This window comes from Lygodium microphyllum, chromosome 17, assembly GCF_053477565.2.
Source record: "Lygodium microphyllum isolate KBCC chromosome 17, Lygodium_microphyllum_v1.1.10, whole genome shotgun sequence".
Taxonomy (NCBI): domain Eukaryota; kingdom Viridiplantae; phylum Streptophyta; class Polypodiopsida; order Schizaeales; family Lygodiaceae; genus Lygodium; species Lygodium microphyllum.
The window spans coordinates 140,507,763-140,651,941 of record NC_141151.1 but is presented as its reverse complement, the minus strand read 5'-3'; the positions used below and the strand labels follow the sequence as shown (position 1 = coordinate 140,651,941).

Below are 144,179 nucleotides of genomic sequence, written 5' to 3'. Positions count from 1 at the left end.
TACCTATTGCATTTACCATATCTTTAGCCATTATAGTATTTATTGCAATATGCAATATGCAAATGCTTGACTCCCTATAGTCCAAGATGTCTCTTCACTGATTAAAATGCTTGTATAACATTCAAGCAACACATGTACATTTGTAGGTACCCTATATTTAGTTCAATCGTGCTCAATCCAAAGGCATTAGTTCATTGATGGAAAGCCCAAAAACTTCCAGTCAAGCAACATAGATATTCCATTGCTCAGACAAGACAAGGGTGAATGAAAGTAGATAATATGCAATAACGAGTGATATTTCAGCTCAAAAACATTTTATACATCTCCAAACATTAATCATATCCTCAGGGAATGATAACACTTTATGTAAATAGCATTGATTGCATAAATCTCATTTAGATATCTCCCAACAACTAATGGAAAACAACAGTTTGAAGCAACCAGTAGTGAAATCTCTACTATAAACAAGGTGTCCTCAGCTCATAACAACCTCAAAGAATATTTACCATGTATTATAACCTCTTGAAGTCAATACATGTACATATGACCATCAATGTTGTGCATACACTCTTCAAGTAGTAGCAGTGGTGTAATATTTCCACACAATAAAAGTTAGTTGGTTAGTTCAAAAGTTAGTTAGTTAATTAATAAGTTAGTAAGATTACTAACTAAAGACTAACTAAGGTAAAAACTAACTAACATTAATTATTAATAATTTTTATTTAATTTAAAATATTTTATTTAGAAAAATCAAGACTTGTAAATTCGATATTTTTTTCGAATTGGCAAGGACCGTGGCCATCCTTCACGTAAATTACAACATGAACGAAACTTATGAGTTATATTAATCACTAGGATAATGTGTATAGTTTGGATGGTCTAAAAATATTAGACTTTTGGACAAGACTAGAATATTTTAGATATTTTAGAGATTATCTTAATTTAAAAGAAAAGATATATGGAGATTTCTAGAACTAGATGTCATTTAAAAGAAAAAAATAAGTGATGTGTTAGTTAGTTTGAAGATTTTATAAAAAATAAAATAAAGAAAAGTGACTGGCGAAATCGCGCGCGCCGCGATCGCAGTTTACAGGCAATAGACAGCACTTCGAACAAAGAAAATAAGAAGGAGTGAACTGAGAGCTTTCTAACCAAGTGTCTTGGAGTTTTACCCCCCTTTCGGAGCCAATGGAACCATCAGATTTATGATCTGAGCATCAGATCAATGATATTTCCAAGATCCCCCTCCACAAAGAGCTCCACTTCTCAACCACAAGCCCTCTTCTCCAATTCACTATAAATATGAGGCATGGGAGAGGCATAAGGGACATAAGGAGACCCCAAGAGGCTGCGAGAGAGAAGAAGAGAGAAGGAAGAATACTCCTTTAAGAGGCTGCGAGAAGCTAGAGAGAGAGAGAGAGAGAGAGAGAGAGAGAGAGAGAGAAAGAGAAAGAGGAAGAGAGTTAGCTCAAATCCCTTGTCTCGATCTTTAACTAAGCCATATTCTCTACCCTCTCTCATCTAAAATCTATCCCACCTTCCCTATCTCTCAAACTCCTCGTGACGATGGCTCCAAAGCGATGAAGTGGAAAAACCATGGAAATCAACGCAACCGGTCAAGCAATGGGTATTGCCAATGATATGGGAGTGCCCGAGGTTGCGGGAATTGCCACGACAAATGGAATATCGGGTGTGGCTAATGCGAGCGCGAGTAAAGATGAAGTTCCTAATGTCGTCATGCCGCCAAACCAGGTTATTCATTACTAGATTATCAATTTTACAATATAAGATAAATTACATAGGATATTAGCTTTCATATTCTTCGCTTACACATTAAACTGATAACTCATCTAGAAAGACATATTAGTTCAAGCATAAAACGATTAATCACTATGATTTCTAGCTAGAATAGTTGGGATACTAAGGCATAGAATCATGATAGAATTAATTGCCAAAGGTTATTGTACATATGTCTTTATGCGCATTTAATATAGTTATGATCAAATGCGACAAGGTTAAGAATTGACTAGTGAAGGTTATAGAAACTGGTTATCTATTTAGGAATCCTAAAGATCATCTCGTTGAGTTTATTGACACGATATATCTCCTTAAGGGATTTTGCTTATGTTAGATAAGTGAATCCAAATGGAAAACTCATGCCCTGCTTAACATGCTTTAAGAGGTGTACTCAACACTTCTTTATGGGGAGAAGAATCCTCATTAGAATGAAAGGTTACCTTAGGATAAGGTCTACCTTGGCTATGTGAAATTGTGATTTACATGTTGGGATGATTTTCATTGCACTATTTGATACATATTTGAAAGGACTATTTGTGTTTGCTAGAATCTAGATTTTTTATTGAAATTATTGCCAACAGAATAAAAGGAAGGATCGCGCTAGGCTACCCCCAAGCTAGCGGCGAGACCCTACTCCAAGGGGGTCATGATTATCGCTACGAGAGACTTGGACCGGCTCCGTAGGCGAAAGGTCTGTCATCAGTAGGGATAGTCTCGGGCAGTAGGAATTGTAGGTGCCAGAGGGGGCTCTGGCTGTAAATCCTGCATTGTTCCAAGAATCTGACGAGCCCCTTCGTGACCCAGGATGGGATCCTGGAACCCTAAATACTAGTTATGAGGGTGGAATCTTGGTGGACAGAATATCCTTATGGAATTCTGTGTATCTTCCGCTGGGACGGAATGATGGAAATTGTAATAGACTTCCAACATAATAAAGAAGTTTGCTTTACTGTTCGAATTGTATGCGTGTTAGTGAGATAAATTATGTGAAGGAACGTGTGACTAAATGGACTAATTAAGGAAGCTGGTTGTATACGTTTCAATAAATGTGTTGTAGGTAATTAAAAAACTAAAGATGACCCATCATCAGAGGAAAGGGGGTGGGCGTAACCCCGACGGGTCTGTCCAATGGTAGGGTGGTCCCGGTTAGCTGGGAGCTTTTCTACATCGGATATAGAAATAGGAAGACGATAAATTGACCAAGTAGTCATTAGGTAGAATCGACTTGCATTGTTTTAGGGGACCGGAATGGGATTTTTCCTTATGGGCAGGAGGGTTGACATACCACACTCCCCTCCATCTCCCATTCTCTTTGAACCAAGTGCAATGGCAAGTCCACTTCAGATCGAGTAATCCTCTAAAAAGTGGAACTCGAAATTACTGATGCTAGCTGGCTGCTAGGAGACCCATCCGATTTTAGGAACCCAAGTCTTCAGGTCGATCCTAGTGGATTCGTCCCAGAACTCTCCCGTTGCGAAGTAGACTCGGTAGGGCCTAAGTGACAATCCCGTGATGTTTCAAGGGAGCACCGGGTGGCATTATTTATGGAAAAACCTACTGATGGACTACTAAAAGGTGTACCGTGGATTGGGACTAGCGGACACCTCACAAGTGGTGAGAGAAGGACTACAAACAAGGTGTGACTAGCCAACTCTCTATTGTAACAAGCTATAAGTTAGTCCAAAACAAAGCATTCAATGCTCAATCAGCCCATTAACCATTCTATAGACATGTGGCATCATCCAATCACAAGTGTATAGTAACCAAAACCTTCAGTGAGCTCTAGATGATGTCAAGTACAAGCTATCACAGATTTAGGATAGCACCATGCCTATCAAATATATCTAATTTTTTTATCTTCAAACACTCTAGATATACCCAATTCTATGAAGATGATACTATGCTAGTTGCTATATATCTCATTGATGTCTAGGAATGTTAATGTCAAGAATTTATGGGCTGAAACCTTATGATTCACTGTCCAAAAACTGACACATTTTTCCACGTTGATCTATGGACTTCTTTAGGGCTACTGCTATTGTTGTTGATGCTAGCTATAGTGATGCTAAATAAGCTCTTGATGACAAGCTTTAAATGGCCCTCAAAGGTACAAAGCATGCCAACCTTATCAAGTACAATGAGCCTTAGTTTATGTTACCATTTGACTCCCAAGAAACAATGAAAATTTGGAAACAACATGATGATCTGCTACTGTTGGTGCTAGCCACACAAGCACTCCTCCAAGATCCAATGGATGCTAATAAACTCATTTTGCAAGTCTCAATAGGTTCTCTTAGATACAAACACCAAAAACCATTTATATATCACATCAAGTGCAAGCTATGGCTACCAATGTTGTAGAACAATCTTCCTCATAGAATACATGTCACAATCACTCTCTAGCTTCCAACTCCTTCAAGACTGAGCTCATGTGTATCACAAAGCAGTTGAGCTCTTCAACTTTGATACCATGTCTAAAGAGAGAAGAAGAGATAGGCAAAGACGTGGATCTATCAACGTAGAGAATTGTGCTCTCTCATTGTTTCATTATTCAATCATTCTCACTAAGTGTAACTCACACAGTCTAAGACACACACAACACAAGCAACTAGGTCACTAACTGACCGTACTACCAAACTATGGTTAAATCTAGCAAGTAGGTGCTTGCTGTGTGTAATCCTTGATTTTATGTCAAGAATCGCGTGGTGGGGGGAGTTGCTCAAGATGCTACGCCGAACACACACATAGTGCACAAGGAGAAGCTCGCTCAAGAGACAAGAAGAGTGTTGAGATTCAGCAATCACACCTAACAGCCTCTTTGTATGGTGCCTCAGGATCAAGGATATGCAGGCAGTCTGAATCCCATAAGCACAGTGACATAAAGTGCTACATCCCATTTCCTATATAACAATGTACTTGGTACATCAGTTGTACACAACAGAATATCATATGAATGCAATGGCATGATGATGTTTTATCTTCTTCAGTTAATCTCTTACTTATTGTCAGTTTGTTAGTCATTGTCTTCTTGTCAGTTAGTGCTTGTAATGTCAATATGAGTTTGTTCTTCACCTACCATCCTCCATAGCTTTGCATTTCCATGCTCTAGATCCGTGTTTCTCAACATGGTATCAGAGCGGGTTGAGCATGGCTAAGCTCTCCTCTGCTCTCTCTCAGTCCCTCTTCAACTCTAGGTAGCTCAGCTTGGGTACATGACTTCATCTTCAACTTCATTCTCATCTTGGACTGCTTGGCAGCCATAGCCACCCTGCACCCTGCCTGCTTCAAGCTCCTGGATCTCTGTCCACAGGTCATATCTTGCTGTGACTCCTTCTGGGAAAGTATTCCTATGCTTCCATAGCTCCTCTGTGTCAACTCAGAACTCAACATTGCCCTAACCACAGCTCAGCATTGCTCAAATTCTTAATCTCTGTTTTTTGGTCCACCATAGCCAGATTTGACCTGCCCACCTTTGAGCACTCCAATCTCATCATAGAAGCTGAATCAGCTTTCGATTCCTTCTGGGGGATTGCTCTACACCTCAAGGCGCTGCAGCGTGGCACCATACACGACGACATTGGAGTCCATACACGACGGCATTGAAGAAATCGACAGATCTGGCCGAAATCTGCGCCCGTCTCTGATTTTCGATTCTGCCCGCCTGCACGCGACGTGATCTGGTCGATTGCTATGGGGCTTTGGTAGAGCATCATGAGAGCTACATTTTCATAAAAAAAGTTTTGAAAATGGTCAACCACAGCTCCCACAATCTGTAAAAAACCAGGGCTGCCTCAGAAACCCTAAAAGTCAGCCATAGCCAAAACCTTGAAAGCTTCATTTTTTTTCAATTTCTCACTCCTCCAAGCTCAAAGTGAAGGTCAAGTTCAACGAGACGACATCAACAAGCATCAAGAATCAAACTACATAGTGTGTTTTCACACTAATATTACTTGTGTCTCTTGACACACTGCAATCTGCCCTTCCACTGATAAATCTGAGAATCTGGAGTTGATTTGCTGCTCATCCTTGGTCATGGAAATGACGAACAAAAAGATCGCTATGTGGATACACTCCATGAAGAGCAACATGACTTGTGTTGTTTATCTACACTACATAGAAGATGTGCCTATTCTACTTGCAGGGAAGATTCAAGCCTTGATTCAAGTTTCATCCTTGTGTTTATTTGAAGAACTAGAAGACATGCCTATTGCTTTGGGGAAAATAAGAAATTCTTTGCTTGAGGGGAACATAGACATAGACATGGACATGAAGACCGCAACCGCAACCAATGCAAGCAAAGTCCATAAAGAAGCAGACCAAGAAGAACAAGAAGAAGAGGACCAAAAGATCAATCATGAAGACTCTGAAGCAGCAAGAAAAGTGAAGTACAAGTACAAGAAAAACTGCAATCAATTGAAAATCTATGTCAAAAGAAATGCTCAAAACTGCAAGGGCCTAACGGTCCTTAACCCATTTTTTAACCAACTTTTTTAGTCCTGTATTTCCTTGCCCTAATGCTTCCTGCCATAAGCTTTGTAAACTCCTTATGTAACTTGGCACTACAGTCCCTGTACACTTTGTGAGGCCCCTGTTACAGCCTCTGGATGACCACCATGTTTGTGGCACCCACACTTAGCTTTTTTCTGCGACAGCCTCTGGTGCTTTGCCATGTTTATGGTGTGCCCACACTTTACAGGTGTTTGTTCTCATTACAGCCTCTGCACACTTTGTGCCTTCCTAGTTGTGATTGAGGAGGGGTGTTGAGATTCAGCAATCACACCTAACAGCCTCTTTGTATGGTGCCTCAGGATCAAGGATATGCAGGCAGTCTGAATCCCATAAGCACAGTGACATAAAGTCCTACATCCCATTTCCTATATAACAATGTACTTGGTACATCAGTTGTACACAACAGAATATCATATGAATGCAATGGCATGATGATGTTTTATCTTCTTCAGTTAATCTCTTACTTATTGTCAGTTTGTTAGTCATTGTCTTCTTGTCAGTTAGTGCTTGTAATGTCAATATGAGTTTGTTCTTCACCTACCATCCTCCATAGCTTTGCATTGCCATGCTCTAGATCCGTGTTTCTCAACAAAGAGAGATGGAGGCCAAAACGTTTTCTTGCTGATTTCTTCTTCTTCTTCCATACACTTTACAATGTACACAAAGTATAGATAAGATACAACATAAAAGGAAAGTGGCCTACTAAGTCAAACAATGACTAACCGACTACACTAGTCAACTGGCACTATAACTATGCCAGCTGTAAATAGGTGTAACGACCTGAATATAATAAGTAATGAGTCAGTGGCCATGTGAGATGCATAATGACCACCGACGTGCTAAGTGTAGATGTGTGGACCCATCTAACCAGGCGGTCCATCATCAATGTCCGCATGTGTTGAGCTTGTCATCTCAACACTCCCCCTCAAGCTCAACTGCATCTCTGCAACTCCAAGTAAGCTTCGAAACTTTTGAAGCTTCTCTGTACCCAATGCCTTCGTGAAGATGTCAGCTATCTGATCCTGTGTGCTGACATACACCAAGTCAATCTCACCTGCTAGTACCTTCTCTCTCACAAAGTGGTAGTGTACCTCAATATGTTTTGTCCTGGCATGGAACACAGGGTTCCTAGCCAACTGTATACTGCTCATGTTGTCACAATAAATGACAACTGGACCTTCCACCTGCACATCCAAATCAGCCAATAGCTTTTGCAGCCATACTACCTCACATGCTGCAACAGCAGCACCTCTATACTCAGCCTCTGTACTCGACAAAGCAGCTGTAGATTGCTTTTTGCTGCTCCATGCAACTGCTGCACTACCAAGAGAGAACATGTATCCGCTGGTAGATCTTCTATCAGACATACTACCAGCCCAATCTGCATCTGTGTATCCAAACACCTGTACATCTGTACCTGCCTCATAGAAAAGTCCATAATGTAATGTGGACTTCATATATCTCAATATACGTCTGACTGCATCCAAATGTGGCTTTCTAGGTACTTGCATAAACTGACTCACAAGACCAACAGCGTAGTTCAAGTCTGGTCTTGTAATGGTCATGTAGATCAAACTCCCCACTATCCTCCTGAACATAGTAGGGTCTTCTATCTCATCCCCAACATCAGCACTCAGCTTTACATTCTACTCCAACGGGACTGAAAGTGGTTTGCATGCAGTCATACCATACTTGGACAACATATCCAAGCCATACTGTCTTTGGGACAGCCATATACCATCATCACATCTGATCACCTCAATGCCAAGGAAGTACCTTAGCTCACCTAAATCCTTCATCTCAAACTTCATCTTCAAACAGCCCTTGACTTCAGCAATCCCACTATCACTATCACCTGTAATAATCAAGTCATCCACATAGATGACTATGATGACCAAACCTGCATCTCCCTTTCTCACATAAAGTGAGTGATCAGCATCAGAAACATAAAAGCCAATATTGACAAGATATTCTCTAATCTTGTCAGACCATGCTCTAGGTGCTTGCTTGAGCCCATAGAGCACCTTCTTCAACCTGCACACATACATGGGATGCTCTAAATCTTCATAACCTACTGGCTGATCCATATACACTTCTTCTTGCAAATCACCATGCAAGAAGGCATTCTTCACATCCATTTGCTGCAACCTCCAACCTTTGGCTGCTGCCAAAGCAATCACACATCTGACAGTTGTCATCCTAGCAACTGGACTGAAGGTTTCATCATAATCTATTCCATATATCTGGGCATAGCCTTTTGCAACCAGCCTAGCTTTGTACCTGCTAATAGAACCATCTGCATTGTGCTTAATCTTATAAACCCACTTACATCCAAAAGCTTTATTTCCTTTCGGCAATGATACTAGATCCCAAGTCTTATTGGCCTCTAATGCAGCCATCTCCTCATCCATTGCTGCATCCCAATGAGCATGACCAACAGCCTCCTCAAAACATGTGGGCTCAACATCCTCAACTAGTTTCACCATATAAGCATAATGGTGAGCTGCATAACCTTCAAAACCAAATCTTTTAACAGGGTATCTCACCCTGCTAGACCTACGTACCACTGGATCACTCAATGGAGTCTTTGCATTAACGCGTGCTCTCTGCACACCTGGAGTCCTCACTGAAGGAATGTCAAGCTCATCATCCAAACTCTCTAAGCCACTGGAGTCTCCATCAAGAACCGCATCAATGCCTTCTGACACTTTACTCTTTCCTTTGTCTTTACCTGTAGTGCTACTAGATGCACCTGAAGATGTAGAGCTACTCCTTAGTCTCCCAGACCAAGGACTACCAGATGATGTCTCTGGTCCACTAAGAGTTCGTGATTCTTGCTTTTGAGCCTGCACATGAGTGTCATGATCATCATCATCATCCAATGCATCACCACTAGATACATACCAACTACTCATTTCATCAAAGATGACATCCCTGCTCACTCTGAACTTACATGTGACAGGGTTGTAATAGCGATACCCTTTCTGCTCTAAAGAGTATCCAATAAAGACACACTTTTCAGCCTTTGGATCCAGTTTCTTGCGCAACTCATCTGGCACATGAATATATGCAATGCAGCCAAACACTTTCAAGTGTGAAACATCAGGCTTCTTACCTGTAAAACATTCTTCGGGGGTCATACCATGAACTGCAGCTGTGGGAGTTCTGTTCATAATATAAACAGCAGTATGAACAGCCTCAGACCAAAAATGCTTAGGCATATTCTTTTCAGCCATCAAGGCACGTGCAACTTCTGCAATATGCCTGTTTTTCCTTTCTGCAACCCCATTTTGCTGTGGGGTATACCTGCATGTGAACTGTCTCTTTATCCCATGAGACCTCAGAAAATCACTGAACTCATTTGAGAGGTACTCTCCCCCTCCATCTAACCTCAGGCACTTTACTTTCAAGCCTGTTTCTCTTTCAACTGCAGCCTTGAAAGTTCTAAAGTGCTCAAAAGCTTCACTCTTTTCCTTCATAAAATATACCCACAGCTTTCTAGAACAATCATCAATGAATGTGACAAAGTATGAACTCCCTCCAAGAGATACATTTTGTGTAGGCCCCCAAATGTCTGTATGCACAATATCAAGGATATTTCTGCTTACATCTCTGTCATGTGAAAAGGGTTGTCTTGCCTGCTTACCAAACTGACATGCTTCACATACCTTCTGAAATTTTGCAACTCTAAATGTAGGCAAACCTGTAACCAACCCTTTGGACTGCATTAATTTCAGCCTCTATACATTTGCATGTCCAATGCGTTTGTGCCAAATTTCAATGTCTGCAACAACACCTTTTCCTTTGGCATACATAGCAGCATTCATAGTAGGAATTCCAGCATCTAGAGTGAACATACGTCCAACTCTACTTCCCTTTGCTACCAATCTGCACTTGTCATTGAAGTCTTCTACAAAGCATCCCTTTGCATTAAATCTGACTTGCAGCCCTTGCTCTACCATTTGACTGACTGACACCAAGTTCTTTGTATTAGATGGCACATGTAATACATCTGAAAGACTCTTTGTCTTACCATCATGCAAGGACAAGGGAACTTTTCCAATGTGTGAAATTGGGTGGCATGAGTCATCACCCGTCTGCACATAACCTGCATTCTGCAAATCCTGCATCTCTCCAAACCATTCTGCATGGCTGGTCATATGATTGGATGCACCTGAATCAACATACCAAACATCTTCATGTATTCCCTTTCCTGTAACAACATTCAGCATATGCTGCATAACGAAAAAACGTTCATTTTTGTCTTCATTCTGTCGTGAAGACGATGCATAGTTTCCTTGCTGCAACTTACCACTGCGGATATCATCTCTCTTAGCATAACATTGGGCTGCAATATGACCTGTTTTGCCACAGTAGTGGCACACAATACCAGAGTTGTTAGAACCTATGTTCTGCCATCCACCTCTTCCTCTAAAGCTCCCCCTGCCTCTAAAGTTACCACGACCTCCTGAAACTTGCATATCGCCAAATTGCTGATTCAATCTGTTTTGCTGGTTGTCACTACCACGTCTTATACCACAGCCTCTTGAAGAGAACCTGCCACGTCCCCTTCCAGAACTGGAGTAGAAAGCTTGGACCTGTTCACCACTTCTTTCAAATGTCTCACTCTGCATGTTGATCTCTTCAGTGATCATAAGGGAGACCAATTCATCGAAATCTGGAAATGGCTTTCTGACATATACGAAAGTTACAAAAGACTTCCAAGCCTTTTCATTGTTAAGTCCACCCAAGGTAGACGACACCAAATCATCATCATCGGGCATTGCATCAATCGCTGCCAATGCATCTACAATGCTTCTTACCTTCAGTGCATACTCATTGATAGACATCTTCCCTTTCTTTAATGTATTCAACTCTTGCTTGAGTTGAATCTTTCGTGCCTTTGTATTTACAGAAAACATACTTTCAAGTATGGTCCAAGCTGCATATGAATTCTCTGCATTTCTAATGTGTCCCAACATATTATTGTCAATTACTGCAGACAACCAATACATGACCTTTTTATCCTTTGCATTCCATTCTTTCCGTGCCTTTGTCTCTTCTGCAGTTGGAGGATCACTCATCTCCGACTCCTTTTCTTCACCTGAAACGAACTCGTAGAGGCCTTTTCCAATAAGGAAGTTCGTGACACGAAACTTCCATGAAGGGTAGTTGTTCTTGTCGAGCTTCTCAATGATGGGGCTTCCACTATTCTCTGCCATTATACAAAATTCATATGTCTACAATTGTGAAAAGGCTCGTTCATTTTGATTATAGTTGCACTTATTGAAGTGGATATCATGTGTGTTGAACCCCATGAGGGTCACCACCAAGTATATCTCTACAACTTCTATTTAGTTTTTGTGTTCTCACTCTTTGCCTTTGTCTATCTCTATCACTGCCATTGTAATAGCTATATCTCTTTAGATGACTAAGGATAGCTTCATTTTGTGATTGTTGAGTGTAGATGGACTTCTTAGGTGATGATGAAATGTATCTTTCTTAAATAGTCCAAGCCTTGATTTTAGGTGTATCTCCTTGAATCTAGCAAGTAGGTGCTTGCTGTGTGCAATCCTCAGAGGTAGCTCTACGAGGCTGCTAATGGCAACATAGATGCACAACAATGTTCATTATCTCTTTATATGTGAAGATCTTTTCTTTTCTTATTGCGATGTGGAAAACATCAAGAGAGTAGTTAGAGATAATATAATGCAAACAATTCCTTTAATCTTGTGAATGTAAAGCAAGATAAACAATGCAAATACCAATGCACCTTTTTATCATCAACATAGAAGCTAAATAAAGTAGGAAGCTGGATGTCTTCATTGTGCAATTCCATCCTCAATTTTTGTAATGTGCACATTGATCCTACCTTTATAATGATAAAAAGTTTAGCATCCAAGCAAACATCAATATCTTGTAATGAATTTTTGAAAAACTCCCTTATGTCTTGGTCTGGTGGCACCAGTTTTCCACAAACATGGTGCCATATTCTATACAAAATAATCATGATAAAGTTTTGAGTGGCAATCATATACTTGTAGATAATAAAATCTAGTTGCACATTGCAAGTTATTCCATCTTGTACCTTTGTATCCCAACTTGCATCCTCAAACTCTAGGGTATTATCTACATCTAGGTGCTTCATTAGGAACATGGTTCTTGAGGTCAAAACTTTAGTGCTAGAGAAGAAGTCCACGAAAATGGCTATAGGCATAAAAGTAAATATTTTGCTTTGACTACTTGAAATATTGTGCTTTAGGCATTTCTACACCTCATGAAAAATTTTGCACTTGTAACTCTCATTTATTCTAGAATCTGGTAATGGCCACTCTCTGCTCTTGAAGTCCGAAAGGGGAAGGTTGGACAAGGCTCTCCATTTCCCATTGGAGGAAGGTGGTATGTAAAAAAGGTTGTAAAAGGATATGCCCCTCTCAACCAATGCCGCTTTGGTCCTCCCTTCTAAAGCTCTTCACTAATAGAGCTGTGGATGATATCTAGAATATCTACTACATATTATATTGGCTACTACTCCTATATGCTTGATGGATACAAGTATGTTAACATCAAATGGTCTTGTCAATTACAAAGTGAATAAGAATCATGAACCTTCATTCATACCCAAAAGTAGATGCAATCAAAATGCACCAATAGCTAGGTCTATGGTGAGGGAGATTATCGGCATTGGACTCAAGGTGAAGCTCATTATGCATGAAAACATGTTGTAGATGCACTTCTTTGATGGTCTTCTTGGAGCCACCAAGTATAAAACTTGTTACCCTGCCCCTCTAGCATGATAAATATTAATAAGAAATAAAAATCTAGAGCTATATTAGCTAAGATGGATATAGATCATAAATATGAAACATGAGTGGAACAAGAAGATCATGACTCAAGTAAATTAGGTTCCAAGATTGATTAGCTTGGACTCATAAACACAATCTTGAGTGATATAAAAGAAAAGTACTATTTGTTTTTTAAATGATAGCCAAGTACATGCTTATGTAGCTTTTGGGTAGTTCCATCTTCCTTCACTATGCATATGGATTCTAAGCCTCTCTTCTAGACCACACATCATTTTTCCTATTTTCCAATACCCCCCCTGAAATGATGAATTTTTACACCTACTAGCTTCTTCCCCCCTTCATGAAGACATGGTCCATAGGACTAGTTCATAAGCAGCCTAGTCAAGTTACAACTTAAAATATTACATTTGGGCAAGTATTTTACAAGAGCAAGAACCACTATGGGAAATACAATGGGAAATTTTTCAAAACAATCTATCCGAGTTGTTGTCAGCAATGAAAACATCTTCTTTTTGCATGAATTGATTTTGATGGTTGCCATTCTACACCTGTTGTGCTCTTTTGCAATGGTAGCATTCACTAGCTATGTGGCTAGTCTTGCCACAATAGTGATAGACGACATGATCTTTGTTGTTTTCAATGTTGTTTCCTCAACCTCTTCCTTTGGCTCCATAATTTCCTTTGGTAAACAAAAGATTATCTCTAAGTGTTGAGACAATTCCCTTTGTGTCCTTGTTTTTTTTCTTGTTTTCTTCATCAAGTAAGGAGTGCTCAATATCTTTTACTGATACGTTTGGAATATTTCTTAGAGTTTCTATAAAATTTTCATATGTCTTATGGCTTACACTAGCTAGCAAGACTGCTATGGCTTCTTCATCAATATTTTTCTTTAGAGTAGCAAGTTGGGTTTTCAAGTTTTTAAATTTGTTGATATGCATGGTCATGGAGGAGCTATCTTTCACATCCAATTTGTAAAAATGCATAATTAGTTTTAACTTAGAGTTTTTGGCTTGAGTCCCAAATATTCTGTCAAGCTCATCCCATGGAGCTTTGGCATCTCAAATTCCTGAAATGTGGTGCAGCACATCATCTTTCCTGCCATCTACATCTTCTTTGCCACTAGATCTCCTACATCTTCTTCAAACAAATCACATAGGTCCTTGCACATGAGATTATACATATTTTTCTCTCCAAGCATGAAAACCTTTGCCATTAAATTTGGCCATTTGCTCAAGATCCATCATTTTTAGACAAGGAGGTCATACCACGAGTTTATAGTACACTCAGGCAATGTCTATCCTTTTACAACCAGATGGAATGAGGTTTTATAAAGAACCCAAGTGTGAATAAAAATTGGCAATAACTAGCTTAAGGAATCGATGTGAAGTTATACAATATGAATAAACTTTAAATTTGGCTACACCAATGTGAATAGGGTTCAGGCTAAACTATTTTGAGAAGATAGAGTGTGAATGGGCTTTGTGAGAGAGGGTCTTTAACCTTAGGATTTATGAAGATAAAGAAAGTGATTACAACAACTTTCGGTTGTTTCCAAATGACATCGATCATGAACAGCCCTTGATGTGTTTTTGAAGGCATTGCCTACAACTCGAACAAGCTCTTGTACCACTCGATCAGAGTTAGAGCTTTGAGCTCTCTACTAGCCACTTCACAAGAAACCACCTCTTCTCTCTCTTCTCTATCTTCTATCTCATAGAAGCAGCCCCTAAGCTTCTGTAAAAGGCAGAGCCTCTCCTTGTGACTAGAAGCATGCCCTGAGCTTGTTGGCCTCAAGCATAAGCCCTGAGCTTCAAGAAAATCCCTTTGCTTAACACTTCCAATGCAAGCTTCAACCCAAGCCTCTTGAAAGGATAGATATTATCACCACATATAGCTTGTGGGTTTAAGATGAAGAGTGGACATTTGGATGGCTTTGAGCAAAGAAAAGGATGAGAGAGGGGAAGGTTCGAGAGAGTATGCAAAAGAAGGATAGGAAGTATTTAATCCTAACTAGCTAACTAGCTCAAGTAGCTCTGACACCATGTTAAGAAGCACAGATCTAGAGCTAGAGTAGCTAAGGTGGATGTAGAGATCATATATGAAACATGAGTGGAACAAGAAGATTATGACTCAAGTGAATTAGGTTCTAAGATTGATTAATGCTTATATAGCATTGGGTAGTTCCATCTTCCTTCACTGTGCTTATGGGATTTTGAGCCTCTCTTCTAGACCACACATCTTTTGTCCTATTTTCCAACAATTAAAAAGTGTTGGCTATCAATGATCTCTTCCTCTTTCTTCACTGCATGAGTATCCAACTTCCCTTCATTATGGTTAAGGGCATCCATTTGTCTTGCTCATTGAGCACACTGAATGTGACTATGGACTTAATGGAAGCACTAGGTCTTCTATACTGAGAAAATGCCTCCACTTAAGTGGAGAGAAAACAAATAGAAACTCCGAAGGTTGCAAATTGGAGGCAAGAGAGAGGGCACTGAAATATTTCAAACAAAGAGAGGCTTCTGTGGTGCATAGATCGAATGCCGTAAGCGCGCGTAGTGAGTGTCAGAAGGTCCCCAAGAACAAAAGAACTCTACTTTTTACACACAAATCAATGTAGAAAGCTTGCACGACATGAACAAGAGACCAATTGGGTACAATCTCCCCCCATGCCTTGTGTGAGCACTCCACAAAGCATGTATTTTATGTATTAATCATCTTCAAGCTCAAATAATAGCCCAAATTACAAAATAGCACGCTTTTGGCTTTTGAGTTTGCTTTTGTGCCAAATAGAAATAAAGCTAATGGGCACCCAAGAAGTCAAGCATACCCAAATACAATGTCCAAATACAAATATCTAAATCGTGCGCCCATGCGCATACAAAAATAATAAATAAATATCAAATGCCTTGATAAATAGGCATGACAAAATATAGGCGCCATGGCTAAGGTATGCGCCCATCAAAATATTGACGATAATTGAAATACACGCTATCCTCCAATGCTTTCCACCATCACCGTTGCTATCTCTACACGTCAACTGAAGCATTCACAATCGTTAGTAAAATAATACAATTAAACGGACAAAAGTGAATACCTAGCAGTCTTCAGCTAAATAAATTAATTGGTTAGAAATCAATCCTAATCTTAATTTATCACGAGTGCACACTCTAAACTCATAAACTTTTATTAATTAAATATGTATTTTGTGGAATCACCCGCTATGGAATCACCCATGTACACATCAAATTAACAAAATGCCCGAAAAGGATAGGCGTCCCCATCAACTTCTCGCACAAAGAATCCACTTTGTGTATGAGCCCCGATAATAAAAGTTTACGGAATCCACCGTAAAACCTCACGGAATCCATCGTGGCACGGAATCCACCATGTAATATGCCTCTTGGCATCATACCCCCGGGGTGGGATAGCAATTGTCCTCAATTGTTATTAGCTCAATGTGAAGCTAACAGAGTGGGGAAAGTAGTTAAGTCTCTAGCGTGCATCCATTGGGCCTCTTCAACATGATGGGTTTTAAACTTGACCAAATATCTAGAGTATCTACGGCCAATTCTAGTGGTCATAAAGTCAGTATCTATAATAGCTTCAGGCTCAAGGATTTCAGTCTCTTCATCTAACAAAGGTGGATTTTCATAGACAGGGTGTACAGGTAATTGGCCTCTAAAGGGTCATAATAAACTAATATAAAAGTTGTTGTGAATTTTCCAATGTGGTGGTAGTTCTAGTTTAAATGCATTGTCATTGATTTTGTGAATGATCTTGAATGGTCCATAGAATCTAGGTGCTAATTTCACAACTAGGTGTTTATCTACACTTTGTAATCTACGTTTTTCTATACGTAACCAAACATAATCATCAACTTTAAAATTCATGGAATGTCTTTTCTTATTTACTTGTTTTGTATATGATTGCTGGGCTTTGGCAATCATATCTTTAACTTCATCAAAAATAGTAGCGTGCATGTTAGCAATATCATCAGCACTCTGAATTTTATTTGATAATGAAGCAACATGTGCAGACAATCTATATCCATAAATAACTTCAAATGGTGCTTTCTTTGTAGCTGTGTGTGGTGTATTATTATATGTAAACTGAAGTAAATGTAGATGTGTATCCCATGTGTGTGGTTTAGAAATAGTGTAAGCACGTAAAAGATCTAAAATAGTACTGTTAGTAGCTTCTATTTGACCATTAGTTTCAAGATGAAATGCAGATGAAAAATCAATCTTTGTTCCTAAGTTAGCAAACAAACTAATCCAAAAATTATTACAAAATCTAGAATCACGATCAGAAATAATAACTTTTGGTAAACCATGATTAGTAAACACAGTTTTCAAAAACAATTGAGTTGCTTGAGATGCAGTTAAAGTTTTCTTACATGGAATGAAATATGCTTGTTTGCTAAACCTATCTACAACAGTCCAAATCATATCATGGTTAGCTTTAGTGTTAGGTAAACTAGTAATAAAGTCTATAGAAATTTGTTCCCATGGTTGTGATGGAATAGATAAGGGCATCAGTAAACCATATTGTTTACCATGGTGTCTTTTAACTCGTTGACAAACTAAACATTCAGATACAAAGTTAGATACATCAGTGTCCATATGTGGCCAATAAAAATCTTCAGTCAATGTACGCAAAGTAGATATAATACCTCTATGACCTTGATATGGAGGACAATGAATTTCATTCAAAACAAATGATTTAAATGGAACTGTAATACAGAATCTCTTTTCATAAAACATGAATCCATTATTGTAAGATAGTGAATCAATAGGAATCCAATTATTTGCAACTAATTTATTCCAATCAGCTTGAAAAGTAATATCCTGATGATAAGTATCTTTCATAGGCATAAGGGAATCAAATGATATCACAGAGATATTATGAATTGTCGGTCTTCTACTTAAAGCGTTGGCTACAACATTCTCTTTTCCTGGTTGATATTGTATAAGGGGATGAAAACTTTAAATGAAAGCTGCCCATTTAATATGTTAGTCAGATATTTGGGGTTGACTAAGGAGATGTCTAATGCTTTGTTGATCAGTTTTAATCATAAACTCAAAACCCATTAAGTAATGTTTCCATTGACGTAAGGCTCGTACTACAACTAGTAATTCTTTATCATATGTAGAATATTTAAGTTCAGATGGTTTAAGTTTACAACTAGAGTAAGCTATGGGATGATTATCTTGCATAAGTACAGCTCCTATTCCAGATCCACTAGTATCAGTAACTACTAAAAAGAATGGTCTATTGAAATCAGGTAGTTGTAATACAGGAGCATGGGTTAATGGATGTTTCAATAAATCAAAAGATTTTTGTTGATTATCAGTCCAGTTATACACAATACCTTTCTTTAAAAGTTTAGTCAAAGGCAAAGCAAGTAATGAGAAATTTTGCACAAACTTTCTGTAAAAACTAGCAAGACCTAGAAAAGAACATAACTCATGCACATTTTTGGGAATAGGCCAGTTTAAAATTGCTTCTATCTTTTTAAGGTTTGATTGGTATTTGATGGCAAAGTAGGTGGTCGTGTCCAAGATTTATGGAATAAAGATGGAAGAAAACGACTTTGATTGAATCTTCTAAAATTTGAATTGAATTGCTTGGAACCATAGTTACCATTAGCTTGAAATTGTTGTGGACGCTTGTCTCTTCCTCGAATCTTGTCTTCAGTGTCATGAGCCAAGGAAATTGCATCTTCAAGGGTTGTTGGCTTGAACATATTGACTTCAGCATAGTAATGTCCAAGTAAGCCGGACATAAACTTGCATTTGTGAGTCGCTTCAGGTACATCTTCGAGCATGTAGAGTTGCAGTAGGGCATTCCAAAAACGTTCAGTGTATTGGGAAATAGGCTCACGATCTCTTTGCTGTAGAAGATCCCATTGCTTTATGGCTTTTTCATGGAATTGAGGAGGAAGGAAATTCTGTAAAAACTTCTTTTGAAAACTCTCCCAGGTAGTGGGACAATCAATGCTCTTGCGAACCACAATCCACCATAGAGATGCTCAATCAACTAAATGATTAGTGACACATTTAATTTTGTCTTTCTTAGCATATGTCTCTTCATGAAAGTAATCATCAAATTGACTGATAAATGCAAGTACAGTCTTTCCATCTCGAGATCCATTGAAAGTATGAAATTTGAAGTTTCTTTTACTTATCTTTGTTTCTTTGCGGATGGAATGAGCTTCGAGCGGCGTCGCATCGATGGTACGTCGTATAAGATCTTTGGGTTGTGGTCCATCTTTGTCGGTAGTAGATCGTTGCAAATTGGCCAATTGAACTTGCAAAGCTTGTCGCGCTCTTCGTTCTTCATCAAGCTTCATCATAATTAAATCCAATTTTTGTTCCATCGTTGGTTCGGGAAGATCGCCTTCAGCCATTAAATCGTCCATGTTTTGTTCTATCATCCTGTAAAATCCAAAAGACCTCACACTCTCGAAATGTGATTAGCGGGATGAGCGTAGCTCAAAGTCGGGTATACAAGGCTTATATATTTTTGTTTGCCTTTTATAGTCTTCCTCTTTTGCAATTGGGGGATTTGTTGTCTTCGTAGAAGCTGTGTATAATCTTCGTATGACCTACGTATGAACTTCTACGTTTGCTGAAACTGGTTCAGCAAGTCTGCGTGTGTGAACAAAATCTTCCAGAGAGTAATAAACGAACGCTGTGCTTCTACGTATGAACAGTCTTTATGGGAGCGGTTGGAGTAAGTCTGTGGTGACTTCTGTGACTTAGTTGACTTGCAGAATTTGTAGACTTTGAAGACTTAGAAGATTAGAGAGCTTAAATAACTAAGCTTTGTGAATTCTGACTATCGACGATTTAGGGGGGGCGTTTTTCATGCCGATTTTGACACTGAGGTGCCGCTGCCACCGATTCGTTGAATTGTGGGGCTTTTAAGCTTAGTAAGATTTAAGTTTAAGCTTTGACTTAAAGCTTTTGAAAGTTGTGAGCTATGGAAGCTTACTGTTGACTGTTTGAAAAAAAACGTATTGAAGAAGGAGATGTAGAAGTGGTCCTCCTCAGGCCGGTCCTTCGCGATCAGAGGTTGCAGATAGGGGTTCTTGACCGCCAGGAAGTCACCGGTATTGATCGTTCGCTATGAAATTGACTGTAGAGCTCATTCATTCCAGGAGCTCCGCCTTCGCGCAAGATGGTAAGCGATTGGAAGCTCTCAATCTCAGCTTCACTCTGATACATGGTGCACAGATCGGATGCCGCAAGCGCACGTAGTGAGCATCAAAAGGTCCCCAAGAACAAAAGAACTCTACTTTTTGCACACAAATCAATGTAGAAAGCTTGCACGACATGAACAAGAGACCAATTGGGTGCAATCTCCCCCCATGCCTTGTGTGAGCGCTCCACAAAGCATGTATTTTATGTATTAATCATCTTCAAGCTCAAATAATAGCCCAAATTACAAAATAGCACGCTTTTGGCTTTTGAGTTTGCTTTTGTGCCAAATAGAAATAAAGCTAATGGGTGCCCAAGAAGTCAGGCATACCCAAATACAATGTCCAAATACAAATATCTACATCGTGCACCCATGCGCATACAAAAATAATAAATAAATATCAAACACCTTGATAAATAGGTGCGACAAAATATAGGCGCCATGCCTAAGGTATGCGCCCATCAAAATATTGACGATAACTGGAATACACGCTATCCTCCAATGCTTTCCAGCGTCACTGCTGCTATCTCTACACATCAACTGAAGCATTCACAATCGTTAGTAAAATAATACAATTAAACGGACAAAAGTGAATACCTAGCAGTCTTCAGCTAAATAAAGTAATTGGTTAGAAATCAATCCTAATCTTAATTTATCACGAATGCGCACTCTAAACTCATAAACGTTTATTAATTAAATATGTATTTTGTGGAATCACCCGCTATGGAATCACCCATGTATACATCAAATTAACAAAATGCCCGAAAAGGATAGGCATCCCCATTGACTTCTTGCACAAAGAATCCACTTTGTGTATGAGCCCCGATAATAAAAGTTTACGGAATCCACCGTAAAACCTCACGGAATCCACCATGTAATATGCCTCCTGGCATCATTCTGCCACCTTTTTTTCCCTCGATAAGAGAAATGGCTGAAATATAATGACAGAACATTACCATTAGAAAATGGCAATCACTCTGCTTCAATACTAGAAAGTGACCATTACTCTACTCATTTCAATGAAACTAACAAGATCAAAAATAACAAATATCATCGAAGCCTTCTTCTCATTGGTGGAGCACACTCTCTTTGTACATGCTAAAAGGCCAAAAAGTGACCTCAAACTCTTGCTAATAATTTCTTGCTTAGCCAAATATATGTCAAATTCATGAGAGTTTTATCCACCTCCTCCATATCTGATCTCAAGTGTGAGATATAACACCCAAACTCTTTTTCAACATGGTTTTTGAAATCTTTGAAAACATTTAGCACTTCATCCTTGTGCTTCAAAATATACAACCAAGCTAAAATCATCAATAAAAGAGACATGATATCTTGCACCAGTAAATGATGCACAATTGTGGACCCCAAACATCTAAATGCACTAACTGTAATGGTGACATGTCTAACAAACAAAAATCTAGATTGCTTTCCAAACTAGCAAGTAGAAAATACATGTCCTAGATCCATATACTTGAATTTTAACAAACCAAGTACAATCTCCTTTTGTTGCGTGGTTTTCAGCCACTATATGTTAAAATATCCAATGTGCTTATACCATATTTCCACATCTCTTATTGCTCTAGTGTCATGAGCAAATATGGTTGTCTTTAGCTCAGAAATAGTATCATCCAAGATAAACATATTTCCATCCCTTTTTTAAAAAAAAGCAACTTGTGACCATTTCCATATTCTTCAATAAAATAGCCATCTCTGTTGAATTTGATAACCTCCAGATTCTACTCAACAACAAACATTAATTTTTTAGTGATAGAGGATACATGTAAAACATCGTAGAGGCTCTTTTTATTCCCATCATGCATGACTAATGGAACAATACATGTATGCTTGAGTCATGTTGCGTATCATCACATGCATATACATAGCTTGATGTCATGCTTGATGTCATGCTATGTATCATCACCTGTATATGCATAAGTTGATGTCATGCTTGATATCATGCTATGTATCATCACTTGCATATACATAGCCATGAGAGCTTACAATCATCTCATCAAACCACTCTCCATGTGGGGTCATATGATTTGATGCACCTGGTCAATGTACCACTTTTCATCAGCCTTGCCTTGCTTAGGTGTATCCTTCATTACATGTGTCATGGACAATAGCCTATATGACTAATCATCAATAGCATTACTAGAGGATGTATAGTTACTGTATTATTTATCCCTAGCTTTCGTGTCAACCTGCTTTTTATGACACTCTTTTACTATATGTCCATATTTGCCACAATAATAACAATATTTGTCTCTATTCAACTGATCACATTAGATTGGCAAGAACCACTTCTATCTCTAGGTAATATCCCCCTACCTCTAAAAGATCTTGATCCTTTTTTACCTTATTCATTTTGATTGTTTCAAGTATTTTTTTGCTATTTTCCATAGTGATTTTGAGTGTCACCATGACCTTGACAGGCTCCACGAGACCTACCACCTTTAGCTCTTTGACTAGAGTAAAATATGGTCTTTACTTTGAGATGTGCTCAAACTTGTATTCAAGCCAAGCTTGACTTCTTCATGTAGCAATAATGCAAGCAACTCATCCCAATCAGGGAGATTTGGTCATTCAGAAATTGATGTGTCAAAAGCTTTGTATAACTTACCCAAGCCATCAAAGTGACTACACTCATGTCATTATCCTTAACTTTCAACCCAATAGAAGCAAGATTATCATCAATGGTTTTGATTTCTGAGGTATAAGCTCGTATGCTTTTGCTATTTCTTTGACATGTTATTGAACTACTACTTCAACTTAATTTTCCTTGCATGAGTTACATTTCTATAGTTTTTCATAAGAATATCCCATGCATCCTTTGGAGAGTGATAGTTAGTGATCTACATGGCCATAGCATCTGATATGCATAATGAGAACTAATGTAGGGCTTTACTTTCTCTTTCCATCTACTACTTATGAGCCCTCTACTGCTCAAGAGTAGGATTTCTATCAAGCAATCTCGGTTCAGCTTTATCTCTAGTATAGAAGTCCTAATAACCTCTTTCAATGACGAAGTTTTTCATTCTAAACTTCCACATGCCAAATTTATTATTGTCCAATTTCTCTCCCATAATCTGGACAATATTGTTTGTGCTCATTGCATTTTCCATGATGCTGTAGTCAACTATTCAAAGCAGTAAAGTGGTTAATCGATAGCCATGCCTTCAGTAGTCTACAAAGGACTATCATAGTTTACTAACTATATTTGTAAATATTTCACAACCAAGATTCCAATAAGCATCAACTGCTAAATACATATAAGATCAAGTAAGCTAGCTATAGTTCAGTTCCACTATGAGCATGCATTTACTATTCAAAATGACATAAACCAAAGATATTTGTCATAGCCAATAGTAATGTAATCAAGCTCCAAAATATCAAATGCAACTTAGATCTACAACTCAAAGTATTTTGTAAATATCCCCATATGCATACATCACAACCAAGGTATCAATACATCCAATGGACGTATTCAAATGTCATCAAACCGCTTCTCAAAATCCATACAAAATCTTGAAAATTTTTCTTATGCAAAGTTGTAGACCATATCAAAATGGTTAGGAATTGTGGATTGGTTCTTAAAAATCCATTTCTGCATATGGCTTCTACAAAAAAATAGTCTATTATAGGGTTTCTCATAGATTGAAAGTTCATAGTCCAGCTCCACAACTTCAGCTCCCACAAAGCCAAGCCTTGATACCATGTTCAAAGAGAGGGGAAGAGACAAACAAAGGATGGAGTTGTCAACTAATGCTTAGAGACAATAACGGGCTAGTTTTAGGTCTCGACAGGTGGTGCATTTTTTGGGAGCTGCTAATAAGTAGCAGTTTTTGAATCTTGGTTAGTAGGGACCAATTCCTTAGTGTATGCCAAAAGTCAATGAGAGAGACTCATAAGACCGTCAAGCCGAGATTTAAAAGCAAGAAAGAGCTGAATGGGCTAGACGGCAGGCCGAAATAATTAGAAGATATTCTCCGCAAAGGAGTGGTCCAATATCCTTACAAGGGTGAGGTCTTAGTAACCCTAGCTCAATGCATAGTCCGTTAGGGGGAGGAAGCTCTAGTTTTTCCCCCCTTCTAATTAGTCCGTCCACTTCGAGTGGAGTTATAGTTCCAATTATTCAAACTCCTTTAGTGAATCTGGTTGTTACCATGGCGGCGCAACCCATTGCAATCACAGCACACCAGATTTACGAGCCTTATGGTTTCCTCTACCCCTTTTTAATGGGTTAGCAGAGGAAGACGCGGAACTTCATATCAATGAATTTCAAAAGTTAATGTTTAACTATCGAATTCAAGATGGACACTTGATGATGTTCTTCAACATGACTCTGAAAGGGTGAGCTGCAATGTGGTATCAAAACTTAGAGGTTGGAACCATAACTATGATTGACTTATTCTTTGCAGCCTTTCAAAGAGAGTTTTCCCCCAAAAGGGGAGGTCAGCATTGGCTACACATCCTCAATGTTACACATCAAGAACCTCACGAGAATTTCCACGAGTATGCCAAGAAACTAAAGGATGTATTTTGTAAGTTGCGAACCTATATTCCTATTCTAGTTACTGCTCAGTTGCAATATTTTTTGAATGGGCTAGACTTTAACATTCAAGTGCATTTGAGTAGTGCTGCTCTTGCCGACATTGATACGACTATTACACAAGCAGAAGAGGTATAATCGCAACTACAAGTGGCTTATACCTCTAGGGAAAACTGGAATCCAAGTTTAGGGTTTGAAAATACTTTAGCGTTGATGAATGGAGGTCAAGGGATGCCCAGGAGTCCTCATAATGGCAGAGGAAGCATAATTTTAAATGTGCCCATGTTGTTAGCTCCTCCTAGTGTGACCATGCCTATGACTAGTCAGATGGCTCCACCACCTGCTGGGAGCCCAACAATAAATCCTACCATTGCTCTAGGGAATCAACAACCAATCCCTAATCAAGTGGTTAGGCCAATAGAATGATAGGTAGACAATCGCGGCTATGATTCAAGTGCCTTGAATGTCCTTGGCGAAGTTAAGGATATGGTGTGAAGCACTATATTGATATGATTAGCGAACAATATAAACAAATAGCCATTGATGTCAATTTCCTTAAGAAGTAGGAGAATTTGATAGGGAGTCAATGCCCTGAAGAGTGTGGGCCCTCAAGATTCAACTATATGTGGTGTGGTGGCCAACATCTTCCTAGGAGTTGTCCAAATGTTAAATGTGACATATGTGGGAAGTCCAACTATTTAGCTAGTACATGTTGGAGTAAGATTAGCTCTCTTCAGCACAAGGAAGTAAATAGCTAGGTCCAATTAATCATCGAGCACAAGGCAATAATCTCCAGCAAGATGAAGGACCTAAACAAATATTACAAAGAGGGAAAGTTATGGCAGAGGAGCTACCTAGTGGGAGTGGAGCAAGCCTTATAGAAGCTGTTTGCATCAATGGCATTGAAGCTTCTAATCTATGGGTTATTACAAAAGGTCAAAAGGGTAAAGAGGTCAACAAAGCCAAGGCAAAACCTGTCGAGGGGAACCCCAAGCAAGATGATAAGGGGATGCAAGTCCTTAATCCCTGTATGGAAGGCAGACCTCTCAAGGCCATAAATGGTAAAGTGGACCCCATGAAGGATAAGAAGTCGCCAAAGAAGAAGGCAAAATCCAAGAAAGAAGAACCAAAGCCAGTTCAAAGAACGAAGGAGAGAATGGTCTTGCAAGAAAAGCGAGCTCTTGCTAGCTATCATGAATTTGATTTAGTGAGTTCTCTTTGCAAAGTTAAGCCACATGTAAATCTTCTATAGTTGATTAAGTTGTCTCCAAGAGTGTGCAAGGAATTTAAGAAGATTCTACGCATTGGGTATATCATTGAGCCCTTGGGAATAGCGCAAGTAGGAGATGATTGGTTTGTTGAAAATCATTGTTTGAGGGTAGGAGCATATGTTGATGGAATATTAGTGGACCATGCTATTGTGGACACAGGATCCTCTGTCAATATTATGAGTTTGGAATTGATAGAGAGATTGGGATTAGAAGTAAAAAAAGATACATTCACGATCCTTCGAATGATTGATGATAGTTTAAGACAACCCGAAGGTTGCATTACTAAAGCCCATGTGACAATTGCCAATGTAGAATGCATTATGGACTTTAGGGTCATTAGGTTTGCAAGGCAACCTAGCTATCAAGTATTGCTAGGCAGGCCATGGATCTTACAAGCAGACTGTCAAGTTGATATACCCAGTGGTTGATTGATCTTTGGCCGAGGTGCTAGACATGTAGTAGTAGATGCCTATCTTGAATCTCCTCAGAGTGAGAGATTTCATTTATCTTCGTTAGATTTTGATACGCTAGATGCTCCATCTTCTAGTGAGACGTCATCAAGTGACGAATCCAATGAGGGGTCCACTACATAAGATATCTAGCAAGTGACTTTGAATGAGCCAATAGAGGCTCAGGAGAGGATAAGGGATGCAGATATAATTGAGCTTGACCTTGGTATGATGAATGATTCATGACCAATTAAATTAGGGTTCATGCTCATTCGGAAGAAAGGAAGGACTATGTGTCCTTGATTCAAGAAATTTGTGATATTTTTGGTTGGGGTTATGATGAGCTGAGAGGCATTCCTCTCAGCCTGGGCTGTTCATACATTCCTTTGAAGCCTGTGCGATAGAAAGTAAGGTGTATGCCTTTTGAATTAAGGGATGGGCTATTCAAAGAATTGACAAAGCTATGAAAGGTTTGGTTGATATTTTAGGTTCAACACACAGAATGGTGTTCACTAGTTGTTATCAGGAAGAAGAAGAACAATCAAATTTGGCTTTGCGTAGATTTCAAAGAGCTTAATAAGAATGCGGTTAAGGATTACTACCCGCTGCCATTCATTGATCAAATTTTGGATCAGTTAGTGGGTAGGGGAATCTATTTGTTTATGGATTGCTTTGTTGGATACAACCAGATGGATATTGTAGAGGAAGACAAATTGAAACTGACATTCATCACTGTCTTTGGTACCTTTGCATATCATGTGATGGCCTTTGGTCTATGCAATGTGCTTGGGTCTTGGCAATGAAAAACTAATAAGACCTTTGGTGATATCTCCCTAGAGGAGTTAAAAGTCTTTATTGATGATCTGAGGGAAACCACCATAAGGGAGCAACAATTGATTATTCTGAGGAAATGTTTTGAGCATTGTAGATAGTTTTGCATTGCTCTTAACCCTAGGAAGTGCGTATTTGGAGTACTCTATGGGTTGTTACTCGGCCATGTGGTTAGTACATCTACTATTGCGGTTGACTCTAAAAAGATAAAGATTATAGTTTCTATGAGCCCACCGCGTACTCCAAAAGAGATGCACAAATTTCTGTCACATCAGGGGGATATTATCAAAGATTTATCAATGCACTGGCGGAAAGATCATTGCTATTGACTAACCTTGTATCTTTTAACTGTCTATTTGAGTGGAATGAAGCCTGTCAAGTATCCTTTGAGGATGTGAAACAGGAATTAGCAAAAGCACCAATCCTAAAAGCACCTAGAAGAGGTGAAGCTTTCTATATATTTTTAGTAGCCAAATGCATAGTATTAGCTGTTGTTTAGCTCAAATTTGGGAGGAGAAATGATATTATCCAATTGCCTTTTCTAGTAGGAAATTAAGGATATCTGAAGTTAATTATACATACGTGGAGAAATTGTGCATTGATATGGTCTTTGCAACAAAGAAATTTAGGTATTATATTCTCTATGAGAAGGTAGTATTCTTTACAAAGGAGGTGGAAGTACTCAGATTGTTGCTGAACAAGTTGTAGCCTCTTGATTGGTTAGCAAAGTGGTTAATCACTTTGCAAGAGTTTGATTATGAGATTAGGAACAAGCCATTGAAGTTGTAGGGTATTGTAGAATGTCTTGTGGATTTCGGGGAACAAAGGAAATTTTGGCTGAGGAAAGTGATATTAAAGGTCTATTTAAAATCGATACAACTTCCATCCCTTCTTGGTATGTGGCTATAACACATTATTTATCTATAAGAAGATTTGGGGCTACTTTATCAAAGTCTAAAAAGAGAAAGATTAAGCAACAAGCATTACGATTTTTTATTATAGCTGGTGTCTTGTATCGGAGAGGAGTAGATGATATCTATCGTCATTGGCTTACCACCCAAAAAGCTCTCCGTGCTCGATATTGGTGCCCATCAATTTTCAAATATTCTTTCAGTTATGTTAAGCATTGTGATGTCTATTAAAGACACGATGCTTGGAAAAATCACAGGCGACCTCTAAATCCCATTTTGATTATGTTACTCTTTGAGAAATGGGGTATTGATTTTGTGGGACCAATATACCCTTCATCAACACAAAAGCGTTATATTATTGCAGCAACAAACTACTTTACAAAGTGGTCTAAAGCTCAAGCAACGGTGAAGGACAATGCTAAGGAGACGGCCACTTTCATTATGGAGCAAATTGTTTACCATTTTGGTCCACCAAAGGAGATTGTGTTTGATCAAGGGACACACTTCTTGAGCAAGGTTATAGTGAACCTGACTGAAGCTTTGAATATTAAGCACAACAAGACTGCGTCGTATAACCCTCAAGCAAATGGTCAGGTTGAGAGTACAAGTAAACAACTGGTGGGAATCTTATCCAAGATAGTATCTAAAAGCAAGCACGATTAGGATAAGAAATTATATGTGGCAATGTGGGCTCACAACACGACATTCAAGAGAGCCACATGCCACACCCCGTTCAAGCTAGTGTATGGGGAGGAGTGTGTTTTGCCATTAGAAATATAGCTCCCCACTGTGCGTTTTGCCCTCAATCATTCGTTGGGAGAGGAAAAAGTGTTACAAGAATAGTATACTTCTCTAGCACATCTTGATGAGATTCGGTTGTAGCTTTATTATATCAAGAAGTAGGGAAGAGGAGAATGAAAGCCCTTCATGATCTTTGGGCTAAGAAGTACAAATTTGTGAAAGGTCAGTTAGTGATGTATTATGATGCTCGTGGGAGCTCTTTCTAGGAAAATTCGAACCCAAATGGGATGGACCATACAAAATTGTACGTTTACGAAAGAATGGCTCTATGGACCTTCTAGTAGATTTGTAGGGGGTAGAGTTTAAGACTAAAGTTAACTTTAATAAGTTGAAGCCTTACTATGTGTAAGGGTGATGGTGGGCTTGGTGCCTATGCAAGTCCTTCAGGATTCAGCTCTAACGTACAGTAGGTACCAAGACGAGCAGATGGGATGCATCATTCCCTATTTGGAGCATTTGTATCTTGAGCAACATTACCACCAAGGTCGAGTGATCTGGTGGAGCAAAGGGTATTGGGTTATTGAGTGGCAAGACTGATCCTTACGTGGGAAACTAAGGTCTACTACCACCATTATCAACGACTTCTGACTAGCATTCCTATTGAGTTCAGGAGGAAGGAGGGATTATGCATGTTATACATCCTCTCTCTTGGCTTGATTTTGATTATCATACGTATGAGTGAGGTGATTATTATGGCATGGCCTATCAATGAAGCCTAGGTTTATACTCGGTATTTTGATAGGGACCTTCCAGAGGGCCTGCTAAACATGCGAGTGTTAGTGTGGTCATTAAAGGTCCCGACGTAGGGTTGTCATGAATATGGGAGTCTATTTAGGACCCTATTTTACTAATAATATAGCAAAATATAAGGCCTTGATCATGGAGCTAAATGTAGCCCAATGTGGTGGTATCCATGCCGATTATTGGTTAAAGGTGACTCGCAATTAGTAATCAATCAACTAACTGGGATCTATAGTGTATGGGATCCCATCTTACGGATGTACTATCGTGCAGCCTTGGATATGTTGCATATCTTTGAAACGGTGACTTGTCAGTTAGTTCCTTGACAATGGAATCGCTTTCTAGATTCCCTGGCTAACTATGCTTTTGTGGAAGATGTCTTTTTTAATTGTGGTCCAGGGAAGCCCTTACAACTACCTCCTAACATTAGCCTTGTATTACTTTGGGGTCTTCTTGCTGACACATCATATTTTGGCCACCGATGGTTAGTTTGGGTTATGAGTCAGGTAGTAAGTAAGCACCTTCCTACTCTATCCTGGTGGACACATAGGATTGTGTATCATCATATTCATCAGACACACCTTGCTATTTATGCAAATGGGTTAGCTAATAACCTGATGCACTTAGTGTAGGGCCTAAGAAGCCTTATCCTTGGTCAATTTTATGCTTTAGTAAAGTAACGTTATGACCAAGGGATTGTTTCATCATTATGCTGTGCTGAATGGTAGTAAAATGTTTTATTTCATAAGGCCAAGAGGGCCATCTCTATCGAGTTCTAATGTTTTACTTCATAATCCCAAGAGGGTCGTTCTGTTGGTTGTGAAATATTATATCTCTTTAGGCCAAGAGGGCCATATGTCTATTTGGTGCAAGTACATTTAATGGTTTTCTATTTTAGTGATTTCATCACACAGGTTGGATGAAGTGCCTGGAGGGAGCCTTTGCTATGCAAGAGCTTCTTGTGACCCTTCCAAGTGGTATCATTTCCCTTTCGAGTTTTCCTCTTAAGACTAATAGTGTTATATCTGTATGTGGGGCTTATTTTCTTTTTGTTTATGGAGATCGGCAATCAAGGCATGAAGTCCTAGGGTTTGGTTAGATATATCTGGGGGAGATTTGAGTAGTTGTCTACCTCCGGTTAGGACATTGCTAGGCATTAAAGACCTGTGATAGAGGATAGTCCTTGTGACCCTATCCTTTTTTCTTGCTAGGCAGCTGTCCTAGGAGTCCCTGCTAGTGTGAGGCAGTTAGAGAAGCCTGCCAAAATAACAAAGAAGAGCAAGTTCTGAATATATCTAAAGACACAAATTACAAAGGAGTGTAAAAAGGGGTTCTAACCCCTCAATTAAAAAGAAAAATGAAGAAAATTCCTACAAGGAGTTGATTATCTCCTTGCGGATGCCTGGTAGGTTCTTGGGGGGAGGAGTTGGTGTCTTCTTAGGGGTAGCAGAGCTAGCCAGAAAAAAAAAAGAGGAAGGTTGGACCGAAAATAAAAGTGAGCGAAACAGAAAAGTATTCATTATCACCTCGCGAAAGCTTGGTAGGTTCTTGGATACCGAGTCAAGACGACCTGAGGCCGATGCCCTATTCTCCTTGGGTCACTCTATCCTTTTTACATGCCCGAGTATGGAAACCTTGGGAGGTAAATGAATTCATTATCACCTCGCGAAAGCTTGGTAGGTTCTTGGGTACCGAGTCAAGACGACCTAAGGCCGATGCCCTGTTCTCCTTGGGTCACTCTATGGTCAACTCCATCCTTTTTACATGCCCGAGTATGGAAACCTTGGGAGGTAAATGTGTTATAAGAAAACTATGATGACTAGGCTATAGGAGCCCTCGCCTAGTAGGAGGTCCTGGTCCAGTTGTCCTAAGTTAGGTAGGTAGTTCAGAGCATCACTAGGATGATCTCTTTGATAGGTTTTTTAGCTAGTTCATGTTAGAATAGTTGGTTAGTGACTCGCTCTATCAGATTATGCAGGGCATATCCCTTATGGATTCCCATGCCTTGATTCTGTCAGGGGTTAGAGTGAGAGCTGTTCTTGTGCTTTTTTTAGTACATTTTCTGTGGTAGCTTGATGTTTTCTTTGGTTATTGTTTGTGCAGATCAGTTCATGGGATTCAACAAGCTGAGTCACTCTATCTCGTGATCACCAATGAGAGCGGATTTTAAAGACCCTTTTTGAAGTAGAAAAGAGACCCGGGAGGCTATAAAAGACTAAATTTTCATGCAAAATGAAATGGTTGTGGATCGATGAGCTGGAGTTTTCCTAGATGGAGTTTGATGCTAGGAACCCAATGCAAATCTCGGTTTGTCAATCGGATTCTATTTGACCCCTCATTGAATCCTCGCAAGGTTTTGCGTTATGAAGCAACTAAGTTCTAAATTTATTTGAAGAAATAAACATTACAAAGGTGTGTAAAAAGGGGTTCTAACCCCTCAATAAGAAAAGAAAAAGAAAAAGGAAGAAACTTCCTACAAGCAGTTGCTTATCACCTTGCGAAGGCCTGGTAGATACCTAGGGACGAGTCAGTGGGGCCAATGCCTTGTCTTCCTAGGGGTGGCATCTAGCCAAAAAAGAAGAAAATTAAGGAAGGTTGGAGTGAAAATAAAAGTGAGCATTAGAAAAGGATTAAGTGTCGCCTTGCGAGGGCTTGGTAGGCTCTTGGGTACCCAGTCAGGACCTGAGGGCCAAAGCCTTGTTCTCCTTAGGTCACTCTAGGCTCAGCTCCCTCCTTTTTACACACTAGAGTATGGAAACCTTGGGAAGACGTGTTACAAGAAAAATATGATGCCTGGGCTTTAGGATTCCTTGCCTAGTAGGAGGTCTTGGTCCAATTGTCCTAAGTTAGGCAAGTAGTTCAAACCACCACTAAGATGACCTCTTTGATAGGCTTTTTAGCCAGTCCGTGTTAGAGCAATTGATTAGCAACTTGCTTTGGATTTTTGTCAAATTATGTTGGGCCTATCTTGTGGATTTTCATGCCTTGATTCTATCAGGGGGTAGGGTGAGAGCTGTTCTTGTCCATTATTGATTATAATTTTTATGGTAGCTTGATGCTTACTTTGATTGTTATCTGTGCAGATTAGTTTGTGGGATTCGACGGGCTGAATCACCCTATCCTGTGGTCACCAATGAGAGCTGAATTTTGGGACCCTTTTTTGAAGTGTTGGAGCCCATTTTCAGAGCAAAAAAGTGGTCGAAAAGTGTCAAAGACCAAATTTTCATGCAAAATTGAACGATTGCATATTGATGAGCTAGAGTTTTGCTAGATGGAGTTCGATGCCAGGAACCCAACGTAAGTCTCGGTTCGTCAATCGGAGTCCATTTGACCTCCCATTTAATCCTCACAAGGTTTCATGTTATGAAGTAGCTACATGATTTGGGAGCCGAAAAGTGCGTGGTGGGTCCTAGGTTTATGGATTTCGATGTCATGAAGCCATTCGGTCGACGTTTGCCCCTCCAAAAGTAAAAAATCCACTTTGGATTGGAGAATGAAGTTCATATGGAATTAAAAACTAATAAAAACCAATGTTCAATCAATATGATCAGTCAAGACACATAAATCAAAAAATACCACTTTTTATGAACAAATAAATATAAAAAAATAAGAAAAATAGAAAAAAATTAGTTTTTATGCTTAAAATTTTAGAAAAAATATATTTATATTTGTGAATATATAACAAGATTGGAGCATGAGGGATAAGCCTCATTCAAGCCGTGTTTTTATATTAGGGTATTTTTTTATCTATTTTTACATGGAAAACTACAAAAAAATGAATGTTACACCTATCCAACGAATGCAAAACCTAAACGATAGGAGGAAAGAGGGGTTGTAAAAGTGAGTGGTTGCTAAAAATGTTTTAAATTATGATGCATTTGATTATGCAAAGCATACAGGTCGATCATCATTTAAATTTAAGAGAGACTAGCAGCACAAGGAAACTCGGTGCTAGTCTCTAGCAACGTCACAATTACAAGTAGCTTGGAAATAATTAATGGGTTGTCTTTGCACCTTACGTTGCTATTCTTTTATCATAAAATTTTGATCATGAGGTGTGTCATCCACAATTGCATTATGCATATCACATGATAACTTCTAGATGCATAGCAATTGATTGCCAAGCACATGACCTATGTCGAGTTGTGAGGAAACCCAAGCTATATGCTACATAATCGAATCTTTGGGAAATTGTCAAGTGAGAAAATTTTATATCCAGGATTTTTTGAAATAAATAAGAGTGGAGTGTATTTGTATGTGCTTTATGTTAGAGCAACGCATCTTGGGGCCAATCCCAAGGTGTAGAAGAGCTGCAATGGAGCCATGGCATTCAGCCAGAGGGGTGCCTCCTTTATGTTCGTATCACGTTGTTGTACTACACCAAGATGTGTGGGATCTCCCTCTAAGGAGTAAGGAAGGGCAATCGTTGGACTACGTTCCATAACAAATGCAATATCTACATTAGCAATTAGGACAATGTGTCCCTTGGATGCTCCTAGCCTCGAGGTCGTGTGGGGTTGTCTTGTGAGTGTTACAAAGGCCCAGCTAGTGCCTATAGCCAGTGTCAGGCCCATTTATAGGTCCCGCCATGTATGTGTATAAAGATGTTTATGGGAGTTTTGAAGCTACATATTTGAACAGCATTTGTATCTTGGTGCTTGTTTACACTACCATTGTGATTGTGTAAATACACTTGGTTTATGTCTTGAGCAATTCATGATATTCATAGCTATATCTAGTAAACTATAATAGGGTTGTGAAGACCATTTGAAGGTACTCTTATTGTCTAGTTGAAAAGACACTCACAAAAATCATAATACTATTGGGAGTCAATGAATTGTCATACATGGAGTTCAAGAACTCAATGAACAAATGAATCTAGCTATTGAATCACATTGTGATGTAAATAAGAAGTCAAGATGAGAAGGACAAGTTTCTAGTTGGTACAACAGCTACTATAAACCTCAAGAGAGCTAATGAAATATCATAGAGGATGATAAATAAGCTAAGCAATAGAATTTATAGGAAGAGTATATGAGAGCCCAGGCATTGTGCAAGAATTCAAAGATTCCTAAGAAAATAACTCAAGACATGGCATCCATATGAACTTGGAGACTATCAACCAACTGACTGGCCATGCTAAGCATCATGTGGGTCTTGGTTGCAAACATGGCCAGTATTAGAAACTCAGTGGATTACACATGCCTACTGCTTCATTTGATCCCTATGTTGCTAGCTAGCATGGGGGAAACATGACAAAATGCACACATACTTCATGGCATTTTCTTGCCCTTTGAAATCCTAATGATCGAGACCAAAAAGTAAACCACAAGAGCTTCAAGAAAATATAGAAAGCTCCATAGTCCATAGCACAACTATGCCACAAATATTGAATGTGTATTGGACAAAGATTTACTGCAACAAGTTGAACATGAAATAGAAGAATAAGATGCAACAATAGAAGTTGAAAAAGAACAATGGAGTAGCAAACAAGAGCTCTAGAGATAGGGTGCATCACTACATAGAGTTGTAGTAGCACACAAGAGCTCCTAAGATAGCATGCATCACTGCACAAACTATCGGAGAAGTAATGCTTGATTGTCAGGCTACCTAAACTTTGTAGGTAACTCCAATGATGATGTTGCAAATATTGGAGAAAGGGAATAAAACATAGTAGTGACTATTGTAGGGCCGCAAGTCTTAAGGGAGATGGGTAACATTAAGATGTAGATATGATTTCTAATGGTGATGACAAACCACAAAGAGGGCATGCTAATGAAGTAGATTCATCTCCTCTATATTGATGCAACCCTCACCCCACCACCTATGGATAAGAAAGGACATAAAGAAGATGAATAAGCAGGTGATAAATACAAGAAGAAGAAGTTAAGGTGAAGAAGAAGAAAGATCATGTGTTACCAGTATCATTTATGTATTTTTTACAATGGAAATTAGTAAAGATTTGTTCACACACCAAAGAAACTATGTATTGGAAATACCTTCATGTAATATGTTGTAGTATGGATAAGTTTATTGGAGCACACGTACTCAAAACAAGAATTGTGTATCTCACCCATGGTATGAGGGTACTCTATCCAAGCCATCTAGAGGCTAAAAACAAATGTATAGATATGCATGTGTGTTCTCAACAAACATTGTTTGAGATGAGGTTGCACAAAAATTAGCTTGTGCAGGGTTCTTTGCCTAAGATTGAGATCTCAAAAGGACTTTGTAAGTGCCTGATGTGTGAGAGCATGCACATTTGGATATATGAGTGGGTTTGTCATACCTTTTCTGAACACTGGTTGTTTAAAAAGGATGGGGCAAGTTCATCCGGGCAAGTGGTGCTCAAATAAACATTGTGCATGCACATGAAGCATGCATATGATGGACTAGATGTGTTTAGTCATATAGATACTCCAATATAGCATTGTGGGGGAGTGTTGAGAGGTAGTGATTGTAGTCATGCAATGCTACATTGGATGGGTGAAAATATAAATGGAAGAGTGTTGAGAATGTAAGCTTGATGTGTGTGTGAAAGCACTCTATGCACTTTTAAGATTGTATGGTGCATGAATATAGATGAGAGATGTGGAGTGAAGTGTGCCACACATGGCACACTGAGAGTGGAGTTTTGATGCCAAGAAGTGCTTAAAAATAGCTAAAAATTACGAATATCAAGGGAAAAATATTCAACATCGAAGGCGGCGGCTCCAGCTAGGACGATTTTAAGCGTCAAGTGCTTTAAAGGCGCCCGAGCGACACTTGTTGATTTTTTATAATTTTTTAGACTACGGTGCGGGTTGTCAGGAGTTACGGCCAATGTGGGATGTCAAGCCAGACGCTCAAAAATTTACAGCACTCGATTTGGACACCGGACAGGGAAATGGCCAAGGAAATAGTCAAGATGCGAAGGGGTGGACCAAAGTTTGGCCAAATGGGCAAGTGACCTTTGGGAGCCCAAAATTTAAATGTCACATGAAAGTTTGGAGAGGTAGCATGAAAAAAAAATGTGGGGAGAAGGAGGCGCCATCTGCGCCCGAAAATTGTGCCATCAATGTTGATCATCAATTCCCAGCTTATGAGCAACAACCCCCAATGACTATGGGGCTTGATTCCCTCTTGGATGCTGACTCTATCGCCGCCTCTCGCCCGTCAAATGGTGGCCTAGATGGAGATCTCTGATTTTAGTCTTTCTCTCTCCTCCCTCTCTCTCCCTTAAGGGGTTGTTCTTGTGTGGAAGAAGACAATGAAGAATGATGGAGGAAAGCTTGTCCGGATGAGACCAGATTGCTTCTGGATAGATGAAGACATGAAGAGTAGTGTTCTTGAAGATGTTGAGCATTAAATGCATGCTGGAAATCAGTCCCATAATCAAGACCAAGAAACTGAGACCTGAAAATAAGCGGTAATGCTATTTTTATGAAGAAAAATGATCTTTTTATGTTATTTGCTTCATGAAACTTTGTTCATATGGGATGAAAGTTCATTATAACATTGTTTGCCATGAGTTTGATCAGTTTATGCTCTGAAAATCAGAAAATATAAGCCTACATGGTCGGAATTAGTGTTAAAATACATGAAAACACGCATTTTAAGGGTAAATTTGGGTTTTTTGCTATATAAATGAGAAAAATGATATGTCACACCAACTAAATCTGAGTTTTTGCTGTCAATGAACCTAAGGGCCACAGCCCACAATCAATTTTCATTTTCAATCATTATTTATTAAAGAAAAATAGGGAAAATATCCAAAAAATAGGGAAAATAGGTTTAAAATTAGGGGAAAATAGAAAATGGACTGAGGAAAATTAGGAAAATTTATCTCTATGTCTGTGCAATGTATAACGATGGCAAAGCACGAGGTTGGCCTCGATTTGTCCCCGATTCTATGTTTTGTGCATATTTATCGTTCTTTTAAAAGGGGAAAATGCATAGAAACCCTATCTACGTGATCAATGATGCAAAATGCTAAGAGTTAGATGAAAAGGGGTTGAAACGCTGAAAGATAAGAAAATATTTGATTTATGCATTGCACTTGGCATATAGGAAACAGTTTAAATAAAGAGGATGGTAGCATGAGCACATGGCTCGGTGCCTCCTTTCAACGTAGCACGCGTTAGTAAAATTCATGGAAAGAATGATTTATGCACTATGCACGATGCTGATTTTTCTTTTGTCTAAGCACATAGCCATACACGATTTGCATTAAGCATAATAATTAAAAGGTATCAGAAAAAACCTCCTGGATGTATGGCACTTGTCTTCCTTAGGTTATGACCAACGATGAGCGTGAGAGGATGTCCCAAGCTGTAGGTTAGTCGTTGGGTCCTAAAGGGAAATTGTTGTGAGGAATGGTACATCCTGAAACGTAAAAATATTGGTACCTTGAGAGGAGTTGGTGCTCGTATGTGTTATAAGTTTAGCAGCGCATCAAAGGGCCAATCCCTGAGATGTAGGAGAGCTGCAGTGGGGCTCCGACTATTAGTCGGGGGAGTGCCTCCTATATGTGTGTGACGAGGCGGTATGCCTAAGTACTTTGGGATCTCCCTTTGAGGAGTTTTAGGGAAATGTTGGACTATAAACTATAAATGCATGAATTAAGCTTTAGGGCAGTTTGTCCTTCAGTATTAGATTGACGCTCCTGGTCCGCGAGGCCGTGAGGGTGTTTGTGTGTCATGAGCATGAGGTCCGGCTAGTGCTATAGCCAGTGCCAGCCCATTTCAGGTCCCATCAGTGGTGCATCTACTGGGAGCCGCCTATAAGTGTTAGTTTTCGGATCTAGGGTTTCTAGGGACCAAAAGAAAGTTGGTTTATGTCCTCTGACAAGGACCGTCAAGCCGAAATCCAGAAAGCAGAACGTGCTGAGAGGGCTAGGCGGCGGTTAGAGATCGTAAGCCGTTATTCGCCTCAAAGGAGTAGCCCAGTACGTATACGAAGCAGTGGTCCTAGTCACCCAGCTGCTCCACATATTCCATTAGGTGCAGGAGGAAGCGTAAGTTCTTCCTCTCCTCCACCAAGTCTACCTACTTCAAGTGGGGGTGTGAATCCGTCACTTCAAGCTCCTACTGCTAATCCGATTGTCACCATGGCACAACCTATTGCGATTCCTGCAGGGACGCCGGATTTACCAGCCTTAGGAGTTTCTTTACCCATTTTTAATGGGTTAGCGAAAGAGGATGCAGAATTTCACATTTGTGAATTTCAAAGATTGATGTTCAATTATCGCATCCAAGATGAGGGACATCTCATGATGTTCTTCAATATGACGTTAAAAGGAAGGGCTGCGGTATGGTATAATATAGAAAGTCTGGAACCATAACCATCATTGATCAATTCTATGCAGCTTTCCGAGTGGAATATGCCCCTGCAAGAGGTGGCCAATATTGGTTGCGGGTCTTGAATGTAACACCCCAAGATCCTCACGAGAATGTGAAAGCATATGCCAAGAAGTTGAAGGAAGTATTCCGTAAGTTGCAAACTTACATTCCCATTCCGCCAACTGCCCAATTGCAATACTTTTTGCATGGGTTGGATTTTAATATCCAAGTACAATTGAGCAGTGTGGCCTTGGCAAATATAGACACCGCTATTACACGGGCAGAGAGAGTAGAAGCACGATTACAAACGGCCTACTCCTCTCTAATGAATGTTAATGGGGGTTTAGTACCTAGCGACAATCCATCATTGACGAATGGAAGTCAAGGGATGCCTATGACTAACCCTAATGGGAGAGGGGGTGTGGTTTCGAATGTACCTTTACTACTGGCTCCTCCCAGTGTGACTATGCCTATGGCAAGTCAGTTGGCTCCACCAAATGTTGGAGCCCAAGTTTCAAATTCTAACGTTGTTCCTGTGGGTCAACAGCCAATGCCAAATCAAATTGTTAGGCCAATGGAACAACGGATCGACGATCGAGGCTACGAGTCGAGTGCATCTAATGTCCTTGGCAAAGTTAAGGACATGATGAAGCATTATACCGATATGATTTCCGAACAGTATCGACAAATAGCTGTCGACGTTAATTTCTTGAAGAAGCAACAAAATTTGATAGGGAGTCGATGCCCTGAAGAGGGTGGACCCTCTAGATTCAGTTGTAAGTGGTGTGGTGGACAGCACTTTCCCAGAAATTGTCCAAATGTGAAATGTGACATTTGTGGGAAGTCCGGCCATTTAGCTGCTACCTGTTGGAGTAAGATTAGTTCCCTCCAACAAGGGAGTAAACAGTCGGGCCCAGTGAATCATAGAGCGCAAGGAAATAACTTGCAGCAGAATGATGCACCAAGACAAATATTGCAGAGGGGGAAAACAACTATAGAAGAGTTGCCCCAAGGCAACAGAGTCAGCCTTATTGAGGCTGTACGAGTCCATGATGCTGAAACCTCTAACTTAAGAGCCGTGACAAGAGGCCAAAAGGCTAAAGAGGTTGATAAAGATAATGCAAAACCGGTTGAGGCAAACCCTAAACAAGGGGATAAGGGGACGCAAGTCCAGAACCCTAGCATGGAAGCGGGACCGCTAAGGCCGGTTGACAGGAAAGGCGACCCTAAGAAGGATGAGGAAGTGCCAAGAAAGAAGGCAAGAGCTAAGAAAGAAGCACCCAAACTGGTCCAAAGACCAAAAGAGAGGATGGTTTTGCGAGAAAAGAGGGCTTTGGCTACCTATCATGATTTTGATTTAGCAAGTTCTCTTTGTGAAGTCAAACCAGATGTGAACCTCTTGTAATTGATTAAATTATCTCCAGGAGTACGCAAGGAATTTAAGAAGATCCTGCATATTGGGTATATTGTAGAACCCTTGGGCATAGCACGAGTAGGGGAAGATTGATTTGACCATGCTGAAAAGAACTACCCTAGGGTTTCAGCTTATGTGGATGGAATATTAGTGGAACATGCCATTGTAGACACTGGATCCTCCATCAATATCATGAGTTCAGAGTTGATGGAGAGGCTAGGTCTAGGTATCCAAAAAGATAGCTCCACCCTTCTTAGAATGGTTGATGATAGTCTAAGACAACCAGAAGTTTGCATTACTAAGATCCATGTTATAGTTGCAAGTGTAGAATGTTTCTTGGACTTTAGGGTGATAAGATTTGCAGGACGTCCTAGCTATCGAGTTTTGCTAGGTAGGCCTTGGATCTTACGAACAGACTGTCAAGTTGATATACCCACCGGTTGAGTGGTTTTAGGTAGAGGTGCTAATCGAGTAGTAGTCGATGCTTACCCAGAGTCTCCTCAAAGTGAGAGAGCTCCTTTATCTTCTACTGAATTAGAAACAGCAGGCGATCCATCTAGTAGTGAGACATCATCCAGTGATGAATCTAAAGAGGGGTCCACTACAGAGGATATCTATCAGATAACTCTAAATGAGCCGATAGAGCCGCAAGATAGGATAAGAGATGCAGATGTGATTGAGTTAGACCTTGGCACGCCGAATGATTCGCGGCCAATTAAATTAGGTTCCATGCTCAGTTCAGCAGAAAGGGAGGACTATGTGTCCTTGATCCAAGAATTCCACGATATCTTTGCTTGGAGTTATGATGAGCTGAGAGGCATTGCTCCCAGCCTGGCTGTTCATACTATTCTTGTAAAAAAAGGCAGTCATCCTGTGAGTCAGAAAGTAAGGCGTATGCCTTTTGAATTGATTGATGGTCTGTTTGAAGAGTTACAGAAGCTACGGAAAGTTGGTTTAATCTTCCCTATACAACATACAGAATGGTGTTCACCAGTTGTTATCAGAAAGAAGAAAAACAACCAAATCCAGTTATGTGTGGATTTTAGAGAGCTGAATAAGCAAACAGTTAAGGATTACTACCCATTGCCGTTTATTGACCAGATTTTGGATCATTTAGCGGGTAGGAAAATATATTCATTCATGGATTGCTTTGCAGGATATAACCAGATGGCAATCGCAATGGAGGACAAGTTAAAAACAACTTTTATTACTGTCTTTGGTACTTTTGCATACCATGTGATGGCCTTTGGTTTGTGCAATGCTCCTGGATCGTGGCAACGAACAGCAGACAAGACCTTTGGTGACATTTCCCCAGATGAGCTGAAAGTATTTATTGATGACCTAGGGGTAGCCATTGTAAGGGAAAGGATATTGGTTATTTTAAGAAAGTGCTTTGAGCATTGCAGACAATTTTGTATCGCTCTTAACCCACGGAAGTGTGTCTTTAGAGTACCTTATGGGCTATTGTTAGGCCATGTGGTCAGTTCAGTAGGGATACCAATTGACCTTGAAAAGATCAAGGTCATAGTTGCTATGAGTCCACCACGCACTCCAAAAGAGATTCATAGCTTTCTGTCATCAATAGGGTACTATCGGAGGTTTATAAATGCCTTGGCAGAAAGAACGTTGCCATTAACGAACTTATTATCCTTTAGCTGTCTATTTGAATGGAGCGACCCTTGTAAGGTAGCTTTTGAGGATGTGAAACAGGAGCTAGTAAAAGCACCTGTTTTAAAAGCATCTAAAAGGGGTGAGGTGTTCTATATATTTTCAGCAACCACCATGCATAGTATCAGCTACTGTTTAGCCCAAATTTGGGAGGGAAAGTGGTATCATCCGATAGCTTTTGCTAGTCGAAAATTGGGCATTTCAAATATTAACTATACCTACATGGAGAAGTTGTGTCTTGCGATGGTCTTTGGAACTAAGAAATTCAGACACTACATCCTCTATGAAAAGATAGTGTTCTATATGAAGGCGGAAGGACTTAGGTTGCTTATGAACAAGCTGCAGCCGCCTGATCGTTTGGCAAAGTGGTTAATCACTTTGCAGGAGTTCGATTATGAGATTAAGAGTAAGCCACCAAGGTTGCAGGGTATTGTGGAATGCCTTGTGGATTTCGGGGAGCCGAAAGAGACTTTGATTGAAGGAAGTGATATTGAGGAAATGTTTAAAATTGATACAGCTTCTATCCCATCTTGGTATGCTGCTATTACGCATTATCTATCAACAGGAGAGACAGGAGCTGGTTTGTCAAAGTCTGAAAAGAGGAAAATCAAACAACAGGCATTGAAGTTTTCCTTGATCGTAGGAACACTATATCGACAGGGTGTTGATGATATCTACCGCCGATGTGTGATGCCTGATGAGGTTCCTTTTATCTTAGAAGAGTGTCATGACTCTGCAAGTGGAGGGCACTTTGCGGGACGGTTGACGGCGCAGAAAGCTTTACGAGCTGGATATTGGTGGTCGTCCATCTTCCAAGATTCCTTTGAGTATGTGAAGCGATGTGATACCTATCAAAGACATGACAGTAGAGAGAACAGGAAACGTCCACTTATGCCTATCATGGCTATCCTTCCATTTGAGAAGTGGGGCATTGACTTTGTGGGCCCTATTACCCCGTCGTCTACTACCCAGAAGAGATACATTATAGTAGCCATTGATTATTTTACAAAATGGTCAGAAGCGCGGGCGACGAGGCAGGACAATGCAAAAGAGACTGCAAGTTTCCTTTTAGAGCAGATTATCCGCCGTTTCGGTCCCCCGAAGGAATTGGTGTCAGACCGTGGAACGCATTTTTTGAACAAAGTGATCAAAAGCCTAACTGAGGCTTGGCAAATCAAGCATAATAAAACAACTCCTTATAATCCACAAGCAAATGGGCAGGTGGAAAGTACTAATAAGCAGCTTATGGGGATCTTGTCTAAAATAGTCTCTGAGAAGAAACGAGACTGGGACAGGAAGTTGTATGTGGCAATATGGGCGTACAATACCATGTTCAAGTGAGCTACCGGCCATACTCCATTTAAATTGGTTTATGGGGAAGAGTGTGTGTTACCCCTTGAAATCGAGTTCCCAACCATACGGTTTGCAATTAACCACTCTTTGGGAGATGAGGATTCCCTTTTTGAACGTTTCACGACTATAGCCCACTTGGATGAGCTGAAATTGCAGAGCTTATTACACCAGGAGGTAGCTAAATGTCGGATGAAGCAGTTGCATGACCTCAGAGCGAAGAAATATACCTTTAAAAAAGGGCAATTAGTCCTCTATTACGATGCGTGTAGGGAGTTGTTTCCAGGGAAGCTGGAACCTAACTGGGATAGTCCCTACAAGATTGTGAGGCTCGGGAAAAATAGGTCTACGGCCCTATTAGCCGATCTACAGGGAGTAGAGTTTAAAAATAAGGTTAGTCTTAATAAGATTAAACCTTATTATTTCTAAGTATGCTAATACAAAGAAAATGCATTGCAGGTCCATACCGAGGATGATTTGAGACCTGCAAAAGAGCTTTAAAGCCGGTTGATGGGGCAGTTAATTCCTTATTTGGAGCACCCATATCTGGAGCAGAGATACCATCAGGGGAAACTTATCTGGTGGAGCAAAGGATACAAAGTGATTGAGCAAGAAGACAGAACCTTTGTGTGGGAGATCAAAGTCTTCTGCCATCACTGCTTACGACTGTTGACAAGTGTCCCTGTTGAGTTCAATGAAGAAGGTGGGATGGAGCCATCAATTCATCCTCTCAACATGCTAAACTTTGATTACCATAATTATGAATAGAGGAGTTCGTGATGGCAGGCTGTGTAAACCCATTGTGGGCGTATACATTATATTTTGACGGAGCGTCCAGGGGCCCTAATAAAAAAGGGAGTGTTGGAGTAGTAATTTGAGATCCCTGACGTAGAGTTACGATGAAGTTAGCTACTTATCTCGAGGTAGGATTCACTAACAATATGGAAAGAGGCCTTCTCTATGCATCCAAACCCGTAAATCTTGTTCTTTCCTATGAAACTATAGGGGTCACCCCTGAGGGAATTTTTTCTAGGTCTCTATTTCTTAACATATTGCATATTTCTATCAGAATAGACTATGTAATATGGGTTCCTACTTACATCATATATTTAGTTAAAGAGGCATCTTTGCAGAAAATCCAAGAGGGAGACCTACAATGAACCTACAACTCATGTGTTCATCAACAACATCTTATGGATGCTATCTGTTTCTACTTGCATGGTTGCAAGCCGATGCTTCATATCATTGTTCATATCGAGCAATCGATTGAGGAGGGTGGTTGACCCCTGCTCTGCTCTTGCAATTCTATGAGCTTTCATTCTATGGTGTTAGGGTTTGTATTTGAAATATAAATCTGGTAGCTTGCTAAAAACTATCAAAAATGGCTTGAAAGTCATCTAAGGCATCACCCAAGTTCTCACTTCTCTCCATTGTGCTTTGTGCTATCCCTATGGTTTCTACATTGACTAAGTAAATGACAAGATCATGCATAGAGATATTTTCAAGGTCCAGAGATTGGGTAGGGATGGGGTCCTTGCTATCAACTAGAGTTGGAAGCTTTCGTTCACTAATATTATTCCCTAGTGTGTGTCTTCCTTCTAAAAATGAAGGAAACTATGATTTCTTCATGTGAGTGGATGCATAGTGCTCAATTAGGCTTTTTGCTTTTTCAGCAACTTGTGAAAATTTCACAAAACAACAACTTACAACACTTTAGATGGAAGCCAGCAATGTTGTCTCAATGGCTTAGTTAATTCCTTCATAGTGTGTTTACTTTTTTGCCGTTGATTCTTGTTTTTAGGCTTTCGGTTCTATGTACAATCTTGAAGGCTCGGTTGCACAAAAGTGCATGTGTGTGCAAGGGTGTGACTTGATCTATATACCCCATATGGGAAAGTCACTATATATATATATATATATATAACCTCTACATCACATGCATTCAAGGCCTATTTATAAATATCCTTATCTGTGAATTTTTGCCAAACAAAACATAAATCTTTTCTATTCAATCTGTAAATAACCCCTTTATATTACAGCCTTTTGTATGTAAAAATGTATAAGAATAATATTTTTAAAATACCTTATTTTGAACCCACGTGATACACACATATATTCGTGAGTAGCTTACCCGAGATATACCCTATGCCTATATGTGTGTGGGTATGGTATGCAAGGGTCTCTCTATGTGAGAAAGCACCAGGGTAGTGTCATAAGAGAGAGTCATGTGCTAAGGTGTGTGTGTACAAATGCTAGTAGGCTAGAAGAGTGCAACTATCTTGCAGACAGATGCACGAAGGCGCATGTACAGTTGTGCACTTGTGTGAGAACAATGGTCTAAGTCCGAGTACATGTGTAGTTGTGTAGTATGAGTGAGCTAGAGTGGATGTTAAGTGCAAAATGCAAGTGTGCTAATGTGGTTTATTTGTGCTAGTACATTCTCTATGCTAGTGTGAGTGTACTAGAGCGGTGCATTATGGGGTGTATAGGGCATACAAGATGCACTCCGTGCACAATGTGTTATGATGCTAGGTAAGTACAATCGTGCACTAGTGAGTATGCAAGTGCACTTATGAGATTTGAGTGAGACTACAATGTGATTAGTATGTGAATATGGCTATGTGACTATGACTCTACAAATGGGACGAATTAGAACCATTGGATGGATCCTGCGAGCCTTGGGTGCTCGGTGGGTTGGATATATGTTGTGAATGTGCAATTGAATGCTACATAGTGCATATTACTAGAATGTAGGTGTGTGTCCTTAAGTGAGTGCTATAATGTGACTGCAAGGTTACACTTGCACAATTGAGCTAGTAAATTACGTGTGGACTGATGTGATTGTGTGGGCTGCTTAATGTGGTGCAAATCTAAGTGTGAGGGATGCTCAATGTGGTGTAGATCTAGGTGCATGTGTGTATGGATGCACAAGTGTGCAAGTGCAGGGGTAGCACACTAGTGTGTGCAGTAGTGTAGTGCACATGCACTAGTGCACTTATGTGAACTTGAGTGCACACAAATATTGTAAGTTATATGCATGTCCAAGGGTAGAGTGAGTTAAGTGTACTTGTGTGGACTTATGTGGCCTTTGTAGTGTGTTACAAATGGGTGTTTGTGCACTATTTATGAAGATTGAGGTGCAAGGATAATGTGCTCTATGTGTGTGATGTAAATAGTGCATGCGCATGCACTAACATGGCCTAAGAATGCACAAGTTGTGTGTGCTTGAAAGGTATATGTATATGATATGTCTATAAGGATCTATGTGCAAGGATGTTGCGTGCACGTGTAAGGGTGTACGCACATGCATAAGGGTACTAGTGCATATGCACAGATGTGTACACGAATGTTATGTGCATGTGTGAGCATCTAGTGTACATAAAAATGTATGTGTGCCATGATCTACATGTATTAGTGTGTTAACCCCAACACGAAGAAAGCAAAAGAAAGTGGAAAAGACGCAGGGCAAAGGCGGAAAAAAGGTAGCCCGACTGAAGAAAGAAAAGGGGAAAAGGCCAAAAGCGCAAGGGCAACCTTAAAAGTCCATGGCAAATACAAAAGGGGAAAGGCGCATTTTTAAATAAAAAGGCGCACCCTAAAATCTTGTAAAAGAGCGCCGGGCTCTCACCCGTGCAATTTGTAAATGTAGAGGGGCGGTGAAAAGGAAGTTAGGAAGATAGAAGGACAATGGAAAAAAGGGCCTAGGCTATGGCCGGCCATGTAAAAAGGGAAAAAGGGGATGACCGCCCAAAAGGGATTTAGGGTTTTGTATATAAAGTTGAAAAGTGAATGAGGAGCTCATTCTTTGGTGTGTGGCAAAAGGAGTCTTCTTCTTCCTCTCTTCTTCTCTCCTTTTTGCTTGTGTGTGCTCTTGAGAGAGGGAGTGTGAGAGTGTGAGGGAGTGAGGGTGTGTGAGAGTGAGGGATCAAGAGGGTGAAGCTCTTCACCATCTCCTCTCCTCTTCTTCTCTTCTCTTCTCTTCTCTTCTCTTCTCTTCTCTTGCGCGCGCGGCTATGGAGGATGGAGCTTGGAGATGGAGGAGGCTTGAGGATGCTTGAGCTAGCATCTAGGATCTGGAGCTACCGGAGTGCAAGAGAGAGGAGGGTACTCGATCAAGCATCAAGGTAAGCTCACTACACTCGTAGGATCGACGACGTGTCGGCTAGGTGAGAGATAGCCATTAGAGCTCGCTTGGAACGCTTGAAGCAATAAGTGGTCCGTGGGTCTTGGCGGTTGAGCAAAAGCTCCCACATTTTGGTTCCGTTGCCGGGACCACGGATTCAAGCTTGAGCACTTGCGCGCCTCATATCGAGCATCGAAGTAGGAAATTCATCCCCAAAACAGAGCTTGAGATAGGTAGGAAGTTGGGTGTTTTCGATCTTCAGAACAGGTAAGTATTTTGGGATATTCTGGTTGTTGATGATTGGAAAACATGGAGAAACTAGTTCAGTGTTTTGCTTTCGATTTATGTTGTGTTTAGGGTAGATTAACAGTAGGAAATCACACACGAAGAGGCAGAGGGTTGCTGCTGTGAAACAGGGGGAAAATAGCAGAAAACAGGGGGAAAAATGGAGTAAATGAGAAGGTAACTGCGTAGGAAATGCCAGGAAAGGGATCTGTAGTGTTCAGGGAAGAACCAGTGGGGTATAAACTCTGGGAGGGCAAGAGAACCCCCTTTTCCAACCAACGAAGAGTGAGAGAGAGAGAGTGAGAGAGAGAGAGCGAGTTTGGCAACTGTCCGATCGACCAGGGCACGGAGGACATTGCGTTCGGCGATCCCTAGGTAACCGATCTCCCCCTCACCACTCCAACTCCATCACTGGTGACTTTCGTGGTCAATAGTAATAAACATCTGGAGATAGTTGGGCGAATCCATGTGCACAAGCTCATTGGACCGACGGACTCGGACGTCCGACCCAGTGTCCGATTCCCTGAATCGAACACTCGGACAACCGTCCAATCGAAACAACCTATCCGACTACTAGGATCGGACCAACCCGTCCGACTCTGAGAATCGGACGCTCGGACCGCTCAGACACTCGGACTCAGACCAACCCGTCCGACTCGGATGCTATGACTCGGACCCACCTTGTCCGATCGGACGAATTAATACACGTCACCAATCGGACCACCTGCCTAGTCCGATTCCCAGAATCGGACCCGCCCATAATCAGACCACTAAGATTGGACACTCAGACCAGTCTGCCCGATTCTAGAAATCGGACCACCCTGTCCGATCAGACCATTCGGATGAATCGGACCACCCAAAATCGGACCAGCCCAGAATTGGACCCCCTTGTCCGATTCTTCGAACACTTGCATGTCCGATTTTTGAGAATCGGACACTCGGACCTCGAGACTGCCACTCTGCCCTGAGACACCTGGTCCGATTCCCAGAATCGGACCACTGGTAAATCGAACGTCCGATTCCCAGGGTCAAACCAAAACTAAGACCTGACCCATCCAGGGACAGACTGGGGCACTCCCCCAGCGACCCACCCCCGCGTGAACAACAAGAAGCAGCACAAGACCCTAGAACTCGTCGAACGGCCAGAACTGGAGTAGCAAAGCCTATCAGGCCCGAAACGAGCGAGAGTGAGTGAGACGCACGGGGAATTGCTCGCAACACTCAGGTTGAATTTCCGCACTTGAAGTACACTTAGGAAAGCTGAAAGCCTGATTGAGCACAAGTGCATGAGGAAAAACACACTCACGAGTGACCATAAGTTGAGCACTACATTCAAACATTAAAGGAACTCGCTCAGATAAATCACCCAAAAAACCCACCAATAGGAGAAGACCCAAGGTGTAGGCAAACGCGCAAAGCACAGGGTAGAGTCAAGCAAGGAGCGTCAACGACAAGGATCTGTCGTACGAGCGGGCGCAAGAATCCAACCATGATAGAGGGAGGCTCAGAACATCGGTTTACATGGGAGCTCGATGTGAGCGCATTCCCAGATGCTATACAGCAGATGGTGAGCAGTTACAATGCGCATGCCCGGTACGAGCACCGTGGCAGGACGGCAGAGGCAATCATTGCGGACCTAGAGGAGGAGAGAAGGCTAGCCCGCAAGGCATTGCAGAGCATAGCTGAGTATAATAGAGACCAACAAGCCAGGAGCCTAAGGCAAAGCATGGAGCTGCATGAGGTGTAGCGAGTGCTGAACTTGGCTGGCCGGAACCGGACAGACCAGGAAAGAGCACTAGAGGAAGACCTGACACTGGGTGAGCTTCTCATGAAACGGCTGCTCTATAACACCGCGGTAGAACAGAGTGCCCCTACGCTAGCAACATCGCTACTTGCAGGGCTGGGGGCAAACCAGGGCTCAAAGAGCCAAGCCAAAATACCTATTGTCGCCAAGCAACTCGACAAGTACCAGCCACCTGACGACCCGTACAGCTTCGTCGAGCAATTTGAGCAAGTCTGCGAAGCCAATGGCCTCAACGACCAGGCTCAACGTTCGCAAGCATTCGGACTTTGCTTAAGCGATAAGGGTAGGACGTGGTATATAAGCCTGGACGCCATAGAACGAGCCAACTTCAATAACCTCAAGGACCTTTTTGTCAAGAGGTTTGCTGAACCCAGTTACTCTGACAACCTGCTAGTACGCCTGATGAACGTCAAGCAGAAGGAGAAGGAGGGCATCCGCGACTATGTGACCCACGTGAGAAGCCTCCTTAAAAGAATCCCCTTAGGCGAGAGACCGACTGACAGGGCAGTATCGATTGTATTCATCAGCGAGATTCGAGATGAGGAATTGTACAAGGCACTGGCAGGCAACTCAAGCTTGCAATGAGACGTGGTGGCTAGGGTTTTTGAGGAAGCCATCAGGGTCGATGACCAGCTGAAAGAGCGGAGCTCCAAGAGCTCAAACCTAGAAGAAACCAATCCACGGAGTTTAGAGCGAACATCAACCTCTAGCGAGCGATCAAACCCATCATCCCAAGGGAAAGACCACCGAGACGGACCACGGCTTGGCCGAGGTTAAGACGGAATTGGCCAAAATACAAGACATGTTGAGGCGACCGACGCGTCCGCACGTCCAGTGTGTGTACTGTGGAGGAAACCACCTACCAGCAGAGTGTCAAGACCCTAGGTCAAGACCCTGTGCTAACGGCGGTAGGTTCGGCCACGATGCCGCACACTGTAGACTACCACGAAGACTACCATATGCGCAACCCTACGGCCATCCTTATCCGACTAACAGGCCGCAGCCATTCTTCGGACGGGGAGCCCCGTGTTAGAAGTCAAGCTCCCCGTGTAGTGTGTGACTATCTTTATGTACTACCGACATGACAGCTAGTGTACAGCTGTCTCCTGCATGTGACTACATTAAATAAGTCGGTTAGCTAGTCGGTGACCTGACTATGGTTAGTTTGTCTAGTCAGCATGTCACTTACTCTATGTTACTCTTGTATGTGTGTTTTACTCTATGATGAAAGAATGAGAAGAAGATGATGAGGGAACCTGAATGGTTCAGACATTGCTCAACCCTGTCTCTCTCTCCTCTTCAAACATGGTATCAGAGCAGGACTTGGTGGATCTCTGAGAGCTGGAGAAAGTGAAGATCTACTTCCAGGAAGTGAAGACTCATTTTTCTTTTGTGCAAACAGGCTGCCATTGTGGACTGCAGGTAGGTATTTGTTCATTACACACTCTAGGGTCAAGATCAGAGCTTGTGGCTTCTTGAGAGCCTTGAGGAGGCTGTTTAGAGTGCATTTGGGTGTGGCATCAACATCACCATCATCATCTTCATCAGCAGGAACTGAAAATAGGGGTCTGCAACCAGCGTGATTGCGCCTATTTGGGCTAAAGGCCTGCACTACCTACTGCAATCAATGGTGACCATAAATGGGTCATGAGAAGCATGTATGCCTACTGAAAAAGGTCTTTGTGAAGTACATGGAGTAACTACTTGTGGTTGAGCTCTGATATGAGCTGAAATAGAGTGGGCAGAACTGTGTAAATTGTCTGCACTACTGTATACACAGCATACATGGAGTCTACAACACTTTGAAGAGCATTGGAAGCTCTTGAGTATGCCCAGAAGCACCTATGAAGTATAGGTACATGCTGGAGGCTACATGTACTTGTCTTGATCAATTGCAAGCTGAGTTTGGTGGCTAAAATACACAGATCTAAAGCATCTTTTGTGGCTGGAAACTGTCTTGGATTGTGGGCAGTAAGCATTTTGCTTTCTACTGAAGCACAGAGTGACAGGTGCAGACATCTGAAAGACATATATACTGTCATATGCATGTTAGAATTGTCTTGGGTTGAGAGGAGCATCAAAAGCCACTGAATACTGGAAGTTTGCAGCTGAAATAAAAGAAATCTTGTCTTCTTGGGATGAATATAAATTGCAGACATTTTGTTTGACTTGCTTGTCAGATGTAGACAGGGTATTGTCACTACATAGTCATGTACTGACGGTGACATACTGAAGCAAATGTATGGTCTGATTTAAGGACTTTTTTGAGCTAGTTGAAGCGGGTTATGCTGGTTTATTGACTGCAATCTTTACATAAACTATTGGCATTGGCACTTGTTAAGAATACACTGGCTGATGTCTCTACGCTTATGTCTGAAGTGGCATATGTACCAGCAGTCAACTAAGCAGCTTTGGAACATGCATTACATGTATCCAGGTGGAGTTTGACTTTGGAAAGGTTGCTGTAATTGCAGTTTACAGGTTTGGACTGCATGCTTTTGGACCCTGGCAGTGGATCTGCAGGAGTTAAATCTGAATCGAACATCAGGCATATGTATTGGCAGTTGTCTTTATGAGTTGGATCAACCGATTGGGACGCTGTTTGGGCTGATATTTGACTAAAATTTACTGGTTTTTTTCCTACAATTAATTGCAGAAAACTGTCATAAACAATTTCGGGCTGAAGTTGAACTGTTAAGAAGATCTTGGTTTGCAGGTAGCCAGGCAAGGTCTGCAACATGGCAAATGCTGATAGAACTGATAATGTAACCCAGATTGTGGGAGAAAAGCTTGATAGCAACAATTATGCAATATGGAAGTTCCGCATGGAGAACTTTCTGATAGACAAAGGATACTGCGACTTAGTGACAGGTGTTGAGGCTGAACCTGAAGTTCTAGATAGGAATCCTACAGCTGATCAAAGACGAGTGCATCGAGCTTGGACGGAAAGAGCTCGCAGAGTTTTACATTGGCTGTCATTATGTATCTCGGATGCTATGGTGATGCAGATCATGAACTGTAAATCCCCAGCAAATGCATGGAATATATTGGTCAAATACTATGGCACAACTACAAGTGCAAGGAAGATACAACTGAAGCAGAAATTCAATAACATGGATAGGAAGAATAGATCCATACAAGATTATGTCACAGAGGTTAAGACCATAGCAGATCAGCTGGCATGTGTTGGCTCACAGGTAGAAGATGAGGATATGGTTGCAGTGACCTTAAATGGCTTGGGTTCGGAGTACAAGTCTTTTGACACTTCAGTATCTGTGCGGGCTGAGATGCCTGATTTTAATGAGCTGGTTGCATTATTGATTCATGAAGAGGTGAAGCTTGGCTTAGCTACAGGGTCAAGCAGCTCAAAGAATAAGGATGCAGTTTTTTATTCGAATCAGCGTGGTCGTGGTAGCCGTGGTAGAGGCTATGGATCTGGCAGAGGAGGCCAGCAGAATGCATCCTATAGTAATAGCAATCAGCAGTCATCAAATGCAAGAGGTAGTGGCAACTTTCAAGGTAGGGGGAGATCTAACTCCCATGGCAGAGGCTCATGGCAGCAGCAGTGTCAGTCAGACAATCCAAATAAAGATAAGGATTGTCACTACTGTGAAAAGTATGGGCATATTGCAAAGGATTGTTGGAAGAAGCAGGGAAATCAGAAGGGCAAGCAGCATGGACATTATGCTACGTCCAGTCAGGCAGATGACTCTGGTGATAGACTGTTTGCCATGCAATATGTCAAAGATAAGGCTGCTGAAAAATCATCTGATGATGCAGTGTGGTACATTGACTCGGGGGCTTCGAATCACATGACCCCTCATGGTGATTGGTTCACGGATATGGTGGCTGAAAAGCATGGTTATGTATGCACAGGTGATGATACGCAACATAGCATAGAGCACAAGATGAAAGAATCTTCATGATGTTTTGCTTGTCCCTTCGATTACGAAGAACCTATTGTCTGTGGGCCAGCTGACAAAGCAGAACTTGCAGGTTCAATAAGCATGGCTGCTTTATTGAAGAGTTTGACAATGGATGCAAGTTGATCGCGAAAGGCCACAGAAATGGAAGAATGTTCACTCTTGATGCTACACTGCCAGAGCTGAACTCCGCTATGTTTGCCCAAGGTTCTGGCACTATCAGGGACTTAGAGATTTGGCACAAGAGAGTGGGGCATGTCAATTTGCAGAGGCTGCAGACCATGCAGAAGAAGCAGCTGGTAACAGGGTTACCTAGATTCCAATATTCAGATATTGGTCATGTATGCGAGGCTTGCCAGTTTGGTAAGCAGTCACGATTGCCGTTTTTCAGGCATGTAAGACAGAGTACACGACCACTGCAGTTAGTACACTCCGATGTTTGGGGACCAGCTCATAATGCATCTATGGGGGGTTTCAGATACTATATATCTTTCATTGATGACTACAGTCGATATACCTGGCTTTACATATTGAAAACAAAAGATGAGGTCTTTGCTGTTTTTCAGATATTTAAAGCACAGGTTGAGAAGGAATTTGAGTGTTACATCTCTTGCTTGAGATCTGATAGCGGTGGGGAGTATGTCTCCAATGAATTTGCTGATTTTTTGGCTGAAAATGGCATTCGTAGGCAGCTAACCTGCAGCTACACTCCGCAGCAAAACGGAGTAGCTGAAAGGAAGAACAGGGTTCTAATGGAAGCTGCTAGGGCCATGATGAATGAGAAGCATATGCTGCTTTACTATTGGGCAGAGGCTGTTGTGACAGCCATATATATTCTGAACAGGACTCCCACTACAGGCATTCATGACATGGCATCGTTTGAGAGGCTCTATGGCTATAAGCCGGATGTACGACACATGAAGGTCTTTGGCTGTCTTGCTTATGTGCATATTCCAGATGAGAAAAGGAAGAAGTTGGATCCCAAAGCACATAAGTGTGTTTTCATTTGATATTCGCAGGAGAAGAAGGCATACAAATGCTATGATCCCTCTACCAGGGAGACTTTAGTAAGCAGGGATGTTATCTTTGATGAGATGGGTTCTTGGTATGTATCACCAGTTGCAGTGCCATCTGATATGCCTTCCACTCATGTCTCTACAGTTGATTTGTAGCAGAGCACTGCTATGACAGGACCTATCAGTCAGACAGTATCCCCATGGACAGGGAGATTGAGAAGCTCACCGTCCACTGACACGGGTATGTCAGTGAGGGGGAGACATGATGTCTTGGACAGCAAAGGAAAAGAGAAAGTTATTGAGGATGCATCTGGTATGATGACACCGGGCTATGAGTCTAGTGATACTTTAGACAGCGAACTTGGTATTCCGACTGTCTATACGCCTGGTACAAGGCAGAACACGTACATTCTGCCTCATGAGAGAGGTGAATCGAGCAGTGCACCACAGCCTAGACAATCGCAGAGGGTCAGATACCCTGTTGACAGGTTGATATACTCTGGTTATTCTGCAAAGCATTATGCCTACATGACAAAAGTGATGGAGATCAAAGAACCAGATACTTATGCTGAAGCAGCAAAGGATGAAAATTGGTGCATGGCTATGGACGAAGAGATGAAAGCCTTGGCTGAAAATCAGACTTGGGATTTGGTACCACTGCCTGAAGGGAAAAAGCCTGTTGGCTGCAAATGGGTTTATAAAATCAAATGTAAGTCTGATGGCAGTGTGGAAAGGTACAAAGCAAGGCTGGTCGCTAAAGGATATGCTCAGCAGTATGGCTTGGATTATGATGAAACATTTAGCCCGGTTGCAAAAATGGCAACCATACGAACTGTTATTGCCTTGGCTGCTGAAAAAGGCTGGAAATTGCAGCAAATGGATGTTAAGAATGCATTCCTCAATGGTGATTTAGCAGAGGATGTATACATGGTTCAGCCGGAAGGGTATGAGCACCCTGATTTTCAGCAGTATGTGTGCAGGCTGAAAAAGGCACTGTATGGGCTGAAGCAGGCTCCGAGAGCCTGGCATGCTAGGATTAGCAATTACTTGCAGAGTCTTGGATTTGTTGTTGGCAGGGCTGATCACAGCCTGTTTACAAAGAAAACTGACAGTGGCTTGGTAGTGCTAGTCATATATGTTGATGACCTGATAATCACTGGAGATGATGACATGGGAATTCAGCATGCTATGAAGATGCTGAAATCTGAATTTGACATGAAAGATCTGGGAGATCTGAAGTATTTCTTAGGTATTGAGGTTGTACCAGCTGAAAATGGCTTATGGCTGATGCAGAAGCACTATGCCATGGAAATGCTTAAGAAGTATGGCATGGCTGAATGCAAACCACTGGATACACCTCTGGACCAGAATGTAAAGCTAGACATGAACACTGGGGCTGAAGTAGAAGATGTGACTATGTACAGGCAGATGGTCGACAGTATGATTTACTTGACCATCACTAGGCCTGACTTGAGCTATGCAGTAGGGCTAATAAGCCAGTTTATGCAGAAGCCGAGAAAGCCGCATTTGGATGCAGTTAGACACATCATGAGGTATGTTAAGTTCACTGTAGACTATGGGCTATTCTATGTCAGAGATAAGCCCTTGACACTGATTGGATACACAGATGTAGATTGGGCAGGATGCTCAACTGACAAACGATCTACGAGTGGCTATGCCTTTGGCTTTGGTAGCAGCATGATCAGTTGGAGCAGCAAGAAGCAGCCTACGGTTGCTTTATCTAGTACTGAGGCAGAGTACAGGGGGGCTGCATTGGCAGCATGTGAGATTGCTTGGCTGCTCAAGCTTATGGCTGACTTGGATATTCAGGTTGATGCTCCAGTGAAACTGTTATGTGATAATCTGAGTAGTGTACTCCTGGCCATGAATCCAGTTTACCATGCCAGGACAAAACACATAGAGGTACACTACCACTTTATTCGTGAGATGGTCCTTACAGGAAAGGTTGATCTTATGCATGTGAGGACTGATGAGCAGGTAGCAGATATCTTTACCAAGTCTCTGGGTAAAGATAAGTTTTGTGGTTTTAGACAGCTACTTGGTGTGCAGATGCTGTCTTGAGCTTGAGGGGGAGTGTTAGAAGTCAAGCTCCCCGTGTAGTGTGTGACTGTCTTTATGTACTACCGACATGACAACTAGTGTACAGCTGTCTCCTACATGTGACTACATTAAATAAACCGGTTAGCTAGTCCGTGACCTGACTATGGTTAGTCTGTCTAGTCAGCATGTCACTTACTCTATGTTACTCTTGTATGTGTGTTTTACTCTATGATGAAAGAATGAGAAGAAGATGATGAGGGAACCTGAATGGTTCAGACATTGCTCAACCCTGTCTCTCTCTCCTCTTCAAACACCCCGCTAGCCCTACCTGCGCCTAACGATATGAAACCAGCGGTTCCTAGGCTGGACATAAACCCTACCGGCATTCCTAGACCGCCTGGTCCCTATTGACCCACCCATCGAGCGATGCTCCCATACACTACGTAGAGGAGCCCAGTGACGAAGAGACCTACATATACCCTTACGTCTCGCATGACGACGAGGGCAATGTGGTCCTCATGGATTACCGGCCCGTGCTGGTGATGGCATTAGGACGAGGACGGGGTAGAGGCCTGGGAGGACAGCCACAGGATCTGGTCACTTGTTGGACTTGTGGACATCCCGGTCACGTCTCATCGCGCTGCCCCGAAAGAGAGCAGCAAAACAGGGACAAAGCTGACCAAAGGTGCGCAGAGTGCGGAATCACCCATCTTTTCATAGACTGCCCAAAACGGAAGTCGCCTTCCGGTTCAGCTAATTTGTCGTCCGTCCCGCTGGGGCTGTTTGGTGTTGAAAACCCCGATGGGGAGGACACACCTATTCCCTTGCGAGTTATGACCCGAGCACAAACGAAGCAGGCCGGCATCTCTCTGCCATGGCCTAGCAATCTTGACGCGACCTCGGTAGGAAAGAAAAGCCGTAGGCAGAAAAAGAAGAGATCGGAGGCTAAGGTCGCACTAAAAACCAACAGTGTTACGACCTTACTTCAAGGGAAGAAAGTCTCAGACACGGAGACAGAGACTTCAGCCCCTAAAACAGCCCAAAAGGGAAGCGCTAAGGTAGGAGAATACCCACACCCCAAGCGGCAATTAGAAGCCATAGAAAAGGTGAAGGAATGGGTGAGGGAGGCTCAACAGCACCTCAAGGATGTTGAACCCATTACGGAGGTCGAGATTGATGATCTCTCCAGCATAAGCATGCCAATATCACCGCCCCAACCTAAGTCTGCCGAGGCTACTATGCCACAAGCAGTGCCATCGAGGCCAAGCCTAGATGCAACAGAGCCGCAGATCAGCCGTGGCCATTGGCCCGGACAGTCTAGGCTAAAGGAAGGACGAGTGTTTAGCAATCTCCTGACCACACTAGTAACCACCCCTGTAATGTTAGACCTGGGAGATCTGCTTAAGCAGCACCCTGCCCTATGACAGGACCTCAAGCAGTGGGTCGAGAGACCACAAGAGCAGGCCCCGGCAGATCCTCAAGACCAGGATGCGGAAACACACTTGCCAAGTTTGACGCTACACTCCGGACCTAAATCCTTGCACGTCAACGCTTTCTGGGAGGGCTCGGAGATGCACGCAGTCGTGCCAGTCCTAGCCCTGGGAGACGCAATGAGGAAGAGGATTGTAGACACAGGAGCTGGGGTTAGTGTGCTTAGGCACGCAGTGCTACAGACGTGGGGAAACTCGCCTATCAAAGCTGCTCAGTTTAATGTCACGCTAGCAAACGGTATGCGAGTAAAGCCATTCGGGGTCTTGAAGAATTGGCCAGTGAAGATTGCAGGAGTCCAGTTCTCTGTCGACTTTATAGTCATGAAGGGAGTGGACTATGATATCTTATTGGGTCGACCCTGGATGCGCAATGCTAGGGTTATCGAAGACTGGGGTAACAACCTGATCTTCCTTGGCAACCGAATTGACACCATGAGAATAGAGATGGACACTTGGAAGACCTCGCCAGTCGACCTAGACGCCATCTCTACTCTGCTCAAGGGAAACACTCAGGACAAGGAACCCTATGGGTCCTTGACTAAGTATATCCCATGCCCAGAGGACGAGCGGGATTGGATGCATGTTCTCGCTACACTTGACCTTCCGTTCTCAGACCATGAGGCGTACGAGCAGGCTGTCAAAACAATTGGCAAGCCAAAAGAAACACTTCCTACACCTGTCTACATGATGGCAGCAAGCCTCCATAAAGGGCCTAAGCCTGTCATCTTCCAAGTGCCGACCAACAAGAGGGAACTCCAGGGAATACTGGAGCACTTAACGGACCGACTGGCAAGCAACGCAGCCGCCAATCTCAAGCCTCTCCAGGACCTCTTGGAAGAGTCCGAGTGGAAGTGGACCAGGGTACATGAACTAAACCTCAGGTATAACTGGGCTTTGGTTCCCGACCAACAAGACGAGGCAGAACAAGCCTTGGGAGACGATGAGCAGTCGAGCGATAAAGATTCCTGTGATGAATACGAAGATTGCCAATCCTTCGATGATGAAAGTGAGGGTGAGGTAGATACCATAGAATACGACACCGAAGGGCGAGAAATTGAGCAAATCTGAGCAGATGCTAAGCTGCAGAAGAGACAGGCCCTTAGAGTGGACCAAGGAGTTATGTGTACGAAATGTGATCGTGCTTGGTTGGAACGGATGGGAGCAGTGGACCTTGAGCAAGCCGGCCTAGCCCAACCAGGAACGGCAGCACTGCTTAGAGCCGAATCGCCATCTGAATTGCGGCCACCGGGGGAGACCACCTCCTCTAGTGAAAATGGGGGGTTTAACTCTGAATCGGAAGTTACTTCGGATAGTGACCCAGAAATCCCTAGGCCACCCATGATCAGACGCACCAAGGGGGACTTACCTGTCCACCTGAGGCGCAGACGGTTGCGGCAGGATGAGGCAGAGCATCCCAAGGATGCATGATCAGAGGAACAAAGGAAGCCGCAAGACCTTCCTAAACGTTTCTCTAAATTCAAAAGAGGGGACAGGATAGTGGTTCTGCTAAGTGCCAAGCGCTAAGGGCAAACCAGCGAACCAATCGAAGGGCTTGTCAAGGTCAAGGAGGTAAACCTAGCCCTGGAAGGGGAAGCACCCCGACCAGTGTTCATTGCCGAGGACTTGACCACGGAAGAAGAGTCCAGTCTTGTCACTCTTTTGCGGGAGTACCTGGACGTATTTGCTTGGTCCTTAGATGAGCTACGAGGGGTAGATCCGAGTGTTGTGACTCACAACATACCCATGACAACGGATGCAACGCCGGTCAAGCAGCGACCATACCCCATGAATCCAAAGCACGCTCATGCTGTCGAGGAGGAAATCAACAAGATGATGAGAGCTGGATTCATTTACGAAATTGAGCACACAGACTGGGTGTCACCCATAGTCATTGTGATGAAGAAAAACGGCAAGATTCGAGTGTGTGTCAATTACAAGAAGGTGAACGCCACTACAAAGAGAGACAACTACCCCTTACCGTACACCGAGCACATGCTTGAAAGAGTGGCAGGTAAGGAAGCCTACAGTTTCCTGGATGGCTTCTCGGGGTACAATCAGGTGCAAGTGCATCCTGCAGACAGGCACAAGACCTCCTTCGCCACTGAGTGGGGCATCTTTGCGTACGTAGTCATGCCCTTCGGGCTAACCAATGCCCCCGCCACCTTTCAATGCCTCATGTGCACCATATTCAAGGACATGCTTCGCAAAGAGTTAGAGGTCTTTGTCGATGACCTGTGTGTCCATTCGACCTGGATCGAACATTTAAACAAACTCCGTTCGGTCTTTGAACAGTGTCGCTTATACCGCCTCTCCCTGAACCCCTTGAAATGTCAGTTTTGGGTGAAGCACGGATGCATCTTAGGACACGTGGTGTCCAAGAATGGCATTGCCATGGACTTCTCGAAGGTCAAAGTTATCGTGGACCTTCCATCCCCATGTAATTACAAGGGAGTTCAATGCTTCTTAGGTCACACAGGATACTATCGGCGGTTTGTACTGAACTACGTGCTGATCGCTAGGCCATTGTACAAACTGCTAATTGTCTTCGAGTGGACTGAAGCATGCCAACGGGTGTACGAAGATTTAAAAAAGGCCCTAACAACGGCACCTATTCTACGAGCACCAGACTGGACCATTACTTTCCACGTACACATTGACGCCTCTAAGTTTGCCGTGGGGGCAGTGTTGTGCCAACCTGGTGAGCATAACCTAGATTACCCAGTGAGTTTTGCTAACAGGCAACTCACTGAGATGGAGATGAATTATTCGACAATGGAAAGGGAGGGATTAGTCATGGTGTTCGCCGTGAAGAAGCTCTGGCATTACCTACTGGCCACCCCCTTCACCTTCTTCGTAGACCATCAAGCCCTGCTCTATTTAGTGAACAAACCTTGTGCTACAGGACGTATAGCTCGATGGCTTCTCCTGCTCCTAGAGTTCGACTTCTCCGTGGTGGTGCGGAAGGGAAAACAACATTACATGGCTGATCATTTGTCCCGTATACCCACAGGAGAAGCCGCTGGACAAGGCATCATGGACGAGTTACCGGACATCCACTTATTCCATCTGTCCAGCGAAGGAGACCTATTCAAGGCCGATCTGACACCATACTGGGCAGACGACATAGTCCAGGTGCTTGAGCATGGGCTGCCCGAACGACCAATAGAATGGGCATGGCTTAGGCGCTTGATCCTGAAAATCCAGCCCTACTAGCTGATTGCAGGCCAGCTCTATAGGCTGGGGCAAGACGGATTGCTACATAGGTGCATATGTGAGCATGAGATACACGATGTACTCTCAGAGGCGCACAACGGTATTGCAGGAGGACACTTTAGCGGAGACACGACAGCACGGAAGGTGCTGCAGTCCCAGCTATGGTGGCCCACACTTTTCCGCGATGCTACACAATTCGTCAAGCATTGTGACGAGTGCCAATGGACAAAAGTCCCGGTTCATAAAGATCAGATGGAGTTGACCCCGGTTATTGCTCGCCAACCCTTTGAAAAATGGGGGATTGACTTCATAGGACCCATCAGCCCCGCGGCACAATACTCACAAGCCAGGTACATCGTGGTGGCCACGGATTACCTCACCAAGTGGGCGGAGGCGAGAGCCACGCGAAGAAATGATGCTAGGACGGCTGCCAAGTTCTTATGGGAGCAAGTAATCTCGCGTTTTGGTTGCCCCATCGAACTGGTTAGCGACCAGGGAATGCACTTCATCAACGAAATGATAGCCCATCTCCTATCCACCTTTCTCATCATCCATCGCAAATCCTCACCATACTACCCTTAGGCTAATGGCCAGGTTGAATCAACCAACAAAATTCTCATCAATGTCCTGACTAAAGTAGTCTCAGCCTCACGAAGTGACTGGGATAACAAGTTGATGGCAGCCTTGTGGGCCTACTGAACAGCTTATAAAACGGCTGTCGGTCAAACACCTTTTAGGCTAACCTATGGGACTGAAGCCATTCTCCCATTAGAATTCTTCGTCCCTAGCCTGAGGATAGCACTCCAAGAACGATGGGAAGGGAAGGAAGCATGGACACAACGCTTGGTTGAGCTGGAACGCTTCGTCTCCTAGCCACCCACGCACTTATCTGCGAGAAAGCCCGACGCAAAAGCTACTTTGATAAACATGTCAAGCAACGGGAGTTTGAGCAGGGCGACCTAGTGCTCCTCTACTCAGTTAAAGGACATAAGAAAAAGATGAAATTTAGAGGTCTCGGACCCTTCAAGGTCCGGGCAATCAGCCGAACTGGTAATGTCGAGCTGGAAACACTGGATGGTGAAGGAATGGGCTTCTTCAATGGTAGTCGGGTCAAGAAGTACTACCCGCCCACTCATCCGTTACATGAGCCACCAATGGTAGAACCACCCATCAAAATACGAGTAGCCACAATTACGAAAATCTGCGAGAATGAGAAGGAGCCTGTAGAACCCGCCTACCTCCGTGTCACGGTCACTCCCAAGCAGACGTGCTCCTTCGACGCCCTGATTGATGAGGGGGCGGATTTTAACGTTTTAATGCACGAGCATTGGATCCAGCTTGACGCGCCAATACTTCATCCCACAACAGCCAAATTAAGCCCATACGGGGCTCAATCCTACCCGATTCTCGGCACATGCCGAGTCACCATTTCTATCGAGTCTGAAACTATCCCCATGCTGTTTTACGTGTTGCCAAGTACCATGGATGCAAGCACAGAGTCATTGCTCGAGCGAACCTTTAAAAAGCAGACCCACTGCAATGTTGATTATGAGTCACAACGCATCCACTTAACGATCGGCAATGTGCGTATTGTCACGACTTTCAGCAAGGGCCTCATAGCCCTATCACCGCTCACAGGGCCACCGATAGAAACAGCCATAGCTAGGACTAAAGAGGGGGGCCATGCATATCTACCACACCTAGATCCCCATAAACCGCGGCCCGCAGCACCCAAAGCAAAACCCCAACAGACTCACTTGCAATGGGTACCTAAGTAGCCTCGAGAATCGCCTAGAGCTAGACGCGCATGTCTGCAGAAGACCTACAAATCTAAACCTAGGAAACCAAGAAGCCATCATCGCAAGTGCCGCGTGATTAAACAAATATGGGCCCCTAAAATCCTCCTGCGTGCACAAGGCTACTATGAGGGGAATGCCTCGCTGTGGATCCCTAAAATCCCAACTGTCAAACGCACTAGTTCTATGTCGACCTCAAGTCTAATCAGTCCTTGTCCCCCGATGCCTCAAGACTATGAATCGCAGGGCTCACCCCACTCATCCGACCCCTCTACGTGTCAACCCAAGAGTGTCGCACATGCCCATCGGCCCAAACAACGGCCATCACCACAAGTGGCATCATCCAACCAACCCAACCCGCCGCTCAGCAGCCTAGCTGACTGCAGTAGCATAGCCCCTAAGATCAAACCCGACCCATCCATCTGGCCAACGCCCAAGTTGCCGACTCAAACAGACCCCCAGCCGCAGCTCTGTACTGTCAGAACCTCCAGCTCCAGCAAACCCCAACCCCCCGCCGGCCTTAAGCCCTCCTATGAACGAAACTCATTTCTAACGCTAGCCGCTGACCTCGCAGAGGACACTGGAGATGATGTGGTGGACTGCATCAAACAGCTCGATGCCACCTTTGTTGCACTGGCCCTCAGCTATGATCGCCTGGACTTGGGACTATTAGCAGAACCCTTTGCAACAGACGTGCGCAATATGCCTTGCTCTTGGGAGACTTTTGAATTCGCCTTTGCACAGGCTTCTCGCTCTGCCGCCGAGTTGCTCACTAGCGAGGTCTCCAAAGAGCAAGCCATTAAGCAACGCCTCATCACATCATTTGACCCACGGACAACGTCTGCCATCACTGACCAAGAGCGCGCAAGGTTGTCCCACCTGGCGGACACGGGATCACCCTTCTTGAAGCAGTGGTACGCTCTTAGGTTGAAATGGGAAGTCTGTTATGTTTGTGGTCGTCCAGCAAATTGGTTGCCAAAAAATACTAAAAAGGGAATTGGCTAAATGTGCCAGTGGCGACCATGTCAAGCCAAGACAAAGCAAGCAAGCTCCCCTTCTCGAAGGAAGAACAAGTGAAGTATGGCCTCACGGTGGAAACAAGAGCGTTCAACCAGCTGAAGTTCCGCCACATATTCAACCTGGAAGACGTGGTCATCGAGGAACCGGCGGTACGACAAATTATAGAGCAATGCCACTTACAGAGGTACCTGGACGCAGTGGGCCAGAGGATAAACTACACCCTGTGCGCCGAGTTCTTGCACACCTTCAACAGAAACAGGGGCACCGCCACGGTGCGGGACAGGGAAGCTACCAGACAAGTGTAGGTCGAATTGACCCCCGAACTAATAGAAAGGGCACTAGGGCTCCTAAACAAGGTGGAGAGGAAACCAAAAAGAGACGTCTATGCCATGTTGGGGATGGACAAAGTGAAGGTCCACACCAACGACGAAATTAGCCTGGCAGACATCCCCAATCAAGAGATTCAGCTGCAGGCGAAAATGATGCATGCCCTGTTCTCGAACCAGCGGTACAATAGCATTATGTCCAGAATCAATGTACCTCTGCTCGAAAGCATCGTTGCGCAATCGCTGGACGAGGTGAACCTCAATGGGTTCGTAAGGAAGACAATTGAAGCTTCGGCAAAGGCCCTGGCGACAGGAGGAAGAGCTGTGGCAGGAGAATCCCCTTCACCCCGATCGACCCGCAAAGCCTCATCCTCCAAGGCCTCCACCATAGGGTTTGGAGGTGCCCTGACCGCAATCATCCACGAAGCGATAGGGTAGGGACGAGCAGGAGAAGACAAACAGGGAGGTGACGAGAAAAGTGGCGAATCGCCGTCGCAGTCCCAGCCTCATGCGAAAGAGCAGTCTGATGAAACGGAAACGGACACCGACGAGGAGGGAGAACCCCAGGCTACACCAGAAAGAAAGGTGGAACAACGGACTAAGGCCCTACACGGAAAAAGAGAGGAGGGAAGGAGGAAAGAGAAGGAAGAGCTTGAATGGGCCCAAAGGGAGTCGGTAAGGGAAGAGGAGGAAAGAAAAAAGAGGGCCGAGGAGGAGCTGAGAAGGAGGGAAGAAGAAGATTTGGAGCTGGCGACCCGTCGCTCCATCGAGGAACAGCGAAGAAGAGACGTGGAAGGAGCAGGGGGTCCGTACCAACCTGAGGCACCTGGTCCCAGCACTGGTGTGTCGGAAATTGTGCACCTGCCTCCTGCAGAAGGAAAAGGAAAGGACCCAATCAGGCCAGCCTCCCCTCTCCTCATGCCACCCATGCAAGCCACCCCTATCATGGTGACACCCCCTGCCACCGCCACCCAGGGGCACACCCCAAAAATCGATGAGAGCAACGTGGTCACCTGGCTGCAGTTTCTGGTGGAAAGGGAGCTGGCAAGGGAAGCGGCCGTGGCCACCCCAGCTTCAGGTGCCAAAAGGGCAGCCATGGCCGAACTGGAGCCAGGGTCGGAAGTGAAAAGACAAAAATTAGAAGAGGTTGCTACCACGACAACCATGCCCCACCCCCCACCTCCAACAGGCCACTACGACGAGTACGTGAAGGAGCTGCTCGCACAGTTGCAAAGAGCCAGGCAGGAAAGGAGGATAGCCGTGGAGGAGCTGGTAGCGGAACGCGAATCACAAGCCGCCCTCTAGCTAGACAGAGTGAAGCAGGTAACAGAATATCAAAGGGAAATCACCGTGCTCAAGGAGGAGGCCAGCACTAAGGAGGCAGAAGAACTAAGAGCCCTGAAGAAACATGACGCTGCCTGGGAGGGAAGAAGGAAAATCCTGATGGAGCGTCTCAACGGGGAGAGGGAAACGAATGCCCACCTTCGGCGCAAGAATGATTAGTTATCTGCAGCCAACCTGGAAGCGCAAAGCCAGCTTGACAAAATCAGATAGGAGGCTGCAGAGCTGGATCAATTAAGGGCAGAACAGGTGCAAAGGATGCAGGTGAAGCTGGACCAGCTCAATGCGCAAATCGCAGAGGAACACCAGGAGCAGTCCCGCTTGCACCGTGAGCTCGAGGCCCAGCAGTAACAACTCATGGCAATGACCCTCCATCAGGGGGAGAGCCTAGAAGATATGGAGAGAAGGGCAAAAGAATGGTTCGATCATAACGAGCATAGAGTACGGGACTTAGCACGCTGGCTAGCCAAGGCGGAAGGAGACAGGGTGCTGGCTGAGAATCAGGGAGAAGCAGCCCAGCTCTCCATGATAGCTCAGCAGCACACATTTCTCAATACGTTGCTCCACGCCACCAGACCAGAAGGAGATGAAGCCAATGATCAGCTGCAAAGGAAACTAACCATTGCGCGCAGAGCTCTCACAGCAGGCCTGCACGTGCCACTGTAGCTAGGAGGCCCGCCGCAAAGCCTAGAAGAGCAGAGAAGATATCTTACACAGGTAGGCCTGACGGCACAAGAGATAGACGACCTCAGTTTCACAGAGGAGAAAACACAAGAAGACGAGCAAGCAGAAGGGGGTGAACCGAAGCTCGATCTAGGACCTCAGGAGGAGGAATATGTCCCACCACCCCCTCAACCACAACAAGCCGAAGTACAGCCCCCTGATACATCTGCCGAGCGAAGAGCGGCCCAAACCAACCGTAGGAAAGAGATGGTGGAGAAGGCAAGAAGAAAGCTGAATGCCAGACCTATCCAGAGATAGCCTGCCCCTCTCCTACTGCGCACCCAAGATTCCCCTGCTGAATTCCGTGCCGAAATGATTATCTGGGAACAGCAGGAGTATAACCGCGACCCCTTCGACCTGCGCTTTGAGTTTCCCACTGCCTTGAATAGGGTACTGCCCATTCAGCTGGTGGAGGATGTCATTGCCATGGGGGCCAGGCTCAAAGCCAAATGGTTAGCGGAGCGTGAGGCTCACCCAACTGCTTGGGGAGCCGAGGACCGCGAGTTTTGGCAAGATAAAGTCCTCCAGGTGCCTAGATCAGTGGAAGGCTATAATTACCAACCCACCTGGAGGAGACGCATTTTTGACGTCAACCTGGAAGCGTGGATGGCATTTTGCAACACCCTCCCTTCAGAGAGAAATGACCCCACTTTTATGCCGTATCCTCGAAGGGTAGGAGTGGACTTTAACTCGTCCATCCACGGCAGGTTCGATTTTTCCATCATCTATAATGCTAATAGCACCTCCCACAGAAACGCCCTCCTTTTCACCCTCCCCGACTTGTATTGCTCTATAGATAAATTTCTTAGAGAATTCACCTCTTGCCCCGACCCCGCATTCATCATCACTTGTAATTATCTTAGGTTAATTAGGATCCTAGTCCACCAAGAACCCGCACCCCAAGAACGCCACCTCCCACCCCTCTATTTTGACCCCAACGCCATAGACAGCAACACCATGACCCGCCTCATGATGCGTGCTTCTCTTTTGCCATCTTTCTGTGGTGCACTACTCGAAGACATGAACGACAGCAAATTCACCTAGTGCAACCACCCCTTTCTTTCTACCACCACCCTCAAAACCCGCCTCCACATCAAAGGCTACTTGTTGAGTCGAAAATTCCTTAACAAGGCCCCCTGCCCTCCACCAACCCTTACCCACTATTCAGATGATGAGGAGTAAAACTCCTGTCATGCCCTTGTACCGTTGCCTCCATGAACACGCCTCTACTATTTTATTTTTTTTTTAAGAAAGAAGAAAGAAAGAAAAAACACACACGATCACAGCACCGCACCTAGGGGTCCTCAAATTAGGAATGACTAGCGACCTTGGTCAGCTGGCTCCGTCCCTAATCCCCTAGCCTCGTCATACATCCCCCACAATTGTTGAGGGCACATTAAGGGCAGGACATACCTAGGGAGATCGCCTCGCCCATGATATTCCTTTGTACTCATCTCAACGCCCTTACAACCCACCGAGGTAAGCAAGGCTTGAAAGACAATGGAAAGCCCATAATGACGTCTCCAGCAATCTTCAAGTGTACTCCACGTCTTCATTGACACATTTTTCCATCAACTTACCCCTTGCTATACAAGGAACCAGGCCGACAGTCTTCTAACTAAGTAATATCTAAGTATGCACAAGCACTCACATAATGCCTACACTGAAGTATATTCACAGTTTGGGTCCTCAAGTGCAGGACAATACTCTCAGCTTGCTTAGAGTTCAACCTGTCTCCCAAACTAATCAAATATGTCTTGTGCATAATAGGGAAGACTAGCACTACCCTTAGGGAGAGACCACCTGAGAGGTTTTCAATTGCAGGTGTTGAAGACCACAACGGAAGTGTCATTCGTTCTTCATCAGCACCCAACTCTGACTGCTCACCCCTCACCATCCGACAAGCCCGGAAAGAATAGTCCTGTGCAGGATCCCCAACAAACCAACACGTGTGCCGGCCACCAATGCAAACCCCATGAAAACCACAGGCGTCCTTGTCACCCACGTCTTCGGGGCATGCTACCACCTGCTACCTACGACAATGAGTGCCATGGGATTGGCACTCCTCTGGGAGGGGGGTAATGTTAACCCCAACACGAAGAAAGCAAAAGAAAGTGGAAAAGACACAGGGCAAAGGCGGAAAAAAGGTAGCCCGACTGAAGAAAGAAAAGGGGAAAAGGCCAAAAGCGCAAGGGCAACCTTAAAAGTCCAAGGCAAATACAAAAGGGAAAATGCGCATTTTTAAATAAAAAAGCGCACCCTAAAATCTTGTGAAGAGCACCGGGCTCTCACCCGTGCAATTTGTAAATGTAGAGGGGCGGTGAAAAGGAAGCTAGGAAGATAGAAGGACAATGGAAAAAAGGGCCTAGGCTATGGCCAGCCATGTAAAAAGGGGAAAAGGGGATGACCGCCCAAAAGGGATTTAGGGTTTTGTATATAAAGTTGAAAAGTGAATGAGGAGCTCATTCTTTGGTGTGTGGCAAAAGAAGTCTTCTTCTTCCTCTCTTCTTCTCTCCTTCTTGCTTGTGTGTGCTCTTGAGAGAGGGAGTGTGAGAGTGTGAGGGAGTGAGGGTGTGTGAGAGTGAGGGATCAAGAGGGTGAAGCTCTTCACCATCTCCTCTCCTCTTCTTCTCTTCTCTTCTCTTCTCTTCTCTTCTCTTCTCTTGCGCGCGCGGCTATGGAGGATCGAGCTTGGAGATGGAGGAGGCTTGAGGATGCTTGAGCTAGCATCTAGGATCGTGGAGCTACCGGAGTGCAAGAGAGAGGAGGGTACTCGATCGAGCATCAAGGTAAGCTCACTACACTCGTAGGATCGACGGCGCGTCGGCTAGGTGAGAGATAGCCATTAGATCTCGCTTGGAATGCTTGAAGCAATAAGCGGTCCATGGGTCTTGGCGGTTGAGCAAAAGCTCCCACATAGTGCATGCGCACGAATGTTATGTGCATGTGCAACTAGGTGCAAGGATATTATTGTGAGGATCTACATGCAAGGGTGTTGCATGCATGTGCAAGGATGTTGTGTGCACCCGTGGGAATCTATATGCAAGGATCTACGTGCACATGCAAGTGTATTGTGCATTGATTTACATGCAAGGATGTTGTGTGCACATGCAAGCACACTAGTGCATGTGCATGCATGTTATGTGCATGTGAAATTGTATATGTGCAAGGATGTTGTGAGCACATGCAAAGGTCTATGTGCATGTGCAAGGTTACTAGTATATGTGCACAGATGTTATGTGTATGTGTCAGGATCTATGTCCATATGCAAGTGTATGTATTCAAGGATGTTGTGTGCACGTGCAAGGGTCCATATGCACATGCAAGTATACATGTGCAGCAGTCTCAATGTCTACATGTGAGTGTCTAGTGTATGGGTGTCTATGTGCTAAGATGTTGTGCATGGGTACGTGTGAAGATGTGTGTGAGGGTCCTAAGTATGAATGGTATGTCTAGGGATCTTATGTGTAGAGATCGATGTGCACTTACCTGAATTTATGTGGAGGGACATCCTATGTGAAATGCAATACCTGCAAGGGTCCTATGTGCATGTGCCAAGTTCTATATGCAGGGTTGTACATGCAAAGATGTACGAATCTAGGTGTAAGGTTCTAGGCCTTGTCTACAAGGGTGTATACTCTAAGTGCAAGTGTCTAGATCTAGGAGTGTGCCAATGCAAGGATCAATGTGTAAGGGTGTGTGAGCACGTGTGTCTATGTGCAAGTGCATAGGTTAGATGCAAGCTTAGTGTAGGCACAAGGAAAGCCTTGCATCTCTATGTATGAACCGCACTTGGGACATTGATCCAAAGCTAAAACTACAAGCTATAAACCTCTTAAGTCAAATGCATGACTATATTAATTATGGCGCTCGTTTAGTGCCAAGCCATCAGAATCTAGAATCTAAATACCATGCTTAGTGTAAGGATAAAGAAAGTCTTGTGTCTCTTTGTGCCAAGTGAAGCGCGAGACATCGGCACAAAGCTCAAAGTACAAGCTATAAACCACTTAAGTCAAATGCATAACTACAAAAGTTATGGTGTTCCTTTAGTGCCAAGGCATAAGGACATGGGACCTAGACACCATGCTTATTACATGCATATGGTTATGCAATAGGCACAAATATTTATGTAAGCAACCTAGAATATATATAATCAATCAAACTATCTTAGGTAATCTACATGAATTTACCAATTATGATGTCCCTTATTTTAGAAGTGTAGCATAGGAACCCTGAGTAAGCAAGGGTGTATGAGGGAAGTGTAGTGAAAGTGATGGTGAGAGAAAGAGAGAGAGACAATGAGACAATGAGATGGAGAATGAACCACACACTTGTATTGCACACTTGCTTACACACTTACATTGGAATAGGTGAGAGTACACATATATATACAATAAACGTGTGGATATGCTAGATTCTCTTAGTAAAGTATCCTCCACATATTCTAGATCCATCTTATCTAGTTCTCCTAAATATCTAGATATTGTCTTCCTAGATATTCTCTAAGTGCATGTTCATATAAGTACATTCTAATATTCTAACATTCTCCCTCTCTTAAAAAGGTTAACAATATCTTCCAACATTCTTCCTCCCTTCTCAAAAGAAAATATGAGACCTTGTCCTTGTTGTTGCAGAAGATATACATCAATCTTTGCTTGCAATGACTTAAGGGATGTAAGTTGACGATGAAGATCTTTGGGCTTTGGTTGATGGATACATTGATGAAGAGATGATTACCATAGTGACTTGATAAGAGATGTGCTCATCATGTAGATAGATTATGTATTTCAATTGGAGCTTGATAGTTGTGGAGTAAAATAATGGTGATAGCATGTTTGTACATTGAAATATGATCCCAATGTGACTAGATATCATAGTAAGATAGAGATTGATAAGGTTCTTGTGAATTGATCTTTGGGAAGATTGCTGATGAATATGGAAGTGTAAAATAGCAAGTGATTGATGAGCAATGTCAAGAATATTGTCCTTGAGAGGACTCCAAGAGTTGAGTATCATATCTTCAATAATAGCATACTTAGTGTTAGTGCGCTCTTTTATACATAGAAGGTAGTTTGTGCAAATGTGCACAAGTCTCTCTTTGTACTTTATCCATTCTTTCCCCTCCTGTGAAAGGCCAAAATAGTTGGCAAATTTGAGAAAGATACAATTTTTAGATGATGATTTTTGTAAGGCAAGAGATAGACCATTTCAAGATGATATTGAGAGAAAATTGGAAGAGAGAGCACTTGTGATTGTTGATGAGGTTGTTGCCATGTAATGTAGAATAATGATTGAGATTTGGGTATACAATTAGAGCAAGATGATTGCAAGAGGAATGTAGGGTGGGATAGGATAGAAAGAAATGATGATTTGATAGATTGGGATTGATGGGACGTAAATGGATATAGTGTGGATGGAATGTGATGATAGGATAACATCATGTGTAGGGATTCGAGATTGTACATTGAGAAATAGTGATGTGAAAATGAGAAACTCAAGGAGATAGGATTTTTATGTGCACTTGGAAACATTTTGAGAATCCCAAATGTGTGGGAGGAAGCCAAGAGTGTGTGCAATTGCATTTGTTCAAGAGATAGTGGCACACAGTTGAAGTGGAGTGTGTGTGTGACCATCAAAATATGAGGATATTGAGCCCATAGAGAGAGTGTGAGATAAGGACCATGCATGATGTGATCTTGAGATTGAAGTAGAGTTTAGATAAATACTAGATGTTGAGTGACAAATGTAAGAAAATAGGATAGAGCATAGAGATGTAAGAGACGCGAAAGCAATGTACCTGATGAGGGAGTGACCTTGAATGTTGGTAGAAATATCCAATAAGAGTTAATGAGGAACAGTAGGTCTACCCACATTGTTAACTAACAAAATGACAAGGTTTTGCCATCTTCTTGCCACTAAAGTACCATCTAAAAGTCTTGAAGAATCCAATTCAATAGAGAGGCCACGGAAAATTTCTTCTTGGGCCTTTAGATGTAGAGTACAAAGGGTGTCCCCTTCTTCAATTGTTGTTCCAACTAAGATAGAGTCTATTTTAGGATGCAAGAGGAGAGACTAACATGGATAACAAACATTGTCCTATTGAGAATGACCACAAGAGCTAGAACATGCTAGGATGGATGAGTTGAAAGCATGAGAGTACAAAATGGAAGAGCCATGAGAGAGATGTGGATATGAGGGGCCTTTGTTTGATAGAGGATTGGGATTGTCCATCAAAGAATTTTCTATGTATTCCACTAGTTGACAAGAGAGAGTGAATACTAGACTTAATCAGGATACAACGATGGAACATATGTGTTGCATGATGTGATAGAAATATCTTGTGACAAAGGCTTTAGATAAGGGAGAACATTCAAAGTTTAACAAAAGAGGTAAGAGTAAACATGTGGCAAGGGCAAGGAGCTAGGAAACTATGTGAAACGTATATGTGTTGGCACAAAGTAATAGGATAGTTTATGTGAGTGAGGATAATACTAGAGATAAGGTTTGTGGATAAGGATAAAAAAGGTGGAGGAAAATGGAAGGTGATGTAAAGGCTTGAGCTAGATAAGAAATGAGTGAAAAAGGAGGATATATACCCATAGTAGAGGCATTAACAAAAGCTTGTGTTGGAAAGATCAGAGAATGGCCTAGGATGTTAGCTTTTGTATTGTGGATTGATCATGCGACTCATAGTGTCACTATAAGATACATGCTTGCTGATATGGCAAGAAACCAATCATGCCTATAGATACCTAAATCTTGGCTTAGTGTGTTTTGTCTTAACAAGAGGATTTATCAAAAGACGAGCTCTTAATTCTTCATATCTACCAATTAGAGAGGAGACTTGAGGATGTACAAAAGGTAGTTGAGGGATTAAAGGCAACTATATTGAGAAATAAAGATAGGCTTAATAGTAGACATAGACTACAGCCTAGAGTTATGCAAGAAGGAGACTAGGTGTTGGTGTACAATAGCAACCTGGGAAATCAATATAGTACCATCTTCAAGGTATTGTAGATATCTGACTAATAATACCACCTATGTCTTAGTAGAGGTTGATGGGACAGTCATGGAGATGCCTATTGTAGATAAGAGGTTAAAGAACCAAAGATGCCTTTGGCAGTGTATGGGGCTAGGTCTACGACTGGTAGGCTGTGAAGTGCACTAGATAAGGATTCAAAGTACTGCTGACAATTGTTGGGCCATGAAGATAGTCGCCAATGATTGCAATGCACGCCGATTGTGGAGTGTTGTGGAATAGGCTGTCAATTTGCTATGTAATAAACATTGACTTGCATTGCCTTATGATGAGTTGGAGTTGTCACTTGGAGCAGAAGTTGATGATTCTATTGATATTGAGTTAGCTCGAGCTATAGTAGCATGGAGCTGGGCATTGTGTTGCCTAAAGCTTCTTCACTCCTCCTCACACTTACATTGGCATGATAAGACTTCCAGTTTTTCAATAGATTTTGATGACTAAAAGTAGACTTACAAAGGATAAAATGCCATCGCACACACATGGATGAATATTGCATAGTTTAGGCTCATATTGATGAAATGTAATGTAGCAATGCTCCTTGAAATAGACCTCCTTGAAATGTAGGCTTTATTGTGAATGTCCTCAATGAAAAACACCTTCTTGCTTATGTAGAAACCTTGTTTTTGCTTAATAGAAACTCCTCCTTGAAGCTCTTAATATAGAAGTAACTTTTTAGAACATGTGGAGGATAGTTTACTAACAGAAGCTACCATATCCACACCTTTATTGTGTATATATGTGTACTCTCACCTATTCCAAAGTAGGAGTGTGTAAGCAAGTGTGCATTACAAGTGTGTGGTTCATTCTCAATCTCATTGTCTCTCTCTTTCTCTCACCATCACTTTCACTACAGGAAGGTAAGGTGTGAATGAGATCAACGGAAAGGGAAAAACTAACCCTAGCCCACAATGAGGCTATATAAATAGCCTCAAGGCCACTTTCAAATATAGAGAGGGTGTACCAATTGTACTTGTGAGCAACTCATTAAGCAAGATTTCCTACTTGTACTTGAGTTGTCTCTCCCTCTTCTGCATATAGCTTTATGCTCTCACTCTGATTTCCAACAAGGTATTAGAGCCACCTCTAATCCATTGAGCTTCCCCTATCCACATCTCACACTAAGTGCAGTCTCATGGCAGTCATGACATGCAAGAGGCTAGGTGAGAGATAGCCATTGTGCTTTGTGATCAAAGCTTCTAAAGTAATAGGACTATATCTAACATCCCTGTTGTTGAGCAAGTGTTGCCAGCATTTTGGTTCTATTGCCAAGACCAAGGGTACGTCGATCACGAAGCGGCTCGTGCGTTGTCCATTGTAGAATAGGAGGGGTGTGTGACCGCGAATTTTGAAACATGCGTGTAATATTTAGGATCCTCATCACATGGTTTTACATAAAAAGTCTTGATTCACAATGAATATAACTGAATAATTTTTACTTTTACTTGAGAATGATATTTGAGAAGGTGCAAGAATAGCATAATGTTAAGGAAACAACTTTCGTCAATATGCACAAGTCATAGAGATAAATCCTGGAAAGACAAATGCTTAATTTGTGTAAGAAAGATGAAGTGAATTTGTTATGAACTTCATTGCTTGATTCATCACCAACATAAACATAGCCTTGTGCAACATCAGGAGCAGCCAAGGACCACTGGAGACGAAGGAAGGATCGTCGTTGCAGCAGAAAGCATCAGAACATCCCAAGAAACCATGGCCATGTAGCACCAGGAAAGGGAGAAGGCATGAAATTATCACACTGCATGTTGGATAATTGATGCGGAGATAGAGGAACAAGGACTCCCTCAAGTCTCCACATGTGGAAAGGGAGAGGGCATCCTCGTGGGTGAGAGAGAGAGAGAGAGAGAGAGGGCTATGCTATCAGTATATGCACTAATTAATGCATTTAAGGGGCTTTTGAATTCATAGCATTTGAAATTTTTTATTACACATGTTTGGATTTTTTTAAAAATTGATGCTCGAACGAGATAGAAATGTGTTGTACATGAATGGGTGCATTTAAGAGCCTTGTGAAAATTGTAATTAATGATAGATAGTTTTCCCTTTTTGACACGTGTATATATTTTTGACAAGCTTTATATACACTGTGGTAACACCATAGTGCACTTGTGCACCAATTGCATCATTAAACTCTATGTGCCAGTATATGCAACCTTGTGCGGCAGTACGTATACGTGATGTTATTGGGAAGGCAAGATTGGAGCAAGTAGCAAGGAAGGAACAAGGTGTGTGTCACATGTTGGTGAACATGTGCACCAGTGCACCACATTTGTGCACTCTATCCTCCATCCAGTGCACTCCATAGTGCGCTTGCACATGTGCACCGTGCACATACTATACCCTTACTTGCTAGCTTTATGCACATCCACCTTGCACCGAGGACACACACACTTGTAGTCACACCACATCAAGTTCACATAGTGTCCAACACCTAAGCTCGATAGTGTACAACAAGAGCCCATCTTTGACTTTGCTACCTTACATCCACTCTACTGGGAAGCGGGGATCGAGAGAGGACGGTACTGCCCAACAGTGCACATGTTGGTCGAACTTGTGCACACATGCGCTCTCGTATGTTGTTAACTCCTTAAAGGAGATGGATATGACCCGCTTTAAGGAAAAGGGCATGACAGCATGAAGGAGATGACAACCCTGAAGACCACCACAATTTGTGACCGAAGTTACTTTGTTCTTACCATATTTTTAAAATATTCATTGTATAAAATTCTAATATGAGAGCCAATATCCCTCCTATGTAAGATGTACTCATCACTAAGAAGTTGCCAAGGGCTAGACAAGGGCAATTTAATTGTAATCAACTAGTTTAATATGCATGCAAAAGGGAAGATTACTCACTTGGCCCAAAAAAGGGTTGGATATCCGAGGGGGATGGGGAAACTCTAACCCTAGCTTTTGTATAAAAAGGATGAAAAATAATAAAAAAGGCTATTCATGTGTGTGCTAACCTTTGTTCTTGCCACCTTCTTTTTTGTCAATGAGAGAAAGTGTGAGTGAGAGGTTGATGTTGAGAGCTAAGAGAGAGTGTGTGTGAGTGTGAGGGACAAGTGTGAAGCATTGTAAGTTCTCTTTCTTCTCTTGCACTCTCTCATGTGTTATCTGTGCTCTCCTCATGCATGACGAAGACTGTAGGGGATCTGAGAACTATGGGAGTGCATCGTGAATCATGAAGCTAGCAACGTGCATCCTTCACGTCTAGAGGTATGCAATGCTTGCTCACTACAAACGGATCATAGAAATCGTCGCATGTGAGAGACTAGGTGAGAGCTAGTCACCAACTTTCATAGTCAAAGCTCTTGAAACATCCCATAACATTGAGCATGTGTTGCCCAATATTTTGGTTTTGTTGTTGGGACCAAGGACACATAGACCGCATAGTTGGTTGCATACCTTATGGGGTGGCATAGGAGGGGCACACACTTCCAAATCCAAGATGCATATATATGAGTTAGATTTATTCTCATGCTTGAAGACATGCTTAGGTTTTGTTCTAGTCTCATTTTTCTATGATTTTGCCTCCAGATGTTTGTTGTCATGCTTGAGAAGCTTAGAATTTGTTTCTTTTAGTCAAAGGGGTAAATCCTTTGATTCCGATGTGGTTTAAGATGGTTGAAACATTAAGATCATGGTAGCTCAACAACCATTATCGCTAAGAGTGTAAAAGCATATGAGAGCATTGGAGAACACACAAGTTTATTAGAACATGGGAGGGTGCCATTGAACACATAAGAGAGCATCAAGAGGACTTATTGAAACACATGAAGTACCACATCCATCCCATCATGGGGAAAAGATAGGGAGAGTACATGAGGATGAGGTCGGGTGAGAGCAAGGCCTACGAGGGATAATTCTATCTAAGTCAATTATATTTTATCGAAAAATTTAAAAAAAATCAAAATTAGTGTAATTTTATTTTTTTAAAAGACAAAGGCTAGGTTTATTAGCCTTAGCCTTAAGGTAAACGGAGGCACCACCGTCTAGTGGTTTTCTCATTCGCACAGCAGAAGGCAAGCGAGTTTGGAACGGAGGAGAAGCTTATTAGGTGGAGCTTCCTCCCTCTCTCTCTCTCTCTCTCTCTCTCTCTCTTCGATAAAAGCGTATAATCTCTATCTCCAAGAGCATCTAGCCTTCCACCCACTTACCTTCCCATCTTCACAACCATAACCTCCTCAATGTCCTCTTCACCATGCCCCCTCCCTTCATACTCTAGTATCATCATCCATCCACTTACCTTCCCATCTCCACAGCCATAACCTCCTCAATGTCCTCTTCACCATGCCCCCTCCCTTCATACTCTCGTATCAAACCTCACCACCATTTCTAGTATCATCATCCATCCTCCTTCATAGAGAGGAGGAAGAGCAACCAAGTCCAACAAGGAAAGAGCCACCACCATCGCAAGAGCCATGAAGAAGAGGAAGAGCTATCGAGGGAGAAGAGCCATGCAAGGAGGACAATAGATGTTGCTACCTACCTTCAATCTGAGAAGGTAAGATATCCTTGTGTCAAATGTTGCACCTTTAAAACTATTGACTATCATTGTTTGGAGGTGTGGATCCATGATGCATTGAAAGAAAATAGATCAATCAACGGTGTTGTTTTGATTGGGAGAGAATGTTGCATTGAAGAAAAAGGGAAAGGGGGGGCGCATCCAACCTAGTTCTCTACAATTCCACCCTTGAAGGTGGAAGATAGAGGAGAGCACATGGAGGTGGACTCTTCAACAACTCTCGCTTGGTACAAAGACACACAAGGCTTACCTTATGCACACACTATGCATGATGTCCAAAGTCTCGTGTCCCATCATTAGTATAGTCATGCACCTGACTTAAGTAGTTTATAGCTTCTACTTTTAGCTTGTGTCAAGGTCTTAGGCCTCCCTTAGCACAAAGAGACACAAGGCTTACCTCTTATAGCTAGAATAACTACACTGAGAATGGTATCTAGGTCTCACGGCTCATGGCTTGGCACTAATTAAGGGAGACTATAATTAGAGTAGTCATGATGTACTTGACTATGTTCCAAGCCTCGCTTGAAACATTCGTGAGAGAAGATTTGGGATTGTTTTAAAGACATTTTGTATTTGCATTTTAGATTTAATTCCTAATCATTTTAAATATTAATTTGTGAGAGTATTGATATCATATTGTCTTCTTTTTATCTATGTTGTTCCCTTGGATGAACCATTTACAATACATATAGGGATTTTATGCTCATCATTGATCGTTGATTTTACTTACTCTATAGCAATTGTATATTTATTAATCTTTGTTTTTGTTTATGCCAACATGGCTAGCATTATTAGAGCACTTAAATTGCCACACCAGATTTCTATTCTCCTCCTAGGTCATTAAGGATGGGTTCAAGTAGCTATACCCTTGTTTTGCACTTTGGTTGATTCTAATCCATTGGTTTTAATTCGATAGCATTGTGTGTAAGGGCATGCTTGGGTGATGGTTGGGAGCTTTAGTTTGATAGCACAAGGGAGGAACTAGTCTATGTATGCTTCCTACTAAACTCAGTAAACCTAGTTGGAAGTAATGAAGTATCTAGTATTGCTAGACTGCAACCTTGAGATAATCAAGCATTTTTCTTTATGTATATTATATTGAAAAATAAAGCATAGGATAAGTCATATCCTATGCATGCATAAATTAAGTAGAGAGTTTGTGTGAAGAGTTCTAAAAAGGTCAAAGGGTATCTATCACTCTTGAGCCTCCATATCTCTTGCCATTACCCCTTTCGTTGCACATTCATCTCTATTCTTTTCATTTGGTATTAGAGTGGGTATGTAGGTGGATATAACGGTGATGGCTATGGTTCTAGAGATGGTTTATCACCTAGAGGTCATCTCTTCACCATGGAGCATGTACTTGGCAGTATGATGCATCCTCTTAGAGAGTATGACTAGTTTTTGATTCAGGTACTATAAATCATATGAATCACCATGCAGAATGGTTTGATAGAAAGAAGCAAATGTAAACTAAAGAGTATGTGGCTATAGAAGATGACAGATTGCATAAGATAACTCATATTGGGAGTATGCCTTTGGTGACTAGAGATGAAATTGAAAGTAAGCTTGGGAATATTTTATATGTGTCCACTATCACAAAAAAATCTGCATCAATCTGGTCAAGGATTGCAAGTGAGGTTTAACAAGTATGGTTGTTTCATTGAGGAGTTCAAGAATGAAAAACTTGGTTGGCTTATTGCTCGTGGTCAAAAGGTAGGTCATTTGCTTTGGATGCAAGAACTCCCATAATTCAGAGCTCCATGTATATTGAGACAAGGCATGAACAAGATGAAGTTGTAGTATTATGGCATAGAAAGACTGGATATGTGAATTTGCAAGGCTTAAGCAGGTGTAGTCAAGACACGTGGTTCATGGACTTTTGCAATTTGAAAATGTAAATTATGATCATGTATGTGAGGCTTGCCAATTTGGCAAGCAGTCTAGACTCCCATTTCCAAAGAGAGGGAGTGTGCAACTATCCTTTAGAAATGATACATTCCAACATTTAGAATTCATGTCAAAATGTCTCTTTGAGTGGAAGATGTAGGTTCTATATCACTTTCATTGACGACTTTAGCAAGATGACATGGGTGTATTTTTTGCAACACAAAAGTGAAGCATTTGAAAAGTTTTTAGAGTTTGAGGCTATGGTAGGAAAAAAATTTGGGGACTACAATAAATGTTTGAGATTGGATAATGGTGGAAAATATATGTCAAATGCATTCTCTTACTATTTGAGAGACCATGGGTTCAAAAGACATGTTTGCATATCTACACCACACAAAATGGTGTGGCAAAAAGGAAGAATATTATTATTGCGGAAGTAGCAAGGGCAATGATAAATTAGATGCACATGCCTTGACCTATTGGGCTAAGGCAGTACATATTGTAGTCCATATCATGAATACCTATAGCTTTGATGCATCATATGTCTCCATATGAGAAGATGTATGGTAGGACCCCTACAGTTGCATACCTTGGGGTATTTGGTTGTATATGCTATGTACATATCTCTAACGGTATGAGAAAGAAGATAGAACCAAAAGCTTTTAAATGCATTCTGAGCTTGAGGAGGAGTGTGGAGAGATAAAGCATAGGATAAGTCATATCCTATGTATGCTAAATCAAGTAGAGAGTATGTGTGAAGAGTCCTAAAAAGGTCAAAAGGTCTCTATCACTTTAGAAAATACTTGTGGTGTATCCATAGAGAATAAAGGAAGAAGGAGAATGAAGATGAAGATGAAGAAAAACTCTTGAGCCTGCATATCTCTTGCCATTATGCATTCTTATCTAATCTCAAACAAAGCATAGAATAAGTCATATCCTATGTATGCATAAATAAAGTAGAGAGTGTGTGAAAAGCCCTAAAAAGATCAAAAGGTATCTATCGCTTAAGAGGATACTTATGGTTTATTTGTAAAAAATGAAGAAAGTAGAGAATGAAGAATAATAATAAAGAAGCAAAAGAAGAAAAACTCTTGAGCTTCCATATCTCTCGACATTGCCCCTTCTCTTACGCAGCCCTCTCTATTCTTTTCATAGCAAACCTGAATAGAAAATCTTTTCAATAGACAATGTAAGTCAATGTTGCACTATATCTAAATTTACAAATATTTTTTCACAAAAGGTTGAGCTTTGATAATTTTTTATTCGTGATTTATTTTTCTTTAGTCATATTATTTTATTTCCATTATCATTGTTGAACTATCTTTCGTTCTATGTTTTCATTATATTATTATCAAGAAAAGTTTTACATTATTAGTCTAAAACAATACTTTTAATATTATATTTCTTTATAAATCTCATAGGAAGTATTTGCCAAACTGATTATGTAATTCCTTTTATGTAGACAATAGATTGCCTCACTTTCTAAACGGATTTCTTCAAGTGCAACAAAATATGAAGTGAGTGTTGATGTTGAAAATGAGATAAAAAGACCCACTATGTTCAAGTGGATAGTAGGAGGTTTAATTTACATGACTATTACAAGGCCCAAATTAAGTTATATTATTGGATTTGTAATTCATATAGGTATTTGAGAAGCCTCATTTAAATGGAGTCAAACATATATTGAGAAATGTGGAATCCACTTTGCATTATGGACTTCTTTATGAGACACATAAGGCTACACAAGTATTTAAATACAAATACAAATTGGGAAAAAAGTACATCTAATAAAATATTTACCAACAAATTCATGTTTTCACTTAGTAATACAATACTCACTTGGAGTATCAAAAAGCAACCTACGACTGATATATCTAGTACACAGACTACATATAGACGTGTTGCTATCGTGGCATGTGAGATTATATGGTTGCAAAAGTTATTAGTCAATTTAGATATACATGTAAATGGTCCAATTGTCATTCATTGTGATATGGTTACCATATAGTTAGTCGAGAACTTTCTATTCCATACCAAGACAGTGTGTTGAGGTGCACTACCATTTTATTAGAGAAAGTGTACTTATAACATGTGAATCAAGTGATTGACATTTTTATAAAAATTGGGGGTGTGGCTTCAACTTCAAAGATTTCAAAGCTTACTTAGAGTGCAAAGATGTAGTTGAGCTTGATAGAGTGTTGAAATCACAAGCTCAACATATAAATATTGATGATAGACTGCCTTATCAGATGGATCCACATAGCACCTATATGGTCATCTGATCCTCACATGGCCACTCATTTATTGTGTTTAGCTAGCTACATCTACTTACAACTAGAGTAGTCATGCTAACCAGTTAATATAGTTAATTATGCATTGTTTGACTTAGTAGATCACTTTTCTTTATATTATATCTACACTTAGTATGCATCATAGTGTGGATAAAAAAAGAAAGAAAAATCAACAATAAGACGTTTCGGCCTTCAACTCTCTTCTTGTGTTCTTGAGTAACTTTCTTCTTGCATCTATTATGTGTATTCAATACATCAATTCAAGCAAGTCTCCCCACTACGCACATCTTTTCAAGATAGAGAACTTTCTATATGGACCATCTGCTTTGAACTACAGAGGATGACCTTGTCATACATACAAGCTACATGGGTACACTTATCATACACTTTTTACTTGTAAATAGACGGTATGATCTAGATAGAATTAGGAGATCAACGTACATGCTTTCTTTATAGCATGCAACCCAAGAGAGAGGAGCAGACAAAATCCAGAGTACATCCATGTCTAATGTCATCCCATCAGTAAGGAAAAGATAACATTACAAATAAGTGGGTGGCCTATGAAACAATACTGAAAATAACAATACGATGGGACTATACTAGGATTGAACCATGTGTGTTGTTCCATCGATAGAAAAGAAAAGAAAAGGAAAGGAAAGGAGAACCAGATCTGATAGAACCATGTACAAAAGTGTGGTGGGGACTATGGGCTGTAGCTCATCTCAAGATCTGCACATGATCTCAGCTATGATGCGGTCCCTAACTACTTCACTGATATGACTGGTGGTGAGTCTGCGGTGTCTCATGATAACAGCTCTAATGCAATTGTGGTGTGGCCTCCTCAGACGTGGTCCTAGTAGACGGGGTCGTTGTGCTCGACGAAGGGAAATGGCTCTATCCAATGTAACTCCACAGTGTGGCCTGTAAGGTGTTTGGCAAGGTGGCTCTTGTCTCTGGTAGGCTTTGTAGAAGAAGTCTATCACTGCTCTCTGTGTGTGTCCCTCTGAGAGAGAGAGAGATCAATGAAGTGTTAGCATCCACGAGGCCTAAATGACCTCTAAGATAAAAGTTAAGGCGTTGGAGGATATAATTGTGTTAGAATATCATAGAGGGTACGAATAAAGTGTGAAGGAAAACGTACAATAAAAGTGTGTAGGTAATTGCCTTTGAATCGAAAAGTTTGGAAGACCCATGTAGCTAATGTTATCTGTTGGAGCTACTAAGCCTATGCTTGGCATGACTAGAATGTGTGGTCTACTCTATTGCGATTTTCATAGGAAAACTCCTAAATTATTCTCATAGTCTACCTTGGAAAGATGTCTAAAACTCATGGAAGAGAATAAAATCTCTTGTCATCTTGTAGAACATGGAATAGTGTTGCATATATAGGCCACATTGGCCTTATGTAGACGTTAATATATCTCTTTCTTTTCTTTCTCTCTCTCTCTCTCTCTCTCTCTCTCTCTCTCTCTCTCTCTCTCTCTTTGAAAATCAATTGGAATGACAATGTTAACAAGGGGGAAAAAGCAGACACGAGAGTATTGCCCTTATGTTATTAGCATTCTTTCCTAAAATCAAGCTAGTTAAGTCAACTAGGGGTGAGGTGATTGTTCAAAGAAGAACCACCCCAACAGTCTTTTTCACCCAACTCAAGGATGTGGCTGTGCTTTGTGATCGCCTCTACCATTGTTGGAGGGCACACATACATACAATGCAGTGCTATGTACAGATTTTTGATGCCATGGCAGATTACACATAATATACTTGACCAACATTGAACAGGCTCTCATGAGGAATATTCAGTGTTGCACTATTCTCACGACATATCCGCTGTAGAAGTGCATAGACATAATCTAGTGCAAGCTTCTTCAGAACGCCGGAGTCTCTCCTCGCCCTCAGAATCACATCCCCAAGGATGTGCACAACACCAGCTTGCCTAGCATCATGCAAGAATGTGAGATCATCCACCTCTGATTCTGAATCTCCCACCGGAACTGCAAATTGCACGCGCCGAATCAGTTGCCTTTGAGAGGAGTTGATGTCTATCACATTTTCAGAGACACTGGTATCAGTTGATGTGAGAGAAGCCTCTGCGACTTCTAGTAATTCAATGTCATCACCTCCTTCTTCAGATGTGGGGTTGCCCTCTGATAGGCCACTCTCTTGTATGAACATAGCCAAATGTCTTAAAAGGTTGTCTTCTAAGTCATCATCCCTCTTGTGCAGATCCTTGTATCCATACCTCACAACACAGCGATATAAACTGAGGTCCTTTGGGCCTATGCGCCGGATGAGGAATCTTTCTGCTTGGGGAACAGTATTTACAGGGAGGTATTTGATGCAGGTAAATATCACGACTGAATGTATTGCAGGCCAATGAGTCACAAAATGAGAGAAGATTGATGGCACCCCATGGGCTAATTCTGAGTATATCAATCCAATTCCAGGGACCCTAACAAGACCAAGACTAGGACCCAAGCCCAGTATATAAGCCAGTGATACTTTGTTTTGCACATCAGATTCATACTTCTTTAGTGTCCCATAGTGCCATGCATTCATGACTAGTAAAAGGAGAGCAGCAATAGCCAAAGGTGCCCATCCCCCCTGCTCAAACTTGACTATTACAGATGAGAAGAAGACTAGCTCCACAAGCAAGCAGACTGAAGCAAAAATGAGTATCAATAGAACATTTGTCCTCCACACTAGCAGCATGACAAGAGCCATAAGTATCGTCGTTACAAGCATCACAACCACAACAGCAATTCCTGCACAAGATATGCCAGTATTGAAGCATCTGAATCTTCCCAACTCGGGCAGCATTATTAAACATGTATGAAGAAAAAGCTAACCATAAGCATTTCCAAGTTGAACTGTCGTTCGGAAACCAGCCGTTGCAATGATGCATAAGACCATCAGGATCCAGTTGATTTCTGGAATATAGACCTGTCCTGGAAACTTAGTAGATGTGTGAACCACTTTCACTCTGGGGAAACATCCAAGTGCAGCCGATTGTTTGATGATAGAAAATGTAGCAGAAATAGTTGCCTGGCTAGCAATGATAGCAGCAATCGTTGCAATTACAAACACGGGCCAGTAAACTGGGTCTGTACATGCAACAGAAAAGGTTCATGAGTCACTATTTCAAAGCCAAAATCAACATAAGTGTGATGACTAATAAATCAAAAAGTAACATAAGCATGCTGACCACTATGCAACAGCTTAACCAGCATTGGTATAGTGTTTTCTATAGAGAATTTACTTTACCTGGAATAGAATTGTAAAATGCCTGTCCAACAGTATCAAGGTTTTGTGATAGGAAGGCAGCTTGTCCCAAATATGAAGCAAGCAAACACGGAAACACCAAAAATGCAAATGCAACCTAAAAAGTTAAAAGAAAAAGCGATGAGACAAGAAAACCTCCTGCCCCTATATTTTCAAGCTTGATACCTGATATTGACATGCTTTAAATCCTATGAATCTGAGAGTGAGAGTCCTTGCAAGTATGGATTTTTATGGTAAGCTTATTGAGAGCTTAGTGATCATGAAATGTGACCATTGACTCTCCCACCCTATAACCTGGGTCCTCAGTTTTTGTTAGTTTTTCAAAGACTTCATTACTTTTTCTGCAATTATTGATGTGCTGTCATAACTTTTGGAAGTAGATGGCATGTCCAAATGTAAAAAATATGCATTGCTATACCCACCTCTAAAATTACACGGTGCAATATACAAACTTTGAGTACGGAACAAAGAGTATAGAGCAAATAAGAGGAGCAGAAATGTCTTGAATTGCAAACAAACTGATACAAAGATGGCTCTGTCCTCCCATGTGCTTCCATTGTGACGTTTAGATGGCAATGTAGATAGATGACAGGTGAAGAGTTTAAGGCTAGCTAGAAGAACTTTGACTAGGCAAAAGATAGATAATCATGGTTCTAAAGGGGTCTCCCTTTTATAGCCTGCAAAGGTGGTCAAGTTGTCTTAACTAACCTATCATATTATGGACCTTCACTAGTCGGCTAAGGAATATTCCCTTTAACATCGGGCTTGGACGCTTCCCCCCCCCCCCCCCCCCCCCGATCCCAAGATAGGAGTCCTTGATAACTCCCACACCCCACAACTCAATGCAGTGTGCCTTGAGTTGCTATGAGCTTAACTACTCTACCTAACCCAAATGCTAGATCCACAGAGATTACATTTTTTCCATCTAGTCACATAGACCTCATCTAACATACAAGTCAAGACCCAACCAATGTCCAGGCTCACACACAGCTTCTCCTCATAATGAAGACCTTACAGCTTTGAGTACCATGTATCATTGGTGGTACCTTATGAGGGTGGATATCCACCTGTAGGTAATCTACATTCTTGGCCCAACACCAAATCTTTGAAGATGTTCGCAGCAAATCATCCGTAAGTACTTTGATAAAGATACCTGCTCCATTCTCCTTTGTTGGATAGTATACCAACTCTACTATCCCATCCTTGATCAAATCATGCATATAGTGATGTTGGATCTCTATATGCTTTGTTACGTATATGGAACACTGGATTTTTTGCAATGGAGATGCAACTTTGGTTCTCACATATTAGCATAGTTGGTTCTTCATTCTACACTCCCATATGCCATAGGATCCTCCTTACTGCCTTGTTTTGTGCTTCAGTAGAAGCAAATGCTACAATTGGTTGCTCTCAAAAATCCAAGAGAAATTTCCTGGAACCAAAGAAAAACAATAACTAGGCTTGACTTCCTAGAATTACTCTTTCCTCCTCTATCTAAGTCACAATTCCCTATCAAAGAAGTCCCTGAATTGTATGTGATACTATCATGGAGACATGTATTTTTACGCTTAGCTTTTGCATTTTTAAGTTGCACACATGTGAGATTCACATGTGAAAGGCAAGTCGATTAAGTCACAATGATAGCCTTACCTACCCATGTGCAAAGAGTGACATTGGCAAAAGTTGTATCAAGTTATGTTGGACAAGTAGTTGTGGGTGCTTGGTGTTAGTGTGGGCCTAGGACATTAAATGGACATTCAGAATGTCTTATGGTGACATTTGGACTAGGCATTAATTAATTAATTAATACTATTCTAAAGCCATTTAATATTGGGAACAACTTAGAGTTTCAAAAGGATTAGCACATTAAATGTGGGTGGGCACCAAGCAAGGTCAAATGGATAATTAATTAATTTTTAGAAATTTAAATTCTACTCATTAATTAATTAATTAATGCTTAAAATTGCTCTTAGAAGGCTGCCACTTAGCAAACTTGCCCATGCAAGCTAAGAGAAGGCTGTTTGGGGCTGGTTGAGTGTGTAGGCTACCATTCTTGAGGTGGAAGTCGAAAGCTACTACTAAGAGAGGTTTCCAACCATCCAAGAGCAAATTAGGGGCTCTACAAGCTAGTAGAAGACCCACAAACAGTAGGCAGCAACATCCAGAGGCTGGTAACATTCTTGCACATGATAGGAAAGGAGCAACATGTTTCCTTCTCCACCTTAATGAGAGGCAGCAATAGAAGAGGAGAACTCCACAGTTGCACTATGGTTTTATCCCCCTTAGCACTATCAAAGCTACCATTCAAAAGATTCTCTCTAATTCTTTGGCATTCCCTCAACGATTCTCAGCATTTTCCAGCCATTAGTGAAAACAATAGTGATTCTTGCTGCTGAAACCCTAATTTATGATAGCAATCAGGGTTTTTCAACCACCTCAGGGACTGTGTGCCCAACAATTGAAGACCGTGTACTCAAAGTAGTAGTTATAGCAAATCATCCTCAATGTTGCACTTTACCTTGATGTTTTTTCAATTGGAGCCAACTTTGGATTGGATAGGGCATAGAGGGTCCAGAGTATTGCCTAATGCTCAAGGGTTGCATCTCCACTCCCCTAGAGATAGATGGCTTGGTTATGAAGTGGATCCATAGAAACTGGAAACGGCTAGAACAGTCCCCCCGGCACATCGAAACACCATCCCCATCGCGAATTGTATCCCCATCTAGCGAAACATTCCCTATGTCTCGTTCCTGGCAAGGAACACAGCAGGGAACGCATTCCTTGCTGCATTCCCTGTCAGAAATGGGGCAGGGAATGCCACGTGGCAGGCCACTTACCTAGTCGGCTCCTACTCCTGTCTCCTCGTTTCACTCCGTTCTCATGCACTTGCCCATCCCATAGGTCCCGTCAGCTCCAATCTCCAACCCCGCGTCTCGCCTGCTGTCCCTTGTCCGGTCTGCCCCCACCTACAGCTGCCAGCACCATCACCTCTTCTCTCTTCCTTCTTCTCCAACTTCCCTCTTCTTTCTTCCTCTACTTCCCTCTTCTCTCTTTTCTCCGTTCTTCTCCTCTTCTCTTTTTTCTTCTCCCTTCTCTCCTTTTCCCATCTCTCTTCTAAGTTCCCAACTTCTCCCTCCTTGAGCCTTCTCCCTTCTCTCGAGTCTCTTTGCAACAGCCAATCCTTTAGGCTTTTCTTTAACCATTTTTATTTCAATTTTCAGCCTGAAATGGCTTCATCTTTCCGCCCCGCTTGTCGTGCTAGTGGTTGAGGAAAAAGGTCCAATGATTCGTCATGGTGGGAAGAAATAAATGCTGACCGCCCATTGAGTAGTGGAGGATCTCGACCATAAGCTTGCAAGCTTTGCCTATACAAGCGAACTAGTGAAGCAAACAAGGTAACCCATTGAACCAAGCATTCCTATTTTGAATTTTTATTGATTTTAATTTTTCAAAGTTACTTACATATTAGATATGGAATACGAATTACAACTTGTTTCGTCTTATGCATAATTAGGTCCGAGCTCATCTTCTACATGACCCAAATTCAAAGGTACAATTTTGTCCTAATGTGACCTTGGAGAAGCAAAGGGAGCTTCGTGACCGTGCAGCACATCAACAAGCTTATCTTGCATCTAGACCATGACGTGTTGTAGTTAACCCTCCAACTTTTGTGACACCATTCCCATCAGATGTGTCTAGAGCAAGATCAGTATCAGGAAAAGCTATCTCCATACCTACTACAAGCATTGCATCGGCCATGGCATCAATAGCGTTACATGTTACACGTAGACAGAGCATACTTGATGCGAGTTGGGATCCCAAGAAGAAGGAAAAGGTGGATATATCAATCATGACCACATTTGGTTTCATGCAACTAGATCAGAGTATTTTAAATCGATGAGCAAGAAGATTAGTGAGTATGGCCCTTCGTATGTACCTCCATCATCAGAGACCTTACGCACCACTTTGCTCGATAAGAAAAAGCACCTTGTTGAGCAGTAACAATGATTAGAAAGAGCTTGTGGGCTAAAAATGGAGTTTCATTAATTGTTGATTATTGGAGTGATACACGCAAGCGATCCATTCACGGCATGGTTGCTTATTCTCATGGGGAGATGTATTTCATATCTTCACATGATGCATTAGGGACAGGAAAGTCGGCAGATATACTTACAGCAGAGTGGGTTACAAGTATTGAGCTTATTGGCCCAAAGCATATTGTGGGATTTGTTGCAAATGGGGAGCCCGCAAATAGGGCAACAGGTGCTATTATCGAGAGATGTTATCTTCACATCACAGTTTCATATTGTATGACTCATTGCTTGAATAACCTACTAAAGGATATTAGTAACCTGTCATGGATTCCACCTGTCATAGAGCAAGGAGCTCAAATGGTTAGCTTTGTTTTGAATCACCAATTTCTTCACCATCAATTCTCTTTGCGGTCAAAGAAGACACTTTTAAAATACTCTCATACCAAATTTGCCTTTAACTTCTTGATAATAGGCAGATTAAGAGAATGCAATGGTGCCTTGAGGCAATTATTTCTTAGTGATAAGTTCACATCATTAGCATTAGCAGATACTCCTACAGGTATATTATGCTTGGAGAGAGTAAATAACTCCGCTTTCTGGGATAATGTAAAGCAGATAGATGCTATGGTATCACCTATTGTGCATTTATTGAGGATTATAGATGTTATGCAGCCTTGCATTGGCAAGGTATATGAGGCTATGTATAGATTGACCGAAAAGATATAGGAGTTAGCACCAAATGATGAGGTATATGAAAAGATATACCATTTAGTTGTAATGAGGTGGAACTCCTATAGTTCACCCATGCATGCAATTACATTTGTTGTGGATCCTGAGTTCCAAGGCAAGGATGAGGAGAATGACATTGGGGTTATGGATGCATGGAGAATTATATTGTCTCGTCTAGTGCCTGATCATGGCACTAGATGAAAGTTCAAAAACCAACTTTCATGTTATACGACCTTTCAGGGTTCTTTTTGTTACAGGGATGCACACAAGAATCGCTACAAGATTGGGGCAGCTTTGTGGTGGGAGGACTATGGTTCGGATGGTCTTGAGTTGCAGTAGCTAGCCATCCATATTTTGAGTTAGTTAGTTCGCTCCTCTTGTTTGGAGCAATGGTATGCTCACATTGCTTCAAAGAAGAGGAACTGTCTTTGTGTGAATGATCGTACTAATTTGAGGATATTATGTAACAGTATAGCAACAAAGCCCGATCCATTCACAAAGTAGGAGATGCAACAAGAAGAGGAGACACGTACTGATGTTAAGGAAGATGCAACAGTTCATAGTATACATGATGATAAGGCTAGCACTTCAACAAAACCAACATAATAAGGTTGTCGTCTGCTGCCTTCTTGGTATATAAGTAGTGATCCATTTGACTCCTTTTGAATCCTTGAGATTGCATAAATGTATCAAACTTATGATATCATTCACATGGTGCCTATTTTAGCCCATACAAGCTTTTATTCAGTTTATATACCATCTTTTCTTGCCCTTTAACCACAAAGTCTTTTGGTTGTTACATATATATATCCTCATGTAGATCACCATGTAAGAAAGCAGTCTTTACATCCATCTGTATGAGTTCCATATCCTCACATGCAACCAAGCCCAATATGGTTCGCAAAGTAGTTAATTTGACTACAGGAGAAAAGATCTCGTCAAAATCAATCCCATGTTCCTACTTGTACCCTTTTGCAACAAGTCGTGCTTTGTACTTTGGCAAGGAACCAAAAGTGACCATCTTGTAAACCCATTTGTATGGTAGGACTTTCTGCCCCTTGGGCAAATGCACCAAATCCCAAGTACCATTCTTCTTTAGAGATTCCATCTCTGACAGCATAGCTTTATACCATTTCTTGTTGTCCTTTTTGTCCATCGCTTCTTGGAAGTATGACAATTCACCACAATCTGTTAACATGATATAATCAACAATATAACTTGCAACATAATTTGCACTAGAAATAAACTTATGTGGCTGTTTGTGTTTCTGGTCGACCTACAAACCCAATGATCAGTGTTTGCTAGCAGTTCAGCCTGCAAATCTGCATTAACATGCTGTTCAAATGGTTTAGCATGTTGTCTTGCCTGTTCCAGTTGTTCTAGGGACATTTACAGTAGGTATTTGCTGTTGTACAACAGGCACTCTTTGCTATCCTACAACAGGCATCTCTTCTCGAAACACAACCCTTCTGACTTCCTCAATCTTTTTGGGTTGTTTATATATGCGATCTTCCCGAAAGAAAATGTCATTGCTACGTACAATTTTCCTTTTCTCGGGACCCCATAATCTTTACCCCATTTCATCTCATCACCATATCCTAGGAAAATGCATTTACAAGACTTTGGCTCCAATTCTCTACGTTTTGCTTTATGTATATGCACAAAAGCCTCACAGCCAAACACTCTCAAGTGTGCATATGAAGGTGGCTTTTCTGACAATACTTCCGGAGAACTCTCTGTTAGCAGTCCTATTTGTCATGCCTTGCATTTCCTGCCTATGAGCCTCAGTTTGAGTCAAACAAGGACTTTTGGAGCTTTGATAAGTTTGTCATGTGTTTTGATGGGGAAGGTTACTCATTCTAAAGTGTATCTAGATGCATTTCTTTTGTTTGTCAAGTTCTAGTGTGTTTTCCATGAGCAGTTTCTGCATTTCCCAGGCTGTCCACATCTACAAGACATTGTCCTTGCCAATTGGATTTTTTGGTGGCCAGCTAACATTTTTTAAGCATTTATTATGCCACGACCAACATTAAATGTTGGTCAACCAACATTTATGGCCTTTTCAAATTTCAATAGGCTAATTTAGGGGTTTTGTGGTTATTTATAGCCATTCCCCGCTTGCCAATCATATCTATCTTAATTTTTCCCTGGCAAGTGCACACTCTGACTCCGTCATCTTCTTCCATCTCCCGTCTCCGGCGTTGCCATCATCATTAGCCTAATCTAGGGCTTTCACTAACGCTATGGGCTACGTGCAAGGACTAATCAATCCATCATCATTGTATTAGGATTCTTCTTCACTCAATATAGTATTCTTTCCTCATCTTCTACTCTCTCTCTCTCTCTCTCTCTCTCTCTCTCTCTCTCTCTCTCTCTCTCTCTATGTTCTGTTTCTCTTCCGTTGCGCACTTTCACATGGTATTGTCGCCTAAGTGAGGACACAGTTTGGAGATTTCTTGTAAAAGAACAAGTTTTCATCGCGGAGAAGCAACCCAGATTTCCAAAACGCATATTTTCAGCCTATGTTTACTACAATTATAGCTCAAACAAGTGGTCCACTACCCACTTTCACCCCCAGGCAGCCAAGCGACAGTCTCCAAGGACCAGGCGGCAACTTTTATGCATTAAGCGACATTAACTTTTGTGTTTTGTCCAAAACCCAAATTTACGTTTTTGTTGGTATTTGTTTCCTAGTACAGGCATCTACATATTTCTACAAGCGACAACTTTCTCAGCCTTGGCAACAACTTTCTGTTGTGGGTGAGTTTTTTTGTGTAGATGAAAGGCTCCTACTGGCAAGCGACAATTGTTTCTATGTCAAACGCAGCTTTCTAGGAGATTGCATGTTCAAAGATGTCTTATCACCGGTTCTTTGTTGACTCAAAGGATGAGGTCCCTATTCCTCCTTCTAAGAGATCGAGAGATTTTCGTGCTAGTTCACGCGACAAACAGAGGTCTCTTAGCCCATTTATACAAGATCCCTCTCCTCCCCATTCTCTCCATGTTTCACAAAAGGCCCGTTCTACTGGCCTTCATATTCCATTCATGGCGCCCTTGACACAAGTGTCTATATGCCCGTCTTTGCCCAAAGAAGACCGGTTTGATGGTTCCAACTACTGCCTTTGGTCGTGTAAAGTGAAGTGTATCCTTGATACCTTCGCTCTTTGGGATTTTGTTACCCACTCCCTGTCTAATGGAGGATACCACCATTGGATCATCGTTGTGGATCGTGCAACCTTATGGGATTGGCTCAACTCTAGAGCTCTTTGTACCATCAAAAGACATTTGCCTACCAGATTACTCTTGAGAAGAAATTACAGATACTCGTTGATGATTCTCCTTTCATGAAGGATCATATCAACAAGTTGAAGAACATGAGGAATGAGCTTGCATCCCTTGGCAGGATGATCTCTTCAAAGGATATGGCTATGATACTTTTGATTCACTTGCCATCTCCCCGGTTTAATGTCTTCTACACCAGCCTTCTTACATTGAGGACCCGTGAGAATCTTCTATGTGAGGAACTTGCCCCGCTTGTTTTGGAGTATGACGAGCACGCCAACGAGGTAGCCAATGGATCCACCTCCACCAAAGCCTTTGTTGCAGGTTTGAAGGGGAGAAAAAGAAGAAAGGGAAGTCAAAGGCTAAAAGACACGAGAGTTCTTCAAGCTTTGACTACGACTAGGAGAAGCCTAAATGCCCATATTGTGAGAAGGGGACACATCCAGAGAAAAAATGTTGGAAGTAGCACCCTCACCTTTGTTCGAGAGTGAAGGATGGAGCTAAAACATCCAAGCCTTCTACCTCTACTCTAGCATATTGCTCATACCATGATAATGCTCATGATGTGGTTCATGCATATGCTAGTGCCTTTGCTCATTGTACCTATAGAAATAGTCACACTATTCATAATGCCCACGATAATGCTTGTACTTCTCATACCCATGATAATGCTCATGCTTCTAATCATATGGCATGCCATTACTTGTGGTTATAACAATCCATAACTAGTAGAAGTCTTGCTCTATTCTTTGGATCCGCTCTTTTACTCACTAGCTGATTGACTAGAGCTACAATTTTATCAATTTTAGCTTGAATTTGAAGCCAAGCCTGAGAAGGGAAGTGGAAACTATGAGCTATGACTTGTTTTTTTGCATGCATTGTTGTCCCTTTGTTGGTGCAATGGAAGATCCAACTTTAACAATCAAAGATTCACCTCAAAACTTCTTTCCTTTGTAACTCTAGTACTCTCCACTCATCTTTTAATCAAGCTCTTGCCCAATTTGAGGTGAAGTAACTGTATACCTTAATCATGGTGTTGTAGCAGGTAAGCACTATTGTGAAATAGGCTGCTTCAGTGAGGGCATGGTCCAACTTAAGATATGCATACCTTAGTCATGGTATTGTGGCATTCTAGGTAAGCACTACTATGAAACAGGTTGCTTGTGTGAGGGTCCAACTCAAGATATGCATTTGTTAGCATCCCTCATTCATTCAGATTAGTCAATTGGTCTAGTAGCTGATGTAGTGGATTTGCTTACAATATTGATAAGAAATCACCACCTCAAATTGTGCAAGCAATTTCTAATGTCTCATTCCAATGACTTGATCCTTCAACCTAATGATCAATGAACTACAAAATACCACAAATTTCTGTACTCCACTGCAAAGAAAGAGAATGCCATGAGCAAATCTAAGGAAGCACTTGCATTGCAGACAACCCTAGCATCTCACATATATCTGAATGTACCAACTCTAAGGGTGAAGATTTTAATGAAAGAGACTTTTTATGTGATGTTTGAGCATGCTTACCAAATATGCAATGATCACAAAGATCAAAATCAGCATACGAAACACGGCAAATAACCCAAACGAGAAAGCACTTTCATTCCAATTTGACTCATGTGCTCCAACTGGGTATGCCAAAAAAACACACCTCGTTGCTCGGTTATGGTGATAATATGATCACACACACTAGATACATGTAATGGATACACAATGTCACTCTTAGAGCCCTTAGCAAGATTCCTAGATCCCTCACATATTTTCCATTTGCTACCCCCATAAGAAGTATGATAGCCTTCATCATCTAGTTGCCCTGTGCTTATCAAGCTCTTCTTGAGCTGGGGTACATGCCTCACATTATGCAAGGTGAACACTCAACCATGCTAAAATGCCAACTGCACACTGCCAATCCCTACAATGTCACATGCATAGTTATCCCCCAAGTGGACAACACCATGTCTACTACTATTGTAGTCAAAAAACCACTCACCGTGTGGTGTTACATGGAATAAAGCACCTGAATCAAGAATTCAAGTGTGCATGTCATCATCAAAATTCTACAATCAATGATTGTGCACTAAAAGGACTAAAGAGTACATCATTGCCACTATCACTCTTGTGATTGACTACATTGACTTCCTCTATCTTCACACTCCTCTTCTTTGCATATTGGTTGTCCTTTTTCTCATCCTTGCTATCATCAGTGCTTTTACCCTTGCCCTTCTCTTTCTTCCACTTTAAGCAATCCCACTTGAAATGCCCTTTCTTGCCACAATGATGGCACTCTACATTTTTCCCACAAGACTTTCTACGTACTTTGTTTTCAGATTTACCCTTCTATTGGGATCCACCTCTAGTATCCAGTGCATTGAAAGACTTCTTTGCTGAAATATTTTGCCTATTTAGCTCTTCCATGAGTAAAGAGCTCTCCACATCGGAATAGAATAGCATAGCATTGGAATCACTCATTTGTTGTCCTAAAAGTGTTCCAAATTTCAAGCAAAGTGCATAGCAAAAATGTTGCCTTGAACTCCTCATCAATGTGAAACTCCAAAGCAATAAGCTGGTTGAAAATAGAGTTAAACTCATTCAAATGTACAAACATGGTTATACCTTCTTTCATACGAAGGTCCATCAATTTTTTCAACCAATTAACCTTGATTGCTGCACTTTTCTGAGTATATAACTCCTCAAGTCTTTGCCACATATCATAAGAAAATTTCAATTTCTTTGTTAAAGAGTAAAGTGTCTAACACTAAAAGCTCTATGGTAGAGCATGCAAGCTCATCTAACTCATTCTATGGTTGCTAGTTTTATCCCTTTTGTCTTTATGAGCTTCACGTGTCTCTTCTACACCAAGACATTATAGCACTGCTTTTGCCATATAGCAAAGTTGTGTGCACCCTCAAGCTTCTTAATGTGCAAAAGATTGTTGCTATCACTGTTGCCACCCATGATTTATAGCTCAAAAGTGACTCAAAAAGCCAACAAATATGAGCCCAACTATCACACAAATGACTAAGGTATAAAGCAAGTACCAACCAACAATGAACAAATAAGTAATTGCAGAAATTTCGGATCTGCAAGTCTATTTTTGGAGTCATAAAATGTGTGCTACAGCACACCACAACTAATTGCAACTGTGCCATGGGCTAATACATCAATTGCATGAGAAAGCCCCAAATTTTAGCTACAATTTCTGCTCCAAATGCATCCACGGGCACAAACTTGACTCACATGGTCAAAAACTCCAAAAATTCTCTACTCAAATTGCATCAAACATAACTTCCAAGTAGATTCCACAATCTAATTTTGCCAAAATTTCACAAATTTTGCAAAAGCCCCAAATTTTTCCAAGATCCAATGTGCTCAATTTGCATAGAAATTGCATTGCAAGTACATACCAAGACCAAATTTGACACAAATTTTGCAAATTTTGCAGAAGCCCCAAAATCCAGGAGTAAATGCATGCACAATCTCTCTGATTTGTCAAATTGTGCTTACACACACGTGTGACAGCCCGCCAAAATTTACCAAGGATAAACCTTTTGGAATAAAACGTGAAAGAAAAACAAACTTTGACTGTAGACAACTGCAGGCAACCAACGCCAGGCTTGGGAACTGCCGCTGATGTTGGCGCAACTAACTGCAACCTGCGACCTATGACTTGCGCACTACCCACGTGATTGCCTCTGACTAGAACTAAGGACAACCTACTGTTGGCAAAGCTCAAATTGGCTCTAGGAAGCACGCTCGCAATAACCTTCAACTCTGATACCAATTTGAAGTGAAGGGTACACGGTGGAGATGTGATGGTTAGCAATGGTAATGGCTACAAAGAGAGAGAAGAGAGAGAGAGGTGAGATACTTAGTGTGGGTACAATTAGTTGTGTAGCTCTTTTAGGTTTTTAGATAGATATATGTAACGTATAAGTGCTAAGGGTGTGTTCACACTCCAACATGTATAAAATGTCCAAATGAAGCAATGCGGAAGCGAATGACCGTGACACAGAGTGAACAAAGAGAGAAGAGAGAGAGAGAGACAGTGAAACGCAAAAAATCTACAATGAAGAATGCTGTATAAGGATGCAGAATTATACACGGGTGCGGAGAAAATATCTGCATATGTTTCCACCTTGAGGATCTCAATCTCCGTCAACCCCAAGAGCAATCTCCGTCACCAGCAGGCTGAAATCTGTCAGATACAATGTACAAGACTACTGGAAACTCAGCCTTATAAAGGCTGAAAATAATGCTTGAAAAATACCTGAAATAATCAGGTTGGTTGCAGCCGACTGTAGTTGGACACTCTGACTACTGCCACGTGGCAGCCTACCACGTGGCACAGGGAATGACTCTCAACACCCCCTCTCAAATCCTCGACAAGGCAGTAGACAAAGGGATCTAGAATGTCGGTGAAGTAAAGCCTGGGGAAGTATCTTCGTAAACAAATCTGCAAGATTGCCTTCAGTCTTACAGTATTCCACATCAATGGTCGCATCCAAAAGCTTCTCCTAGATGAAATGATACTGGATCTCTATGTGCTTCAACAGTAGGGGCAAAAGTATCATGGAAATCAACACCTGGGCGCTATGCAAAACCTTTAGCAACAAGGCGAGCCTTGTGCTTGTCCAAAGAGCCATCACTATGGTACTTGGTCTTGAAGACCCATTTGACACCAATCACCTTGTTATGAGAGGGACGAGGCACAAGGAACCAAGTGCCATTCTGCTCAATAGCGTCCAGCTCAGCTTCCATCGCTTTCCGCCAATGATCAGACTGTAAAGCCTCCTTCACTAATGTAGGCTCTCTATCCTGCATAACACGGGACACCAAACAATAATTAGAGCAAACAAGCTCCGTAGAATGTGCCTAGTGCCTCCGTGATCTCCGTGGTCCATCCTGCGGTTCCCATTCCTCAGGAACCCCCTCAATCCCTAAATCTCGAAGCGTGTCACCGGCCCAACAAGGAGGAGGCCAAATCTCGCCTCGGCACTCTCCATCTACTGAAGTTTTTGGAAGGTCCACCTGCAATGGGAGACCAATCGGTGAATCCGGTGGCTAGGTAGTAGGCTCCTCATTCAAAGAGGAGTCCTCAAGAGACACAGGCTCAAGAGGAACAGTCGCTAGGGCCCAACTATCACCAGGATCTCCAAGTAAAGGGTGATCCTCACCCCCCTCTGGGGCTAGCCACGAACCGAACATCATGGCTCGTGTAGACATCCCGCTTAACAGGATCATACAATCGGTAGCCTTGAGGCTGCAAGCTATAGCCCACAAACACTTGTCTTCTGGAAGCCACTTCAAATTTGTCACGTTGTGTCTTCAGGATGTGAACATAAGCATCACACCCAAAAACCTTGAAATAAGAAACATCAGGCTTGGATCCAAAGTACACCGCAAAAGGTGTCATACCAACAACAACGGAAGTAGGAGAACGATTAAGGATGTGAACTAAAGTAGCCACACCCTCAGCCCATAGACACAAAGGTGTCTAACGATGCTCCGTCATAGTACCAGCCATCTCGATCACACTGCGATTCTTCCACTCCAAAATGCCATTCTCATGAGGGGTGTTATATTGGTAAACTCCTGGTGTATGCCATGATCTGCACAAAACCGAGTAAACTCATCAGAGACAAATTCTCTGCCCTTATCCGATCGTAAGGTCTTCGACTTCCGCCCCGATCGGTTCTTCTCAAAGAGTAACCAATCCTTGAAGTTGGAGAAAGTCTCCGACTTCAGCTTCAAGAAATAGGCCCATGTCATTCTAATGTAATCATCTACAATGAGCGTGAAATACAAACTCCCTCGAAGGGATTCCGTCCTCATCGGTCCACAAAGATCGATGGAAACAAGCTCCAAGAGTGCTGAAGACCGCCTTGAAGCCTTGCTGGGAACAACATCACGAGTCTGCTTCCCACGGATGTAGAATACACAAGGCTGCTAACTCACCACAATAACTGGCAAACCTCAAACAAGCTGGTCCTTAGACGCCTTCCAAAGATATTCATAATTGAGGTGACCAAACTAAGCATGCCAAAGCTCGGATTGTGTTTGAGAGGTAAGAAGAAGAGAAGTCAAGGCAGAAGAAGACCGCAACTTGTAGACTCCATTCTCCTTATAACCTGAAGAAAGAACCGCTCTCGATCCTCGATCAAGAATCCGAAAAGAATCCACATCAAACTCGACCAAAAGGCCAAGGGCACAAATCTTGTCCCCAAAGCCGACACATAAAGTACCTCAGAAGCATGGGCACCACCACACCCATCTAGAATAAGATGCATGTTGCCCCGTCCCTAAATAGGAATTGATGAACTATCACCAATAAGAATCTGACCATGAGAAGGCTGCAAATGAGTAGCACCTGCTAAAGAAGGGGTCATGTGCCTAGAGGCACCACTGTCAACAATCCACTACCGAGTAAATGGGACCGTCAACGCAACATCAAAAGCCGGTAGGGTCGAATCCTCAACCACCTCCAAATGGAGGAAAGCACCTGATGAGGGAGCAACCACCGCTCCGGAATCCTTTGAAGATTTCTCCTTCTTCTCCTTGTCGGGGCAATTCTTCTTCCAGTGACCTGTTTTACCACAAATGTGACAAGTAGACTCCTTGTCTTTGTCCTTCTTACATTTTTCTTCTTCTTCTTTTAGTCCTTCCCCTTCTTCTGAGAGGATTGACCAACCAAAGCTTCAAATTTCGAAGCATTGGTTCCTTTCAGTTGCTCCTCTTGGTCCAAGACCATAGGAACCAACTCTTCCCATCGAAGAGTCGCAAACCGCCCTGAAGCAATCAAAGCGGAATAAAAACCACTAAAGCGAGGCGGTAACTGTGAAAGGAGAGTTACCGCCATGTCTTCAAAAGTGATCACCTTCCCTGCGTTTTGAACCTACATCTGAAGCTGCCTTAGCTTGTTGATATGCTCCCGCATGGATAATGACTTGTTGACACTCATAGTCCTCATTTGCACTTCCAAAGAAACGCGCTTCATGACAGTCATCTAATTATACATCTGATCCAACTCCAGCCATATCTCCCTAGCCACCGTTAAATGCTCTATGTAAGAGAACAGTTGTAGTGCATGAGAGAAATTAAAACGAGCAAATGCGTGCATTAAGTTTATCCCAATGTGCCTAAGTTTTTGCCAACTCCACCTTCTCACTGGAAGAGAGTCTGGACTCGTCTCGCGAGGGACGGTTGATAGCCTCCGTAACAAGCTCCGCCAAATCATAGAACTCCAATATGGCAAGCATCATAACCCACCAGATGTGGTAGTTCTCACCATCAAGCTTTTCATCTGAAGAAAGAGTCGGTAAAACGGCCGGCATCTTCCGGTCCATGATCGCGTGAAACTCTATCTCGGCCTCAGAAGACGTCTTTACCTACAATGCTTGCACAAAACACAAAAAGCAGCCCCCTCTAACAGTGAAAATACAGCCTGCTAGTGTTGAGGTTCGCTCATCCCGTTCCTTCTTCACCCGCACAGGCAATGAAAAGGTAAAATCTACACTTGAAGGCCAAAAACGCAGCCTTCTTCCTTCTCTAAGAGAAAAAAATAGCAGCAACTTCAGCAAATCTTCTCTTTTCTCACACGCCCACGCTCGCCTCAGCCTTGTTCTAATGTGCAGCCCACCTACTCGCACTTAAACGCTGAAAACGCAGCCTTGTGTCACGCTGAAAACTCCTCTTCAAATAGATCCACCCTAGGTCAGTCCTTCAATGCTCTAAGACCATGTCAGAGTGAAGCAATGTGGAAGCGAATGACTGTGACAAAGAGTAAAAAGAGAGAGAAAGAGACAGTGAAAGGTAGAAAATCTGCACTGAAGAATGTTGTATAAGGATGCAAAATTATACACGGGTGCAAAGAAAATATCTACATATGTTTCCACCTTGAGGATCTTGATCTCCGTCAGCCTCGAGGGCAATCTCCGTCACCAGCAAGTTGAAATCTGTCAGATACAATGTACAAAACTACTAGAAACTCAGCCTTATAAAGGCTGAAAATAATGCCTGAAAAATACCTGAAATAATCAGGTCGGCTGCATTAAATGCAGCTGTAGTCGGACAATCCGACTGCTGCCACGTGGCACTGCTGATGTGGCACAGGGAATGACTCTCAACATAAAAGGCACAGTGGCCCTTTATTCCCGACAATCTCAGATGTACTTTGTTTGCATCTAGGGTACTACATGTTGACAGTATTTCGTCCATTAGGATTGCCATTCAATGTACTAGCCATTTTGAGGTAGTCCACAAATGTGTATGGTTTGCACCTAGGCTCTAAAACCATAGATTTACAAGGCTACTTGCATGTATGGAGTACATGGAATACATGAAATGTACATTTGGATGTGATGTACATTTGCAAGGCATGTATGGGACACATGGATGGTATGCGATGTACATGCTAACCTCGAGATATAGAGAGGAGCAATTATAGCTAGATATTCTATACATACAGTTTTAGACATTCAGATCTTTAGATTTTAGATGTTAGACTACACTAGGATACATTTTTCTTTCACTTTTCATGATGAGATGACACTAGACACAAATGTATTTTGACTTTGTTATTTTGAGTGCGTGGATAGAGGAAGCGTAAAGATTTACAGCAGAAGTGTGCAGGTGAGTGAGAGCGACAAAGAGAGAGTACGATTTGATTTGGGTGTACCAACAATGTGTTGGTACACAAAGAATAAAATGTATTTATACTTAGGGCTCGTAAGGGTGCATTCGCATGTATAACATAATAATACACGTGTACAATACACGGAGGTGAATAAAGGACCTTTATATCCCAACAACTGTAGATGGCTGCAAATTCTAAAATTTGACCTTTTTCATGTCTTCATCAAAGGCTAAACTACTTTTCAGCAACATTATACCTCATTAACGAAACCTCCTTAGGGATGCCATCATTAATTAAGGACCTGTTTGGAGAGCGGTTGCAAATGTGAACCGCAGTTTAAAGTGCCTCTCCCCAAAATTCATAAGGGAGATTAGCAGTGGACAGCATGCACCGCACTCTCTCACATAAAGTCCTATTGTATCTTCCAGCCACACCATTTGAAGAAGGGCTGTAAGGAGCTATAAGCTCCCTCTTGATTACATACAAGTCACAAAAAGACTTAAACTCAATAGATGTGAACTCACCTCCATTATCAGTTCTCCAGCATTTCAGCTTTCTACCTATCTGAGTGGTCACAAATGCATGAAAAGTTTTAAAAACAGCAAACACTTTGCTTTTCTTTTTCAACAGATAAACCCAAATCTTCCTGGAACAATCATCAATAAAAGAGATAAAATATACAGCACCACCCAACGATTTCACGGGCATTCTACATACATCAGAATGCACCAAGTCCAAGACATTGGACTTACCAAAGACACCAGAGTAAAAGGAAATTTTCATTTGCTTTCCAAACTGACAGTCATTACAAAAAACAAGTTTAGAGCCTTTTTCATCAACCATCTTCAAAGAGATAAAGACATCAAGTCCTTTCTGGCTCATACGGCCTAATCTCTTGTGCCACAACTCCAAATGACAGCCAATTTTAGCAATTGCAAGAAACTTGCCATTCAAAGCTTTACAATGCAAACAATACAAAGTGCCCTTCTTGGTTCCTTTTGCAATCAGCATGGAACCCTTTTTCAATTTCCACAAACCACCACCAAACACTGTAGTGTAGCCATGCAAGTCAAGCTATCCAACAGATAGTAAACTCTTCTTGATGCCAGACACATATCTAACATCTTTCAACACAAGCTTTTGCCCATTATCCAAAGACAAGTGTACAGTGCCTATCCTATCAATGCTGCAAGCATGGTTATTTCTAGGATATACTTTTCCATAACTACCTGCATTGAACATAGCAAAACACTCCAAGCAAGGAGTTACATGGAAAGAGGCACCAGAGTCAACAATCCAAGTCTGAGTGACACCATCATCAACTGACAAAAGTGCATCAGTCACATCAGCCTCGGTAATCCTTGCATATCCTGCATGTGACATACAAGGGCATCATAATCTACTGCACATAGTACATCAGCCTCTGCATCTGAGAGCTCCTCTATGACTACATTGGAGGTTACATTGGCCTTTTCCTTGCCTTTGGCTCCCTCAGATACATCTGTCTAATCCTCTTTCTTCTTTTTGTCTCCTACATTCTTCTTTCTCTCTTGTTCCTTCTTGTAGTACCTGCAATTAGGCTCTTGTGGCCCTTCCGACCACACTGATAGCAAGTAACATCACTCTTTTCCTTTCCTTTGCTCTTGCTTCTACTTCTCTGTCCAGCATTTGCATTTTTCTTTTCAACCCTACCTCTAATATTATAAGGTGAGTTGCTACCTTCTCCACTAAACTTGTGTCTAATTTCCTCATTCAAACTTGAACCCCTCACACCATCATATGAGGATTGGGGTTATTACTGAGAGAAACTACCAAGGTCTCCCAAGAATCAGGCAATGTCATGATTAGAAAGATTTCCCTCAACTTATCATCCAAATCCAAATTAGCATCCTTGAGCTGATTTAAAATACCAGTAAATGCACTCAAGTGCTCAACTACAAGCTTGGACTCATCCAGCCGCATATTCACCAACTTGCGCATTAAATACACCTGATTAACAAGTGTGGTAATCTCATAGGTAGTTTTCAACTTCTCCCATATTGCATGACCAGTATCTAAGCCCTTAATGTGTGTCAAAATGTCATCAATGACACCCATCTTTATATAAGACACGACTTTGGCCCAATCTACATCAGACATTTGTGTGGGTTTATCTTCCTGCAAAGAAGCCTCACAATCCTTTAAGAGCAATATGCCCTGCACACAGTCTTTCCAAAGGTCAAAACCCTGACCATCAAACCATTTGATTTCCATCAAACTCTTAGTGTCTGAACTGGAAGAAGTTGCAACCATTTTTATCACAAACACAAGAGTAAATGCATTGAACTGCAAGAGCACAAGCTAAACCAGCAAATACACTGTTGTTCTTGCCCAACCAGCAATAAACTTCTGTTGTTCTTACATAAGCCAGCCACCACATGGGCAAATGCTGCAGAAATTTACCAAAATCTGCACAACATTTGTCTCATAGGCCACATCGGCCTTTTGCAAACATTAATATATATTTCTTTCTTTTCTTTCTTCCTTTCTCCATCTCTAAAACAGGAGGGGATTGTTGTTACATCACTTTCTTATAGGCCACATTGGCCTTTTGTAAACATTAATATATCTTTCTTTCTTTTCTTTCTTTTTTTCTTTCTTTCTCTCTAAAACGAGAGGGGATTACAGTTATAGCACTTTCTTGGCATCAGATTGAACTATAATTAGGGTTTATCAGCTCAAGAAGTGTGCCATTGAATCTCAGTCATTCTTAGTTTTTCTCAATTCTTTGAGGATGGACAACAATGCTTATGCTATCAAACCCTAATTTACAGCAGAAATTAGGATTCTCAACCACCTCAAAGTGCATGTGCATTAAACAAAAGCCCAAAGATCAAAGCAGCTACTAGAAATGAAGTGTTTCTAGCAGATCTAGTGAAGATTGGGCATCCACATTGAAGTTGACCCGAATGCAAGTGTATTAGATTCAATTTGTACCCAAGTTGTGTCAAAATAAAGGGGCAAATCAGCTCTTGATGCAGCTGGTCATTGATGAAAACCAAATGTATGGAAATTTGTAGAGAGATCAATCTATATCTCAATGTACCCAAGTTGTGTCAGAATCGGGGCAAATCGTCTCTAGATGCAACTGGTCATTGATGAAAACCAAATGTATTGAAATTTGTAGAGAGATCAATCTATACCTTAGTGTACTATGAAATCAAGTAATACAAGGTAAAGAGATACCACAAGGGGTGCCAATTTTGGGGCTGATTGGGTATTGACTATCCAAGATGTTGTGGTAAAGTTTTATTTCAGATTTGTGAATTTATTATATGCTGTAATGAGTGTTAAATCAGGTTATCTACCACCCTATCCGAGAAGGAAGCCTGGCTCAAAGAGAAAGGAACAAGCTTGAGAATTGATTTGGTCCCATAAGGCTGTTAGGTTCATTCCATAGAGCCAACCTAAGGATCTACTATAGGATGAGGAGGGAGGGCACAAAATCCCAAAGATCGAATGTCAATTTTGGGGCCAATTGGGTGTCAAATATCCAAGATTTTTGTGGTAAAGTTTTATTTCGGATTTGTGAATGTATTGCTTGCTGTAATGAGTGTTAAATCAGGTTATCTACCACCCTATACAAGAAGGCTGGCTTGAATGAGGAAGGAACAAGCTTGAGAATTGATTTGGTCCCATAAGGCTGTCAAGTCCCCACCATAGAGCCAACCTAAGGGTCTACTATGGGACGAGTAGGGAGGGCAACAAAACCCCAAAGATAGAATGTGTCAAGAATACACTCGATCTTGCACCTGATGGCCCATTTCATGCCACCACTAACATGATTGTCTTTACATCAATTCTCCCGTTCAGTGATCTTAATGATGATCCTCACATTCACAATGCTCAGAATGCGATTCTTCATGGTCTCAGTCAATTGTTCTCCCATGTGTACCTTCACAAAACCTGCAAAACACAGCACAAAAACAACATTTTGTAGCCATCAATAGCTGCCTTTTAGAGACAATTGATCCAGATGGAGAAAGGTGACCTGCTATATGGAGAAGCACCAGCTAAAAAGGTGTTGCAACCTGCCCTTTCCAGATGAGGGACTGTTGGATGTTGCATTTGATTTAAACAACCTGCTCCACATTGATAAACAATCTGCTGTGAATGGAGAATACTTGTTGAATGCTGACGTCCGCTCTGAAGAGAGCGACCACAGCTGTAAGAGGTCCAGAAACAGATTGCCTGGCTGCACAGACTATAGCCACCACAAATCAGGGGGAAAACAATGCAATGTTATGGCTCCTTGTCACTCTTCTTGGTGACGATACCATCTGAGAATGTGGAACGGAAGGGATAAGAATGTGGAGAGGAGAGTAGATAAACACAAAAGAAACAAAGGGAAATATTGATCTGAACATTGATGCAAGGCTATACACAATCAGAGCCTACATGTGGGAAGGTGCATGAATGAGAGAACCAGACTGATGGCAGAAATTGAGAATCTGAGCGAGGAAGATGAGTGACTCAGATGATGTGATATGATGGGGGCATGTGCGTGGCAGCCTATAAGTAGGCATGAGGACATGAACAGGCTGACCTGATGCTGCCAAAGATGGCACCTTCACAACACTCCCCACCCATTGATGGAAGATGCCACCCACATTGCCACGTGACAGATTCAAACCTTCGAATGACAAAATCAAAACACATTTCCTTGTAAGTAAAATCTACAATTACTCCATATAGTGGACTATGTGCAACGTGAACAAGCTAAGAGAACTAGAGGATGAGATGATCAAGGCCTACAAACCCTAATCTCCGCCTGATGTGCCTGAAAGGGAAGCATCTGACACACAACATAGACTTACAGACTATGATAGTGACAGAGCTCTTGATCTCCTTGTCTAACTTGGACTAAGGCTCACAAGTGAGAGATGTACACAGAATAGGACATTGAATAACATGTCTGCTAACAAAATCAACCTCCGCATCCCAAAGAAGTGGCACTTGCCCATGGACATGTCTAAGCAGCCAGTATCACATGTAGCCCATTACTACAATGCGAGCGAAGCTGGATATTGGTTAGGGGGTCACTTTGCAATGCATGAGATGATCATCACCCCCTTTCTACATCCTCATGGGGGAGTGGAAGTCTCCCTCCAAACTGGCAATGAAGCATCACGGCTGGTCTCATAGTTTCCCTTCTTCCTCAGCTTCAACTTTAGTGAACAAGAAGCTATTGAGTTTACACTTTGCGTCCTAGAATGTCATCAACCTTCACCACAATGGAGCAAGTGGACCTAAGAAGCTAATTGACGAGCAAGAGTTGTAGCCATTCTTTGCCATAGAGATTCCTTATTTTTTATTATAGAATCAAAAGTTCTCTTCCTCTCAAGCCACACAAGTAGAATATAATTCTACAATGATCATTCACCAATTGGGAGCCCTTGACTGGCATCCATGGCTAGAGAGAAAGGGTGTGAACCTCAATTGGATGGATTGTGGAAACATTATAACAAGACAAAGTCTCTAGGTTAGGCTCAAGAGTGGGGATTCTTTCATTGGGATCCTCAACTTCTATGCATACAAGTTAGTCTTAGAGTGTTGGAGATGAATCCAACAATTTAAATAGCTTGAAGGATAAGCAAGGCAAGGGTACATCTATCAACAAAATTATAGAGGAGCAAGAGGCTTGTGAGGCCTTTCTCTTCACGGTGGGCGCCTGAAATGTGTAGAGAGACCTTACCTTATGTGGAAGGGAAGGCTCTTTGAAGTACTCCTAGGGCTACAAATAGTTGGCTGGCAACCTTCTCAAGCATCTTCATGTAGACAAGTGTGTCACCAAATGAGAAACGAACTCTGAAGATTTAATTAAACTTCACCAAGCTTTTTCTATTGAAATGACCTTTCATCCAACACCCCTAGCTCTTGGCATGGTGACCATTGTACCAACACTGAAGGATTTGACACCGAGCACGATGGACAAGTGTATAGGCTATGTGGTGCAAGGACATGGCAAAAGGAACAAGGTGCAATGTGAACCTTTCGTTAATGAAATGTTTGCATCCTAGAGTTGAATTATATCAAATGTTTTGCACAATGAGAAGCTTTGAAAATGCGAAGAAACCCCCTTAAAACAACAGCCCCCTTGTGATATAAACAAAAAATCCCCTTGTCATTAATACAGCTCATGGCATTTGTGGGGCATTAATGCAATTAAAAAGGCATGTGTTCCATGTGCAAGTGTGAACAGCGAAGGAAAAATGCTCGTCTTACTCAGCCCCTATACGCAGCTCAGATCATCAGGTCATCACTAAAATGAGAATGGCTGAATGAATGTGGAGTGAGATGGGCAGCCATAAATAGGCGCAAATGCTCAAAAAGGACAATGTGCATTTGATGGAGGTCAGCCCAGTAAATAATGCAATAAGTGCCAAACTTGATGCAGTAAATGCTGCCCCTGTGCCAAATAAAATCCTTCCTACCCATGGCAATAAATGACTGCCCAAAAATGAGAGAAACAGGCTGCCTAGATGAAATGCAGGAATGGACCTTCACCTAAAATGTCAGAGGCAAATGAACTGATGGACAATACATTGTCCTAATGTCCTTATCTGACCTGTAGTGAGGCCCATACGTAGGAGATAAATATACATGACACACGACTGCTAATTCCCCCTCTCAGATATTGGATGTAGCAGAAGCCAAAGGAGATGACATGGATCCGAGGGTGGCAGGAAGAGTGCCACTACCAATGAGGTGCATCAATGAAGAATGTCAGCAAAGGAGTAAGATCCCCTCTCCAAATGAAAGCCTGACCCAACAAGTGGCCACCATAGACTGAGGGGACTGGAGACCAGATCACTCCAGTAATGTCCAATTGGGAATAAGTGAGCCGAGTCTTTGACCCAACTGACAGATGATAGTGAGGAGCTATCGAGATCCGAAGACATCGTAACCAACCACAAAAGAGCGAAAGGACTAAGGGCCAGGGGATGGGCATACTAGTGGCAAAGGATGGGAACTCAATGACGAAGAAAAGAGGCTGCCATATGAAAACAAGGCCTGATGAACACGTGGGATGGGGGGTGCACAAATTTGAATGCATACAGCAATATGAAGATGTCTTGGAGAATCCTTCATACTGGAAGGGGAATGAGGCCCATACAGCCCCCTCTCCCGCCAACTGGTTACAACGAAACCACACCAATTTTGGGTATTTAATGTTATTCTGGGAATTCCCAGAAAATCTGGGGACATTTTGCTAAAAAAGTAGGAAGAGGGCAGATAAATTTATAGTTTAGAAAGCATTTTACAACTTAAAAAGCACCAAAATCTCAACAGTAGCAATATAGGACAAGAATAACAAAGAAGAAGAAACTTCTGTCAATCCCAGCTTATCACATATACATTGCCTTTCATTGCACAAAGTTGATAATCGAAACATAAGAGTGTCAGTTTAAATCTTTTCTTTTTAATACCTGAACAGACAATGCTGAAAAATGCCCTAGATCTGCATATAAAGCTTCAGTACCTGTAGATTCAGAATATTAAAACCAATCGGTACTATTGAAGCTTTTGAAATACAGATTTGCCAAGTCTATATATCCCACCAGTTATGCTGAGAAGGACACCTCCCAATGATAGCCAGCTTTTTTTTTTGTTGGTTGTGAAGTATCGGACCACATAAACAGGTGAAAATGCTCTTAAAACAGAAAAATCATGCCTGATAACATTATAAACGCCAATAAAGCCAATGGACAGAAACCAAACTAGAACTGCTGGGGCAAAGAACCACCCAACTTTGTCTGTGCCAAAACGTTGCACACTGAATAGGACCACTAAGATAGCACATGCTATTGCTACAACCCAATCTGCATAAACAGGTTCAATATTAAAAGCATTCATGCATCATAATTAGCATAGATCCCAAGGCTTAAAAGTCTAGAATCCTCACCGTCATTTATCTCTGGGTGATCAACTTGGATCCCCCCTACAGAAGAAAGGACTGCAAAGAAATCATACGTCACTTAGTAGCATGCACATCCATGGATATACACTTTTTTTTAACACTATTTGAAAATGTGCATCATGTTTAGCAACATAAGACCAGCTATAACTTCCACAGAAGTTCTAATCAACAAGAAGAGCTCAACCTAACTATTAAGGATTTTCACAAATATAATTGGTATTAACTATGGAAAGCTTTTAATAATCAAGCAAAGTGTATTAGCACCAGCATTTGAACTGGAAATTTATGCAGAAATTTGCAGACGCTACAGTTCATAATAAATTTCATGGTTAAAGATCACAAGCTTGAATTTGGAGTTTTCAGGAATCTGCAGCAACTGTCCAATCAAATGTTTTGGTTTAAAAATCTCACACTTGACATTGAAGTTTAAATGGACTATTAAGAGAAATTCCATAGGCACTTTGATGAGTCATAAACCATGCCTGAGATTGCAGGTGTCAAAATACCATCTCCTATAAGCATGCAAGTGCCAAGAAGCACCAGCAAAACAAGCAGATTTTGAATATGTGGCTTTGTTTCTAGCAACATCTTAGCCTTTCCTGCAAGTGACTTCTCATCCAAATCTCTTCTACTATATGTTGTTAACTTCTGGTCTGTGGGATGTAGATTTGGAATCGTATTGACCTTTGCATGGCGACAAATCAAAGAATAGAGTGCAAATGTGCCTCCTGCATTGGAGTAACAACTAGATTATGAGAAAAAAGAAGATTTTAACGAGCAGTGCAAGTGAAATTGCAAATTTGAAGTTCAAACAAAGTACACTAAGTACCTTCTCCATTGTCAGTTGCTCTCATAACTATACAAGTATATTTGATCAGTGGTACAATTGTCAAGCTGTATATAATCAGGGAAAGGACCCCCATCAGATCTTCCCTCTTTTCGATGCCTTTTGGAAATGTGCTGTGGAATACATATAAAGGAGAAGTACCAAGATCTCCATATACCACTCCAAGACTTTGAAAGGCAAACCGCAAAAGAACTAGTGAAGATAAGGCCTGAAAAGCAGGTGTCAAAGACTCAACAACTAAATATCATGCTAAAATACACTGTAATCCCTCACAGTTCACTTTTGATATCAAGGCTTCTCACAGATGGAAATGTCGCAATAAGCAAAGAGTATCAGATCCAAGTTTAGAGTCATTGACGAAGAGAAGCAGTAGTTCAATGCAACCATAAATGCTTCCCTTTGCTTTCCAACATGAACATGCATTGTTAACAACACTATCGAAACCCTGAACAAGTGTATGAATGAAGCCTACATAAAATGCTGTAGAAAATTGTCAATAGCCTCCAACCTGTTATCCTGCACTACCAGTAATATTTTTTGGGAATTTCCCACCGCAATGGCTTTTATAGTGTCCCAACTGGTAGGCCTGGTGGTATGCCAATACAAAAGAAGTCTCGGACACGAAACTCCCCATAGACCAACATACCTAGCAAAACTTGAGCTTATCAAGATGCTTGATGTGTGTTTGACTTCTCACCTTGCCTATCTTCATCATGCAGCACTCCTGTACCACATAATTTTAGTGGTCAAACCTGCCTTGGGTATTGAATGCTGCCTTCTTCTGAATGGGGAAATTCCACCAAGAGATCTAGCAGAGTAGCCAGAGGACCATCTTGTTCCAAGATTTAAGGATATTTAATAGTAGCATCATTTCCTGAGGCCTTATGTCATCTGAAGCAAGCTCCTTATATAACAAAGGTGGCTGCTATTCCCTCAACCATGTACTGGTCTGTGGCATGTGCAAACCACCATCGTGTGTCTGCCCCTACAGCAAGCTTCTATGAGGAGTGTAGTGCAATTTTGGGTACCCATCTAGAATCAGCTCCTGTAGTCTATGGATTTGTATGATCACTTGTAAGAGAGCAACAACCACCATGAGCTAGTTAGAGGCCAATCTGTATTATTCTGCTCTTCACTATTGATTATTTTATATGTTGATGGTCATTAGTGGTTCTCATATGGCCAAGCTGTTTGCTATTTCCTCAATTACATTCTAGTCTGTGCAAATTAGCCCATTAAGTTGTTAGCAGTCATGTTTGTCATGCCTTGTCATCTCCTGCCTATGAGCCTCAGTCTGAGTTTGACAAGGACTTTAGGAGCTCTGACCTGTCTATCACTTGTTTTGACGGAGGAGGTAGCTCATTCTAGAGCACTCAATTTATTGCATTTCAGTGCATTTTCTCCTCCGGTCAGGATTTTATGTGCATTTCCCGGGGCAGTTTCTGCATTCTTCAGCATGTCTCACCTACCAGACATTGTCCACCCTTTTCTGGATTTTTTTGAGCATTTCTAGCATTTTTACCAGCATTAAATGCTGGTTGGACATATTTTTGATCCCAAATTTCAGGTCGGGCAGTTTTTTGGATTTTTGGCTATTTATAGCCATTTCCCACTTGGCAGTCAGATTATCATCTTCCCTCCTTCCTTGGCACGTGCACACTCCGACTCCATCATCTTCCTCCGTCTTCGGTGCTCCCATCATCATCAGCCTGATCTGGTGCCCTCACTGACGCCGTGAGCTGTGTGTAGGGACTGATCAGTCCTTCTGTATTCAGCATTTGTTCCTTGTTCAATGCAGGTTTCTTTTCTTCTTCTTTTGCAGATTGTCTCTCTCTTCCTCCATGTTCAAGTTCCTTCTTCCGTTGCGCACTCTCACATGGTATCAAAGCATGGTATCATTGCCTAAGAGCGACACAGAGCAGCAGAAGTGTGGGCAAAGCTTGCTTCTTCGTACTATTAGAAGACATTTGCCCATCGGATTACACTTGAGAAGAAATTACGGATGCTCGCTGTTGATGATTCTTCTTCCATGAAGGATCATATCAATAGGTTGGAGGACATGAGAGATGAGCTTGCATCCCTTGGCAGGATGATCTCTTCAGAGGATATGGCCATGATTCTTTTGACTCAGCTACCATCTCCCCGGTTTGATGTCTTCTACACCAACCTTCTTACATGAAGGACCCGTGAGCGGTTTCTATAGGAGAAGCTTGCCCTGCTTGCTTTGGAACATGATGAGCACGCCAAAGAGGTAGCTAGTGGATCCACCTCCACCAAAGCATTTGTTGCAGGTTCAGGAGGGGGGACATTGAAGAAAGGGAAGTCACAGGCTAAAAGACAAGAGAGTTCTTCAGGTTTTGACTCTGACTTGGAGAAGCCTAAACGCCCATATTATGGAAAGGGGACACAGCCATAGGAGAAATGTTAGAAGAAGTACCCTCACCTTTGTCTGGGAGCGAAGGATGGAGCTAAAACATCCGAGCCTTCTAGCTCTACCCCGGCAGTTACCCATGAGTTAGTGTTCCTTCATATTGTTGACTTGGAGGAGCCTTCTTTAGTGGTTGCCTCATCTTTTGAGAGGCCTTGGCTGGTTGATACTAGAGCTTCTAGTCATATGACTCCCCGAGGTGATTTGTTGCAAGATCTATGCCCTTCTGAGGGTTCAATCACTATTGGTGACATTGCTTCGATGCCTATTTGTAGTGTTGGCACCTTGCCTTTATTTCCCGACCATGTGTTGAGCTCCCTTCCCCAGGCTCTTTATGTTCCAAACTTGGGCTTTCCACTCCTCTCAATTTATGGCCTTACAAGGCTCGGTACCCGGGTTGTCTTCACTGAGCAAGCTATTTGTATTCAAGATTCTTCTACAGGGGCTGTTATCACAACACGTTGGTAGAAGAGCGGGCTTTATAGGCTCCACTCCCCTTCTCTTATACAGGGTCCTCCGAGGCAATTGTCTATTGCTACACCCATTCCCACTTGTGCGACCTCTTTTCAACAAGTTCCTTCCCATCCCCCACCCTCTCCTCCGATAGTTCCCTCATACCCCCCTTCCCTTTTAGAGGGGGATGATCTCAGTGATGCAGCTATGGATTTCCAAGCCCCTAGTGTTTTAGAGTGGGCTTCCTAGGATCGTGAGGAGCTGCTTCATCGGCAATCTTCATCGACAGACTTCATCAACATTGGCATTCCCCTTGGCACCCCAGGATTTGTTTCTCCCTTGGCCTTCCGCCACATCCAGGATCTGAGAGGGGGTGTTAGCAGTCATATTTGTCATGCCTCGTCATCTCTTGCTTGTGAGCCTCAGTCTGAGTCTGACAAGGACTTTAGGAGCTCTGACCTATCTATCACTTGTTTTGACGGAGGAGGTAGCTCATTCTAGAGCACTCAGTTTATTGCATTTCAGTGCATTTTCTCCTCCAGTTAGGATTTTATGCACATTTCCCGAGGCAGTTTCTGCATTCTTCAACCTGCCTCACCTACCGGACATTGTCCACCCTTTTCAGGATTCTTCTGAGCATTTCTGGCATTTTTACCGACATTAAATGCTGGTCGGACATATTTTTTATCCCAAATTTCAGGTCGGCCAATTTTTTGGATTTTTGGCTATTTATAGTCATTTCCCACTTGGCAGTCAATTAGATTATCATCTTCCCTCCTTCCTTGGCAGGTGCACACTCCAACTCCGTCATCATTCTCCGTCTTCGGTGCTGCCATCATCATCAGTCTGATTTGGTGCCCTCACTGACGTTGTGGGCTGCGTGCAGGGACTGATCAGTCCTCCTCCTATCTTCAGCATTTGTTCCTTGTTCAGTGCAGGTTTCTTTTCTCCTTCTCTTGCAGATTGTCTCTCTCTTCCTTTGTGTTCAAGTTCCTTCTTCCATTGCGCACTCTCACATAAGTGTCCTCCTTCAGTGGCCTGCTGTGAGGATTTAGTACCAATGGGAGCCCATCTAGAAGTCCACTCATACAATCTATGGAATCATGGATACACATGACCGCTTGTAAAAAGAGCCTCAACCACCATGGTGCAAGCAGGTAGCTCTGTTGATTGCCTTTGATTTTGACAATCTTTAGTGCAGGATTTGGGCGAATATATCCATCCTAATTTCTCACCCTCCTCCATAAAGGTCAAGCCCTAGAAAGAAAACTCCACACATCACGGTAGAGTGCTAAGTGTGTCAAGACTTCATAGCCTTGTTTGTGGGTCCTAAATTCAGATCAAAGTGCATTCAATAGTGGAGGCTATGAATTGTCATGTGGGTCTAGCATATGCAACTATCCTTTGTAGACTAGAGAAAGTGAGTCTGAGGTAGACATAGGAGGATACTCACTCCACCATGTGTCACCTAGTAGGCGAGCTAAGGTGGTGACCTGGAGTCACAGGGATGTGATTATCTTTGGAACTCTCTTTGGCTGGTCCAGGACATTGCATGAGTTGTGTTGAACATGGGAGTTCCATCAGTACCTAAGTTTTATGTGTAAGTTTTATGCACACATTAGTTAATTTAGGTAGAATGAACCTACATAAATTTATTAATTTGTGCACACATCGGCTAATATAGTCGGAATGGACCTATATGATAGGTAGGTTTAATTTTATTTAAAAATTGGATGTGGACCACAACTTTGTGTTGGGAAACTTAAATTTAATGTATTAAAAGATAAATAATTAAACTTTGGCATTACTTTCGAAGGAGATGGGAGAGGATACACAATCGTTCAAAGACTATGAAAAGGAGAAGGAAGCTTTTCTCAGGACCTGAGATTCTAGCACTTTCTTTCACTGCCAACCACACATGCTTTGGCACTATGTACTTCCTAATTGATTATGTACTAGACCTTGTAATAGACTTTCACTTTGTTGTATGTTTTTTGTTTTGAAAGACCCATACAAGATTATTTTTGTACTTTTCACTAGGATGTTTTGTCCCAATGAAATTTATTATTAGAATTTTTTTCTCTAAAACCAAAATCAAAATTTAACATTTAACTTAATTATTATTGTGAAAAGTTGTTTAAATGTAGGGAAAAGCTAGAAAAAGCTAGAAAGGCAAATAACACAATCTTTATTTAGGAGGAAGCTGATACTAGCACAAGTGTTGTTGCCTAGGGTGGTAATCATAACGTAGAAACACAAATACAATCAAACGACAAAACATAAACTGAAGAGAACACAATTAATTAAATTGAGTTTTGGGGCTTTTGACATGATTTATGGCATTATTTTTGCCTATTTATTCAGGCTTCTCCTCCACATTCATTGATCATTCATCACCTAACTAGTTTTGGTGGAGGGAGAGGAGTAGATGTCAGTACCTTCACAGCCACTAACTCACATTGGTTTTGTACTATCTCATATCTTGGTATATGGATTCCATTTCCTGAGTATCTCTTTGCTTTTGAGTTCTTTATGCAGTGTTGTTTTCTTTTGCAATGTTTCTCCTTCTCTTTCCTTTGTCTCTTGTGTTTAGCAATCTATTACAACAGTTTTCCACACACTTCCATCACTGCATCCACTTTTGACATTATAAATGTGACAGAATATAAAAATCCACCAATGGATTTGGCCCGCATAGGACCACAAATATCACTATGAAGGAGATGCAAAATAGATGACGAATGAACATGAGAATCCTTAGGAAAGAAGAATCAATACATCTTACCAAGTAAACACTCTTCACAAATCTTATTTGATGGCAAGTGAATTTTCGGAAGATCTTTGACCATATCCTCTGACTGGAGCTTCATCAATGCTCGATGGTTTATGTGACCAAGCCTCTAATGCCATAAATGTGTACTATGAAAAGATTCCTTTGTTAATAAGGCACTATCGATAGGATTTTCAGCAAATTGCTGATCATAAGTATCAAGACGATAGAGGCCTTTAGTGAGGGTGCTTGTTAAGACAATGGAAGAAGAAATATGATCATCATATACCGCGCATCAGGGGCCATCAAAAATGACGCGAAACCCAGAAGTAGAAATGGCTGAAATGGAGATAAGATTCTTCTTGATGCCGAGCACATAAAGAGCATCATGTAATGTCAAAAGAGTGCCCAAGACAACCTACACATATCCAATGCCTTTAACTGCATAAGAGGCATTGTTAGCACACATAACTATACCCCCCTCAGATACATCAGAGAGAGAGAAGAAAAATGTTTGGCAAGAGATGATGTGCTTAGATGCACCACTGTCAAAATACCAAGTAGAAGCCGTATCAATAATAGAAAAACAAGCATCATGAATAGAGGGATTATACTAACACTGAATGAAAAAAGTATAATCCTTAAATTGAGAATAGTTTGCGGTCTCGTGTGTAAGAGCAAGACCGGACTCCTTCTTTTCCAATGCAATGCCCTTACGACATTCAATGATGTCATGCCCTATTTTCTGGCAATAATTACACCTCTTAGCTTTGTTGACTGGACCCTTGGAAGGATTAGAAGAGGATGGACCAACATAGAAGGGTGTCTTCAATGTAGAAGGGGTGGAAGACGAAGGATGACCAGCATGAGACTTTGCTATTTTTTTACCAGCAACCGTGTTTTCTACTTGGGTTTGGGTTTTCCACGATGGTGGTTGGAAAAGGCCTATTCGATTGCCATGGTAGCATTGCGGTTGAGACAGCTTTATTCTTCCTGCAACAAAAGAGACACAAGCTGGTCGAAACTGTAGGTAACTTGGTTACCCATAGTTACCGCCCGCAAGGTGGTAGCAAAACCTTTATATGACTCTGGTAAGTGATGGAAACAAGCTAGTTATCAAGAACTTCTTTATCAATGTTTAATAATTGCTCAATAAGATCTTTCGTGCCAGTGAAATAGGCATCCATATTACCTTCTTCTTCCATGAGAACATCTTCCAGTTGCTTACACAACACGTGCTTCATCGCGCACTTGATATAATGATGCAAGCTTTTGTCATGCATCCTTGGATGTCTTGCACGATCAGATGTATGGAATGCTAGCTCTCTTCACAAATAAAGCAATTAGGGCATGTGCTTGGACATCACAGCCATCCCATCGAATATGATCTTGAGTGGGGAGGCATTGTCAAAGAAGAAGATGATTCAACATCATGAGAGCCACCTTGCGATGTGGAAGCGGGAGGTGGTGTCGATGTTGGAGAGACCAGCCGTTCCTCGATGCCATTGGCAATATGCCATAGATTCTTTGTGACAAGAACATGTCACTAGAATTAAAATTTATTGCTAGCCATTTATAAATTTTTCTTTTGCCTTTCAAATGCATTGCTTGCAATATTTTGGGATTCTCCCGGAGGTCAATAATGGCCCAGAAGGGCTGTGCAACCTTCAAAAATGAACCTTGGAACTTGGCCTGTCACCGTAGGAGTGACGCATCGACCAGGTAGCGGCTTGGCATGACGGGGCTGGCGGTGAGTTTGTAGGACAGTGTGCAGGTCGCCGACAGGACAGACTGGCAGGCAACGTTTTTGGCATGACGGGGCGCGAGGCGGCAACAACGGACAGATACACAGCAAGCATGGCAGGTCACGGGGCTGATAGGCAGGCCTGTCGAGTGACAGTGAGTCAGCTAAAGGGAGGGCCAGCCGGCGACAATTGAGAACAAGCCCGTAAGAGCTTGGGTCTCAGATGTTATGTGATAGCCAATGGGCGAAGATGGCGGCACAAAGTGCGCAATTGCCATGAAACTTGCGCCGGCATAGGGGCCAATGGCTCATGGGGCAGCCAGCCGAGGTGTGGCACTCAATGGCAATGGCTAGCTCATGGTTCGAGCGATGGCGAGAGTGATGAACAAAAGCCGCTTTGATACCACTATTGGCCTCTGCATGGAGTGATTGTGCGATTAATTCAATGGGAAAATGAATGAGAATGAAAGAATTAATCAATGCACAACAAGACCTAATCATGAATGAGAAGTAACGAATTAATGAGAGAGAGAGTATGTGTGTGTGAGAGTATAACGCTCTAGGCAATCGCACTGAATAATGCCACACTCTTGCGCAAGGCATGAAGTGTCTTTAAATAATAAAATATGAAACCCTAACAGTTTAACCTCATAGGAAACCCTAAAATAAACCCTAACCCTAATGTCACTTAGTGCTAGGACACTAGGGGTAACAACTACATTCAATGACAATTTAAATACCTAGGGAGCCTGAATCATGGATCAACGGGCCCACGAGATGGCCTACAATGATCAAGCCCAGAAAAAGAATTTGCATGACCAGCACTCATTCCTTGAGCCCCATAAGCATTTAGGGGTGTAGATGCATAACCAAACATGCTACTTTGTGCCTCCGGCATCAAACCAATGTTGCCATATATATGATTATGCACATTACCAACCGTACCCGAATACATTCGGCCTTGCACACCCATGCATTAGCTATTGCATACCATAGAGAGTTTTGCCATACATTTCCATATGTGGTCCTTGTCCAACCATTACATGAAAAATCACGCTATCACCAAAGTATCCTAGCTGCCCCATTATCGCATGCATGCCTGGTTGTCCAAAATCCATTGCACTGGCACTTCCACGATGGCCTTGCATTTGCACACTTGCCCTATCGATACCAATTATTTCTTCTCATTGGCTTCTTTGGGAGCTCCAAGTGAAGGATTTGGCACTATCTTCTATGCACCTTGCTGTTCCAAAGGTGTAGAAGAAGATTTCTTCTTTCCTTTGTTGTCCTTCTTAGAAGCATTCAAAAATCAAACAAACTGAGGATCCTTTGCCAATTCAGCACAAAGATTTGTTGCTGTCCTCATCCGATTCTTGCACTGGTTATCAAATTCCTCTTCCCCTTGCTAGTCATCAGTCTCATCTTGCCTTGAAGACCTTGCATCTTGTCCAACAACAACATGTTTAGCTTAATGTCCATCATGTGAGCCTTGTCCAACATCAGGCATTGCATTTCCTTCTTTACCATGTGAATGTCTAGACTAAGAGGCATCATCACTACTTAATTCTATCTCACTGTATGAAGACATCTTCCTGTAATTTCTTAGCTAAACACAAAAATCAATACTGGCACAAAGCCTTGGCTTGCAATCAGCAGGTGCCTCAAGCCCACCAAATCAAAGGATTGAGTGGTACCACGACAATGGAACCATGAAACCAACATTTCTTCTCAGAAAGGGTGGTAAAACCTAATCAAGCACTTAATTACAATAATTAACAATTGAACATACACTGAAATGCACACACATTACTATCATAATCATGGACATTGGACACCCTTTTGGCCCCAAAACTAGTGCCCCCTTGTGGTATTTCTTTAACTTGAATTGTTAATGGATTGAACACAAGCTGAAATTTCACAATCTCCTTTGTTGATCCAAAAGCCGCTTACTGTACAATCAATCAGCAAGCAAGTTGGGCCAACTGCCCCTTGATTTTCACCCAGGACTTACACAATTGACCAAATGCTACCCCAATTTAAAATGGATGAGCTGGCATTTGAAATCCTTGACAATTCCTTGAATTTCATGTGCTGATTTGAGTGTACAATGCCCTTGTCTGATGGCACATGTCCCAAGGTGGCTGCTAAACCCTAATTTCTCTAAAAATTTAGGATTTACAGCAAAATTCCGCCTATTGTCCACCAAATCTAACTTAGAACTTCTTCAATTGATGAATGTTGAGATCTTCAAAGAATACGTTGAAGAAGGAGATAAAATGCTGGAGAGAGAATTTCCTAACTTTCCACACAGGAAAAACCCCAAAATTAATTGTCGCCCAGTCAAATCAGCAATTCGAGTTGTCGCCATGCTGTTGCCTAATGCCAGATGCTGTCACTTGTTGTATTTACTACATTAAATGCAATCGTTTGGTTTGTGGGGCCTCCTCGCAGTCATCACTTGCCTCCAATGGCTGATTTCTCTATAGAAAATTGACCACATCAGCTACTGCTCCCTCTCTCTCCCAAACTGAATGCATTGAATGGCCCTCTCTTAGCCCCAAACAACCTTCTCCCCCATTGCATGGGCATTTTCGCCACAAGTGGCAGCCTTCTAATCCCATTTTCCAACAATTTTCAACCAATTAATTAATTTTAAAAATTAATTTCAACCCTTTTGACCCTGCCCAAAATTAAATGTGCCCATCCATAATTAAATTGGCTAGGCCATTTGCAACCTTGAGTGGTCCCCAACCTCAATTGACCCTTAGACTGACACTAATTAATTAAGTAATGCTAGTCCCTAGTGTCACCACTAACACTTAATGGCCAAATAACTGTTCTAGGGTCAAAACTGACACCAACTAACAACCAAAACCTAGCTAGCATAACTTGTCACAACTTTTGCCTTTGACATCCAATAACTCCTTGAAATCCTTGGCATGTTTCCATGAAATAACTGTCATGTGCATCACATGTGCCTTACAATCGTGCACATTAGATTATTAAATAATCAAATGTTGCTAGCAACATTAAGCATCTCAAAAATTTCACGTCCCCGTGACAGCAAGTGGGCTCAAATACGGTTTCCCGAACAAATATCCATGGATTGTGCAAATAGTTATGCTGCCCTCCATTCAAAAATAATCTCGTTTTTGCAGGTTTCAGGCGTTTTCAGCTTGCTGCCCACACCCCTTTCACGGAGGACATCACAGTCTCAGCTGTCCCTTGTTGTCATCTACAGGCTGGCAATTGTTTCCAACCTTCCACCCGCAGTTTGCAGCTGTTTACAGCAGAGCGACTGTTGCTGATCACTCTTGAGCTGCCGCCTGCTCAGTTTTCTCTCTCCTCCCTGCTGTCGCTGCTGTTTTTCTCTCTCCTCAGCCTGTTGCAGCAGATTTTCTCTCTCCACTGCCTGAGTTTGCAGACTTTCTCTCTCCTCTGCCTGCGTTCAGCTAATTTTCTCTCCCACAGCCTGCGTTTGCTGTTATTCTCTCTCTACAGCCTACATTTACTACACACTCTCTCTAGACTGTCATCTGCTTCAGGTACAGCCATACACAAGTTGCATTTACTGTTGTTCGACATCTAGAGGCTGCCTTGCTGTGATTCACGATCCGTTCGGAGTACGACACACTCTCCAGCTCATTACCCCTGCCCTGATCCTTGAGATACAAGAGTTCGAGATTCAGTGTTCATTCACTACATAGTGTGTCTACTACATGAGCATTGTATATTTAGCAGTCATATCACTTCATTTATTTTCTGTATTCATTGTCTCTGAGTTATCCTAACCCTAACTATGTTCTTTTATCGATCTATGCTTTGTCGTACGGTTTCTGTTTGTGTTTCTGTGTTAGGGTATTTCTTTACACTCACATGTGCAAGTCACATTTTATTAACTTCAGTCACAAGTGACAGCCATTTTTGGACTTGAGGATTGGAGGAACAGTAGCTTTTTTCTATCCCACATTCTATTCCATGTGATTATATAGTCAAGAGTGACGGACATTCCTCCCCGTCCCCCATTCCCCGTCTGCATACCATTTTGCATCACTTGTGACTATGAATAACTTTTAATCAAATGCTAAGCAAAGCATTAAAATTTCATGTCCTCGTGACATCTTGTATCAAGAATCTAGTCTTATTGTGAACACCATTGCATTAACCTTGTATCAAGAAGCATATTGTTATAATTCTTCCATCGAGAAATAAGAGAATCAAGTTTTTCATTTTCTTCTTCAAGTTATTCTCTTGTAAGTTGCGAGGTGACAATCCTTGTCCTTGACGAGATCTTGTCACCCTTGCTCAAGGCACAATGTGCCTCCACACTCCATAGCTCAGCTGTCACATACTTTCCTCACACCAAACCTCCTCTCACCCCCTCCTTGAAGCAAGGATGTCTTACAAAAATGTCATGAAACTCATGCTTTCCTCTAGCATGAGGAAGCACTGGGGACACGTATACATACCCAAGTGCACGCAACCTTTCGCCACTATTTAAGAGGCGGATATACTTGGCCATGTTGGGGCACAAGTTTTTACTAGCTATTTTTAGGACAAGACAACAAGGTAGCATAGAAGGTATTCCAAGAGCCCATAGCTAAGCTTGCTATTACCTCTGCAGAGACATGGCACACTTATGCTACCTCGTTCTACCAAGGGCCATTTTGGATCAAAACACAAGCTTCAAATGCTATTTCGGCTAGCCCATCCCGCAATGCATCCAAGGTTATCTAGAGAGTTTCAAGTGGTGCATCCTGGGTTATCCTGTTTCAACATGTGCCATAGTGCTATCATCCATGTTCTATGATCTTTCATTCTATGATGGGGCGAATGCACAAACTTTTTATTAGAAAATGTATCTACTATCATGTGTCTTGGACTTGCCACTCTCGGCATCCTTTACTTGTCTCGAGTCTTTACATTATGTATGTGGCTCATGAGATCTATCATTTGGTGTTATGTATAATGTACTCCTCATGCTCCATGGTATATCACGTATGCTTAGTGCTAGTATGTCTTTTATGTTTTCTAATGTTTATACAGATTGCAATTCTATTACTCGTTCAATGTTCATTATTTGCAACTCAATGTTTTATGTTCTTCAATCTTGTAATGGTCATATATGATATAGCATGTTCATGTGACATGAAAGCTTGCAATTTCGTGTGAAATGTGAATAAATGTGTTGTTGTGTACATTGATATATTAAAGTACCTATATATGGATTCAATGCTAAAACCCAAAGCTCCACCCCTAGTCTGCAAAATTGGCCAAGACTCTGAAACTCCATTTTTTTCCATTTGCATTTCTCCCACTTCCAAAACTCAGTGGTAGTATGCAATTCCAGATAGAGATTGGTCACCATTAAGCAGATTTTGTTCCCCTAAGGATTAGATTTGCTAGCTCTGACAGTCTGAGTTGGAGATTAAGAAACACTATATGTTAAGCTAAAAAGGTCAATTACCAATGAAACAAGGTGAATTACCAATTAGAACTTAATCAGCTCTTTTAAAACAGCCCCAAAGCTCAAAATTACCAAAGTTTCTATGTCCCATAAGCGAACACTCAAACATATGGGAGAATCCACATCTATTAACAAGAGGCTGCCCAACCACCTGCTTCTATCCCTATTTTGCAGATTTCACCACTCCATGAACAAGCACCCTATGGGCAGTAGTCACCATCTTCCTGGAGCATTTGCGGAGCTGTCTGCTGCCTCCATCAGCCTGTCTGGGACTACGTTTGCTGTTCCCAACTGCTGCCCAGCATTCCACCAACCTTCTAGAGCCGATGCCTTGCAGCCAAGAGCTGTGTTTTCAGCCTGCCCTGCCTTTTTGGGAAGCTATCTAGTTATTTTCACCTGTGCAGACCGTCCCAATGCCACTACCTCTGATCGGCCTGGTCCGGATAGATTCATCACTCTGATGTGTGTTTGCAGCAACTGATTGCATACAGAGGCTGCTTGCTGCAATTTGGGGTCCATTCAAAGTATGATACACTGCAATTCATCTCTGCCCCAGTCCATTCTGAGACACAGAGATTTGAGGTTTTGTATTTGCTCTTGCAAAGTGTTTTTCCAGCATTCATTCTGAGTTACTACTCAGCTTTGAGTTCTATATTTCTATCGTCGTGTCACATTGTGTTTATCCTCTGTGCCCAAGTATTTCTTTACACTACATAATGAGATGAAAGGACACTTCCAGTGCCTATTCCAAGAGGATTTCGAACCATTACCTAGGACGATGGCTTTTCTCAAACAGCATTACCTCGGACTTTTCCTTTTGGAGTTGTGCCGACATAGAGAGCAACTTGTAAACTTGAGGGAGGCACCTTGGGGCTGTGGACAGCACACTCTCATATACTCTTTTAGGGGTGCAAGCCATAAAACATAAATGAGGGCATACCTCAAACAGACCTGTGGAACCACCACAGGGAGTTACCTCAGGCAAAGCAAGAGAAAGATGCAAAGCATGCCATCTAGGCCTCTCAGTCCACGTCCTTGCTTGAGGTACCATCAGACGGTACAGATGATACCGGCAGGCCATTGAGCAGTCTAGCTTCAGTGCTTCAGCTCATCTATCTTGGATAGACATATGAGGGACAAAGATGATTGTGATGCTGTACTTCCCTCCACACACTGTCATATCAGTCCCACAGCATTGTCAAACTGGCAGATGTATCAGATTCCTGGATTTCACTCCCCCAGCTATTTGCTATTTCATAGCTAGTTGTTACCCTTCAATTAGATACACTTCACTCAGTTGGAAATTATCCAAGTTTGAGATGCATATGTTTTGTCTCATAGGCTGATTTGGTCTCATATAAGTACAGCAAAGCTATACCCACAGCTTTAAAAACCACCCAATGAAGCCACACAGCTACAAGCACGAAAGAAAACAAACAAACTTGCTGAAATCCCATAGTCAACAAGCAAACACACACACATACACAGAGATATACACAATTGTATACTCAAAACTGTTGTAAATGGCACTATGATTTGGAAGCAAAATAAGTTATTTATGGCATTTCTCGTACCCTCTTTGTTCATTTTGCAGCAGTATCTTTTTAATTTGTGGTCCATAAGCTATGGTAGTACTTAGTCTTAACACACACACACACACACACACACACACACACACACTCTCTCTCTCTCTCTCTCTCTCTCTCTCTCTCTCTCTCTCTCTCTCTCTGTGTGTGTGTGTGTGTGTGCCGATGGTGAATTAAACTGACCTTTGGTCCCTGCGCCAAGTCACGGACAAGTTCGGCCTCGCCATCAAGGGGAGGGTCGAGGCGCTGGTTGAGCTCTGCCAACTTGTGAATATGGTCATCACTGCTGGACTGACTACGCAGAGAGCTATCCATGGCTCTCAACCAAACAAGACGATGTGGCTCTGATGCTGACGATGCATAATCACAGAGTTCTAGACTCCCAAGCTCTTTCTGCAGAAATATTAAGTTGCTCGTGTACACGGGACCGTGGCTGGTTTACGCACGCGGAGTCACAGACGTATCAATAAAAAAGTCTCCCACGCGCACAAATAAATCCAGAAAAGCAGGAGAATCTTTTTTTTTAATCATTTTTTAATTAATGCGAAAGTAAAGTGACCACTGATCACATGATGTACATTATTTTGACAGCAACTTCTTAACTAACTTGTGTCACTTGAATTTCCTGCCAAGTCCTTTGAACTATCCTTTCACTTATCTACATTTAAGCCTCCAACCATCTACAAATCTATGTGCCTTGTACATATCATCAATTCATCGGCAACCTCTTCAATGGGACATGTTCGACAGACGTAGAATTTTTTTAAACTTGCTTTCACAGGCAAAATAACCAAGCACACGCATGACTATAGGCCTTGCTCTGCCCCATCAAACCCAAAAAAGGTAGTCCATCGTCCATAAGCCTCAAGATTATTGTCCCTTTGATACCCACCCCAAAACGTTGCTTGCCAAACAGTAACTTATTCATGTACTTCCAGACTGCTCCAAATGCCTTGAAAATAGCCCAAAAGGCAAGTGAACTCTCATTCAAATTGCCCATATCACCTAGCAAGCTCGCTTCCAATTTACGTTGTGATGGAGACCTACCTTTACAAAAGCTCCCCTTAGACTCATCCAGCAACCTCTTACCCCATAACATTCCCATAAGAGGTGCCTCATAATCTCTTCCTCGTGCTTACAAAGCGTACAAAGAGTAGAGAGCCCTAAAAGTCTAAGTTTATCCTTTATGGGTAACTTGTATGCTACCACTCTCAAATGTGTCAAATCAAGCTCGAAGGATGGGGTGGCCTTCAGTCTCTTGAGCCATCGTTTCTGTATCTTTACAGTGGTGCCCCTTGGATCAAACTAGCCCTAATCTTTTTGTGCTTTTAGTATCCACTTGCTGTCCCATTCCTCAAAGCCTTTTGTGCTCTTCACCATTTTAGAAGGCTCACCTCAAGATTGAGCCAACCTTCCAAACCCAACCTCTCCTTGCAATGGATTGTCGTTGGCCACTCCTTTTTTGACAGAACTACCTACAACTTATCACTTTTGGCTATTGTAAGGTTCTATTCTTCTCTGCCAGTATGGAGGTATACCAAATTGGAAAACATTATCATTAATCTTGTATACAATACAAAATGGGTGTAAAGCAAGGAGCCAATTTAATCTTTAGATGTTTGTCAATAGATTTTTATTGGTGCTTTTCTATGTGCAACCATACCATATCATTTTCATTAAATTTAATAGCTCTATATTTCTTATTAGATTGGATGGTGTAGCGTAATTAAGACTGTTTAATGTGTTCAGTAATATCCTCTAAAAATTTCTTATGATCAGATGATAAAGCATCAGTGACATGAATATCAGAAGCTATCGTAGTCATGGAAATAGGCAATTTCTTGGCATATATAATCTCAAATGTTGCTCGGCCAATAAAGCAAAGTGTGGTGTTTTATTATAAGCAAATTATACAATTGGCAGATGTTGGTTTGAATTATTAGGTTGATTGATCGTATAAGATCAATGAAGATCTAGGATAGTGTTTTCAGTAGCCTTGGCCTTTTGACCATTACTTTCAAGATGGAAAGTAGATGTGAAGTCCACTTTAAAACCTAAGTTCTTGAATAAAGCAACCCAAAAACTGTTACATAAGCAACAATCACGATTAGTTAAAAGGACAAAAACATGGTGTGGAAAAACAGTGTTGATGAAAACCTTGGTGGCTTCAGGAGTAGTTAGAGTCTTTTTACACGAAATAAAATAGGCATGTTTGCTAAACCTATCAACAATAGTCTAAAACATATTATTATGGGCTGAAGTAGTAGGTAAATCAATGACCATGAAAATATATTCCCATGAACCAGTAGGGATAAGTAAAGGCATAAGTGAACTAAATGTTTTCCCATAATGTTGTTTAATCCTTTGACAAATGAAACATTCAGATACAAATTGATCTATATTGTGTTTTAAATTAGGTCAATAGAAAAATTCTTTGCAAGTAATTTAAATAGATTGAATACCTTTGTGGCCCATTTAGGGTGGTGCACATGCATTTTGTTCATACCCATGACTCTAAATGGTGTACATACACACAACTTTTTTTGGAAATACAAAAATCCATTAACAAAAGTATAATAATTGAAAACAACAATGTTACAATCATGTATATAATGTCATACATCACAAAAAGTAGGATCATAAGGGTAAGCAAAAATCATGAAATCAAAAGATTGAATTGTGATTTGAAGAAACATGATTAAGATGAACAGTTTTTTTGTCAAAGCCAAGAATATAATGAGTAGAAACATGATCATGGGGGCTACAACTAAGGGCATCAATTGCAACATTAGTACATCTTGGTTGATATTGAATCATAGGATGGAAATTCTGAATAAACAAGACCCATTTAATACACCTATTAGAAATTAATGACTAAGATAAAATATGCTTTATGGCTTGCCAATCGATTTTTATTAAAACTTTTGAACCCGTAAGATAATGGTTCCAAATATCTAGAGCATGGACAACATCTAATAATTTTTATCATATATGATATAACTCTAATTTAAAGTTTCCAATTTGTTGCTCTCATAGGCAATGTGATGGTGGTCATTCTACATGAGTACAACATCTATTCCTTATCCATTGACATTAGTGACAACAAAAAAGAAAGCCTATTTAAAATCATGTAATTGCAAGATAGGAGCATGAGTTAAGAAATATTTTAAAGAGTCTCGAATGAAAAATAATTTTTGTGTAGTAAAAGTGTTAAAGATCAAGTAATCAATAAAAAATTACATACAAACTTCCTATAAAAACTAGTTAATCCAAGAAAAGAATGAATCTCATGTATATTTTTAAGGATAGGCCATTCATTAATAGTATGCACTTTCTTTGGGTCAACACTGATACCTTGTATGGAAAGAGTATGACCTAGATATTCAATTTGAGCTTAAAAGAATACACCTTTAGAGCAAGGTTAGTATACAAGTGATTAGTCTTTAGCAAATTGAAAACTATTTTTAAATATTCTTTAAGCTCACTTTTTTATTTAGTAAAAACCAAAATTTCATCGAAAAACACACTGATGAAATGTTGATAATCAATAATAATTTTTTTCATAACCCCAGCAAAAGTTATTGGTACATTTGTTAAATAGAAAGGCATAACAACATATTCATAGTGACCAAATTGTGTGCAAAAAGCAACTTGAACAATATCAACAATGTCCGTTCTAATTTGATGGCATTCTAACTTTAAGTTAGTCAACACAAACTATAGAATATTGATTTTTGATAGTGGCTTTGTTAAGTGTCCTATAGTCGATATGCACATGAAGTGTTAAAAAAAAAGAAGAAGCACATGTGGTCCAAAAGGGGATGAACTAGGATGAATGACACTACAAGATACATGCCTCATACCGACCTTCAAAGCGATGAAAATATTCATAAAAAATTTTGCCCCCATCATCGACAAAAATGTCGGTATTAGCGACACCATAGAATAATCACTATTAGCATTGCATATGCAACGCTGATAGCGACGCAAATAGTGACAATTTGCAATGCATATAGCAATGCGTGCAGTAAATTTGCAGTACTAATAGCAACGGTTACAAGGGAAACAAATTATTGCAGGGCATCACAAATAGCACTATGTGCTTTATTTGGGCTATACAAAAGAGTTACAGTAAAGTGTACACTGCTCGTCTCCATGAAGGCAAACTGTACTTGAATCCATAAGACTAATATTACATAAAATAAATACAAGATCGCATAATGAAAGCGATGATATAATCATGGCAAGATACAAAGGATGATAATAAGATAGTGCATAAAAACTGCCTACATAAATCGCATGACCAAAAAAGAAGAGGATGTGCGCTCCACGGATCCAAGGGTGATCTATAAATCATTGCCATTCGAAACCTCGTCCCGCTGCAAAGGAGCATCAAACAGACTTTGCAAAAAAAGAAACAACAACACATCAGTCCACCATACGATAATGCATTTTAATTAAATTAGTAACTATGGACAAGAAAGATGAGTGACTTATTGGGCCATTGCGTCCATACAATTGGTCAATCAATGCAGTGAGACTGTGTCTCTTTGCATATCGAGTCTCTAGGTCAGTGGAATTGCAGTTTGTTATGGAGTGTTGCAAAGAAAACAAAATACAACTGTTAGAAACACGATTGTTAGTACAAGGGATATTGCAAAAAAATAAGCAAGCAAAACAAAAGAAAAACTTACAAAGTCCTCCAGATAAGTCCTGTGGCCGCCACTCCCAAGATGATGGACCACTCTTGCCTCTAGTCGTGCTCTCGCCGCCTTGCGCTGCTGTCTCTAACATCCTGGAGAATCTATAGCCTCCTCCCTGAGTCAGCACCAGTCATCTACGTCTAGCCACTCAGGCTTTGAGGCCCCACTCTTAAGTGCCTTGCGTGCGTCTGATTGTTTGTGTGACATGTATGTGCGCATGAACTCCATCATCTAGCCTTTGAAAAACCTATCTACTATGGAGGGTACCAAAAACTCCTCATGCAAGGATGCTACTATGTAGTCCTTGCTCCCCTTCGGTATGTTCTTCCAATGATCCAAGGCGTTGTGCCGAAAAACTTGTTGGCACAACTCTCTCATACGAGCCATCGCCATCCTCCCCTCATCATTCATGATGATGGCTCATGTAAGGATGCTACTATATAGTCCTTGCTCCCCTTCGGTATGTTCTTCCAATGATCCAAGGCATTGTGCCGAAAAACTTGTTGGCACAACTCTCTCATACGAGCCATCGCCATCCTCTCCTCATCATTCATGATGATGGCTCTTGTCCTATCATCTACAAGGTATCCATACCCCTCTGGGGTATGCCTAAGATGTGTCCTCTGCTACTTGTGACCACGCTTATGGGCATATCCAGGAGACCCCTTGTACATCTGGTGTACCTACAGGGGTAGTATCTCTCGGAGTAGCACCCATAGGGGTGCCACTTGTGGACGGCTGAGCAAAAGCTAGAGTGACTGGAGTAGACATCCCCATAGGTGTGGCGAATCCCATAAGTGACGCATCACGACGAGACGAAGATACTACATTGGTACCTTCACAACAACCACTTGAGCCACGCTTTCTCAAACCTGCACGAGAGCAAAAAGTAGCACCTGTATCTCGGGCCGACCACGGGCTCACTACATCCACATCTCCGTAGCATCCCCCAGAACCACTCCCTCCGTCCGGCCCTAGTCTGGAGCGTCGATCTCATCTACTAGAAACTGAAGCATCAGAGTACGCCAAAGTAGATCTAACAAAACGGTATGATGGTGTCCGAGACAGCCATATCTCTGAATTGAGCCATCTGATCTAGAGACATACATGTGAAGATCTCCTATAGCTCCTCGTCGCTCATCCCTCAACTCATCGTGCAGATCCAAATATCCACAAAGGTCACCTGCAGATACAAAAATTGATGTTAGCATAATCAATATAAATCAAGCAAAGCACGGTAATATAAATCTTCAAAAAATAATCTTACTTAAAACACATATCTTATGTACCCTTATAAGCGATTCCTCAATGAATTGAGTAGGTGGATGCTCTCAGTATAAAGTACCCTATGGTCCCATGTCAATCTCCTGACACAACTCTACATACACTAGAAAGTCGATAGACAGGTCACCACAAAAGGACGAGTTGACCTCATTCTCAAAGAATTCTTGGACTTCTATATTTCCATCATTGTTACCCGATTCTAGCTCCTCTACATGCTCCAAGCTTTTGGAGGCCTCCACCCCTTGCAATATCGACCCCTCTATTTGCATATTGTCATCATCTACACCGAGAACGTTTCTTTGATTATATACTCTTGCACTTCGGGGAGCTGAAGGTACAACATACCACCATCGAGGTTGTTGGGGGTTTGGATAGAAAATTACATGTTCAAAATCACGTACAAGAAAGATTTAACTTTTGTGACATGTACCATATTGTAATAAATTTAAAAAAACATGAGTTCATGAACTTGTTCACAATGGGCCGGCAATACAAACATGTTACGCAAATCCGTCCATCTTTTTTTGGAATCTATTTTGAGAAATCTAGATGTACCTCATTGAACTGTTGCCCCAGCTCCTTCAAGTACCACTTTGAACCACTGCACATCAAATAGGATCATGGAGAAGCCACAATAATCCACCGTGATAATACTTTGCAAGTTCCCAAAATACTCCATCTCATCTATAATGATGTTTGGATCCATTGCTCGTCGTCAGCTCTCTTACTCAAAATTTTCCATGATACCACAATCTGATGTGGAGCGCATTTTGTCGATACACTCCATGTAGAAATATCGTCCACGCGACCACGTCGCATTGTATATTTTGTACTATATATTGAAACAATCGATTAGTTGTCGCATATAAAATCTAGATACGATAAACCCTAAACATGTGGTCACCTTTAGATTACATCCCCTTGAGAATTCCCACTCCTCAGTTGAGTCCTCCACCCCTTTGCGAGATGTTGCGATCAATGCTCCATGCAACCATCGCATTTACATAAATGGAAACATCTCTTCCATACCCTTGGGATATCGAATCGGTCAATGGTGCATACTACGTCAAAATTCAGATCACGCTTCTTCCTGATCTTTCCTTGCTTTCTCGTATCTAGCGAGCCACATCTCCATGGAGGCATTGTGCAACATACAAAAACGATTCACTTTCTCCTCCATTGCAGCATTCATTCTTTTTTCCACCCCATTTCCAACCGCCACATCTCCAATTAGTCTATCATCGTCCTTCAGCGACCATAGCATACTGTTGTTTGAATCCACCGTTGGTAGCCAATGTGAAATATATAGTAACGCCTCAAATACCAACCAACCTTCAGTCATGCTACCTTCTGACCGAACTCATTGTTGCACAAAGCCTTTCAGGGTTTTCATGAAGCGCTCCAAGAAGAACATCCATCACATATGGACAGATCCAGCAATCTTCACTTCATCTACAAGATACAATAGAAGGTGGGTTTGTATCGTACGCATGCTGGTGGGCAGATACTTCTCAAAGAGACAAACCATCTCCATTGCTCCCTGCCCTGTGGATTCAATAGAGGATGTCTTGATCTCCTTCTGTGAGATCCATTGCACTAAATTTGACAACCTGTAAATCGCCTTGCTTATTTTTGGAGTAAGGCATCCTGCGATCGTGATCGGTAGTACAAACTTCCACAAATGAAGAAGCATTACGAACAACGACTATACTCCAAATAGCAAAATATACATGCCACTTACAATCCATTCGTAGTACAAACCTGGCATATCCTATGCCAATCATGGGATTTTAGCCCTGATAATTAGTCATCTTTAGAAAATGCGGACCCGAGAGAATGCATCATACCTGTTAGGGTACGGATAGACTTGATAATTTGCTTCACAAGGTGCTCTTCTTTAGTGGACAAAACCCAAGGAGCATGAGGTAGTTGCAAGCGACCATCAACACTCGACTATGGCCAAATCGCCTCCATCTTGCCTACCTCATTCAAATCATTCATGCCCCTATAGTGTCTCTCTTTCTTGTGATGCAATCCCATAGTAGCTACCCACGTTCTTGAAAATATGCTTGGGATCCAACAAGTGGTTGATTTGTAAGTGGGTCAAATATGACAACTCGTAGAAAACTGAGAACTGTCGCACTTCGTTTGGATGTGACTTCATGTGGACCATTTTAAGCTCCTACCAGCTTTGGGCATTCATACGTGCTGGAGGTCATCCAAGAAAACCTTTCCTCCTCATTTCATGACCCTTCGGCAAGAAAGTGTCGTATCCTTGATATATCATCTTCTTCATGGTTCGTGACCTTCAGGAGTCTAATTGTGGTCCACACAATGGACATGCATGATAACATGAGGTAACCAGACATGTCCCGATACCTCTATCTAGTGAATACAAACTTGAACGACTATGATAGATATTACCAAGGAGAACGGAAGCCTACTTACCTAAGCACTCCCCAAATCTCGAAAAGTCATGCATGGTCCACGTGACACTACAAGGATACATGCGCATAGCAACGACAGTTTCCGATGTAAATTAGTGGTGTTGCTATTTGCGTCCTTAATTGCATCACAAATGCGACGCAAATAGCGACTGTACTTAGGCAAAAAAGCATGGGCCGAAACCCAAGCACATCATTTTACACAAACGAACAAAAGAGAGAGCAAACTATATCTTGCGTTTGAGAGGGAGAGGGAGAGAAATAGAGAAAGAGGGAGAAGGAAAGCTTCTCACTGCCGCCATTGCTGTTTGCAAAGAAGAGGAGAAAGTGTACAGAGGGTGAAGAGAAGCTGCCGAATCCATCCTCGAGACTTTGAGGTGAGTGCATTGTTCCCTCTTGCTTTGTTTTTGTTTTTTTTCCTTTTCTTTTGCTTGTTTTTGTTAAAAATCATGTGCATTGAGAGAGAAAGAGAGGAAATGAGAGAGGGAGAGGAAGAGAGAAAAAGAAAGAAGGAACGAGAGAGAGAAGGAGAAAACATTAAAAATAATAGAGAAAGAGAGAGAGAGGGAGGGAGAGAGGAGAATGAATGAATAAAAAACAAAGAGAGGGTAAGATCATGTTCTTTAATTTTTTATTTTCTTATTTGTAGTAGTAGTAGTAGCTCTTTAATTTCTTCTTTTCTTGTTTATAGTGGTAGTAGTAGTAGTTCTTTAATTTCTTATTTTCTTGTTTGTAGTAGTAGTAGTAGTGGTAGTAGTAGTTGTTATTGTTTTGTTTCTTCTTTTCTTTTTTTCTTGTTTGTTGTTGTTGTGGTAGTGGCAGTGGCAGTGGCAGTGGCAATGGCAATGGCAGTGGCAGTGGTAGTGGTAATGGTAGTGGTAGTGGTAATTGTTTAATTTATTATTTTCTTATTTGTTGTTGTTGTGGTAGTCATTGTTTAATTTCTTCTTTTCTTGTTTGCTGTTGTTGTGGTAGTCGTAGTCATGGTCGTAGTAGTAATAGTAGTAGTAGTAGTAGTAGTAGTAGTAGTAGTATTTTTTCTTCTCTTGTTTATTATTGTTTAATTTTCTTGTTTGTAGTAGTAGTAGTAGTGGTGGTGGTAGTAGTGCTAGTAGTGGTAGTAGTACTAGTAGTAGTAGTAGTAGCGGTCAATGTTGTTTTTTCTTATTTTCTTGTTTATTGTAGTGGTAGTGGTAGTGGTAGTGGTAGTGGTAGAGAGAGAAAGATGTTTTGTTAAAGGAAATGAGATGGAGAGAGGAAGAGAAAAAGAAAGAATGAACGAGAGAGAGGGAATAAACATACAATATAATAAAGAAAGAGAAAAAGAGAGAGAGATGAAATGAGAGAAGAGAAGGAATGGATAAAAACCTACAATCTTGGAGCCTGAGATGGAGGCGATGCATTGATGCCCATGGATGTTGAGACATTTGATCCGCTTAGAGAGGAAGCATCCATACCATTATATGATGGATACCAAGTATCTCGCCTGAAGATATTGCTTGCACTCTTAAGTGTGCAAGCAAAATACAGGTGGAGCGATGCGAGTGTGACCGAGTCATTTAGGTACCTTGTATGTATGCTTCGTTGATTTCTTTTTGGCACTATCATTAAAAAATTTTGTGCTTTTTCAAGGTGTTTTATGATTTTTTTTTCAAGCTACTGAAGTATCACATATTACCACTTGCAAATACCATGCTTGAGTCTCGTGATGATGCGCGACATGTTTTACGAAAGCTTAACATGGACTACAACAGCATCCATGCATGTATCAACGATTGCATACTGTTTCGAGGAGAATACTAGACTATGGAGACATGTCCAAAGTGTGGTGCTCACAGGTATCGACAAGACTTGCAAGGGCAAACCATCCCTCAAAAAGTTATTAGACACTTTTTGCTTATCCCTCGCATAAATCACATGATTCGTATGTCTAGCATGGCGAGCTTGACAACATGGCATGTGCAGAATAGATCCATAGATAGAGTTCAACGAATATCAGCGGATTCACGCGCATGGAGCCACATTGACTCTACCTTCCCAAGCTTTGTTCGAGAGCCAAGGAATCTTCGACTCAATCTTGCTTTGGATGGCATGAACCCATTCGGTCTGCACTCAACTTCTTACAGTGTGTGGCCTATAGTCCTTGTAAACTACAATATCCCTCTATGGCTTTCTACAAAGAAAGAACATCTCATCCTTGGCTTGCTCGTTCCCAACTGCTACAAAGTTAAAAATATGGACGTGTATCTTCATCCATTAGTCAATGAGCTTAAGATTTTGTGGGAGGAGAGGGTCACTGTGCAAGATATGAGCAAGCATGATGGTCGACAGTCTGACAATATTCGAGCCATTCTCATGTGGACCATGCATGAATTTTCGGGATTTAGAGAGTGCTCAAGTAAGTAGGCTTCCGTTCTCGTTGGTAATATCTATCATAGCTTGTTCAAGTTTGTATTCGCTAGATAGAGGTATTGGAACATGTCTGATTACCTCAGGTTATCATGCATGTCCATTGTGTGGGCCACAGTTAGACTCCCGAAGGTCACGAACCATGAAGAAGATGGTATATCAAGGACACACCACTTTCTTGCCAGAGGGTCATGAACTCAGGGAAGGTTTTCTTGGATGACCTCTAGCACATATGAATGCCCAAAGCTGGTATGAGCTGAAAATGGTCCACATGGAGTCACATCCAAACAGAATGCGACGATTCTCAGTTTTCTACGAGTTTCCGTATTGGACCCACTTACAGCTCAACCACTTGTTGGATCCCATACATATTTTTAGGAACATGGCAAGAACGTGGGCAGCTTACTATGGGACCACATCACAGGAAAGAGAGACACTATAGGGGCACGAATGGATTTAAAGGAGATAGGCAAGATGGAGGCGCTTTGGCCACAGTCGAGTGCTGACAGTCGCTTGCAGCTACCTCGTGCTCCTTGGGTTTTGTCCACTAAAGAAGAGCGCATTGTGAAGCAAATAGTCAAGTCTATCCGCACTCCAATGGGTATGATGCGTTCTCTCATGTCCGCATTTTCTAAAGAAGACCAATTATCGGGGCTAAAATCCCATGATTGGCATAAGATATGTCACGTTTGTACTACGAATGGATTGTAAGTGGCTTGCATATTTTGCTATTTGGAGTGTAGTCGTTGTTCATAATGCTTCCTCGTTTGTGGTAGTTTGTACTATCGATCGCGATTGCAGGATGCCTTACTCTAAAAATACGCGGGGCAATTTATAGGTTGTCAACTTTAGTGCAATGGATCTCATAGAAGGAGATTAAGACGTCCTCTATTGAATCCGCAAAGCGGGGAGTAGTGGAGACAGTCTGTCTCTTCGAGAAATACCTGCCTATTAACATGCTCATGATACAAATTCACCTTATTGTTCATCTTGTAAATGAAGTGGAGATTGCTAGACTTGTCCATACGCGATGGATGTTCTTCTTGGAGCGCTTCATGAAAATCCTAAAAGGCTTTCTGCGACAACGAGCTCGGCCAAAAGATAGTATGGTTGAAGGTTGGTTGGTGTTTGAGGCATTAGTGCATATTTCACAATGGCTACCAACGGTGGATTCAGACAACAGTATGATATGTTCGCTGAAAGGAGAATGATAGACTGACCGGAGATGTGGTTGTTGTAAATGGGGTAGAAAAAATAATGGATGCTGCAATGGAGGAGAAAGTGAATCTCTTTTGTATGTTACACCATGCCTCCATGGAGACGTGGCTCGCTAGGTACTAGCAAGCTAGGAAAGATTGGGAGGAAGCGCGATTTGAATTTCGACGTAGTACGCGCCATCGACCGATTCAATATCCCGAGGGCATGGAGGAGATGCCGCGGTTTATGTCAACGCGATGGTTGCATGGAGCTTTGACCCCCGCAGCGTCTCACGAAGGGGCGGAGATCTCAACCAAGGAGTGGGAATTCTCAAGGCGATGTAGTCCAAATGCAATGCCGTGTTTAGGGTTTGCCGTATCTATATTTTATATGCGACAACTAATTGAGTGTTTCAATGTACATTACGAAATATATAGTGTGGCATGGTCGTAGGGAGGGCATTTTCGCATGCAGCGTGTTGACAAAATGCGCTTCACCAAACAGATTGTGGTATCATGGCAAAGTTTGAGCAAGAGAGTCGACGACAAGTAACGGATAGAAACATGGTTATAGATGAGATGGAGTATTTTGGGAACTTGCAAAGTATTGACACTGTGGATTACCGTAGCTTCTCCATGATCCTATTCGATGTGCAATGGTTCAAAGTGGTACTTGAAGGAGCTAGAGCAGCAGTTCGACGAGGTCCATCTGGATTTCTCGAAATAGATTCCAAAAAAAAAAAGAATGGATTTGTGCAACGCATTTGTATTGTTGGCCCATTGTGACCAGGTGCATGAACTCATGTTTTTTAAAATTGTATTACAACCCCGGGGGGTCCACTAGGGCTAAACATATGGTACCACGTGAGTATAAGGGAGGGGGGTTATTTAAGGGAAGGAAGGTACATTTTATAAGGTAAGTTTCCATAAATAGGGGGTAGATAAGGGATATTTTCATATATTTTTTGCATGCAAGTGATGTCTTCTTATTAATACTAGTGAATCCCTCGTAATTACGACATGGTACATGTCACAAAAGTTAAATCTCTCTTGTACGTGATTTTGAACATGTAATTTTCTATCCAAACCCCCGACAACCTCGATGGTGATATGTTATACCTTTAGCTCCTCAAAGTGCGAGAGTATATGATCAAAGCGATGTTTCGAGTGTAGATGAGGACAGTATGCAAATAGAGAGATCGATATTGCAAGGGGTGGAGGCCACTGAAAGCTTGGAGTATGTAGAGGATCCAGAATCGGGTAACAATGATGGAAATACAGGAGTCCAAGAATTCTTTGAGAACGAGGTGGACTCATCCTTTTGTGGTGACATGTCTATTGACCTTCTAGTGTATGTGGAGTTGTGTCAGGAGATTGATAAGGGACCATAGGGTACTTTATACTTGGAGCATCCACCTACTCAATTCGTTGATGAATCACTTTGTAAGGGTACATAAGATATGCATTTTAAGGAAGATCATTTTTTAAAGATTTATATTACCATGCTTTTTATGATTTATATTGATTATGCTAACATCAATTTTTGTATGTGTAGGTGACCTTTGTGGATATTTAGATCAGCACGATGAGTCGAGGGATGAGTGACGAGGAGCTACAGGAGATCTTCAGGCCTATGTCTCTAGATTAGATGGCTCAATCCAGAGATATGGTAAACTAGAAGCTATCTTGGACACCATCAGGTCGTTCTATTAGATTTACTTCGGTGCACTCTGATGCTTCAGTTTCCAGCAGACAAGGTCAATGCTCCAGACTTGGGCCAAATGGAGGGAGTGGTTCAGGGGGATGCTCGCGGTCAGCTCGGGATACATATACTACTCCTCGCTCTTGTGGCGGTTCGAGAGAGCATGGCTCAGGTGGTTGTTGCAGAGGTACCGAAACAATATCTCCATCTCGTCGTTCTGCTCGAGTTGCATCACTCGTAGGATTTGTCACACCTGTAGGGACGTCTACTCCAGTCACTCCAACTTTTGCTCAACCGTCTATAGGTGGCACCCCTATGGGTGCTACTCCAAGATATACTACCCCCGTAGGTACACTAGATGTACAAGGGTGTAATGTGCCCGCCCCTCAAATTGCGGGACATGTCTTAGTAGTCCATCGAGAGATCAATCCCTCACAATGGAACCTATCCGGCCGTTCCCACTAGGATCGACCTGAAGTTCGGGTTCCTAATAGTCGGGTCTTCCTGACAGCCTTCTAGCATTGGTCGACAGCTGCTCCACTTTGCGTAGATACAACTGGACCAAGGCAGACTCATACCGCACTTGGTTCAAAGAGAATGGGAAATGAGAGGGATGCATCGCTCAACCTCTCTGCCCGTAAGGCATAGTCCCATTTCGGTCCCCTAAAATGGCATGAATCAGGTTTTTAACTTACATGTTCTAAGGTCCTTGTCTATCTAACATTCGCATAAAAAAAATTCAATTGAGGAAAGCTCTCGGCTAACCGAGACCACCCTGCCGTAGGATGGACCCGACGGTCACATCCACATCTCATTACCTACCACATTATGTTTGACACATAAAAGCAACTTCCTTAATTAATCCATTAATCACAGGTTCCTTTACGTAATTTAGGGCACACTAAGACAAGATAAAACAAGATAAAGCACTTCCTTAACTTATCTTCAGATTAATGTTTGTCTCCCGTCCTTACAGGAGAATTAAGTGTCTCTTTCTGCCTCCACAGAAATAATCCTTCTGTATCCCGAAAATAAAAACCCGAAGGTTTATCCTACCAAGATTCTGCCTTGTAACTAGTATCAAGGCCTCGAGATCCCATCTTGAGTCACGTTAAACACTTGTGTAGGGTCCAGAGGCATTGGGATTTACGACCAGAGCCCCCCTGGCACCCAAGCATCCTCCTATGCCAAATAATTTCCACAGAGAGACCTCTCGTGCAGGTTCGGTCCACATTCCAGGTGCGGATTCATAACCCCCTTGGTCATGGTTTGGCGGTTCACGGGGGTAGCTAGCGCCATCCTTCCTTAATTATCCCTTTAGGAAATCATCCACAGCTGAAGCAACCAGCCTATTAACATTTACTAGGAAAAACATCCCTTTTGTTCCCATGGCAATTTTGTTGAGATTCAGCAATCACACTCATTGACAGCCTCTTTGTATGGAGCTTTAGGGCCAAGGACATGCAGGCTAGCCTATCCCATATGCATAGTGGTGCCTACTGCAGTTTCCTACTTTCCTATAAAGCATTGTACTTGCTTCCTTTTCTACTCAATGTTGTTGCGCATTGAGTCCACTAGGACGTCCTTACCCTAGTGTGTAAGTCTCCCCTTCCTAGAAGAACAAGGGAATTTTTCCGTCCCGAGTTGTGTTGCACAACTTTGGAACCACAATTGCAAATTGGCAATTGACAATCCGCTTAAATCGAGAATTGGTTGAAACCTTAATTTCCTTATTTCGGCATAGTGTGCCCTAATTGGTAGGACAACAGAATTGAGAAGAACTTCTATTGGTTCAACCTGGTTCCCATCGATTGAGATCCCATTAGTGGCGATGGCCCCGTCTCGATTGGACTTACTCGCATGGTTGCTGGACGCGTGCCTCTTAGGTGCCATATTTCGCACGAAATTAGCAGCCATACACGAGGTAAAATTTGCTTAGGCTTCGCAGAAAATTTTCTCCAAAAGCTCTCGCGGCCTACAACACCTTCGGCAATCCAAATTGCGTTCTCGGGAAGGAGGGGAAAACTCCCTCTAAGCTAGGGATGCTTGGAAGGTTTCTAGAACCTTACAAAGCTCTCTCTCTCTCTTTTGGAACGATTTTTTTTCTTCTTTCTCCCCACGAATTGTAGATGGCGGACTCGTAGGGGATGATGATGATGACACTGCTGTTGCTGATGCCGAGAAGAGGGGAGGAGGACGATGATGAAGATGGTGGTAATGAAGGAGGGGAAGCGATGGCTATCATAGCCTTGTGGGGGGGTGCCTTTTATAGGTGATGAGGGGGAGGCTATATGCCAGGTGGAGGGGAGGGCAGCCATGCCACCTCCCACTTGGCTACCATGGGGGGGGGAGGCCTTTGAGGAGGGGCCACATGGCTCCCTCTCCCACATAGGTGGTGTGCCCGTTTTCTCACTCACTCACTCACTCTTATCCAGTTGATGGGGAGAGAAAGAGGTAAAAAAATTTGCATTCATTTCAAAAAATAAAATTTTTCCTTTGAGAGCGGGGTTCATGTGCCAAGAAGCGGGTAGGCACGGGGAGGCTATTTTAATGACCGAAATGTTACAAGGGGTCTCCTGGATATGCCCAGGAGCGTGGTTGCAGGGGGGAGAGGACACATCTTAGGCATACCCTAGAGGGCTATGGATACCTTGTAGATGATAGGACAAGAGCCATCATCATGAATGATGAGGGGAGGAGGGTGATGGCTTGTATGAGAGAGTTGTGCCAACAAGTTTTTCGGCACAACGTCTTGGATCATTGGAAGAACATACCGGAGGGGAGCAAGGACTACATAGTAGCATCCTTGCATGAGAATTTTCTGGTACCCGCCGCAATAGATAGGTTTTCCATAGGTTGAATGATGGAGTGCATGCGTACATACATGCCACATAGACGATCGAACGCACGCAAGGCACTTAAGAGTGGGGCCTCAAAGCCGGAGTGGCTAGATGCAAACGACTGGCGCTAACTCAGGGAAGAGGCTATAGATTCTCCAAGACATTGGAGACAACAATGCGAGGTGGCGAGGTTATGACTTGAGGTAGGAGTGGTCCATCATCCTGGGAGTGGCAGCCATAGGACTTATCTGGAGGACTTTGTAAGTTTTTCTTTTGTTTTGCTTGCCTATTTTTTTACAATATCCCTTGTATTGACAATCATGTTTCTAACAGTTGTATTTTGTTTTCTTTGCAACACTCCATAACAAACTACGATCCCACCGACCTAGAGACTTGATATGCAGAGAGACACAATCTCACTGCATTGATCAACCGATTGTATGGACGTAGTGGCCTTGTAAGTCACTCATCTTTCTTGTATGTAGTTACTAATTTTAATTAAAATGCATTATCGTATGGTGGACTGATGTGTAGTTTTTTCTTTTTTTGCAGAGTCCGTTCGATGCTCCTTTGCGGCGGGATGAGGTTCTGAATGGCAAGAATCTATAGCTTGCCCTTGAATCCGTGGAGTGCACATCCTCTTCTTTTTTGGTCATGCGATTTATGTAGGCATTTTTTATGCACTATCTTATTATCATCCTTTGTATCTTGCCATGATTGTATCGTCGCTTTCATTATGCAATCTTGTATTTATTTTATATATTAGTCTTATGGATTCAAGTATACTTTGCCTTCATGGAGACGAGCATTGTACACTTTACTGTAACTCTTTTATATGGCCCACATAAAGCACATAGTGTTATTTGTGCTGCCCTGCCACAAATTTTTTCCCTGTAGCCGTCACTATTAGCATCACAAATTTACTGCACGCGTCGCTATATGCGTCGCAAATTATTGCTATTTGCATCTCTATCAAGGTTGCTATTTGCGTTGCTATCAGTGTCGCATATGTGGCGCTGATAGTGATACTAATAGTGATTGTTCTATGGCATTGCTAATACCGACATTTTTGGCGATGACGAGGGCAATTTTTTTTATGAACATTTTCATTGCTTTGAACGTCGGTATGAGGCTTGTATCTTGTAGTCTCATTCATCCTAGTTCATCCCCTTTTGGACTACATGTGCTTCTTATTTTTAAAAAAAAAACACTTTATGTGTATATCGACTATAGGACACTTAACAAAGCCACTATCAAAAATCAATATCCTATAGCTTGTGTTGACTAACTTAAAGTTAGAATACCATCAAATTAGAATGGACATTGTTGATATTGTTAAAGTTGCTTTTTGCACACAATTTGGTCACTGTGAATATGTTTTTATGCATTTCTGTTTAACCAATGTACCAGTAACTTTTGCTAGGATTATGAACAAGATTATCAACATTTCATTAGTGTGTTTTTTGATGAAATTTTAGTTTTTAGTAAATAAAAAAGTGAACTTAAAGAATATTTAAAAATAGTTTTCAATTTGCTAAAGACTAATCACTTGTATACTAACCTTGCTCTAAAGGTGTATTCTTTTAAGCTCAAATTGAATATCTAGGTCATATTGTTTCTATACAAGGTATCAATGTTGACCCAAAGAAAGTGCATACTATTAATGAATGGCCTATCCTTAAAAAATATACGTGAGATTCATTCTTTTCTTGGATTAACTAGTTTTTATAGGATTAACTAGTTGTTGTTGTGGTAGTGGTAGTTGTTGTTGTTTAATTTCTTATTTTCTTGTTTGTTGTTATTGTGGTAGTCATAGTAGTAGTAGTGGTAGTGATAGTGATAGTAGTAGTAGTTGTTGTTTAATTTCT

General features: G+C 41.9%; 1 protein-coding gene across 1 annotated transcript; it reads right to left on the bottom strand.

The window, feature by feature from the left end:
- Nucleotides 1–84,019: 84,019 nt before the first annotated feature.
- On the bottom strand, nt 84,020–126,184 carry LOC148022414 (putative potassium transporter 12). Its single transcript, XM_087698029.1, has 9 exons — nt 125,917–126,184; nt 111,268–111,493; nt 110,921–111,166; nt 110,424–110,474; nt 110,080–110,340; nt 109,948–110,000; nt 85,781–85,895; nt 85,366–85,620; nt 84,020–85,281 (listed from the first exon to the last, which is right to left on the bottom strand). The coding sequence occupies exons 1-9, from the start codon at nt 126,046–126,048 to the stop codon at nt 84,266–84,268; spliced, it is 2,355 nt and encodes a 784-aa protein (XP_087554155.1). The 5' UTR covers nt 126,049–126,184; the 3' UTR covers nt 84,020–84,265.
- Nucleotides 126,185–144,179: the final 17,995 nt, after the last annotated feature.

Bases quoted from the DNA above. Each gene is read 5' to 3' on its own strand.
- LOC148022414 (XM_087698029.1), bottom strand. From the start codon at position 126,048: ATGGATAGCTCTCTGCGTAGTCAGTCCAGCAGTGATGACCATATTCAC. The intron at 111,167-111,267 runs GTACTTAGTGTA...ACTCCAATGCAG, and splicing joins AGCAACTGACAATGGAGAAG to GAGGCACATTTGCACTCTAT. The intron at 85,896-109,947 runs GTATTAAAAAGA...TTAACTTTTTAG, and splicing joins TTTCAGCATTGTCTGTTCAG to GTTGCATTTGCATTTTTGGT.